The sequence below is a fragment of the Bufo gargarizans genome, chromosome 2, assembly GCF_014858855.1.
Source record: "Bufo gargarizans isolate SCDJY-AF-19 chromosome 2, ASM1485885v1, whole genome shotgun sequence".
In the NCBI taxonomy this organism is placed as follows: Eukaryota; Metazoa; Chordata; class Amphibia; order Anura; family Bufonidae; genus Bufo; species Bufo gargarizans.
In genome coordinates, this window is record NC_058081.1 from 139,805,610 (window position 1) to 139,918,300 (window position 112,691).

Genomic DNA, 112,691 nt, shown 5'->3' on the forward strand with positions numbered 1-112,691 from the left:
TACTGCTTCATATTGTCTACGTTGATATTCTTCTGGCGCAGTAGCAATCCCAAAAGGCTTGCGTAGCCATCGGTAACGCCCAAAGGGAGTCCAGAATGTAGTGAGATAACTGCTTTTAGTGTCCAGTTTTACTTGCCAGAAGCCATCCTTAGCATCCAAGACAGAAAATACTTTTGCATTTGTTAAACTTGGCAGGATTTCCTCTATAGTGGGCATTGGATAATGTGAGCGTTTTAGTGCTTTATTTAAGTCTTTGGGATCAATGCATATTCACAGCTTGCCTGGTTTCTTAACAGCAACCATACTACTAGGGGTGGGCGATATTGCCTAAAATCTATATTGCAATATAATTTTAAAGCATGTGCGATATGCGATATATTGTTTTCTATATTTTGGGGGGGTGTTTAAACTTTTTTTTTCTTTACTTTTTATTTAATAACTACTAGCCTCCTTAAGGGCTAGAACCCTTGTCATTTCACCCTAATAGAGCTCTATTAGGGTGAATAGGACTTTACACTCTCCCTGCTGCCCTGTGCTTTGTGCACACAACAGCAGGGTGCTGACCATGGCAGCCAGCCTCTAATGTGCTCCCCAGCCTCTAATGTGCTCCCCAGCCCCTGATCCGCCCCAGCCTCTACCTCTTATCAGCCCCCTCTGGTAACTCAAACCCACCCCCCCTCCCTCCCCAGTATTAATCATTGGTGGCAGTGGCCACAGGGTCCCCCTCCTCTCCCCATCATTGGTGGCAGTGTCATGTGAGTGAGCAGCATTATACTCACGTGTGCCATGGCTGCTGGGCGCTCCTTCTTCTCATAGGTCTGTGCGGCGCATTGCTAATGCTATAAGCATTAGCAATGCGCCGCACAGACAGAAGAAGGAGCGACCGGCGGCCATGGCGCACGTGAGTATAATGCTGCTCACTAACATACCATGGCAGCCAGGACTTCAGTAGCATGACTCCTGGCTGCCATGGTAACTGATCGGAGCCCCAGCATTACACTGCTGGGACTCCGATCGGAATTGCCCACTGCCACCAATGCAGAGACTGAAGGACATTCCCGGCACCCGACCTCTGACAGGATGCTGTGATCCGCCCAATTAACCCCCTCAATTGAGTGGTTAATTGCGGTGGATCGCAGCGTGCAGTCATAGGGGCCGGGATATGGTCGGCACATGAACGCTACGTTGGTATTCAGGCATTCATTGGTGACGCAGTGGCCACAGTCCCTCCCCTCCTACTCTGTTCTTATTAGTGGCCAGCGGCAGCTGCGCACAGTGGGAAGGGAGGGACTCCCTCCTTCTCCACTGTGCCGGCTCAGGAGAATATGGTACGCGCCGAGAGCGCGATCATTCACTACCGCTCCGTGGTCATATCGCGGTATGGCGATATAGGTGATATGCACAAAATCCATATCGTGGCACAAATGTATATCGCATATCGCCTATATCGCCCACCCCTACATACTATTCATCCATGTCGTAGGTTCTATGACCTTTTTTTATCACTCCCAGTGTCTCTTATCTCTCTATTTTCGCCTTTAAGTCTGCTTTAAGTGGAGCCGGCACTCTACGTGGTTGGTGTTGAACAGGAGGTATTGCTTCATCTATTTCTAGGTGATACTCTCCAGGTAGACACCCTAGTCCTTTTAAAATGTCTCTATATTCAGTTGTGATCATTTCATAAGAAAAGGGTGAAGTTGTAGTTGTTTGCTGGTCATCATGTAATAATACATTATGTTCTACATTCAGTGTAAGGAGGCCCATTTTCTGACATGTTTCTGCTGAGAGAAGTTTAACAAATGCAAAAGTATTTTCTGTAACACTGTGTGTCTTATTAATAAATTACCAGAATAACAATTCTTGTTGATGTTTTGTTCTGATATTAGGACGTTAGTGGTTTCTAAAACACCAAAGCCCTCATCCCACTTCTGACACCATGTTTCCTGTAACCATGGAGGGTATTTCAACAACAACTTTATTCAGACACAAACAATATAACAAAGGTTATAAACTGTCATATCTATATAGCCTACAGGTGGCAGTAAACATGTTAACATGTATAACTCCTAACACAAAATACGTTTTTTTGTGAATGTAGCCTAAGGGTGTATTCAGACGCAGCAGATTTGTTATAGAAATTTCTGTGACTGGAACACACTTCCAATAATCTGAATGGGGTTGTTCCTGCAGCAGGTGATAGTTTACTGCCTTCAGTTGAATGGGACAGTCACAGAAATGTCTCCAATAAATCTGCCACGTGTGAACACACCCTTAGACACCAGAATTACTGTAAAGGATTTACTAAGAACTAAGGGGGTTTATCAAACTGCTCTAAAGTAGAACTGGCTGCGTTTTCCATAGCAACCAATCAGATTCCACCTTTCATTTTCCAAAGGAGCGGTAAAAAATGAAAGGTGGAATCTGATTGGCCGCTATGGGCAACTCAGCCAGTTCTACTTTACACTGGTTTGATAAATCACCCCCTAAGGGCTTTTCTACAATCATAGAACCATAAGGGCTCATGCACACGGCCGTTGTGCGGCCATTCCGTGCATTGGGGACCACAATTTGTGGTCCCCAATGCACTGGCCACAGCCGTGCACGGCCAGGACAGATCCAGACCCATTCAACGTGATCCATCCGTTCTGCAAAAAAGTAGTGCATGCTTCTGCACCGCATTTCCCGTATTGCGGACCCATTCAAGTGAATGGGTCCGTGATGCAGGATGCACACGGTTGGTGCCCGTGTATTGCGGAGACGCTGTATACGGGCCGTAATACAGCCATGGCCGGGCAACGGCTGTGTGCATGAGCCCTAAGGCTGTATGCGGGTGTATTATGCGGCAGTGCACACATCACCACTGAGATGCACCAAAAACTGTATGTGTCCAGCCTAAACAGTCACTCCCAATTATTCCACCAGACAAGAACATTTTTGGGCATCATAGCCTCTGTGTGGCAGTTGCCCATAGCAACCAGTCAGCCTGCAGCTCAGAGAACATGAACGGGGTTGATTGATTGCCAAGGGCAACTGCTAACAGTCCTCCTAACCGCAGTGAGCGCCTCACACACAGCCATCTGGAGCTGTTGCCGTCTCTCCTCGTATCCCGGCGTGAGCGCGGCGGACCGGACTTCAGCGGTCACCGGGGAGACAGCGTGGAGGAGGGAGAGGAGGGCAGACATGGCACACACCAGGCCAGCCTCAGTTATCACCTCCTGGCCATTCACCTTACTGCCAGGCAGCATAACCACCCTGACCACAGCGCCCCCTGCAGGCAGGCGCTTACGGATATCTCTCAGTATTTCCCGCAGCTGGCCAGCGATCCGGGGCGGCACAGTAAGAATACCAGTCCGGTTGTGGGGAGGCTGTGGCCGGTCTGGGCCCAATTTTTGGCATGTTTTGTCATTGTCATGTTTCGGGGTTCCATGCTGCGAGGCCCCCTGTTTAAAGATATCTCCTCCGTTCACCAGCTCCGCTGGGAAGAGCTCCCGCAGAAAGTTCTCCAGCAGATGCCGGCTCTCCGCCCGGTCTCACAGTTCCCCGACCACCAGGACTTGCTGAGGACACCCAAAGCGCTCCAGCACCTCCCTGAAGCGGCTCTCTGTGCAGTCTCTCGCCATGCCGGCCTTCATCATCCTAGCAGCATCCTGACCTTACAGCCCCGTACACACGATCCACTGCCCGCAGATCAGCAAAGGGTCTAGGTGCAAATGGTGACAAGACAACAAAGTCTAGTCACCATTTTGCAATTCTAAGTCGCATTGGCGACCATTTGGGTCACCATCTAGAGCCCTGTATTCCATTTTTGTGGTACATGTGCCTACAGTCTCATCATTTAGGCCTCAGGCATACAACTATATTTTTCAACCATGTGTTATCTACAAATTTTGCGGCTAGTACAAAAACCCATTAATTTATATGGTGTCATGCGCACATCCATATTTTTTACAGATCCCAATTATACAGCAGGTCCTATGCTTGTGTCTATATTGCGGAGGAGAATGTTCCTTTCTATTGATCAGAGTGAGAAAAATGCAGAGTACACAGGGAGGGTATTTTGTGGATCCATAGTTTGGAGACCGAAATACATACACTGTCGTGTGCATGAGGCCTTATCTACTATCCTCAGATATGGACATGCCTATATAAAAAGGCACTTTCTCATGTTAACCAGTGTCACACGGTCTACAGCCCAGCCACCCACCTGCCATTTATCATCAATTTGCCATGCTTTAATAAAAGCTCTTTTGCTTAAAGGGAACCTGTACTCAACTTTATGCTGACCTCCCTGAGGGCAGCATAAATTAGTGACAGAAATGCTGATGTCAGCGGTGTGTCACTCATGAGCTAAAAGTAAGTGGTTGCTGAGAACCACCATCATAATCATTGCAGCCCAGGACTTGAAAAGAGTTAAATCTCCCTGAGAAGAGTCCTGGTTATTCCTAATCTCCTGCTCTCTCACCCATCTGCTGATGATTGGCAGTTCTCTCCTAGAGAGAGAAAGGGGGAAAACTAGGTAGAAGACGGTCAGTCATCAGCAGGTGGGCAGGAGAGCCAGAATTCATGAATAACCAGGACTCTTCTCAGGTGGCCGGGACTCTTTTCCAAGCCCAGTCTGCAATGATTGTGACGTTGGTTCTCGGCAACCACTTACTTTTAACTTCTAAATGACAGACCGCTGAAATCAACTCACCTGTCTCTACGTTATCCTGCCGTTAGTATGGGCAGCATAAAGTTGATGACAGGTTCCCTTTAAGCTGTTCTGAAATCACCTTTAATAGTGGAACAATACTGTATCATACACACCCCTGCTACTGCAGAACCTCTTTTGAAAACGAAAGCTCAATAAAATTGACTGGTCTGACATGATGCTCCACATTACCTTAGATGTGGGGACCATGTGTGAATCAATTAGTAATGGACATGAAACTCTTCCCTTCAGATTTATTCTTGCTGCAATATTTCAGAAGCAGCAAATCTTTGGTTGTTGCACCAAAAACAAAACATGAAATGTGACATGCAAATAACCCTTAGGGTATTGTACACACTAGAAGTCTGATCAGCACCATGGAAAGCCGGAAGCCTGTGAAGGCGCCCGGTTGCCATGGTAACCACCACCCGCTGCCACAACAGAGCAGCGGGTGATGGTGAGGGAGGGAAGCCCCCTCCCTTTGTGATCCCGTCAAGAATCTGGGGCTGAAAAGGCACAGCAGCCCCCAATGGGAGAGGGAGGGAGCTTTCTCCCTGTTAACCCCTTCCATACAGCGGTCCCTACGGACCGCGGCATGGAAGGGGTTAAACGGCTAACAATTGACCTGCGGTTTGCAGCTATCGCCAATACGGGCCCCCCCCTCAGCATTGTCCCAGGGTGCCTGCTGATTGATTTCAGAAGGCACCTATTTTACGATCACCGCCTGCCGCACGGCGGTGATCGGAAATACACATGACGTACCGTTACGTCATATGTCCTTAAGTAACGGGACATCATGGCGTACCAGTACGTCATGTGTCCCCCAAGAGGTTAATACGCATCATTGTTTAGATACACTGGTATATCTTTCTCAATATATTCTGCATACCCTGATGTTGGACACAACTTTTTTCTTGTATCATCATGTTTTTCTGACAAATTTCCCTTAATACAAAAACAAAATTTAAACTTGGCCAGGCTCTGTAGATGTGCTAAAATAACAAAATAATCCATACTCACCCCTTTTCTCCCTGCTGCTTCCTGTGCCCTTGTTCTGGTCCTCCATGCTGCTGTTTTTTTTCCTGACAGCAGCAGTGACATTCTGTGCACACAGGTCACCGTGCAGTTAATTACTAGCCTCAGCAGTGACATCCCATACACTGCTGAGGCCACCGATTGGTTTCAGCAGTGCCTTGTGTGAATGGAATGTCACTGCTGCAACCAGGAAGATGATGTCAGCGGTGTGAAGGACCACAGCGTAACCAACACAAATTCTCATTTCTGAATCATAAAGAGTTTCTGCAGCAGCAGAGGGGAATATGATGAGGTCCCCAATAATGTGCCCCTACTGTTAATTAACAGGAATATTATAAGCCATCATGAATTTCCATGACCAGTATAAAGCTTGGTGACAATATCTGCATAGGACATTTCCCCCATATACACCTTGTATATCTTACATGCATTTAGCATTTCCAGGGGAGGCAATTCCTCTCCTAGTCTCCAGTCTGGTGGCTCATTTTAGAAAGCATAAAAAAAAAAACAAAAAAAAAAAACTTTACTGTTATTGTCTCTCGTTAGCCAGACATTACTTTCAAAACATGTCATTATAAGATGTAGATTTTTGGTTCTTGAAAAATTTCTTGTTTTAACCACATGTTACCATCTACTGCATCTTCAAGAGTGCAACATGCACGCCATAAAACATTTTTTTTTATTAATGTTAGTGTTAGAAGACGCAATGTGCTATAGACCAGGAATTGTAAGAAAAGCTATGCTATTTTCACTTTTTACACTTCTATCAGCAAGTTTGATAAGAACATATGTGATTGTCTTTTAGGAGCTATATCAAGACATTTGTTTACTCTTACTTCTGGAGCTGGCTAAAAAGCCAACAAAACCCTACGAGTGTGCCCATCCTTACAAATGCAAAAGAATGATGCAGTCAGAAAATCTTTAGACCCTTTCACTTTTTTCAAATTTTATTATGTTCCGGCCTTGTGCTAAAATAATAAAAATAAAAAAATTTCCCCATCATTCTGCACTCAATACTCCATAATCAGAAAATAAAACCGAGGGGGTCATTTACAAAGCTGAAATACACTTAAATTACACGTATTTCAGGCGCAGATGGCGGTGCAATGGTTAGTTGCACTACTATCTGCGAACTTCGCCCCGCTCCAGCCAGGTCTAAAATTGTGGACGTGGAAGGGGGACGGTTTGGCAGGTCCGTCTCATTCATCATTTTCTACAACAGTTTTAGGCGTAGAAAATCAACTAAATGTAAGACAGCTCGGAAGTTATCCTACATTTAGAACTAGCTCTGCATGCGCTGAAATTATGGAGAGGCCTGCGCCTCTTCATAACTTCGGCAGATCCTCCGCTCCACACAGGCATTAAAGCTCCTGCAATCTAGCAGGAGCAGGTCGGGTCCCAGCTGTCAGGCACAAATAAAAATAAAATAAAAAAAATAGTTACAAAAATGTATGCAGTCACTAACAGAAACCATCATTATAGTCGCCCCGTTCGCTCAAACCTATATATGTTCGATATTAAAACGATTGTCACATCGTTGTGACTTCATTGCAATAATTAATTTTTGTGTCAGTTTTAATGTTTAAGAAATAAAAAGCTATAATTATTATTAAAATGTATTTATTTATATTTATTAGCGGTTTTCCTCTAATTAAACATAAAAAAAAAAATCTCCCCCAAAAATTATTTTGGTAGTCAAAAAAGTAAAAAAAGCTGGGGTCACTAAACCACCTTGTACACAAAATCACAAAAAGTTGCCTGGACATTCAAGCCTTTTTTGGGCCCGGTCATGAAAGGGTTAAGACCGTCATCTAAAACGTCGGTCTCAATAACATGTGCCCCCAAATTTTTGGTATTAACAAAGAAAAAATAAAATTTTGCATGGACATAAGTATTCAGTCTCTTTGCTATGACACTCAAAATTTGGCTCTGATATGGTTCTAAGCCTTGATTGGAGTCCACCTGTGGTAAATTCAGTTGACTGTATGAGATCTTGGATATGGAACAAGAGATGACTTCCTAGAGACGACCACACCCCAAAACTAAGTAACTGGGGGAGAAAGGCCTTGGTAAATGATGTGACCAAGAACCCAGTGGTCCGTCTGGCAGAGTTTCAAAGATCCTGAGTGCAGATGGGAGAAAGTTCCAGAAGGTCAACCAGCAATCCACCAATTTCGGCTTTCTGACAAAGAGGTCAGAAAGAAGCCTCTCATCAGTAAGACAAATATAAGCCAATCTGGAGTTTGAAGTACCTAAAGGATTCTCAGACTGATTTATTAATGATCTTGTAGAAGGCTTGCATAGTAAAGTATCAATTTTCGCAGATGACACTAAACTGTGTAAAGTAATTAACACTGAAGAGGACAGTATACTACTACAAAGGGATTTGGATAGATTGCAGGCTTGGGCAGATAAGTGGCAGATGAGGTTTAACGCTGACAAATGTAAAGTTGTGCACATGGGAAGGAATAATGCAAGTCACCCGTACATACTAAATGGTAAAACACTCGGTAACACTGACATGGAAAAGGATCTAGGAATTTTAATAAACAGCAAACTAAGCTGCAAAAACCAGTGTCAGGCAGCTGCTGCCAAGGCCAATAAGATAGTGGGTTGCATCAGAAGGGGCATAGATGCCCGTGATAAGAACATAGTCCTACCACTTTACAGATCGCTAGTCAGACCACACATGGAGTACTGTGTACAGTTCTGGGCTCCTGTAAACAAGGCAGACATAGCAGAGCTGGAGAAGGTCCAGAGGAGGGCAACTAAAGTAATAACTGGAATGGGGCAACTACAGTACCCTGAAAGATTATCAAAATTAGGGTTATTCGCTTTAGAAAAAAGATGACTGAGGGGAGATCTAATTAATATGTATAAATATATCATGGGTCAGTACAGAGATCTATCCAATCATCTATTTATCCCCAGGACTGTGACGAGGGGAGATCCTCTGCGTCTGGAGGAAAGAAGGTTTGTACACAAACATAGAAAAGGATTCTTTACGGTAAGAGCAGTGAGACTATGGAACTCTCTGCCTGAGGAGGTGGTGATGGTGAATACAATAAAGGAATTCAAGAGGGGCCTGGATGTATTTCTGGAGTGTAATAATATTACAGGCTATAGCTACTAGAGAGGGGTCGTTGATCCAGGGAGTTATTCTGATTGCCTGATTGGAGTCGGGAAGGAATTTTTTATTCCCCTAAAGTGGGGAAAATTGGCTTCTACCTCACAATTATTTTTTTGCCTTCCTCTGGATCAACTTGCAGGATAACAGGCCGAACTGGATGGACAAATGTCTTTTTTTCGGCCTTATGTACTATGTTACTAGAAACAAAACCTTTCTGGTTTGATGAAACCAAGATTTAACTTTGCCTCAGTTCTAAGTGTCATATCTGGAGGTAACCAGACACTGAACTTCAACTGCCCAATTCAGTGGCTGGGAAAGGGAGACTGGTCAGGGTTGAGGTAAAGCTGAATGGGGAACAGTACATAGATATTCTTGATGAAAACCTGGTCCAGAGTGCACTTGACCTCAAACTGGACCAAAGGTTCATCATCCAACAAGACAATGACCCTAAGCACACAGCCAAGACAACACAGGAGTGGCTTAGGGACAACTCTGTGTATGTCCTTGAGAGAGAGCAAGCCAGAGCCCTGACTCAAACATCTCTGGACAGACCTGAAAATGGCCGTTTGCTGATGGTCCCCATTCAACCTGATAAAGCTTGAGAGGATCTGCAGAGAAGAATGACAGAAAATCCCCAAATTCAGGTGTGCAAGTGTTACAGGTGCCAGGAGATCAGAGAGATTGGCAACACGTGGGTTAATCCGACTTGTTCCTTGTGGATCATTTCTGTCTGTGTTTTGGCAATGACCACACCTCTTGCAGGTGTTGTTGGTTTGGTCATTTAGCTTCCCCTATTTATTACTGCTTACCTCTTCTGGGGGTGTGGTTTATAGCTTCAGCTTCTGGACTATGGCCTTCTGGTTGTTGGATCTCTGTTGCGCTCCTAGCACTGCCTTTGCTCCATGTGAAGTTAAGCGTCGTCTTCCCTATTTGTATTTTGCTTGTTGAATTTCCCTGTCTTTTAGGATCTGAGGGAGACTCCTGTTCATCCTTCTGGTGGAGGAATAGGTTGCATCAAGTCCTGTCACTATACCAGGGCCCTACAGGGTGTGTTAGGTCTCTAGGTTCCAGTGTAGTGAACTTTCCTACCATCGAGGAAGTCAGGACTTGGATTAGGGCTGTTCTAGGAGGTGACCGTCTCCTTTTCCCTAGTTTCCAGGCCCAGTTCCTGTCCCCTTTCCTCTTGTGCTCAGTGTGGAGTTTTCCACCCACACCAGGCATCCGTGAAAGTTTTGATTGTTGGGAGTCAAAGCAAGGAGAGAGAAGTGCTTGCTCCTCTGCAGGAAACAGAATCAAGACAAGCGCATAGACTTTCTAATGCAGGGGTGCACAACCTGCGGCCCACAGGCCGCATGCGGCCCCCAGATCCAAGGTGTGTGGCCCCCATCCTGCTCGGAAGAAAACACAGCTGATCTGCACGGTCTCAGCTATGTTTCTGCTTGGAGAGCCGCACAATTGCAGGATTACAGCTCCTGCACTGTAGCAGGAGCAGGATGGGTCCCCGGCTGTCAGAGACGAGGAGAAGGCAGAAGCAGTGTATCAGCGCTTCTGCCTTCTCCTCACATAGATGAGTGCCGGGTGTCAGGGGCAGAGGACTACAGAGCCTCACCAGCTCTGCGCTGTACAAAGCCTCCCCAGGAGGCTGGCTTTCCCTGTAACTGGGGCTCCTTTGGATGTTCCAGTTACAGTGGAAATAGTGCAAAAAATAAAAAAGTCTGTGTCCTTAAAGGTCTTTTATTGACCTTTTGCGGACAAATTATGTGGCAAATTTTATATATAAAATTTATAAATATAATAAATAAATAGAAAAAAAAATACAAAAAAGGAAAACAATAATAAAAAATAATCAAATAAGTCTTTAAAAATACCTCTTGGGGAACATACAATGCTGCAAAAATATATTAACATTTTTTTTGCAAAAAGATGTTAAATAAGTAAAAGAAAACTATAAAAAGGAAAAAGTGCAAAATAAAATTGTTCACTGTCATTATGTGGCTAAAATATATTTTAAAAATAAATAATAAAGTGACGATAAAAAAAATACAAAATAAAAGGAAAAATGTGCAAAATAAAAAAAAGGTGTCCTCCAAAGGTCTTTTTGTAGCAGATAACTTTTTTTATATAAGAAAAAAATTGTAAAATGCATAAAAAAAAAAAAAAAATGCCCACACCAACCAAAACCATTACAATTATCACCCCATTTATGTGAAACTATTTAATCCAACACATATAGGGAACTAATCATAATAATTTGCATATTTAAATAAGCTATAGTTTGATTAAAAATGACTTTAAAAAAAATAAAAATTAAATTGTACAGTTTCCCCTTAATAAAACTAAAAAAAATATTAAAAAGCCCTGTGTTATGTAATAAAAAGCTGCAAAAGTTATTTTGGTAGTCCCCAAAAAATAAGGATTTGAATCACGTACGCTAAATCACAAAAAAGTCACTGGTCATTAAGGCCTTTTCAGGCCTGGTTATTAACCACTTCAGCCCCGCTAGCTGAAACCCCCTTCATGACCAGAGCACTTTTTACACTTCGGCACTACACTACTTTCACCGTTTATCGCTCGGTCATGCAACTTACCACCCAAATGAATTTTACCTCCTTTTCTTCTCACTAATAGAGCTTTCATTTGGTGGTATTTTATTGCTGCTGACATTTTTACTTTTTTTGTTATTAATCGAAATGTAACGATTTTTTTGCAAAAAAATGACATTTTTCACTTTCAGCTGTAAAATTTTGCAAAAAAAAACGACATCCATATATAAATTTTTCGCTAAATTTATAGTTCTACATGTCTTTAATAAAAAAAAAATGTTTGGGCAAAAAAAAATGGTTTGGGTAAAAGTTATAGTGTTTACAAACTATGGTACAAAAATGTGAATTTCCGCTTTTTGAAGCAGCTCTGACTTTCTGAGCACCTGTCATGTTTCCTGAGGTTCTACAATGCCCAAACAGTAGAAAAACCCCACAAGTGACCCCATTTCGGAAAGTAGACACCCTAAGGTATTCGCTGATGGGCATAGTGAGTTCATAGAACTTTTTATTTTTTGTCACAAGTTAGCGGAAAATGATGATGATTTTTTATTTTTATTTTTTTCTTACAAAGTCTCATATTCCACTAACTTGCGACAAAAAATAAAAAATTCTAGGAACTCGCCATGCCCCTCATGGAATACCTTGGGGTGTCTTCTTTCCAAAATGGGGTCACTTGTGGGGTAGTTATACTGCCCTGGCAATTTAGGGGCCCAAATGTGTGAGAAGAACTTTGCAATCAAAATGTGTAAAAAATGACCGGTGAAATCCGAAAGGTGCACTTTGGAATATGTGCCCCTTTGCCCACCTTGGCTGCAAAAAAGTGTCACACATCTGGTATCGCCGTACTCAGGAGAAGTTGGGGAATGTGTTTTGGGGTGTCATTTTACATATACCCATGCTGGGTGAGAGAAATATCTTGGCAAAAGACAACTTTTCCAATTTTTTTTATACAAAGTTGGCATTTGACCAAGATATTTTTCTCACCCAGCATGGGTATATGTAAAATGACACCCCAAAACACATTGCCCAACTTCTCCTGAGTACGGCGATACCAGATGTGTGACACTTTTTTGCAGCCTAGATGCGCAAAGGTGCCCAAATTCCTTTTAGGAGGGCATTTTTAGACATTTGGATCCCAGACTTCTTCTCACACTTTCGGGCCCCTAAAAAGCCAGGGCAGTATGTGACCCCACTTTGGAAAGAAGACACCCCGAGGTATTCAATGAGGGGCCTGGCGAGTTCATAGAATTTTTTTTTTTTTGCATAAGTTAGCGGATATTGATTTTTTTTGTTTTTTTCTCACAAAGTCTCACTTTCCGCTAACTTAGGACAAAAATTTCAATCATTCATGGACTCAATATGCCCCTCACGGAATACCTTGGGGTGTCTTCTTTCCGAAATGGGGTCACATGTGGGGTATTTATACTGCCCTGGCTTTTTAGGGGCCCTAAAGCGTGAGAAGAAGTCTGGAATATAAATGTCTACGCATTTGGATTCCGTGAGGGGTATGGCGAGTTCATGTGAGATTTTATTTTTTGACACAAGTTAGTGGAATATGAGACTTAGTAAGAAAAAACAAAAACAAACAAAAAATTTCCGCTAACTTGGGCCAAAAAAATGTCTGAATGGAGCATTACAGGGGGGGGGGGGGGGGGGGGGGGGTGATCAATGACAGGGGGGTGATCACCCATATAGACTCCCGGATCACCCCCCTGTAAGGCTCCATTCAGATGTCCGTATGATTTTTACGGATCCATGGATCGGATCCGCAAAACACATGCGGACGTCTGAATGGAGCCTTACAGGGGGGTGATCAATGACAGGGGGGTGATCAATGACAGGGGGGTGATCACCCATATAGACTCCCTGATCACCCCCCTGTAAGGCTCCATTCAGACGTCCGTATGATTTTTACGGATCCATGGATCGGATCCGCAAAACACATGCGGACATCTGAATGGAGCCTTACAGGGGGGTTATCAATAACAGGGGGTGATCAGGGTGATCACCCCCCTGTCACTGATCACCCCCCCTGTAAGGCTCCATTCAGACGTCCGTATGATTTTTACGGATCCATGGATGCATGGATCGGATCCGCAAAACACATGCGGACGTCTGAATGGAGCCTTACAGGGGAGTTATCAATGACAGGGGGTGATCAGGGTGATCACCCCCCTGTCACTGATCACCCCCCCTGTAAGGCTCCATTCAGACGTCCGTATGATTTTTACGGATCCATGGATACATGGATCGGATCCGCAAAACACATGCGGACGTCTGAATGGAGCCTTACAGGGGAGTTATCAATGACAGGGGGTGATCAGGGTGATCACCCCCCTGTAAGGCTCCATTCAGACGTCCGTATGATTTTTACGGATCCATGGATCGGATCCGCAAAACACACGCGGACGTCTGAATGGAGCCTTACAGGGGGGGTTATCAATGACAGGGGGTGATCAGGGTGATCACCCCCCTGTCACTGATCACCCCCCCTGTAAGGCTCCATTCAGACGTTCGGATGATTTTTACGGATCCATGGATACATGGATCGGATCCGCAAAACACATGCGGACGTCTGAATGGAGCCTTACAGGGGGGTGATCAATGACAGGCGGGTGATCAATGACAGGGGGTGATCAGGGAGTGTATATGGGTGATCACCCCCCTGTAAGGCTCCATTCAGACGTCCGCATGTGTTTTGCGGATCCGATCCATGTATCCATGTATCCGTAAAAATCATGCGGACGTCTGAATGGAGCCTTACAGGGGGGTGATCAATGACAGGGGGTGATCAGGGAGTGTATATGGGTGATCACCCGCCTGTCATTGATCACCCCCCTGTAAGGCTCCATTCAGACGTCCGCATGTGTTTTGCGGATCCGATCCATGTATCCGTGGATCCGTAAAAATCATACGGACGTCTGAACGGAGCCTGACAGGGGGGTGATCAGTGACAGGGGGGTGATCAGGGAGTTTATATGGGGTGATCATGGGTGATCAGGGGTTCATAAAGGGTTAATAAGTGACGGGGGGGGGGTGTAGTGTAGTGTTTGGGTGCGACTTTACTGACCTACCTGTGTCCTCTGGTGGTCGATCCTAACAAAAGGGACCACCAGAGGACCAGGTAGCAGGTATATTAGACGCTGTTATCAAAACAGCGTCTAATATACCTGTTAGGGGTTAAAAAAAATCAGATCTCCAGCCTGCCAGCGAGCGATCGCCGCTAGCAGGCTGGAGATCCACTCGCTTACCTTCCGTTCCTGTGTGCGCGCGTTCACAGGAAATCCCGGCCCTCGCGAGATGACGCGTATATGCGTCGTCGTGCGCAGGGCTGCCGCCTCCGGACCGCACATCTGCGTTAGGCGGTCCGGAGGCGGTTAAAGGGTTAACCAATAAGTGCTTTCTTGGCTAATGAGGCCTCATACACACGACCGTACCTTTTATTTTGGTCCGCAGGACACCAGCCATGTGTGTTCTGCATTTTGCAGAACGGAGTAAGTCCGTGTGCTGTCCGTATCTTTTGCGGCCCCGTTGAAGCGAATAGGTCTGCATCCGAGCCACATAAAAAAAATGTGGATCAGGTGCGGACTAAAATAATGGCCGTGTGCGTGAGGCTTCAGGGAAAATGCTTACTGGTTATTGCAGGGCACCTACAGTATATCTGAGGGGGGAAAGGTGGTAATAACCAGTGAGCGCCGTCCTCTGCAGTGAAGTAAAGCACTCATTTGTGAATAGGAGGCAGGAAGGAAACATCACCACTTAAAGGAGTTTCCTAGTTAAAATGATTTTTAACAAGTTCCTGCAGCATGATCCTTGAAACTGAAGATTTCTACTTTCCTGCTCCATGCTGCTCTCGCTGTCTCCATCCTCTTGTCTGTGCATTAGGGACCGCAATTTGCGGTAACCAATGCATGGGCAATGTCCATGCGGCGGCTGGGACGGATCGAGACCCATTCAACATGAATGGGTTTGTGATCCGTCCCCACCGTAAACAAAGTTATATTTGTTTGCGGTGTGGAGGCATGGACAGAAACACCACGGAAGCACTCCGTAGTGCTTCCGTTCCGCATCTCCGCGACCAGTGCCCGTGTATTGCGGACCCGCCATATGAGGGCCACAATACGGCCACAAGCACACGGTTGTGTGCAAGGGGCCTTTAGCGGTGAAACTCTGCTTGTGGCCACATCACTACTGAAGCCAGTCATTAGCTGGAGTGGTGCAAATGACTATGCCCCTATCCAACCGGATGTAAACAGCGCCAGAACCAGAAGATGGAGACAGCGGGAGAGGCAGGGAGAGTATGAATCTTCTCTCAGGCCCATGCTGCAGAAACATGTTAATAATGATTTTTTACCAGGAAATCTCTAAGCCCCTGTTACACAGCACGACAAGTACAATTACTGGGAACAAGTGTTTATAGGAACGCTCATTCCTGATATCTGGCCGATATAATCGTGCCGCTGATCAGCGGATAAACAAAGAATTGCTCGTTTGACGGCTGATTCGCATATTTTATCAGGGCTGAAAGATGTACAATTATCGTCAGCACATCTCACCGTGTAATCAGGAATGTGCTGCCGATAATCGATAGAAGTGAATGAGGGAGGAATGACTGTGGTCGTGATCATTAGCCTGTGTAATAGGCTGATGCAAACGAGCTCCTTGAAATAGTGCGATGTGACAATGCGACCCCCAGACCAAAAAAGGTTGTGCACCCCTGTTCTAATGGGTCCGTCTTGCTTCCTCTCCTGCAGTGAGGGGACAGAGTGTCATATGCGAGGGATTAACTCTCCTGGTTCTAGCGATCAGTGAGGGTCTCAGCACCCATACCCATCGTCCAAAAGTTTTTATATGTCTTAGCGATTCACTGATCCTTTGACGTGCAACCGGCTTTTTTTTTTTTTTTTTTTGTAATGTGTAGAGGCAGTGCAAACAAATAAATAACTTCTGCTCACCCTAACATGCCATGGCCGTGAACGGAAACCTCAGACCAGGGAACAATCCAGCCAAAGTGCAAAAATGCGAAAATTCCAGCAATTAGGCCACTGTTAAAGGATAACTGTCTTTTTTTTTTTTTTGGAGTATTGGATAGTGGTGAATAATATCTCCTTGGTGGCCCTATTTCAACTTTTCACTGTGTATTCAATTACACCTTAATTCCACAGTTTAGTTCCCTGTACTGCCTACATTTACCTGTACTTAAAATCAGGTTGCTATGCAGGGTCCATCTATGGTCCCTTTCACATGAGCGAGTATTCCGCGCGGGTGCGATGCGTGAGTTGAACGCATTTCACCCGCACTGAATCCTGACCCATTCATTTCTATGGGGCTGTTCACATGAGCGGTGATTTTCACGCATCACTTATGCGTTACGTGAAAATCGCAGCATGCTCCTCTTTGTGCGTTGCAGGTGCGATAATCCACGCAATGCAGGCCCCATAGAAGTGAATGGGGTTGCGTGAAAATCGCAAGCATCCGCAAGCAAGTGCAGGATGCGGTGCGATTTTCACGCATGGGTTCTAGGTGACAGTCTATTCACTGTATTATTTTCCCTTATAGCATGGTTATAAAGGGAAAATAATAGCATTCTGACAACAGAATGCATAGTATAATAGTGCTGGAAGAGTTAAAAAAAATAAAAAGTTAACTCACCTTATCCTCTTGATCGCGTAGTTCCCGATCTGTTCTTTACTAGCTGTGGGCTAAAGGACCTGTGGTGACGTCAGATCACATGCTCCATCACCATGGTGATGGACCATGTGATTGGAGCATGCGATCTGACGTCACCACAGGTCATTTAGCCCACAGCTAGTAAAGAACAGACCGGGAACTACGCGATCAAGAGGATAAGGTGAGTTAACTTTATTTTTTTAACCCTTCCAGCACTATTATACTATGCATTCTGTAGTCAGAATGCTATTATTTCCCCTTATAACCATGTTATAAGGGAAAATAATAAAATTTTCAGAACATCAATCCCAAGCCCGAACTTCTGTGAAGAAGTTCGGGTTTGGGTACTGTAACGGACCGTTTCAGCAGACAAGGGGTTAAAATCCGTTTAGGCTCCGGTCAAGCTACATCAGTTTTATCCTTCTGTTCCCAATACATGTTGGCGATGCCACGATGCAGTGGGCTCCATGCTCCACATCTGGTGGGACTGTCCTGGGGTTGCCCCTCTGTGGCAGGATGTTTTTGCTCTGCATAACGCTTTGTACCGGACCTCTATAGCACCGTCTCCTCAGATAGCTCTACTCTCTATCTACTCGGGTAGAATTCAACTTGTTAAGAAAGGTGCCCTTAGGCTGTTTGTGCAGGCTGTAAGGCAGATCATACCGCGTAAGTGGAAATCAGCAGATAGCCTGAGGAGATCTACCTGGGTCCACGCTATGGACACTCTGGTCCGGATGGAGGAGCTGAGAGCTGAGGCCCACAATCAGGCGTGTCCATACTCGCAAACATGGGACCCTTGGCTGCAATTCAGAAGCTCTCCTCGATTTCACACTTGGCTAGAAACTGGTTGTTGTATCTGGTGAAGTTCAGGTTTCTTTTCTTCACATGCCCTCGCCCCCCCCCCCCCTCCTCCCCTGTATCTCCTTACCCCCTGTTTTTCAGCCCTTGTCGTGGTCTTATTTGTTCGGAGTCGTCACACTTATTGGCATATTTATGATAGTCATGTTTCCTTCATAATTGGGCTCAGGCCATATTGCCCTTTTCCTCACTTGCGTGACTTTGTAACTCCTTTTCATTTTTGCTTCAATAAATATGATTGAACCATAAAATCCGTTTAGGCGATATGCCCCTTTCTGAGAGACAGGCACAGCTACTGCAGAACACCAAACTCCCGAACTGGATACAAAATAGCACTCGAAACTGGAACCTCACGAATAGCTGCTAGCAGACGAACAGGAAAAGCATACGATCAGCTTGCACTCCTGGCAATCAGTCTCTAACAGCATACAGGGAATCCCCCCAATAACGAGACAAGGCTCCGTGTTGAGGGTCCAGCAGTGGTCTGACGTGCTGGCACACCCAGCCTGGTTTTTATTACAGTTGTTGCAAATACAGGACAGATACAACACATCCCCACAATGCATCATGGTTTCCTCCTCTCTGTCCCGGAGACAACCGAAGAGCAATCCAATTATCTCTCAGTACAAAGGGAAGTCGCCAATACACATGTGGAGACAACAGGACAGACATCACCATTTAAACACACAATGGGACAATGGAACACACCCACACAAAATCCTCCCCTCTGCCAGTGATGATTATTGAACACAATGGCGAATATATTTATCAAAGGCAGAGAAATACAGTTTTATAAAACATATCACAAGAACCCCAAAACATGGAATAACCCCATAACCAATATATCCTCGGAACTGGGGGATCTGGGTGAACCACATATCCAAAATTCACCCACATCCGTTCAGTAGTTTGGAAGATACAGTTTTATGCCAGTTACACCGAAAATATACAAGTTATACAGAAAATAGTCACTAATAAATGTGTCCCCTGTTTGGTAGTTTCCAACTACTGAATGATGTCTCTGTGCACCAAATACAGGCAAGATAGCACCGTGTTGAAAAGTCAGAACAGTGTCTGAGTTAAAATGGCTGCAATCTATTGTTCTCACCATGTGCTTCATCCATTGTTCTCACCATGGGAATAGTAAAATCCAAGCAAGTAAGGCAAATGATGCAATCCAGGGACAGAGGGCTCAGTCCCAAGTGCCTTAAGACCCAATAACTTAAGGGACCATAATCCCAGGGCAGGAGGCTGGCAAACAGCCCCCTCCAAAACACTGTGGCGAGGTTGGCTTCGCCACAGGTACCAAACATGCGCGATTTTTCTCACGCGAGTGCAAAACGCATTACGATGTTTAGCACTCGCGCGGAAAAATGGCGCATTTTCCCGCAACGCACCCGCCTCTTATCCGGGCAAAAAAACATGACGCTCGTGTGAAAGAGGCCTATGTGTTGAAGGAGGACACGGAAGCAAGCAGTGCAGGCTCACATTACTGACAGCCAGGGACTGTAAGTAAATTATTAAAGCCAGGTCCTCCCCAGCAGCTGATAACAGTGCCTGCCTGGGCTGTGTGCACTTCTCCCTGTCCCTGCGCTTGGCAGACGCTCCCTCACTCAGCAGAGCTGGAGAAGTAGAGTTGAAGCAGCGCAGACCAGGGAAGGGAGATCTGCCGTCTGCTCAGTGTATAAATGAAAGCAACATGTGGTAAGAGGACCCCTTTCTGCTGCAGGAGATTAACCCTTTAGGGGGGAGGGCTCTGGTTACTGACACTTTTTGGGGGGCTATTGTTACTGGTTAGTGAGGGCAGGCGGAATTAGCCTCAGGGTGAGGGCAGTGGCGGCCATCTTAACTGAATAGTGAAATCGCAGTTTTATGCAGACTGGTTGCTAAGGGCTGAATCTTATTAAATATGGGTTAAGTCAGTCTAATAGTAACTGATTCTGGAATATCATGTTATTGTAACTACATATATGAAAATTGAAATTAGGGTCTAAGTGTGACAGTTATCCTTTAAAATTCCAGCATTTATTACAAACCGGATTCCAAAAAAGTTGGGACACTAAACAAATTGTGAATAAAAACTGAATGCAATGATGTGGAGATGGCAAATGTCAGTATTTTATTTGTAATAGAACGTAGATGACAGATCAAACGTTTAATCCGAGTAAATGTATCATTTTAAAGGAAAAATACGTTGATTCAAATTTTTATGGTGTCAACAAATCCCCAAAAAGTTGGGACAAGTAGCAATAAGAGGCTTGAAAAAGTACATTTGAGCATAACGAAGAGCTGGAAGACCAATTAACACTAATTAGGTCAATTGGAAACACGATTGGGTATAAAAAGAGCTTCTCAGAGTGGCAGTGTCTCTCAGAAGCCAATATGGGTAGAGAATCACCAATTCCCACAATGTTGCGCAGAAAGATAGTGGAGCAATATCAGAAAGGTGTTACCCAGCGAAAAATTGCAAAGACTTGCATCTATCATCATCAACTGTGCATAACATCATCCGAAGATTCAGAGAATCTGGAACAATCTCTGTGCGTAAGGGTCAAGGCCGTAAAACCATACTGGATGCCCGTGATCTCTGGGCCCTTAAACGACACTGCACCACAAACAGGAATGCTACTGTAAAGGAAATCACAGAATGGGCTCAGGAATACTTCCAGAAACCATTGTCAGTGAACACAATCCACCGTGCCATCCGCCGTTGCCAGCTGAAACTCTACAGTGCAAAGAAGAAGCCATCTCTAAGCAAGATCCACAAGCTCAGGCGTTTTCACTGGGCCAGGGATCATTTAAAATGGAGTGTGGCAAAATGGAAGACTGTTCTGTGGTCAGACGAGTCACGATTCAAAGTTCTTTTTGGAAATCTGGGACGCCACATCATCCGGACCAAAGAGGATAGGGACAACCCAAGCTGTTATCAACGCTCAGTTCAGAAGCCTGCATCTCTGATGGTATGGGGTTGCAGGACTGCGTGTGGCATGGGCAGCTTGCATGTCTGGAAAGGCACCATCAATGCAGAAAAATATATTCAGGTTCTAGAACAACATATGCTCCCATCCAGACGTCATCTCTTTCAGGGAAGACCCTGCATTTTTCAACAAGATAATGCCAGACCACATTCTGCATCAATCACAACATCATGGCTGCGTAGGAGAAGGATCCGGGTACTGAAATGGCCAGTCTGCAGTCCAGATCTTTCACCTATAGAGAACATTTGGCCCATCATAAAGAGGAAGGTGCAACAAAGAAGGCCCAAGACGATTGAACAGTTAGAGGCCTGTATTAGACAAGAATGGGAGAGCATTCCTATTTCTAAACTTGAGAAACTGGTCTCCTCGGTCCCCAGACGTCTGTTGAGTGTTGTAAGAAGAAGGGGAGATGCCACACAGTGCTGAAATCGGCCTTGTCCCAACTTTTTGGGGATTTGTTGACACCATGAAATTCTGATTCAACATATTTTTCCCTTAAAATGGTACATTTTCTCAGTTTAAACTTTTGTTCCATGATTTATGTTCTATTCTGAATAAAATATTAGAAGTTGGCACCTCCACATCATTGCATTCAGTTTTTATTCACGATTTGTATAGTGTCCCAACTTTTTTGGAATCTGGTATGTACATCATCTTAAAATCTATTAGCCGACCGGAGAGCAAAAACAGTCTACGCGTTTTGGCATAAAGTCTTCATCATGACCATAATAAACTAAATAAACGCTGGAATTTTAACAGTGACCTGAATGCTGCATTTTTTGCACTTTGGCTGTGTAGGGGCAGGGATAATTACCATTATTGTAATATACTTTAATTACTGAAATTGTACATTTCTATTAGAAAAAAGTGCCCATTTTGTGCATTAGCAACACCCTTTAACTGTGGAGAAACACTGACTGCTCAGCAGCAGTCATTGTGGAGCGTGTCTCCACAGCTAACAGGCACCTGTCACATTAAACATGTTTTTTGAGCTGTGGGCAGCATGTTACAGAGAAGGAGCTGAGCAGATTGATATATAATTTTATAGAAAAAGATTCAGAAACAAGGTGCAATTTATACAATTATAACTCTGCTCATTCTGGTCTTTGAAGTCCAGGAGGCGGTCCTATTAGTGACTGACAGCTATCTCTGTATACACAGTCATAGAGGGAAGGTCCTTGTGGATCATTTCTGTCTGTGTTTTGGCAATGACCACACCTCTTGCAGGTGTTGTTGGTTTGGTCATTTAGCTTCCCCTATTTATGTTACAGAGAAGGAGCTGAGCAGATGGATATATCATTTTATAGAAAAAGATTCAGAAAAAAAAGGTGTAATTTATACATTTATAACTCTGCTCATTCTGGTCTTTGAAGTCCAGGAGGCGGTCCTATCAGTGATTGACAGCTATCTGTGTATAAACAGTAATAGAGGGAAGGTCCTATCAGTGATTGACAGCTATCTCTGTATACACAGTCATAGAGGGAAGGTTATATCAGTGATTGACAGCTGTCTCTATATACACACAATCATAGAGAGAAGGTCCTATCAGTGACTGACAGCTATCTCTGTACACACAGTCATAGAGGGAAGGTCCTACCAGTGACTGACAGCTATCTCTGTATACACAGTCATAGAGGGAAGGTCCTATCAGTGACTGACAGCTATCTCTATGTACACAGTCATAGAGGGAAGGTTCTATCAGTGATTGACAGCTATCTCTGTATACACAGTCATAGAAGGAAGGCTGTCAGTCACTGGTAGAACCTTCCCTCTATGACTGTGTATACAGAGATAGCTGTCAGTCACTGATAGGACCTTCCTTCTATAACTGTGTATACACAGATAGCTGTCAATCACTGATAGGACCTTCCCTCTATGACTGTGTATACAGAGATAGCTGTCAGTCACTGATAGGACCTTCCCTCTATGACTGTGTATACACAGATAGCTGTCAGTCACTGATAGGACCTTCCCTCTATGACTGTGTATACAGAGACAGCTGTCAGTCACTGATAGGACCTTCCCTCTATGACTGTGTATACACAGACAGCTGTCAGTCACTGATAGGACCTTCCCTCTATGACTGTGTATACAGAGATAGCTGTCAATCACTGATAGGACCTTCCCTCTATGACTGTGTATACAGAGAGAGCTGTCAATCACTGATAGGACCTTCCCTCTATGACTGTGTATACACAGATAGCTGTCAATCACTGACAGGACCTTCCCTCTATGACTGTGTATACAGAGACAGCTGTCAGTCACTGATAGGACCTTCCCTCTATGACTGTGTATACACAGATAGCTGTCAATCACTGATAGGACCGCCTCCTGGACTTCAAAGACCAGAATGAGCAGGGCTATAAATGTATAAATTACAGGTTATACTGAATCTTTTTCCATAAAACTATATATCAATCTGCTCAGCTCCTCCTGCTCCATAAAATGCAGCCTGTGGATTATTTTGCATTTCCATGGCGACAGGTTCCCTATAAGTAAACAGAAGATAGGAAGTGTTGCTAATGCACAAATAGGGCCACTTTTGAGCTATTTTTTCTAATGGTCATGTAAAATTTCAGTAATTAAAGTATAGTACAAATATGGTCAGTATCACTACCCTACACATTACCAGAAAAAAGCAAAAAGTGTTACTATGGCACCCAGGACTATTAAAGTCCTGGTTGCCATAGTAGGAGCGGTGAGCAGGGGAGCGGCATACTTACAGTCCGTGCGGCTCCCGGGGCGCTCCAGAATGACGTCAGAGCGCCCCATGCGCATGGATCACGTACCATGCGATCACGTGATCCATGCGCTTGGGGCGCCCTGACGTCACTCTGGAGCGCCCCGGGAGCCGCACGGATGGTAAGTATGCTGCTCCCCCGCTCCCCACTACACTTTACCATGGCTGCCAGGACTTTAGCATCCCGGCAGCCATGGTAACCATTGAGAAAAAGCTAAACGTCGCATCCGGCAATGCGCCGAAACGACGTTTAGCTTAAGGCCGGATCCGGATCAATGCCTTTCAATGGGCATTAATTCCGGATCCGGCCTTGCGGCAAGTCTTCAGGATTTTTGGCCGGAGCAAAAAGCGCAGCATGCTGCGGTATTTTCTCCGGTCAAAAAACGTTCCGTTCCGGAACTGAAGACATCCTGATGCATCCTGAATGGATTTCACTCGATTCAGAATGAATTAGGATAAAACTGATCAGGATTCTTCCGACATAGAGCCCCGACGACGGAACTCTATGCCGGAAGAAAAGAACGCAGGTGTGAAAGAGCCCTAAGTGCCTAATTAAAGGGCATCTGTCAGCAGCAGATTTGTACCTATGACACTGGCTGACCTGTTACATGTGCGCTTGGCAGCGGGAGGCATCTGTGTTGGTTCCATGTTCGTATGTGTCCACATTGCTGAGAAAAATAATGTTTTAGTGTATGCAAATGAGCCTCTAGGAGCAACAGGGGAGTTGCTTTTACATCAAAATGAAGAGAGAGCGGCAGGTGCAGAGATAGCAGAGCCACTAGGTGTAAGGCTGGGTTCACACCTTTGCGTTTTACAGCGCGTTCAAACGCGCTGTAAAACGCTCAACACATGAAAACCAATGCTTCCCTATGGGAATGGTTCTCACCTGGGCGTTTTACAGCGCGTACGATCGCGCTGTAAAACGCCCGACGCATAATCAAGTACTTGAGCTTCTTTGGGGCGTTTTGACGCGCGTTTGTGGCCATAGGACACTGCAGTCAATCACACAAACGCGCGTCAAACGCGCATTTACTATTACAAAAAACGCGCATAAAAACGCGCGTAAAACGCGTGTTTGAGAAACGCTCAGGTGTGAACCCAGCCTAATGGAAACGCCCCCGCTGCTCCTAGAGGCTCTTTTGTATATATTAGGGTACTTTCACACTTGCAGCAGAGGATTCTGGCAGGCAGTTCCATCGCCGGAACTGCCTACTGGGTTCCGGCAATCTAGACGCAAACAGATGGCATTTGTCAGACAGATCTGGATGCGGATCCGTCTGACAAATACATTGCAATACTGGATCCGTTTCTCCAGTGTCATCCGGAAAAACTGATCTGGTATTTATTTTTTGCATTTTTAAAAGGTCTGCACATGCCGGATCCGTTTTTTGCCGGAACACTTAATGCCGCATCCGGCACTAATACACTTCAATGTCAATTAATACTGGATCCAGCATTCTGGCAAGTGTTCAGGATTTTAGGACGGAGAGAAAACTGCAGCATGCTGCAGTATTTTCTCAGTCCAAAAAATGAAGAGGGACTGAACTGATGCATCCTGAACGGATTGCTCTCCATTCAGAATGCATTAGGATAAAACTGATCAGTTGTTTTCCAGTATCGAGCACCTAGGACAGAACTCAATGCCAAAAACCAAAAATGCGAGTGTGAAAGTACCCTAAAAACTTCATTTTCCTTAGCAATGCAGGTACATATGAACATGGGACCAACACAGATGCCTTCAGCTGCCAAGTGCACATGTAACAGGTCAGTCAGTTTCATAGGGACAAATCTGATGACAGATGTCTTTTAAGCCAGGAAAAATGGGACATCTTATTTTGGTGCTACCAATTTTACCTGGTGTGACCCCATTGTGTAGCAATAACTGCAACTAAACATTTCTGGTAATTGTTGGTTAGTCCTGCACATCAGCTTGGAAGAATCTTCGCCTATTCCTCTGTACAAAACATCGCTCTGCTATGTTGGTGGGTTTCTTCCCATGAACTGCTCGCTTCAGGTTCCTCCACAACATTACTATTGGATTAAGGTCAGGACATTCCACTTGGCCATTCCAAAACTTTAAAGGGAACCTGTCACCGTGATTTTGTGTATAGAGCTGAGGACATGGGCTGCTAGATGGCTGCTAGCAAATCTGCAATACCCAGTCCCCATAGCTCTGTGTGCTTTTATTGTGTAAAAAAACAACGATTTGATACATATGCAAATTACCCTGAGATGAGTCAGGAACAGGACTCATCTCGGGTTAATTTGCATATGTATCAAATCGTGTTACATATATATATAGGGACTAGATATTGTGGATGTGCTAGCGGCCATCTAGCAACCCATGTCCTCAGCTCTATATCCAAAATCTAGGTGACAGGTTCCCTTTAAGGCTAGGTCTACACGACGACATTTGTCGCACGACATTTTGTTGCACCAATGTCGCGCGACAATTTTTATAATGGCAGTCTATGGTGTCTCACTGCAACATGCTGCGACTGCGACAGTCGCAGAAAATCCATTCAAGATGGATTTTTCTGCGACTGTTGCGTCGCAGTATGTCGCATGTTGCAGTGCGACACCATAGACTGCCATTATAAAAATTGTCGCGCGACATTAGTGCAACAAAATGTCGCGCGACAACTGTTGCGCCCTATCTGTCGCGCAACTTTTTGTCGTGCGACAAATGTCGTCGTGTAGACCTAGCCTAACTTTATTCTTCTTTAACCATTCTTTGGTAGAACAACTTGTTTGCTTTCGTTATCTTGCTGCATGACCCATACTCTCTTGAGATTTAACTCACTGACAGATGTCCTGACATTTTCCTTTAGATTTTGCTGGTATTATTCAGAATTAATTGTTCCATCAATGATGGAAAGCTGTCCCAGATGCAGTAGAACAGGCCCCAACCATGATACTACCACCACTCTGTTTCACTGATGGAATGAGGTTTTTATGCTGGAATGCAGTGTTTTCCTTTCACCAAACAGAACACTTCTTTAAATCAAAAAGTTCTATTTTGGACTAATTCGTCCACAAAACATTGTTCCAATTAGGGATCGACCGATTATCGGTTTTACCGATATTATCGGCCGATATTGAGGATTTTGACTGTTATCGGTATCGGCATGTATTTTGCTGATATACCGATAACGTATTGGGAACACAGATCGCGCTGCTGACAGCGCTCTCCGTGTTCCCTCTGCAGCACAGGGGAGAAGGAAGCAGTGTCTCCCTCCCCCTGTGCTGCTGCTGCCGCTGCAGCCAATGGGAGGACAGGGGACAAGAGAAGGGGAGGGGCTGTGGCCACTGCGCCACCAATGAAGAGAAATCTCTCATTCATTCAAATTGAACAGGAGGCGGGAGCTGGCTGCAGGATCACATAGCCGGCTCCCGACCTCTATGAGCTGTAGCTGCGATCCTCGGTTAACCCCTCAGGTGCCGTGGATCGCAGCTACCGCTCATAGAGGTCGGGAGCCGGCTATGTGATTCTGCAGCCAGTTCTCGCCTCCTGTATATGAATAAATTAGAGATTTAACTTCATTGGTGGCGCAGTGAGCCCCCCCCCAAGCCTCCCAGTATATTAATCATTGGTGGCGCAGTGCGCCCCCCACCCCCACATTAAAAACATTGGTGGCGCAGTGCGCCCCCTCCCCCGTATTAATCATTGGTGGTGTAGCGGATCCCCTCTCCCCTGCTCCTCCGATCGGAGCCCCAGCAGTGTAATCCTGGGGCTCCGATCGGTTACCATGGCAGCCAGGATGCTATTGAAGCCCTGGCTGCCATGATAAGCTCCATGCTGCTGTGTGCACAAAGCACAGAGCAGCAGGGACAGTGTGAGCTCCTATTCACCCTGATAGATCTCTATCAGGGTGAATAAGACAAGGGTTCTAGTCCCTAAGGGGGCTAAAAGTTAGAAAATAAAAAAAAGTTAGAAAATGAAAATAAAAACACCAAAATATTAAGTATAAATGAAAAAAAAAGATTTACAAAAAAAAACCAAAAACTACACATTAACAATAAACATTAATTTTCAGCAGATTTGTGTAGGAATTTTATTTATTTTTTTTCAAAAATGAAAATTCCCAGAATATCGGTATAAATTATCGGCTATCGGCCTGAAAGTTCACAAATTATCGGTATTGGTCCTAAAAAAATCAATATCGGTCGATCCCTAGTTCCAATGGCCTTCTGGCTTGTCCAGGTTATCTTTACCACCCAATTAATACCGGACAGAAATAAAATCACAAAGATTGTTGACTCACGTAATGTGAAGCCACTATTATTACCCAAAAATTGAACCACAATCTTCACAAGTGAAAATCAAATAAACTTTATTGACAATAAACTTTATTGTAAAACAATTACATACATTATGATAAAAGGCAGCACAAAAGTGAGATACAAGGATGAGGCCCAAGAGGGGGCTGAGAGGTAAGGGGAAGAAGCCAGATTACTGGCGAAACGGCATTGGGTTAGGAGGTGGCTGAGAGATCGACAGGGTATGAATATTTTTCTTTAATCACCAGCTTTTTGCCCTTACTTCTTGCCTTTGCTGATGCATAGCTTGGGGCTCATAGTGGTTCTGGCGTTTTTTTCTATTTTGTCATTCTGCATCATTCCTTTCCCTGGCCTCTTGGTGTGCTGACCTCTCAGCCCCCTCTTGGGCCTTGTTCCTCATGCTTGTATCTCACTTTTGTGCTGCCTTTTATCATCATGCAGGTTATCTTTAGCAAACTGCAAATGGAAAGCACATTTCTTTTTGAGAGCGGTGGCTTTCTCATTGCAATCCTCCAGTCCTCCTGATGGTGAGCATTATCTAATGTGAGAAAGGCCTTTGTTTGCTTAGAGGGTCCTTTTTGAACTTATGGACGATTACACACCTTGCTCTTGGCATGATCTTTGTTGATCGACCACATCGGGGGAGGATAATAACGGTCTTGAATTTCCTCCATTTGTATAGTCTGTCTGACTATGGATTGGTGGAGTCCAAGCTCTTTAACAATAGTTGTGTAAGCTTTTTTAGCCTGATGAACATAAACAACTCTTCTTCTTAGGTCCTCAGAAATCTCCTTTGTTCATGCCATGATACACATCCACAAGCATGTGTGAAGGTCACTGTACCCACTATACCAACAGAGTCTAATATTGTAGACTGATTAGTTTGATTTGGTTATCTTCAATTTATTTTGAAACTTGTGAAACTCCTAGCGATATGTTACCAATGTTTGAGGAGAGACAGCACTAAGCGGAAAAATGCACAAATAAGCAAAAAAAAAACTCCATGTCAAAGGTAAAATGCAACAATATGTATAAGTACAGCAATATGTAAATCAGCCAGGATTAAGGTTTACCGAAGAGCATACTAAAACTATTAGACACAGAAGCCATATGTTTTCCTATAATACAGTATCAGGATGCAGCCACATATGGCAGGTCTGCTGCAATTTTTCCAGCAGATTTTACAGATTGCGTTAAAAGGTGAGATCCACAACATAAGGTGACAGATTTTAAATACACACCACGTGTCAATTTCTGTAGGGATTTCATTGTGGGAACTTTCCACAGAGTGTGTTTGAAATGATTGAAACTCTCATCAACTATGTTGCTACTGCAAATGCACGCAGACCATGTGTGGCCATACCCTAAAGGCTGCCATACAAATTCAATAGCTGTTGGCCAAACTATCTCTTCTGAGTCCCAACTACCCCCCACACATTGGGCTCGGCTGAACGTGTATTCAATGGAGAGAAGGTTGAAAGCTGCTGCCAGAATAGACGAACGTGTATGGCGGCCTAAATTTGAGGTGCTCTCTATCAGTGATGGACTGAGACTAGCAGACTGGCTCCCATGCACGCACCATGTAGTGTCATTGTCAAAGAGCCACTACTAATAATCCAACAATTTATATTTGAATCATAGCTAAACCACATAGGTTTTCACAGCGGACCCAAAGATCGGTGTCTTAATATGTACAGGTTTTTGGCGCCACCATCTGGTTAAATACGTTGTTACTATAGACCCAAAGAGCACGGTGCCCTTGGGTGGTGATGATATCATGAGCTATGTCTACTCATTACAGGCGTAAAAATGAGTTACGGCCACCTGAGATGTGCGAGTGTGTGTCTGTGGGTTTACTAGCAGTGTGGACAACAGGGATTGTGAAAAGAGTGTTCAGCAAAAATAAATTCTCCATCTGGCTGAGGCTATACCTAGACTTTTTTTTGGTCACACAACGAAAAATCTTCTGGAAATTGCTGTCCTTAGAGAATACATTGAGTAGCTGGAAAATTGCTTTCAAGTAGCTGCAAGTCAGTAACTGGAACAATTTACATGGACACCTTCGGGGCGGTGATTGACAATTTATTTTAGAATTGCATTTTACTCATTTTGGGGGTAAGTCTCTTTTTTTCAATTGGTCTTTAGGCTACTTTCACACTAGCGTTCGGGCGGATCCGTTCAGAACGGATCCGCCCATAATAATGCAGACGGAGGCTCCGTTCAGTACGGATCCGTCTGCATTATTTTAGCAAAAAAAAGCTAAGTGTGGAAATAGCCTGGGACGGATCCGTCCAGACTTTCAATGTAAAGTCAATGGGGGACGGATCCGCTTGAAGATTGAGCCACATTGTGGCATCTTCAAACGGATCCGTCCCCATTGACTTACATTGTAAGTCTGGACGGATCCGCACGCCTCCGCACGGCCAGGCGGACACCCGAACGCTGCAAGCAGCGTTCAGCTGTCCGCCTGTCCGTGCGGAGGCGAGCGGAGCGGAGGCTGAACGCCACCAGACTGATGCAGTCTGAGCGGATCCGCCTCCATTCAGACTGCATCAGGGGTGGACGGCTGCGTTCGGGTCCGCTCGTGAGCTCCTTCAAACGGAGCTCACGAACGGAATACCGAACGCTAGTGTGAAATATTAAACATTTTCAGGCCTGGTTCACATCTCAGTTAGTCACAGAGCAGCCTGGCGGATCTACTTCACCGCCCGATCCCCATTGACTGCAATGAGGACTTGAGGTTATCCGACCGCTTTCCGGCATAAATGCCGGGTTTTGACAGGACAAAAACCGATGCATGCAGCATTTTTTTGTCAGGCAGCCAAAAACGTGAACATAGCCTTAGGCTACATGCACATGACCGTATGTGTTTTACGGTCCGAAAAAAATGTCATCCGTTTTTTTTTTGCGGATCCATTGTAACAATGCCTATCCTTGTCCGCAAAACAGACAAGAATAGGACATGTTCTATCTTTTTTGCAGGGCTACGGAACGGACATACCGATGCGTTTTTTGCGGACCCATTGAAATGAATGGGTCCGCATCCTATCCGCAAAAAAACTAAACAAAAAAAATACGGAACGGACGCAGAAACAAAATACGTTCGTGTGCATGTAGGCTTAGGCTAATTTCACATCATGGTTTAATCTTCTGGTCTGTCAGAAGAAGAAGAAAACTGATTCTTTATTTTGAGCATCAGTTTATGCTATAAATAACTGATGGGTCTTTTTTTGAGCATCAGTTTCGACCAGTTTGTGTTCCTTCTGTCAGACAATTATATTTGATGGGAGAAAAAGTACCATGTGCAAGACTTTCTCCCATCAAAAATAACTGAACTATGACAGTAGTGACACCAACTGATTCATTTATTTATTTCTTTTTTGTATAATTTTTCTGCTCTTCTGACAGATCAAAAGAATGGAAAGCTAAATGGTAACGTTAAATCAGCCTTTCTTTTACTTTGAGCCATTATGCTATGTACCATAACCTGTCCCCTCCCTACATCTGAGCTATCTTCCCGAAACATTCCCACACGCAATCTCCGATCCTCACAAGACCTCCTTCTCTCCTCTCCTCTTATCACCTCTCCCCACAATCGCCTCCAAGACTTCTCCCGTGCATCCCCCACACTCTGGAACTCGCTACCCCAACATATCAGACTCTCACCTACAGTGGAATCCTTCAAAAGAAACCTGAAAACCCACCTCTTCAGACAAGCCTACAACCAGTGACCCTGCTGCCTCTATACCGCCATGACCAACTCAACCCGCACCTACTGTGTCCTTCTCCCATACCATGTAGATTGTAAGCCCTCACGGGCAGGGCCCTCTCCTTCTGTACCAGTTTGTAACTCATCTTGTTTATGCTTAGTGTAATTGTCTGTATTATGTATGTGCACCGCTTATCATATGTACAGCGCTATGGAATGAATGGCGCTTTAATAATAAATAATAATACTGTATATCCCTTATCTTTGAATTACTAACAGCTCATAAACACGTATTTAAGTCATATTCTTATCCGTCAGATATCAGCCTGATATTCAGCAAACTCGCCGCTGTTGGAGGATGTATAGTTGCTAAAAGTGCTACATCAATATTGTCATTATTCAGTAACGATGTATATTACTGAATAAAAGACCTAAATATTGATTTCAGGAGGTAACTCTCGGATTGGAATAATTTCATTCCATAGTCAATACCAGGCTTGATAATTATGTGTTCTTGCATAGCAAGACCACATAATGTTATCTCACATATATATTATTATTCTTATTATTATGTGTTCTTGCATAGCAAGACCACATACTATTATCTCACATATATATTATTATTATGTGTTCTTGCATAGCAAGACCACATACTATTATCTCACATATATATTATTATTCTTATTATTATGTGTTCTTGCATAGCAAGACCACATAATGTTATCTCACATATATATTATTATTATTCTTATTCTTCTTATTCTTATTATAGCCAAATTTGCCACCCTAACTCCTCCCACAGTTTTTACACTACATAGACAAAAATTTACCAAAACGTGCAGATTGTTCCCGATCGGATTGCTATTACTTTGTGGAGCGATCCCACCCCCGGGGCCCCCGTGGCGGGCCCCGGAAGCCCCCTTTTTTCCCATAGACTTTGACAGGGTAAATTTTCAAATCGCTCCCACTCGCCAGGCTTTGATGCTAAAGTCACCAAACTTGGGTCACTTAGTCATGGAGTCAACCCGAAAATTTTGGGCACATTTCGGGGACCCCAAAAAGTGGGCGGGGCCACACAGAACCAATCAAAATTTCCCCATTGACTATAATGAGACTTTCAAATTGCTACTCCTCCCACATTTTTAGGAGTACAAAACTACAAACTTTGCAGACTTGGTCGGCACCCACCCGAGTACCTTGCTTGTGCTTTGTTACCCGATCCCACCCTCCGGGCCCCTGGGACAGGGCCCCCAAAATCCACGTTTTTCCCATTGACTTTGACAGGGAAAATTTTCAAATCGCTCCCAGTCGCACAGATTTGAAACTAAAGTCACCAAACTTGGGTCACTTAGTCATGGGGTCAACCTGAAAATTTCTGTCACATTTTGGGGACATTAAAAAGTGGGCGGAGCTACAAACAACCAATCAGATTTTCCCTATTGTCTTCAATGAGAACATTTTAAATTGCTGCCATTTCAACATTGTTAATGGCAGGGTTGTTAAACTTAATATATTCGGTTAATAGGTGACTAGAATTCAAATGTTTTAAAGTGGGCGGAGTCTACAGCGGCCAATCAAATTTCAGCTATATGTTTTAAATGGAAAATTTAAAAATGCCGCTGCTCTTAGACTGTTAATGGCAGGGTTCTGAAACTTGGCACAGTTGGTCACTGGAGGACTGTGCCAATGTATATCTCATTTTGGGGGACGCTAAAAAGTGGGCGGAGCCACAAACAACCAATCAGATTTTCCCTATTGACTTCAATAAGAAACCTTTAAACAGCTGTCATTCTCACAGCACCCAAACTCGGCAGGGTGGGTCAGTGTGAGACAAAGGTCAAAATTTAGAAAAGTGGGCGGAGTCTACACTCCACCCAGTTACTCCGCCCACTCCAGTTGTAAGCTACTGGTGGAGGCAAGAACACATCACACAATTTCCCCAGAAATTGTACCTTTTCTAGTTCTTCTTATTCTTATTATAGCCAAATTTGCCACCCTAACTCCTCCCACAGTTTTTACACTACATAGACAAAAATTTACCAAAACGTGCAGATTGTTCCCGATCGGATTGCTATTACTTTGTGGAGCGATCCCACCCCCGGGGCCCCCGTGGCGGGCCCCGGAAGCCCCCTTTTTTCCCATAGACTTTGACACGGTAAATTTTCAAATCGCTCCCACTCGCCAGGCTTTGACGCTAAAGTCACCAAACTTGGGTCACTTAGTCATGGAGTCAACCCGAAAATTTTGGGCACATTTCGGGGACCCCAAAAAGTGGGCGGGGCCACACAGAACCAATCAAAATCTCCCCATTGACTTTAATGAGACCTTCAAATTGCTACTTCTCCCACATTTTTAGGAGTACAAATTCCAAACTTTGCAGACTTGGTCGGCACCCACCCAAGTACCTTGCTTTTGCTTTGTTACCCGATCCCACCCTCCGGGCCCCTGGGACAGGGCCCCCAAAATCCAAGTTTTTCCCATTGACTTTGACAGGGACAATTTTCAAATCTCTCCCAGTCGCACAGATTTTAAACTAAAGTCACCAAACTTGGGTCACTTAGTCATGGGGTCAACCTGAAAATTTCTGTCACATTTTGGGGGACATTAAAAAGTGGGCGGAGCTACAAACCACCAATCAGATTTTCCCTATTGACTTCAATGAGAAACTTTTAAATTGCTGTCATTCTCACAGTATTTAAGCCAGAATACCCAAACTAGGCACCGTAGGTCATTGGGTGACTGGGGTCAAAAAAAATTAAAAAGTGGGCGGGGTCTACAACGGCCAATCAAATTTCAGCCATTTGTTTAAATGGGAAAAATTCAAACTGCCGCTGCTCTTAGACTTTTAATGGCAGGGTTCCCGAAACTTGGCACAGTTGGTCACTGGAGGACTGTGCCAATGTATATCTCATTTTGGGGATGCTAAAAAGTGGGCGGAGCCACAAACAACCAATCAGATTTTCCCTATTGACTTCAATAAGAAACCTTTAAACAGCTGTCATTCTCACAACACCCAAACTCGGCAGGGTGGGTCAGTGTGAGACAAAGGTCAAAATTTATAAAAGTGAGCGGAGTCTACACTCCACCCAGTTACTCCGCCCACTCCAGTTGTAAGCTACTGGTGGAGGCAAGAACACATCACACAATTTCCCCAGAAATTGTACCTTTTCTAGTTCTTCTTATTCTTATTATAGCCAAATTTGCCACCCTAACTCCTCCCACAGTTTTTACACTACATAGACAAAAATTTACCAAAACGTGCAGATTGTACCCGATCGGATTGCTATTACTTTGTGGAGCGATCCCACCCCCGGGGCCCCCGTGGCGGGCCCCGGAAGCCCCCTTTATTCCCATAGACTTTGACAGGGTAAATTTTCAAATCGCTCCCACTCGCCAGGCTTTGACGCTAAAGTCACCAAACTTGGGTCACTTAGTCATGGAGTCAACCCGAAAACTTTGGGCACATTTCGGGGACCCCAAAAAGTGGGCGGGGCCACACAGAACCAATCAAAATCTCCCCATTGACTTTAATGAGACCTTCAAATTGCTACTTCTCCCACATTTTTAGGAGTACAAATTCCAAACTTTGCAGACTTGGTCGGCACCCACCCAAGTACCTTGCTTTTGCTTTGTTACCCGATCCCACCCTCCGGGCCCCTGGGACAGGGCCCCCAAAATCCACGTTTTTCCCATTGACTTTGACAGGGACAATTTTCAAATCTCTCCCAGTCGCACAGATTTTAAACTAAAGTCACCAAACTTGGGTCACTTAGTCATGGGGTCAACCTGAAAATTTCTGTCACATTTTGGGGGACATTAAAAAGTGGGCGGAGCTACAAACCACCAATCAGATTTTCCCTATTGACTTCAATGAGAAACTTTTAAATTGCTGTCATTCTCACAGTATTTAAGCCAGAATACCCAAACTAGGCACCGTAGGTCATTGGGTGACTGGGGTCAAAAAAAATTAAAAAGTGGGCGGGGTCTACAACGGCCAATCAAATTTCAGCCATTTGTTTAAATGGGAAAAATTCAAACTGCCGCTGCTCTTAGACTTTTAATGGCAGGGTTCCCGAAACTTGGCACAGTTGGTCACTGGAGGACTGTGCCAATGTATATCTCATTTTGGGGATGCTAAAAAGTGGGCGGAGCCACAAACAACCAATCAGATTTTCCCTATTGACTTCAATAAGAAACCTTTAAACAGCTGTCATTCTCACAGCACCCAAACTCGGCAGGGTGGGTCAGTGTGAGACAAAGGTCAAAATTTATAAAAGTGGGCGGAGTCTACACTCCACCCAGTTACTCCGCCCACTCCAGTTGTAAGCTACTGGTGGAGGCAAGAACACATCACACAATTTCCCCAGAAATTGTACCTTTTCTAGTTATTATGTGTTCTTGCATAGCAAGACCACATAATGTTATCTCACATATATATTCTTATTCTTATTCTTATTATTATAGCCAAATTTGCCACCCTAACTCCTCCCACAGTTTTTACACTACATAGACAAAAATTTACCAAAACGTGCAGATTGTACCCGATCGGATTGCTATTACTTTGTGGAGCGATCCCACCCCCGGGGCCCCCGTGGCGGGCCCCGGAAGCCCCCTTTTTTCCCATAGACTTTGACAGGGTAAATTTTCAAATCGCTCCCAGTCGCACAGATTTTAAACTAAAGTCACCAAACTTGGGTCACTTAGTCATGGAGTCAACCCGAAAACTTTGGGCACATTTCGGGGACCCCAAAAAGTGGGCGGGGCCACACAGAACCAATCAAAATCTCCCCATTGACTTTAATGAGACCTTCAAATTGCTACTTCTCCCACATTTTTAGGAGTACAAATTCCAAACTTTGCAGACTTGGTCGGCACCCACCCAAGTACCTTGCTTTTGCTTTGTTACCCGATCCCACCCTCCGGGCCCCTGGGACAGGGCCCCCAAAATCCACGTTTTTCCCATTGACTTTGACAGGGACAATTTTCAAATCTCTCCCAGTCGCACAGATTTTAAACTAAAGTCACCAAACTTGGGTCACTTAGTCATGGGGTCAACCTGAAAATTTCTGTCACATTTTGGGGGACATTAAAAAGTGGGCGGAGCTACAAACCACCAATCAGATTTTCCCTATTGACTTCAATGAGAAACTTTTAAATTGCTGTCATTCTCACAGTATTTAAGCCAGAATACCCAAACTAGGCACCGTAGGTCATTGGGTGACTGGGGTCAAAAAAAATTAAAAAGTGGGCGGGGTCTACAACGGCCAATCAAATTTCAGCCATTTGTTTAAATGGGAAAAATTCAAACTGCCGCTGCTCTTAGACTGTTAATGGCAGGGTTCCCGAAACTTGGCACAGTTGGTCACTGGAGGACTGTGCCAATGTATATCTCATTTTGGGGATGCTAAAAAGTGGGCGGAGCCACAAACAACCAATCAGATTTTCCCTATTGACTTCAATAAGAAACCTTTAAACAGCTGTCATTCTCACAGCACCCAAACTCGGCAGGGTGGGTCAGTGTGAGACAAAGGTCAAAATTTATAAAAGTGGGCGGAGTCTACACTCCACCCAGTTACTCCGCCCACTCCAGTTGTAAGCTACTGGTGGAGGCAAGAACACATCACACAATTTCCCCAGAAATTGTACCTTTTCTAGTTATGTGTTCTTGCTTAGCAAGACCACATATTGTTATCTCACATATATATTATTATGTGTTCTTGCATAGCAAGACCACATACTATTATCTCACATATATATTCTTATTATGTGTTCTTGCATAGCAAGACCACATAATGTTATCTCACATATATATTATTATGTGTTCTTGCATAGCAAGACCACATACTGTTATCTCACATATATATTATTCTTATTATTATGTGTTCTTGCATAGCAAGACCACATACTATTATCTCACATATATATTATTATTATTATTATTATTATTATAGCCAAATTTGCCACCCTAACTCCTCCCACAGTTTTTACACTACATAGACAAAAATTTACCAAAACGTGCAGATTGTACCCGATCGGATTGCTATTACTTTGTGGAGCGATCCCACCCCCGGGGCCCCCGTGGCGGGCCCCGGAAGCCCCCTTTTTTCCCATAGACTTTGACAGGGTAAATTTTCAAATCGCTCCCACTCGCCAGGCTTTGACGCTAAAGTCACCAAACTTGGGTCACTTAGTCATGGAGTCAACCCGAAAACTTTGGGCACATTTCGGGGACCCCAAAAAGTGGGCGGGGCCACACAGAACCAATCAAAATCTCCCCATTGACTTTAATGAGACCTTCAAATTGCTACTTCTCCCACATTTTTAGGAGTACAAATTCCAAACTTTGCAGACTTGGTCGGCACCCACCCAAGTACCTTGCTTTTGCTTTGTTACCCGATCCCACCCTCCGGGCCCCTGGGACAGGGCCCCCAAAATCCACGTTTTTCCCATTGACTTTGACAGGGACAATTTTCAAATCTCTCCCAGTCGCACAGATTTTAAACTAAAGTCACCAAACTTGGGTCACTTAGTCATGGGGTCAACCTGAAAATTTCTGTCACATTTTGGGGGACATTAAAAAGTGGGCGGAGCTACAAACCACCAATCAGATTTTCCCTATTGACTTCAATGAGAAACTTTTAAATTGCTGTCATTCTCACAGTATTTAAGCCAGAATACCCAAACTAGGCACCGTAGGTCATTGGGTGACTGGGGTCAAAAAAAATTAAAAAGTGGGCGGGGTCTACAACGGCCAATCAAATTTCAGCCATTTGTTTAAATGGGAAAAATTCAAACTGCCGCTGCTCTTAGACTGTTAATGGCAGGGTTCCCGAAACTTGGCACAGTTGGTCACTGGAGGACTGTGCCAATGTATATCTCATTTTGGGGATGCTAAAAAGTGGGCGGAGCCACAAACAACCAATCAGATTTTCCCTATTGACTTCTATAAGAAACCTTTAAACAGCTGTCATTCTCACAGCACCCAAACTCGGCAGGGTGGGTCAGTGTGAGACAAAGGTCAAAATTTATAAAAGTGGGCGGAGTCTACACTCCACCCAGTTACTCCGCCCACTCCAGTTGTAAGCTACTGGTGGAGGCAAGAACACATCACACAATTTCCCCAGAAATTGTACCTTTTCTAGTTCTTCTTATTCTTATTATAGCCAAATTTGCCACCCTAACTCCTCCCACAGTTTTTACACTACATAGACAAAAATTTACCAAAACGTGCAGATTGTGCCCGATCGGATTGCTATTACTTTGTGGAGCGATCCCACCCCCGGGGCCCCCGTGGCGGGCCCCGGAAGCCCCCTTTTTTCCCATAGACTTTGACAGGGTAAATTTTCAAATCGCTCCCACTCGCCAGGCTTTGACGCTAAAGTCACCAAACTTGGGTCACTTAGTCATGGAGTCAACCCGAAAACTTTGGGCACATTTCGGGGACCCCAAAAAGTGGGCGGGGCCACACAGAACCAATCAAAATCTCCCCATTGACTTTAATGAGACCTTCAAATTGCTACTTCTCCCACATTTTTAGGAGTACAAATTCCAAACTTTGCAGACTTGGTCGGCACCCACCCAAGTACCTTGCTTTTGCTTTGTTACCCGATCCCACCCTCCGGGCCCCTGGGACAGGGCCCCCAAAATCCACGTTTTTCCCATTGACTTTGACAGGGACAATTTTCAAATCTCTCCCAGTCGCACAGATTTTAAACTAAAGTCACCAAACTTGGGTCACTTAGTCATGGGGTCAACCTGAAAATTTCTGTCACATTTTGGGGGACATTAAAAAGTGGGCGGAGCTACAAACCACCAATCAGATTTTCCCTATTGACTTCAATGAGAAACTTTTAAATTGCTGTCATTCTCACAGTATTTAAGCCAGAATACCCAAACTAGGCACCGTAGGTCATTGGGTGACTGGGGTCAAAAAAAATTAAAAAGTGGGCGGGGTCTACAACGGCCAATCAAATTTCAGCCATTTGTTTAAATGGGAAAAATTCAAACTGCCGCTGCTCTTAGACTGTTAATGGCAGGGTTCCCGAAACTTGGCACAGTTGGTCACTGGAGGACTGTGCCAATGTATATCTCATTTTGGGGATGCTAAAAAGTGGGCGGAGCCACAAACAACCAATCAGATTTTCCCTATTGACTTCTATAAGAAACCTTTAAACAGCTGTCATTCTCACAGCACCCAAACTCGGCAGGGTGGGTCAGTGTGAGACAAAGGTCAAAATTTATAAAAGTGGGCGGAGTCTACACTCCACCCAGTTACTCCGCCCACTCCAGTTGTAAGCTACTGGTGGAGGCAAGAACACATCACACAATTTCCCCAGAAATTGTACCTTTTCTAGTTATGTGTTCTTGCATAGCAAGACCACATACTGTTATCTCACATATATATTCTTATTCTTATTCTTATTCTTATTATTATAGCCAAATTTGCCACCCTAACTCCTCCCACAGTTTTTACACTACATAGACAAAAATTTACCAAAACGTGCAGATTGTACCCGATCGGATTGCTATTACTTTGTGGAGCGATCCCACCCCCGGGGCCCCCGTGGCGGGCCCCGGAAGCCCCCTTTTTTCCCATAGACTTTGACAGGGTAAATTTTCAAATCGCTCCCAGTCGCACAGATTTTAAACTAAAGTCACCAAACTTGGGTCACTTAGTCATGGAGTCAACCCGAAAACTTTGGGCACATTTCGGGGACCCCAAAAAGTGGGCGGGGCCACACAGAACCAATCAAAATCTCCCCATTGACTTTAATGAGACCTTCAAATTGCTACTTCTCCCACATTTTTAGGAGTACAAATTCCAAACTTTGCAGACTTGGTCGGCACCCACCCAAGTACCTTGCTTTTGCTTTGTTACCCGATCCCACCCTCCGGGCCCCTGGGACAGGGCCCCCAAAATCCACGTTTTTCCCATTGACTTTGACAGGGACAGTTTTCAAATCTCTCCCAGTCGCACAGATTTTAAACTAAAGTCACCAAACTTGGGTCACTTAGTCATGGGGTCAACCTGAAAATTTCTGTCACATTTTGGGGGACATTAAAAAGTGGGCGGAGCTACAAACCACCAATCAGATTTTCCCTATTGACTTCAATGAGAAACTTTTAAATTGCTGTCATTCTCACAGTATTTAAGCCAGAATACCCAAACTAGGCACCGTAGGTCATTGGGTGACTGGGGTCAAAAAAAATTAAAAAGTGGGCGGGGTCTACAACGGCCAATCAAATTTCAGCCATTTGTTTAAATGGGAAAAATTCAAACTGCCGCTGCTCTTAGACTGTTAATGGCAGGGTTCCCGAAACTTGGCACAGTTGGTCACTGGAGGACTGTGCCAATGTATATCTCATTTTGGGGATGCTAAAAAGTGGGCGGAGCCACAAACAACCAATCAGATTTTCCCTATTGACTTCAATAAGAAACCTTTAAACAGCTGTCATTCTCACAGCACCCAAACTCGGCAGGGTGGGTCAGTGTGAGACAAAGGTCAAAATTTATAAAAGTGGGCGGAGTCTACACTCCACCCAGTTACTCCGCCCACTCCAGTTGTAAGCTACTGGTGGAGGCAAGAACACATCACACAATTTCCCCAGAAATTGTACCTTTTCTAGTTATTCTTATTCTTATTATAGCCAAATTTGCCACCCTAACTCCTCCCACAGTTTTTACACTACATAGACAAAAATTTACCAAAACGTGCAGATTGTACCCGATCGGATTGCTATTACTTTGTGGAGCGATCCCACCCCCGGGGCCCCCGTGGCGGGCCCCGGAAGCCCCCTTTTTTCCCATAGACTTTGACAGGGTAAATTTTCAAATCGCTCCCAGTCGCACAGATTTTAAACTAAAGTCACCAAACTTGGGTCACTTAGTCATGGAGTCAACCCGAAAACTTTGGGCACATTTCGGGGACCCCAAAAAGTGGGCGGGGCCACACAGAACCAATCAAAATCTCCCCATTGACTTTAATGAGACCTTCAAATTGCTACTTCTCCCACATTTTTAGGAGTACAAATTCCAAACTTTGCAGACTTGGTCGGCACCCACCCAAGTACCTTGCTTTTGCTTTGTTACCCGATCCCACCCTCCGGGCCCCTGGGACAGGGCCCCCAAAATCCACGTTTTTCCCATTGACTTTGACAGGGACAATTTTCAAATCTCTCCCAGTCGCACAGATTTTAAACTAAAGTCACCAAACTTGGGTCACTTAGTCATGGGGTCAACCTGAAAATTTCTGTCACATTTTGGGGGACATTAAAAAGTGGGCGGAGCTACAAACCACCAATCAGATTTTCCCTATTGACTTCAATGAGAAACTTTTAAATTGCTGTCATTCTCACAGTATTTAAGCCAGAATACCCAAACTAGGCACCGTAGGTCATTGGGTGACTGGGGTCAAAAAAAATTAAAAAGTGGGCGGGGTCTACAACGGCCAATCAAATTTCAGCCATTTGTTTAAATGGGAAAAATTCAAACTGCCGCTGCTCTTAGACTGTTAATGGCAGGGTTCCCGAAACTTGGCACAGTTGGTCACTGGAGGACTGTGCCAATGTATATCTCATTTTGGGGATGCTAAAAAGTGGGCGGAGCCACAAACAACCAATCAGATTTTCCCTATTGACTTCAATAAGAAACCTTTAAACAGCTGTCATTCTCACAGCACCCAAACTCGGCAGGGTGGGTCAGTGTGAGACAAAGGTCAAAATTTATAAAAGTGGGCGGAGTCTACACTCCACCCAGTTACTCCGCCCACTCCAGTTGTAAGCTACTGGTGGAGGCAAGAACACATCACACAATTTCCCCAGAAATTGTACCTTTTCTAGTTTATATTGCTAACCCATTATCCGAGATTTGTCATAGTTTGTGCAGAACTAGTAATTGGTATCTTTTATTAACGTTATTGAGTTTTTATATCTCAAAAGTGTGGTCGGGACGTTATATTTGATATTATGTCTGAAAGGTACTGTGTATACGCTAGTATTTGTGTTGGTGCCATCTAGTGGCGAATTTTGCTATAGTGAAGCACTGGTATGACACATGTACACACTATAGTGAAGCACTGGTATGACACAAGTACACACTATAGTGAAGCACTGGTATGACACATGTACACAGTATAGTGAAGCACTAATATGACACATGTACACACTATAGTGAAGCACTGGTATGACACAAGTACACACTATAGTGAAGCACTGGTATGACACATGTACACACTATAGTGAAGCACTGGTATGACACATGTACACACTATAGTGAAGCACTGGTATGACACATGTACACACTATAGTGAAGCACTAATATGACACATGTACACAGTATAGTGAAGCACTAATATGACACATGTACACAGTATAGTGAAGCACTAATATGACACATGTACACAGTATAGTGAAGCACTAATATGACACATGTACACAGTATAGTGAAGCACTGGTATGACATGTACACAGTATAGTGAAGCACTGGTATGACACATGTACACTGTCATGGTTTGAATCTCTATGACAACGGCCACACCCATCTGCCTCCCAGCCAAGCTCTTGAACTAATCCCTGCTTACCTCATTTGCATAGCCAATCAGAGGGGGTTTTACAATTTGCCAATTGAAAGAGGTGTTCCAACTGTCAATATAAATATATGTGGAATATGTCCCACAGTAATAATGATGACTGCATGAACGGAAAACATTCATAACTATACTCAGACATCAATTATTAGGTACTGCGTATGTGCATGTAACACATAATTTTATGCACACACATACGTAGTCCTATCATATAGATATGATACAATGGTATGACCAATTATTATGATCCCCACTCACGGTTTGTTGCATGGGCCAGGTGTCGTCAGGATATTCCGACCGTATGCGTGATCAGGGGGTCTGGGGTGGTTACCGTTGTATACTGAAAAAAATGGTTCCAGATAAAGTTCAATTCCTGAGTAGTTTGAAGTAGTTGGTCAGGCAGGTGGGAGAACGGTGGGTGGGAACGCACGCCCTGAACTCAAATGGAACGCACGCCGAAAGAGCAATGGCAAAAGGTATGTGAGCAATTAACACAACAATTAGACGTGATATAACGGTATATTTAAGGGGGCAGTTACAGACATTCACTCTGGACTGCAATCTAGCTGGGATACCACCACAAAAGCGACTGTGCTAATGGTTATTATACCATCCAAATTACCTACTTCACCCCTGATGAATCTGCTAGCATCACCTGGCAGAGGAAACGCGTCGGGAAACACCTTTGAAAGAAGGGAAATACCATCTAAAGAAACATCGTAACAGGACAGCATTGGAAGACAACAATAGGGTCAGAATAACAGGGAAAGCCACCGAGAAGTGGGGTCGCTCCGCAGGGGGTGATTCTCCCGCATTTAGGCGGGAGACCTCTCCGCTTTTAGGCAGGAGAACAACAGTCTATCAGGGACATTCTCCCACCTGCCTGACCAACTACTTCAAACTACTCAGGAATTGAACTTTATCTGGAACCATTTTTTTCAGTATACAACGGTAACCACCCCAGACCCCCTGATCACGCATACGGTCGGAATATCCTGACGACACCTGGCCCATGCAACAAACCGTGAGTGGGGATCATAATAATTGGTCATACCATTGTATCATATCTATATGATAGGACTACGTATGTGTGTGCATAAAATTATGTGTTACATGCACATACGCAGTACCTAATAATTGATGTCTGAGTATAGTTATGAATGTTTTCCGTTCATGCAGTCATCATTATTACTGTGGGACATATATTTTATATATAATATCTGATAAAAGCTAAGTTTTAAAGTAGGATAACTAATCAGTGATACAGTTTAATTTGTTCCTACAACATATTTATTTCTAAATCATTACTGTGATTTGTATTTTGATAATGGCAAGTTTCCTATCCGGCCCTATTAACACTGATCAGTGGTTAGCTGAGGCCTCACAGGTATTCTCAGATAAAAATATAGAGACAAAGGACGCCCCGGGTAATCTAAAATCCTTATTCAAAGAATTATATACATCCTACAGAGACAACATCAAATCATGGTGGGAGACTCAGTCTCTTGAAAATTATATAAAGGCTGAGATTGTGCCTAAAGGGTTGCGCATTCCCATTACTCCAGCACTTAGATCACAATCACCTGACTTACTGACCAAGTGGGAAAAAACATTGACAGAAAGCTCCCTTAACCTCATGAGACTTTTGCTCTCTGAAGAACGTATCACCTTAGAAAAAACATCCATAAAACTTAAGATACTAATCGAACAGACTCTAAAATATAAGGACGATCCGGAGTTCTCCAAAAAAGAAAACAATTTACAATCCTCTGTGGAAAAATACCATATTTCAATTAAAGAAAGAAAGCACAATCAGTATAAAAAAGACTTTCTTGAATTCAAAGAAAAACGAGCATACTTACACTTAAACGCCCAAACAAGTTTACCCCCAAAAGAAATTTCATCATCTGAAATTGAATCTTCAGACACAGAAAGATCGACTGATCACTCATATCGTGGGAAACCAAGATATAGAGGTAACGGGAGACAAAGAGGCCCCAGAACCAGAAATCAATAATGGGGAAATCAATCGAGGAACAATCAACCAGAAGGACCCTCGTCCTCTGGACCCTCTACCTCATCCTCCAATTTTTTAGAGCAGGGGGGAGCACCCTATCACTTCAGGGACCGTCTCAGACAAGAAAAATAGACTGTATAGAGGAAGGGCAGATAATTAACCTAACTACAAAAGTCTTCTCCGAGGTTGAAATGAAAGTACTCACTAGGGGTATATCATTTATACCAACAACCAGATTTAGCTCTTTCCTCTGGATCAAAGATCTCCATCTATTTTGTCGTAAGCTCAAATGGCATAAGTTTTACAGGCATAATGATCTTGAGGAAAGCGCTAAACTAGGCATTCCATTGGAGGACCTTCCTCTGGCCAGAATGATGGCGGAACTCCTTGGAGAAGGAAATAAGAATACTGGGGAAGGCCCCTTTACAAATTTGAAACCCAAGAGTACCAAATCTCCACCTCCATTTGAATCAAATACAATTGATCTTTTCCAACATATAGTCACGAAAGAATTGGAAAAATTGGATCAAAAAAGAATTCAGAGCAAAACGAATCTAAATAAACTTGAAACAGAGGCCATGATCAAAATACAGGATGACCATGATTTAATACTAAAACCCTCAGACAAAGGGGGAAATCTGGTCGTCATGGATCATGCCATGTATCAACAGATGTGCAATTCGATTTTAAATGACAAAAACTGCTACAATATCCTCGAAAGGGACCCCACTTTGGAATTCAATACTGATTTGGAGTCTTTACTTATACAGGCTCTTGATAACAAACTAATATCAAATGATGAACTCAAATTTATGCTCATCCCCTATCCTCAGACTGCCACGTTTTACACCATCCCCAAAATTCACAAAGGACTCACACCGCTCAAGGGACGCCCCATAGTATCTGGGATAAACTCGATTACCCAAAACATCGGTGTCTATGTTGATAAGATACTGAGACCTTTCGTGACAGCACTCCCATCGTACATCAGGGATACCCCAGATTTACTAACTAAAATTGATGGGTTACAACTAGAGGATGGGATACTACTGGCCTCAATAGATGTTGAGGCGCTTTATAGCAACATCCCCCACGACCTGGGACTATATGCAGTCGAATATTATCTTAAAACTAGGGGCACTCAATTCATAGCGCATAATGAGTTTACCTATAAGTTGACAGAGTTTGTCCTTAGACACAATTTTTTTCTTTTTAACTCCAGGTTCTTCCACCAGCTCAGGGGCACGGCAATGGGGAGCCCCTGTGCCCCCACTTATGCCAACCTGTTCCTGGGCTGGTGGGAGGATACCCTGGTATTCACGGAGGATAGTATCTGGACGCCGAGGATTGTCTTCTGGGGCCGCTATATCGACGATATTTTGATACTCTGGAGCGGCTCCAGGGGGCAATTCTCGGAATTTGTAGCATACCTAAATAACAACAAAATAGGTATGCACTTCACCTCAGAGGTCAATGAGCAAAGTCTGGCTTTCCTGGATTTATACATCTCCCTTAATAATGGAATTATCTCCACTAAAACATACAGGAAACCCACAGCCACAAACAATTTACTAAGATGGGAGAGTCATCATCCCACAAGCCTAAAATGTGGTATTCCCAAGGGCCAATATCTTCGGATCCGAAGAAATTGTACCCGGAAGGCAGACTTCTACAATCAAGCCAATGACCTGAGAGTTAGATTTAGCCAAAGGGGATACCCGCTCCAACCACTACAAAAAGCCTTCAACACGGCATTAAATGTAGAAAGAACGGAACTATTGTCTCCTAAACAAAAACCCACAGCAGACCACAAGTTCCGTATTATAGGCACCTACGATAACTATAATAGACAAGTCAAGGAGATCCTTGAAAAATACTGGGACCTGCTACTCACTGACCCTGACATTGAGGAGACCCTTCCCCCTTACCCGGCAATTACCTATCGTAGAGGAAGATCACTGGGGGACAGATTCGTACATAGCCATTACTTACCGATTAAAAAATCTGGAACTTGGCTAGACAGGAAACCCCTAGGCATGTACAAATGTGGGACCTGTATAGCCTGTCCACACATTATCAAGACAAAATCCTTCTCCAGCAGTGTCACGAATAAAACATATACCATCAGGGACTTTGCAAATTGCAAAACCACAGGGGTGGTATACCTATGCACATGTATTTGCAATCTCCAGTACGTTGGCAAAACCAAGAGAGAACTCAGGAGGAGGATTGGAGACCATCTGGGAGACATCAGACACCAACGGGACACCCCAATTGCTAGGCATATTCAGATCTGTCATGATGGAGACTCCAGGGTTTTAAAGTTTTGTGTTATAGAGGTGATACGTCCATCTCCCAGAGGCGGTGACCTCAATAGAAAGATATTACAGAAAGAGACTGAGTGGACTCATAGGCTAAAGACAGTTAGTCCGTTCGGCCTAAACGAGATCCTGTCTTTTGGCTGTTTTATTTAGGCCCCGGGCGTAAAATACTCAGATCCACTGACAAGTGTAAAGATAATAACAATAATATACGGAATAGGAACCACACTACATCTACCGAGATAGGTAATAGTCACAACCATTTATAAATAGGAGGGTTGGGAACTAATAAAGGCCCAGGACATATCAAGAATTATGTGTATAATGGCTCAAGCCCTGGACCGATCTCCCTCCCACTCCCATAAATGTCCCCCATTCAAGCACCAGTACACCCCACAACCTATATATACCCGCAGGTCTAGTATGTATGTCGCTACGATATGTATATGTATATATACAGACATCAATATGTGTGTATATAGATGTATACATGTATAGCCACTAAGTGGATTGAATGTCCAATAATTAACTAATATTATGGATCATATTGCTTAGATATCAATAAAGTGGACAAAACAATGAAATGGAGTTGGACCGGGATACGAATAAATGTTTAATATTCAACCAGTATTATAGACCATATTATTTAGATCCGGACCCACCCTAAACACCACATATAGACATATTGATACTAATAAATGTGTTTTGTCCACAACCGTACACGTTCGATGGAAGGAGTAAGGTATAACAGCTCTCCGTTCCAATCACCTTGACGCCACAATATGACGTCAATGCGCTCCACAGGGATGCGGACCAGTATCCAGTGACGCCGATGCGTTCCACGCTATACGCGTGGCGTCACAGGCAATAGGATTAGCCGACTGGACGCACAACGTGCACGCGATGCGTTCCACGGGGCTAAGTAAAACAATGCGCATGCGCAGAGTGACCTAGTTCCGTATCCGCCCTGAACTCAAATGGAACGCACGCCCTGAACTCAAATGGAACGCACGCCGAAAGAGCAATGGCAAAAGGTATGTGAGCAATTAACACAACAATTAGACGTGATATAACGGTATATTTAAGGGGGCAGTTACAGACATTCACTCTGGACTGCAATCTAGCTGGGATACCACCACAAAAGCGACTGTGCTAATGGTTATTATACCATCCAAATTACCTACTTCACCCCTGATGAATCTGCTAGCATCACCTGGCAGAGGAAACGCGTCGGGAAACACCTTTGAAAGAAGGGAAATACCATCTAAAGAAACATCGTAACAGGACAGCATTGGAAGACAACAATAGGGTCAGAATAACAGGGAAAGCCACCGAGAAGTGGGGTCGCTCCGCAGGGGGTGATTCTCCCGCATTTAGGCGGGAGACCTCTCCGCTTTTAGGCAGGAGAACAACAGTCTATCAGGGACATTCTCCCACCTGCCTGACCAACTACTTCAAACTACTCAGGAATTGAACTTTATCTGGAACCATTTTTTTCAGTATACAACGGTAACCACCCCAGACCCCCTGATCACGCATACGGTCGGAATATCCTGACGACACCTGGCCCATGCAACAAACCGTGAGTGGGGATCATAATAATTGGTCATACCATTGTATCATATCTATATGATAGGACTACGTATGTGTGTGCATAAAATTATGTGTTACATGCACATACGCAGTACCTAATAATTGATGTCTGAGTATAGTTATGAATGTTTTCCGTTCATGCAGTCATCATTATTACTGTGGGACATATATTTTATATATAATATCTGATAAAAGCTAAGTTTTAAAGTAGGATAACTAATCAGTGATACAGTTTAATTTGTTCCTACAACATATTTATTTCTAAATCATTACTGTGATTTATAAATATATGTGATGCATTTAATAAAGAATTTGTCAGTTTGAACTCACATACAGCCCGACTGGTGTTAGTTCTGTGAGAATTAAAACGACACGAGCGGTCGTTTGAGACCGGATCATCAACGGCGGAACCAGCAGATATTGTGGTCACATCAGGGAGTGCCATGAGAGCAGAATAGAGCAGGCAGGGGCTCGTTACATTGGTGGCAGCGGTGGGATTGGCTCTCCAGTTACTGGGACACTCCAAATCACAACTAGGAATGACCAGCTACGCAGCCTGCAGGAGAGACACGCTGAAAGATTTACTTGAGAGCCGAGGAGGGATCGCTGGGACAAAGAACAAGGCAACCTTGATCAGCGAGTTAGCTGAGATGGATCAGAGGGATGGTGATGATGGACCTCGGTCCGTGGAAGACTTGTTTCAGCAACCAGTTAGAGAGCGGTAGGCATTATATGGTGCCAACCCATCCGAGACCGCCATACAGAATGCCATCAGAGACATCCGGCTGCAGGATGAGCGGCAAGAGAGAGAACTAGAGCGACAAGAGAGAATTGGAGCGACAACATCATGGAGAATGGCGGAAATACGGCGATCAGAGACAGCACCTAGAGATACAGCACCTGTCCGTAAGTTGCCCTATAGTGAAGCACTGGTATGACACATGTACACACTATAGTGAAGCACTGGTATGACACATGTACACACTATAGTGAAGCACTAGTATGACACATGTACACACTATAGTGAAGCACTAGTATGAAACATGTACACACTATAGTGAAGCGCTGGTATGACACATGTACACACTATAGTGAAGCACTAGTATGACACATGTACACACTATAGTGAACTGCTGGTATGACAAATGCACACACTATAGTGAACTGCTGGTATGACAAATGCACACACTATAGTGAAGCACTGGTATGACAAATGCACACACTATAGTGAAGCACTGGTATGACACATGTACACACTATAGTGAAGAGCTAGTATGACACATGTACACACTATAGTGAAGCACTAGTATGAAACATGTACACACTATAGGGAAATGCTGGTATGACACATGTACACACTATAGTGAAGAGCTGGTATGACACATGTACACACTATAGTGAAGGACTGGTATGACACATGTACACACTATAGTGGAGCACTAGTATAACACATGTACACACTATAGTAAAGCACTGGTATGACACATGTACACAGTATAGTGAGGCCCTGAATGACACATGTACACACTATAGTGAAGCACTAGTATGACACATGTACACACTATAGTGAACTGCTGGTATGACAAATGCACACACTATAGTGAACTGCTGGTATGACAAATGCACACACTATAGTGAAGCACTGGTATGACACATGTACACACTATAGTGAAGCACTAGTATGAAACATGTACACACTATAGTGAAGAGCTAGTATGAAACATGTACACACTATAGTGAAGAGCTAGTATGACATGTATACACTATAGTGAAGCACTAGTATGAAACATGTACACACTATAGGGAAATGCTGGTATGACACATGTACACACTATAGTGAAGAGCTGGTATGACACATGTAAACATTATAGTGAAGCGCTGGTATGACACATGTACACACTATAGTGAAGCACTGGTATGACACATGTACACACTATAGTGAAGCACTGGTATGACACGTACACATTTTAGTGAAGTACTGGTATGACACATGTACACAATATAGTGAAGCACTAGTATGACACATGTACACACTATAGTGAAGAGCTAGTATGACAATTGTACACACTATAGTGAAGCGCTGGTATTACACATGTACACACTATAGTGAAGCGCTGGTATTACACATGTACACACTATAGTGAAGCGCTGGTATGACACATGTAAACACTATAGTGAAGCACTGGTATGACACATGTAAACACTATAGTGAAGCACTGGTATGACACATGTACACATTTTAGTGAAGCACCTGTATGACACATGTGTTATACTAGTGTTTCACTATAGTGTGTACATGTGTTATACTAGTGTTTCACTATATTGTGTACATGTACACACTATAGTGAAGCACTGGTATGACACATGTACACAGTATAGTGAAGCACTGGTATGACACATGTACACACTATAGTGAGGCCCTGAATGACACATGTACACAGTATAGTGAAGCACTGGTATGACACATGTACACACTATAGTGAGGCCCTGTATGACACATGTACACACTATAGGGAAGCACTGGTATGACACATGTACACACTATAGGGAAGCACTGGTATGACACATGTACACACTATAGTGAAGCACTGGTATGACACATGTACACACTATAGTGAGGCCCTGAATGACACATGTACACAGTATAGTGAAGCACTGGTATGACACATGTACACACTATAGTGAGGCCCTGTATGACACATGTACACACTATAGGGAAGCACTGGTATGACACATGTACACACTATAGTGAGGCCCTGTATGACACATGTACACACTATAGGGAAGCACTGGTATGACACATGTACACACTATAGTGAAGCACTGGTATGACACATGTACACACTATAGTGAAGCACTGGTATGACACATGTACACACTATAGTGAAGCACTGGTATGACACATGTACACACTATAGGGAAGCACTGGTATGACACATGTACACACTATAGTGAAGCACTGGTATGACACATGTACACAGTATAGTGAAGCACTGGTATGACACATGTACACACTATAGTGAAGCACTGGTATGCCACAATGTACACACTATAGTGAGGCCCTGTATGACACATGTACACACTATAGGGAAGCACTGGTATGACACATGTACACACTATAGTGAAGCACTGGTATGACACATATACACACACTATAGTGAAGCACTGGTATGACACATATACACACTATAGGGAAGCACTGGTATGACACATATACACACTATAGTGAGGCCCTGAATGACACATGTACACACTATAGTGAAGCACTGGTATGACACATGTACACACTATAGTGAGGCCCTGAATGACACATGTACACACTATAGTGAAGCACTGGTATGACACATGTACACAGTATAGTGAAGCACTGGTATGACACATGTACACACTATAGTGAAGCACTGGTATGACACCTGTACACACTATAGTGAAGCACTGGTATGCCACAATGTACACACTATAGTGAGGCCCTGTATGACACATGTACACACTATAGTGAAGCACTGGTATGACACATGTACACAGTATAGTGAAGCACTGGTATGACACATGTACACACTATAGTGAAGCACTGGTATGCCACAATGTACACACTATAGTGAGGCCCTGTATGACACATGTACACACTATAGGGAAGCACTGGTATGACACATGTACACACTATAGTGAAGCACTGGTATGACACATATACACACACTATAGTGAAGCACTGGTATGACACATATACACACTATAGGGAAGCACTGGTATGACACATATACACACTATAGGGAAGCACTGGTATGACACATATACACACTATAGTGAGGCCCTGAATGACACATGTACACACTATAGTGAAGCACTGGTATGACACATGTACACACTATAGTGAGGCCCTGAATGACACATGTACACACTATAGTGAAGCACTGGTATGACACATGTACACAGTATAGTGAAGCACTGGTATGACACATGTACACACTATAGTGAAGCACTGGTATGACACCTGTACACACTATAGTGAAGCACTGGTATGCCACAATGTACACACTATAGTGAGGCCCTGTATGACACATGTACACACTATAGTGAAGCGCTCCACCTCTTACCTGCACAGTTCAGCACTTCGCACACAGATACTCCAGTCCTAGGAAGGAGGAGACTATAACTTCGGACCGTACCATGTGCGCTCGGTAGAGGGGGAGTTGTGTGTATTATACATATAGTTCTTTATCCTCTACATTACACCACTGCTTATATACTGAGACAGCGCAGTGACACCGTAATTCACTGTCGTCTGTCCACGATCATGTACAGAACCAGTAGCAGCTGGGTTCTGGTTCTGTCACCCCCATACCCCGGGCCACTTCCCTGCTCCCTCTAGTAGCTGAACGCTGTCTCTTTACGGCCTGAGCGCGGTGAGCTGCTGTCACGATGAGCCGCATCTATCACGACAGTGCCTTGCAGAATAAGCCCGTACATGATGAGCGGGTGTCGGGAGACTGGCAGCCGGCAGTGTACCAGAGGTATGGCTGTGTGCTGGGCTTATAGGAGGACGTGTGGCCGGGCGAGGGGGCTGTACACAGGGCAGAACTGGCCCTGCCCTGGTGACTGGGCACATATAGCTAGGAAAGCCTATGGGCACGTCTCTCGGATATCGCATGCCGTATTCGAACATAAACTGGTATTTCTGGCCAGCCCTTGTTCACACTAAGCGCTGTCACTACCTCAGGGATATGGCTGTGTACAGAAGGAAGCACCCGCCATACACTGTAGTGTAACCACAGGCTTCTGTACTGCAGACCTGTGCCAAAGGTGTGTGTTTGCCCCCTGGCATTGTGTTACATGGACACCTGGAGCCCACCACCCTCAGTCTGTATGCTGGTGCTTCAGGTGCATTGCCCAGAGCTGAACTCCAGTTATAAGTTGTCACCAGTCCTAGATGTGGGTCCTGGTGACTTTGAACACATGCTAATCCCCCACCCTATTCTTGGTGATCAGTGACCACACCGTTCCCACAGTTATCGCCTGTCCAATGAATAGGTTATCATTTATCACTGGAATACCCCTTTAAGCCCCTTACACGCCATGTTTTATGTGTGTGAGTATAGGAAAGTGCTCTTTTTTGCTTATTCTTATTTTTTTTGTACATTTTTCAGATTTTTTTTAAAATGGAAATTAAGATGCTGTGTTAGATTTTGGCCATTCCTCTCGCCCTATTTTTCCCGGGGACAGAAAGAAGCTTCCAAACCACTGATAAAAGCCAGGGTGTATTCTCACACGGCACATCTGGTCCCATACGTGTGAGCAGTGAGGGCAACATTTCTATGAATGAATTTTGAAAGACAGATACTGTGTAAATGTATGTGTTATGGCTTCTATTTAAAGGGAACCGGTCACCTGGATTTTGGGTATAGAGCTGAGGACATAGGCTGCTAGATGGCCGCTAGCACATCCACAATATCCAGTCCCCATAGCTCTGTGTGCTTTTATTGTGTCAAAAAAAAACTATTTCATATATATATAAAGTAAAGTATCCAAAGATGAGGCAGCACTCCAATAGAAAATAAAAAGTGGATCCTTTATTCCCCTCTGTGCAACGTTTCAACCGCATTGAGACGGTTGAAACGTTGCACAGAGGGGAATAAAGGATCCACTTTTTATTTTCTATTGGAGTGCTGCCTCATCTTTGGATATTTTACTTGTTTATAGCCGTCTAAGGTCCCTTTCACACGAGCGTGATTTCCGCGCGGGTGCAGTGCGTGACGTGAACACATAGCACCCGCACTGAATCCTGACCCATTCATTTCAATGGGGCTGTGTACATGAGTGTTTTTTTTCACGCATCACTTCTGCAATGCTTTGAAATCGCAGCATGTTCTATATTCTGCGTTTGTAACGCAGGACAGGCCCCATAGAAGTGAATGGGGCTGCGTGAAAAACGCATTGCATCCGCAAGCAAGTGCGGGTGCGATGCGTTTTTCACTGATGGTTGCTTAGAGATGTTGTTTGTAAACATTCAGTTTTTTATCACGCGCGTGAAAAACGCATCAAAACGCATTGCACCCGCGTGGAAAAAACTGAACAACTAAACGCAATCGCAGACAAAACTGACTTGTTTTAGTGCCAAAATCGCAGCATTTTCACTGAACGCACCCTGAACGCATCCGTATAAAATCCGTCACGCCCGTGTGAAACCAGCCTAAGCCTGCGGCTGTGAGGATTTGCATCCACCATTGCTTGGTCTCGTGCTGCTGTGTTTTTTCTTTTGGTTTCTTTCTATATATGTGTGTGTAAATGAGGCTACTAACGTTTCCGGAGCCCAGCACCGCCCTGCATACTCCGAATCCCCTACTTGCTCCCCGACGTCACAAAGCTATTGCGCCGTAATCTCGTGATGCGCGAGCTAGCGCATGCGCAGTGTCGGCATAGTGTTCCTTCCCTGTGCTGGCATCAGCCTCAGGGAATGAACTGCGCATGCGCTAGCTCGCGCATCGCGAGATTACGGCGCTCTAGCTTTGTGACGTTGGGGAGCAAGGAGGAGATTCGGAGGATGCGGAGCAGTGCTGGGCTCCTTCACAGTGGGTGCAGCTGGGCTCAGAGTCAGAGAACGCTGGACTCATCTCTGAAGCACGGAGGAGACTGGACGCATCTCTGAAGCACGGAGGAGACTGGACGCATCTCTGAAGCACGGAGGAGACTGGACGCATCTCTGAAGCACGGAGGAGACTGGACGCATCTCTGAAGCACGGAGGAGACTGGACGCATCTCTGAAGCACGGAGGAGACTGGACGCATCTCTGAAGCACGGAGGAGACTGGACGCATCTCTGAAGCACGGAGGAGACTGGACGCATCTCTGAAGCACGGAGGAGATTGGACTCATCTCTGAAGCATGGAGGAGACTGGATTCATCTAAGGCTCATTTACATATATATAAAATTATTTTTTGGACACGATAAAAGCACACAGAGCTATGGGGACTGGGTATTGCGGATGTGCTAGCGGCGATCTTGCAGCCTATGTCCTCAGCTCTATACCCAAAATCCAGGTGACCGGTTCCCTCTAATATGGTCGACATGATCCCCCGCACTATTATCAGGAGCTCCTGCTCCATGGAACAGAAACAAGAACTGAGACCCCGGTGGACTATGGGAATAACAATTACAATTGCTTTAGTCTAGCACTTGATTGTGATGACCTTTAAGTTCAGTACTGGGGATTTAGTATGTGAACAGGGTCCCAAAAATGCACTGCATGTAGATTTTTATCAGATTTTACACATATTCTTCACCAAAATCCTTGTCTGATCCTGAAGCCAGTGCCAGACAGCTCTAGCAGCACTTATCCAGGATCAGTAATTCTGTCTCTAGAGTCAGGTTCCTCCCATATATACGTTCAGGAGATTCATCTGATGTTTCTGGACTGCTTACAGGTGAAGCATATCTATACTGTGTATTAATATCACATTGTATATTTTATTTCTGTAGTGGACCAGGCATTCTTCTGGAAGGGGAACTAGTGGATTTCTCTCGCCATGCCATCACCGACAGCAAAGGAAAGAAGGTGGGTAATGGTTTATTAAAGGGGTATGACCATCTAGGACATTGATGGCATATCGTTAGGCTATGCCACCAATGTCAGATAGGTGCAGATGTCATCTCTGGAACCTGCTCCTACCTCCAAAACAGGGCTTCCGAAGTGAACACAGGGCAGCCACACATAGTCAACCACACTCCTGGCTTGGCTGCTTCTGGTGGTCCCGTAATGGTAAATTGAGAGGTGTCTGCACTTGCATGGCATGCTCTCCATCTATCATTATTGGACTTTCAAAAATAGCTGAGCGCGCTCACTGGGCCATAGTGATGAATGAAGAGCATGCTGTACATGAGCAGTTGCTTTCTGTTCAATTCGGGGATGCCTTTTTGGGATAGGAGCAGGTTCCAGAGCTGGGACCTGCACCCCTCTAACATTGATGGTGTATCCTAGCGTTATGCCATCAATGTCCCAGATGGGCCAACCCCTTTAACCCCTTAAGGACACATGACGTACCGGTACGGCATGTTTCCCGAGTCCTTAAGGACACATGACGTACCGGTACGTCATGGCTTTAAATAGCGATGCCGGCGCCGCGGGGGTTAATCGGAACGGGATGCCGGCTGAAATCATTCAGCCGGCATCCTGTAACAATGCAGGGGGGGGTCATTTGACCCCCCCGCATCGACGATCGCAGAAAACCGCAGGTCAATTCAGACCTGCGGTTTTCTGCGTTTCCGGTCCATTCGGGTGTCCTGTGACCCGATGAACCGGAAAAAGACTGCGATCGGTGGCGTAATTTTACACCACCAATCGCAGTCCGAGGATTTGCAGAGGCGGAGCTGGCCCTGGTGCTGAACGCCGCTGTCCAGGGTGCTGATTGGTGCAGGGGAGAGAGGCGCGAGATTCAAACTTCCTGCGCTCCTCTCTCCCCTCCTCTTCCTGTTCTGCACGAGCACCCGGCAGCATCGTCCAGCACCAGCTCCTGTGTCCCCCTAATCGCCATCCATCACCCTCCTGCACCCATCGCCACCCAGGTAGGTTAGGGTCAGTGAGGGAGAGTCACCTTTAGGCAGGGATAGAAGGGAAAAGTTAGAAAAAAAAAAAAAAAAAATCACATTTATTCCAAACTTTTTTTTTTCAGCTACCAGACCCCAGACCCCCCTGCCACTTGCCCCCCCCCGCATCCCCCCCACCACCAGCCCCCCCCTCACCACCAGCCCCCCCCTCACCACCACCCCCCCCCCCCCCCCCCACCAGACCCCCCCACCACCACTTTTTTTTCTGCGTGCGCTGACTGGCCGGCACTTTTTAGCGTCCGTCCACTGTTAGCGCATCGCCCGCCCCACCGCCCCACCACCCCACCGACCGCTGATCAGCGTTGAACCGCTGATCAGCAAGTTTGAACTTTTTTTTTTTTTTTTTCTAACACTTGCCCATTTTTTTTGCCTGGACTTTTAGTACGTGAACACCCGTGCCCCCACACACACGCACATAGAATAAAGGTTTACACGCACGCACATACACACGCACACACACACACCCATGGCCCGCCGGGTGTTCTCGGCCGAGGAGGCATATGCCCAGATTGCCTCCGACTCTGAGAGCCCCAGTGAGGATGAGGATGACCCCACGTTCCTTTTGTCATCCGCATCCTCCTCATCATCATCGGATGACGATGAGCCACCAAGGCAGCGGAGACGCCGCCAGGCGGAGCCAGGGGCCACACATGCTAGGGATCCTGTGGCCCACCCTAGTACGAGCCGGGGGTTCGTACTGGTTTCCCGGCCCACCAAATAAGTTCACCGGAGCCCCCTGCCGATGAACTTAGCTGGTGTCCCCCAGTGGACTTTGAGCCTGAGATTCCGGATTTCGCTGGCAATCCTGGAATCCAGATTCCCACAGTGGGGTTTACTGAAATAGACTTTTTTAGTTTTTTTTTCAGTAACCCACTGGTGAATCTGATGGTGGAGCAGACGAATCTGTACGCCCAACAGTTCGTCGCTCAAAACCCGGGCTCATTTTTGGCTAGACCCGGTGGCTGGACGCCGGTCAGTGCAGCCGAGATGAGGACATTTTGGGGCCTCGTGCTGCATATGGGTCTAGTGCAAAAACCCAGTGTCAGGCTGTACTGGAGTGGGGACGTCCTATACCAGACCCCACTGTACAGTACGGCCATGACACGCTCCCGGTTTGAGGCCATCCGGAAATGTCTGCATTATTCCGATAATGCAGCATGTCCCCCCCGAAGTGATCCTGCCTATGACCGGCTGTACAAGATACGGCCGGTCATCGATCACTTTGGGGCCACATTTCAGCAGGCCTACGTACCTGGAAGGGAGGTCGCGGTTGATGAGTCTCTCGTTGCGTTCAAGGGGAGACTCAGTTTCCGCCAATACATTCCCACAAAGCGGGCGAGGTATGGCGTGAAGCTATACAAAATTTGTGAGAGTACCTCAGGGTACACTTACAAATTTCGTGTGTACGAGGGGCGAGATTCCCGGATTCAACCACCAGAATGTCCCCCCACTCTGGGTGTTACCGGGAAACTCGTGTGGGACCTTATGTACCCACTGCTGGATAAGGGTTACCACTTGTACGTGGACAACTTTTATACCAGCATTCCCTTGTTCAGGTCCCTTGCCGCCAGATCCACGTTCGCTTGTGGGACCGTGCGGAAAAATCAACGCGGCCTCCCTGCCCACCCCCTCCAGGTACCTATCCCCAGGGGTGAGACCCGTGCACTTACCAGTGGAAACCTGTTGCTGGTCAGGTATAAGGACAAGAGGGATGTCCTTATGCTGTCCACAATCCACGGTAACAGCACCACCCCAGTCTCTGTGCGAGGTACCACGGCAACGGTCCTCAAGCCCGATTGTATCGTCGCCTACAATCGGTATATGGGAGGAGTTGATCTCTCTGATCAAGTCCTCAAGCCATATAATGCCATGCGCAAAACCCGGGCATGGTACAAAAAAGTTGCGGTCTACATGGTGCAGGTTGCCATGTACAACTCTTTTGTACTATCCCGAAGCGCTGGCAGCACAGGGACATTCCTCCAATTCTATGAGGCAGTCCTCAAAGACCTGATCTTTTCGGACCGGGAAAGAGCAGGCCGGAGTACCTCGGGAACTGGAGGCGCCCGGATCGTCCCTGGCCAACACTTTCCAGGTGTGGTCCCCCATACTGGAAAGAAGGGACGAACCCAAAAAAGATGCAGAGTGTGTCACAAGAGGGGGATACGGAAGGACACCACTACTCAGTGTGACACTTGCCCCGATCATCCGGGCCTCTGCATTATCGATTGCTTCAGGGAGTATCACACTTCCATGGAGTACTAAATTTTTATAATCTCCAACAGTCCCCTAGAGAACATAAAACACTATGGCTCTCAGACTTTGGAGACACAGAAACAATTTTTTTTCCCCAAAAAAATATTAGTTTTAGTGCAGGCATCCTCAAACTGCGGCCCTCCAGATGTTGTAAAACTATAACTCCCAGCATGCCCAGACAACCTACAGCCATCAGCAGGGCATGGTGGGAATTGTAGTTTTACAACATCTGGAGGGCCGCAGTTTTAGGATGCCTGCTTAGTGTCTCCAAAGTCTGAGAGCCATACATATTGGGCATCGTCGCGTGCGTAAAAGTCGTCGCTATAAAAATAACATTTGACCAAACCCCTCGGATGAACGGTGTTAAAAATATAAAATAAAAACGGTGCCAAAACACCCATTTTTGGGCAAAATTTCCATTTGAATCCTTTTTTTCCAGTAATAAAGCAAGGGTTAACAGCCAAAAAAAACTCAATATTTATGGCCCTGATTCTGTAGTTTGCAGAAACACCCCATATGTGGTCGTAAATGGCTATATAGCCGCACGGCAGGGCATAGAACGAAGGGAACTCCATATGGTTTCTGGAAGGCAGATTTTGATGGACAGTTTTTTTTTTTGACACCATGTCCCATTAGAAGCCCCCCCTGATGTAGCCTAGACTAGAAACTCCAAAAAAGTGACCCCATCTAAGAAACTACACCCCTCAAGGTATTCAAAAATTACTTTACAAACTATGTTAACCCTTTAGGTGTTCCACAAAACTAAATAGCAAATGTAGAAAAATTTTAGAATTTAATTTTTTTGTTACCTTGCCTCAAAAAAGTGTAATATAGAGCAACCAAAAATCATATTTACCCCTAAAATAGTACCAAATCAACAACCACCTTATCTGTAGTTTCCTAGATGGGGTCACTTTTATGGAGTTTCTACTCTAGGGGTGCATCAGGGGGCTTGAAAGGGTACATGGTGTAAATAAACCAGTCCAGCAAAATCTGCCTTCCAAAAACCGTATGGCGTTCCCCCTTCTTCTATGTCCTGCCGTTTAGCCAAATAGTAGTTTACGACCACATTTGGGGTGTTTCTGCAAACTACAGAATCAGGGCAACCCATTTTGAGTTTTGTTTGGCTGTTAACCCATTTTTTTCAGTAATAAAGTAAGGGTTAAAATGGAAAATTTTCCAAAAAATAGAAATTTCTAAATTGTTTCTCCATCTGCCATTAACTCTTGTGGAACACCTAAAGGGTTAACAAAGTTTGTAAACCCAGTTTTGAATACCTTGAGGGGTGTACTTTCTTAGATGGAGTCACTTTTTTGAAATTTCTATTCTAGGTGTGCAACAGGGGGCTTCAAATGGGACATGGTATAAACAAAACCAGTCCTGCAAAATCTGCCTTCCAAAACCCATATGGCGTTCCCCTCTTTCTACGTGCTCCCGTTTGGCCAAACAGTAGTTTACGACCACATATGGGGTGTTTTTGCAAACTACAGAATCAGGGCAACCCATATTGAGTTTTGTTTGGCTGTTAACCCTTACTTTATTGCTGGAAAAAATGGGTTAAAATGGAAAATTTTCCAAAAAATAGAAATTTCTAAATTGTTTCTCCATCTGCCATTAACTCTTGTGGAACACCTAAAGGGTTAACAAAGTTTGTAAACCCAGTTTTGAATACCTTGAGGGGTGTACTTTCTTAGATGGAGTCACTTTTTTGAAATTTTTATTCTAGGGGTACAACAGGGGGCTTCAAATGGGACATGGTATAAACAAAACCAGTCCTGCCAAATCTGCCTTCCAAAACCCATATGGTGTTCCCCTCCTTCTATGTCCTCCCGTTCGGCCAAACAGTAGTTTACGACCACATATGGGGTGTTTTTGCAAACTACAGAATCAGGGCAACCCATTTTGAGTTTTGTTTGGCAGTTAACCCTTGTTTTACTCCTGGAAAAAATTGATTATATTGGAAAATTTTCCAAAAAATAGAAATTTCTAAATTGTTTCTCCATCTGCCAATAACTCTTGTGGAACACCTAAAGGGTTAACAAAGTTTGTAAACCCAGTTTTGAATACCTTGAGGGGTGTACTTTCTTAGATGGAGTCACTTTTTTGAAATTTCTATTCTAGGGGTGCAACAGGGGGCTTCAAATGGGACATGGTATAAACAAAACCAGTCCTGCCAAATCTGCCTTCCAAAACCCATATGGTGTTCCCCTCCTTCTATGTCCTCCCGTTCGGCCAAACAGTAGTTTACGACCACATATGGGGTGTTTCTGCAAACTACAGAATCAGGGCAACCCATTTTGAGTTTTGTTTGGCAGTTAACCCTTGTTTTTTTCCAGGAAAAAATTGATTATATTGGAAAATCTTCCAAAAAATCTAAATTCTAAAAATGTATGTCCATTTGCCATGAAGTGTTGTGGAAGACCTAAAGGGTTAACAAAGTTTGTAAAAACAGTTTTGAATACCTTGAGGGGTGTAGTTTCTAGAATGGGGTCATTTTTGGGTGGTTTCTATTATGTAAGCCTCACAAAGTGACTTCAAACCTGAACTGGTCCATAAAAAGTGGGATTTTGAAGATTTCCGAAAATTTCAAAATTTGCTTCTAAACTTCTAAGCCTTGTAACATCCCCAAAAAATAAAATATCATTCCCAAAATGCTACAAACATGAAGTAGACATATGGGGAATGTAAAGTCATCACAATTTTTGGGGGTATTACTATGTATTACAGAAGTAGAGAAACTGAAACTTTGAAATTTGCAAATTTTTCAAAATTTTTGGTAAATATGGTATTTTTTTATGCAAAAAAATTAACTTTTTTGACCCAATTTTAGCAGTGTCATGAAGTACAATATGCGACGAAAAAACAATCTCAGAACGGCCTGGGTAAGTCAAAGCGTTTTAAAGTTATCAGCACTTAAAGTGACAGTGGTCAGATTTGCAAAAAATGGCCTGGTCCTTAAGGTGAAATAGGGCTGTGTCCTTAAGGGGTTAAGGATATAATAATCTCATATGGAACCAAAATGTATTAAGCATATAATAATCAGACATTACTGAGCAGAAACAAAAAGTTATGTAGATATTTTTAGAGGGTTTATTGGGCAAATGCTTGATGGCACTTGTCAGTAAACTATTGCAGGTGAATAACCAAGCTTCTTGTATGGCAGTGCACAGAGCACCTACAGGTATATACTAACATAGTTTATATGATTGAAAAAAGACATAAGTCCATCAAGTTCGACCTAGGGATGGGTGGGTATGGGAATTTTAGAAAACGGGAGTGAGACTCAGATTTCTACACATTTTCATATGTATTCATTTTTACTTTTAAGTATTCATCTAAACCCTTTTTAAAACCGTCCACTGTTCCTCTGTGACCACGTCCTGAGGAAGTCTATTCCACAGATTCACAGTTCTTACAGTAAAGAAGCTTTGATGCTTCTGGAGACTGAACTTTTTCTTCTCCAGTCGGAGGCAGTGGCCCCTTGTCTTTGAGGGCATTTTACATGGGACAGTTTTTCACCGTATTTTTTGTATGGCCCATTTATATACTTGTACAGGTTAATCATGTCCCCCCTTAAACGTCTCTTCTCAAGACTAAATAAATTCAATTCTTTTAATCTTTCTTCATAACTTAGACCCTCCGTGCCCCTTATCAGTTCAGTCGCTCTCCTCTGTACTTTTTCCAGCTCCAGGGCATCCTTTCTATGGACTGGTGCCCAGAACTGGACTGCGTATTCCAGATGAGGCCGCACCAGCGCTTTGTAAAGTGGTAATATTACATCCCTGCCTCGCGAGTCATGCCTTGTTTAATACATGACAATATCCTGGTAGCCTTAGAAGCAGCTGATTGACATTGTATACTACAATTTAATCTACCATCCATAAGGACACCCAAATCCTTCTCTAGAAGGGACTCTCTGTGTTACATCCCATAGGACATATGAAGCACAGAGATTATTACTACCAAGATGCATAACTTTACCTCCTGCCCAAAATCCGTAACACATATGCCAGATCCGGCATTTTTTTACATAGGAATGTATTAGTGCTGGATCCATAAAAGGGAAAAAGAGAAAAGAGGAGGCAGCGCCTCGTGTGTAGAACCTTACAGCACTCGGTATAGGCACAAAAGTTACTGATTATGCTTACCAGAAGGGGTTGTGAAAGCTCACAGCGCCTCCGAAACGCCTTTCTGGATGATTGCCTGTCCAGTTTGCGGGAGAAGAGAAGACTGCGTCTGCTGCCCCTGGTCTGTATCCCTTGCCGTGGTTCGGTTATCAGGATAAGGTATGTGCAGAGAAGTGAAGAAAAATCAGACCATTCTTCGGTGGCGCTGGTGCAGTAAGGACTCGATACTCAAAAGGTACCAATCAAGGTAATCTTTTTATTAAAGTTGGTCTACGCGTTTCGGGGGCAGAACATCCCCCTTCCTCAGGACAATAAAACTTATTACATTTAAAACACAGTGTTTCCAGTTCTTTTATGCACTCAGTTTGAGCGCAATGTGTGCAGGTCACATGGGTGGAGAGGAGGCCGGGGGCGTGAGTGTTTGTCCTGTCGCTAGGATACCAGACACTCCCCCAGGGTTAGGTGGCCAATCGTTTTCCCTTTTAGGTTGCACTAGTGTCTTATGATTCCTCCTCCTGGCGTGTCATGGGCGGTGATTGTGCCGATTGGTCCGGCATCTGTATGACGTCTCTGGGGCGGTACTTGGATGACGTGGCTGGGGCAGCCCATCGATGATGTTAGTGGGCCGGTCTTTCAGTGCGGCATCTGGATGATATCCTCTCTGTAATTTATTTGCTTTAGCGGCTACAATGTTCTGTTCATTTTGGTAAATTCTATTGGTTATGTTGTGGTTCATTGTTGTGTAGTCTGGGTGGTCTGAAAATGATTGTAATTCCCTCATGGTTGTCTCTATCTTATCTATGTGTGTTTTTTTTACACAGATTTTTCTTTGTCACCAGAAAGACGGATCCGGCATCTCAATGCATTTGTAAGACTGATCAGGATCCTGATCAGTCTTACAAATGCCATCAGTCGGCATACGTTTTGATGGATCCGGCAGGCGCCGGAACTGCCTGACGAATTCCTCTGCCGCAAGGGTGAAAGTACCCTAGGCCTCTTTTACACGGGCGTCGCGTGTGAGGGCCGGATAGGATGGGGGTGCGTCGAGGGAAAATGCAAGATTTTTCTTTGTGAGTGCAAAGCGTTTTAATGCGTTTTGCACGCGCGTGAGAAAAATCAGCATGTTTGGTACCCATCACCCCCCATGCCATCAGTCCTCTGTTCCATCACCCCCCCATGCCATCAGTCCTCTGTTCCATCACCCCCCCATGCCATCAGTCCTCTGTGCCATCACCCCCCCATGCCATCAGTCCTCTGTGCCATCACCCCCCCATGCCATCAGTCCTCTGTGCCATCACCCCCCCATGCCATCAGTCCTCTGTGCCATTACCCCCCCATGCCATCAGTCCTCTGTGCCATTACCCCCCCATGCCATCAGTCCTCTGTGCCGTCACCCCCCCCCCATGCCATCAGTTTTCTGTGCTATCACCCCCTATGCCATCAGTACTATGGGATCAGTCCTCTGTGCCATCATCCCCCCCATGCCATCAGTTCTCTGTGCCATCACCCCCATGCCATCAGCCGCCCCCCCCCATGCCATCAGTCCTCTGTGCCCTCTGCTTCTAGCCATCAGTCCGCAGCGCCAGTACTTGCCTTTTCTGTAGGGGCGCCGCTGACACTCCTCAGCTCCTTAGCCTCTTTGTCTTCTTGCGCTGCACTGTCGTCCTGACGTCACACAGTGTCAGGTTATAGTGCTCGCTTACGTGCACTATGACCTGACCATGTGTCAGGATACAGTGCTGCACGGTGTGGGCCAGAAAATTTAATCAGACGAATCCTGCCGCGACGTCACGTCCCCATGCCTCCCGAGATGCCTGCTATTTCCCTAGTGGCGTCGCCATGGGGGGGGGCCAAAGGGGGCCACGGCCCCCCCCCTACATCACGCAGTGCCCCTCCATTCCTCCCCCTAACTGTAATGTGCCCCCATTCATTTTGATCACTCACAGGGGTGTACATTTCTTCTAAACTGTAATCTGTATCCTCTGACCTGGTCCTGCAGTAACTTTAAATCAGCGATCGCTCGGTAACAACTAACAGGCAAGCACGTGACGTCACTGTAAGCGCCGCCCGTGCACTGCCTGTAGGCTGTAGCCTGGCCCTGTTACCGAAGCTAGCTGAGAAGTGGTGTAAGGTACTAGTAGAGATGGGCGGCCGCTTATTTAAAGTTACTGCAGGATATGGATTACAGTTTAGAAATGTGACTGTCAAATGTACACTCCTGTGAGCAGTGGGGACAGTGGGGAGGGGGATCTGTGCATGACTGTTATGGTGGGGGGGTCTGTGGATGATACATATAGCATAAGATGCTATATACAGTATGTGTCATCCACAGATCCCCATAATTCTTATGTACAGGATTCGAGATTCGAAAGATTCAATATATTCGAGAACCTTTTCGGATTCGAAAAAAAATTGGATTCGTCCCACCTCTAATCAAAAGCCTTACTAAATTCTAGATAAGCGATGTCTACTGCACCTCCGCCATCTATTATTTTAGTCACCCAATCAAAAAAATCAATAGGATTAGTTTGACATGATCTCCCTGAAATAAACCCATGCAGTTTTTCATCTTTCAATCCATGGGATTTTAGATGTTCCACAATCCTCTCCTTAAAGGGAATCTGTCACCTGGTTTGAGCATATTTAGCTGTCACCATTGGCATGTACAATAAACTACCTTATTTCCTGCAGTGGTCTTCTTTCTTCTTTTCATGGTTTCATTTTGATTAAAAAAGTGCTTTTTATGTTATGCAAATGAACCTCCAAGGTGCCCGGAGGGGCGTTATTCTTCATCTCTTGAGCCCAGTAACGCCCCCCTGCTGTACCCATCCCGCCTTAATTTCGAGTCCAAGCACGCCTACTCATTATGAAATATCGTCCCACAGCCGAGGTGAACAACGCCGCCCCATCCGCTACGTCAACTAATACATTCAAGCTACACCCCTGGCTTCTTTCTTTCAGCCGCCGGAAATCTTGCGCAGGCACAGTACCGCCGACTGCCTGCGCCTGAGGGAAACGGCTTCAAAAGTGTCACTGGGCATGCGCCGAGCCCAGTGACACTTTTGAAGCTATTTCCCTCAGGAGCTATTTGATCGCTCATGCAGTCGGCGGTACTGTGCCTGCGCGAGATTTCCAGCGACCGAAAGAAAGAAGCTAGGGGTGTACCTTGAATGTATTAGTTGACGTAGTGGAGGGGATCCCGCCGTTCACCTCGGCTGTGGGACGATATTTCATAATGAGTAGGCTTGCTTGGGCTTGAAATTAAGGCGGGATGGGCACTGCAGGGGGGCGTTACTGGGCTCAAGAGATGAAGAATAACGCCCCTCTGGGCACCTTGGAGGTTCATTTGCATAAAACAAAAAGCATTTTTTAATCAAAATGAAACCATGAAAAGAAGAGAGAAGACCACTGCAGGAAATAAGGTAGTTTATTGTACATGCTAATGGTGACAGCTGAATATGCTAAAAACTGGTGACAGATTCCCTCTAACCACTTCAACCCCGCTAGCTGAAACCCCCTTAATGACCAGGCCACTTTTTACACTTCTGCACTACACTACTTTCACCGTTTATTGCTCGGTCATGCAACTTACCACCCAAATTAATTTTACCTCCTTTTCTTCTCACTAATAGAGCTTTCATTTGGTGGTATTTCATTGCTGCTGTAATTTTTACTTTTTTTGTTATTAATCGAAATTTAATGATTTTTTTGCAAATAAATGACATTTTTCACTTTCAGTTGTAAAATTTTGCAAAAAAAACGACATCCATATATTAATTTTTCGCTAAATTTATTATTCTACATGTCTTTGATAAAAAAAAATGTTTGGGTCAAAAAAAAAAAATGGTTTGGGTAAAAGTTATAGCATTTACAAACTATGGTACAAAAATGTGAATTTCCTCTTTTTGAAGCAGCTCTGACTTTCTGAGCACCTGTCATGTTTCCTGAAGTTCTACAATGCCCAGACAGTAGAAAAACCCCACAAATGACCCCATTTCGGGAAAGTAGACACCCTAAGGTATTCGCTGATGGGCATAGTGAGTTCATAGAACTTTTTATTTTTTGTCACAAGTTAGCGGAAAATTATGATTTTTTTTTTCCTTACAAAGTCTCATATTCCACTAACTTGTGACAAAAAATAAAAACTTCCATGAACTCACTATGCCAATCACAAAATACCTTGGGGTGTCTTCTTTCCAAAATGGGGTCACTTGTGGCGTAGTTATACTGCCCTGGCAATTTAGGGGCCCATATGTGTGAGAAGTAGTTTGCAATCAAAATCTGTAAAAAATGACCGGTGAAATCCGAAAGGTGCACTTTGGAATGTGGGTCCCTTTGCCCACCTTGGCATCAAAAAAGTGTCACACATCTGGTATCGCCGTACTCGGGAGAAGTTGGGGAATGTGTTTTGGGGTGTCATTTTACATATACCCATGCTGGGTGAGAGAAATATCTTGGCAAAAGACAACTTTTCAAATTTTTTTTATACAAAGTTGGTATTTGACCAAGATATTTATCTCGCCCAGCATGGGCATATGTAAAATGACACCCCAAAACACACTCCCCAACTTCTCCTGAGTACGGCGATACCACATGTGTGACACTTTCTTGCAGCCTAGGTGGGCAAAGGGGCACACATTCCAAAGAGCACCTTTTAGGATTTCACCGGCCATTTTTTACAGATTTTGATTTCAAACTACTTCGCACACATTAGGGCCCCTAAATTGCCAGGGCAGTATAACTACCCCACAAGTGACCCCATTTTGGAAAGAAGACACCCCAAGGTATTCCGTGAGGGGCATGGCGAGTTCCTAGAATTTTTTTATTTTTTGTCACAAGTTAGTGGAATGAGACTTTTTTTTTTATTTTATATATATTTTTTTCCTTACAAAATCATCATTTTCCGCTAACTTGTGACAGAAAATAAAAATTTTAGGAACTCACCACAGAATACCTTGGGGTGTCTTCTTTCCAAAATGGGGTCACTTGTGGGGTAGTTATACTGCCCTGGCATTCTAGGGGCCCTAAAGCGTGAGAAGTAGTTTGGAATCCAAATGCGTAAAAAATGCCCTGTGAAATCGTAAAGATACTCTTTAGAATTTGGGCCCCTTTGTGCACATAGGCTGCAAAAAAGTGTCACACGTGGTATCGCCGTACTCAGGAGAAGTTGGGCAATGTGTTTTGGTGTGTCATTTTACATATAGCTATGCTGGGTGAGAGAAATATCTTGGCAAAAGACAACTTTTCCCATTTTCTTTATTTTTTTTTATACAAAGTTGGCATTTGACCAAGATATTTATCTCACCCAGCATGGATATATGTAAAATGACACCCCAAAACACATTGCCCAACTTCTCCTGAGTACGGCGATACCAGATGTGTGACACTTTTTTGCAGCCTAGATGCGCAAAGTGGCCCAAATTCCTTTTAGGAGGGCATTTTTAGACATTTGGATCCCAGACTTCTTCTCACGCTTTCGGGCCCCTAAAAAGCCAGGGCAGTATAAATACCCCACATGTGACCCCATTTTGGAAAGAAGACACCCCAAGGTATTCAATGAGGGGCATGGCGAGTTCATAGAATTTTTATTTATTTTTTTGGCACAAGTTAGCGGAAATTTATTATTTTTTTTGTATTTTCTCACAAAATCTCCCTTTCCGCTAACTTGGGACAAAAATTTCAATCTTTCATGGACTCAATATGCCCCTCACGGAATACCTTGTGGGGTATTTATACTGCCCTGGCATTTTAGGGGCCCTAAAGCGTGAGAAGAAGTCTCGAATATAAATGTCTAAAAAAAATGTACGCATTTGGATTCCGTGAGGGGTATGAGTTCATGTGAGATTTTATTTTTTGACACAAGTTAGTGGAATATGAGACTTGGTAAGAAAAAACAAAAACAAAAAAAAAACAATTTCCGCTAACTTGGGCCAAAAAAAATGTCTGAATGGAGCCTTACAGGGGGTGATCAATGACAGGGGGCTCTATATGGGGTGATCACCCCCCTGTCATTGATCACCCCCCTGTAAGGCTCCATTCAGACGTCTATGATTTTTACGGATACATGGATCGGATCCGCAAAACGCATATGGACGTCTGAATGGAGCCTGACAGGGGGGTGATCAATGACAGGGGGTGATCAGGGAATCTATATGGGTGATCACTTCCCTGTAAGGCTCCATTCAGACGTCCGTATGTGTTTTGCGTATCCGATCCATGTATCTGTGGATCCGTAAAAATCATACGGACGTCTGAACGGAGCCTGACGGGGGTGATCAATGACAGGGGGGTGATCAGGGAGTCTATATGGGGTGATCATGGGTGATCATGGGTTCATAAGAGGTTAATAAGTGACAGGGGTGTGGTGTGGTGTAGTGTTTTGTGGTACTTTACACAGCTACCTGTGTCCTCTGGTGGTCGATCCAAACAAAAGGGACCACCAGAGGACCAGGTAGCAGGTATATTAGATGCTGTTATCAAAACAGCGTCTAATATACCTGTTAGGGGTTAAAAAAATCACATCTCCAGCCTGCCAGCGAGCGATCGCCACTGGCAGGTTGGAGATCCACTGGCTTACCTTCAGTTCCTGCGAACGCGCGCGCCTGTGTGCGCGCAATCACAGGAAATCTCGGCTCTCGCAAGATGACGCGTATATGCGTCACTCTGCGCAGAGCTGCCGCCTCCGGACCGCAGATCTGCGTTAGACAGTCCGGAGGCGGTTAAGTATGTTTTCCATTAATTTCCCTACTATTGATGTCAGGCTTACTGGCCTATAGTTGCCCGATTCCTCCCTACTACTTTTCTTGTGAATGGGCACAACATTTGCTAATTTCCAATCTTTTGGGACGACTCCTGTTGCCAGCGATTGGTTAAATAAATCTGTTAATGGTTTTGCGAGTTTGCCGCTGAGCTCTTTTAATAGCTTTGGGTGTATCCCATCAGGCCCCTGTGACTTATTTGTATTAATTTTAGACATCTGACTTAGAACTTCTTCCTCTGTAAAGACACATGCATCAAAAGATTTATTAGTCTTCTTTCCTAACTGAGGTCCTTTTTCTTTTATTTTTCCTTTGTAAAAACTGAACAGAAGTATTCATTGAGGCGGGCAGCTAGTTCTTTATCTTCTTCCATATACCTTCCTTCTTTTGTTTTTAATTTGGTAATTCCTTGTTTTAATGTCCTTTTTTTCATTTATGTATCTGAAGAATTTCTCTTCTGCCTGTGCTTTAGAAGCTCTTATAACTTGTTTTGGCCTCTCTGTCTAATCTTATAAATTTGCATGTCATCCTCGTGTTTTTTATTTTATTTATTTTTTATTTTTATAATTACTGAATGCTATCTTTTTGTTTTTAATGATTTTGCCCACTTCTGCTGAGTAGCACAGTGGTCTCTTCCTTTTTTTTGCTTTTACTGACAAGCCTAATACAATTTTCTTTTGCATTCTAGTGCCACTTATAAGTAGTCCCATTTCTCCTGGACGCCATTGAAACTGTTCCAATCTGATAGGGACTCGTATACCACTAATCTAATTTGAGAAAAGTCAGTTTTTCTAAAATCTAAAACCTATGTTTTTGTGTGGTGTGACTCAGTCACTGTACTTATAGTAAACCACACTGACTGGTGATCACTAGATCCCAAGCTTTCCCCTACAGTAATATCAGATACCAAAGTCCCATTTGTGAATACTAAATCTTAAATGGCCTCCTTCCGGGTTGGCTCCTCAACTACTTGCTGTAGAGATAATCCCAGTAGGGAATTTAGAATATCTCTACTCCTGGAATAACTAGCTATTTTGGTTTTCCAGTTTACAGCAGGAAGATTAAAGTCTCCCATAATGATAACTTCCCCTTTCAATGTCATTTTAGCCATTTCCTCAAGTAATAGATCTAATTCTTTGACTTGGCTAGGTGGTCTATATATCACACCTACACAAGTTACCTTATGATTATCAAGCTGCAACGTAACCCAAACTGACTCTCTAAATTGGTCTCGCTAACTTGTATTAGATATACTTGTATTAGATATAGGTGATATCTGCCATTCTAATCCTGCTTGTAATGATAAGCAGATAACTGCAGTGATCTGTACAGACCAAGAAGTGGCGCCTAATATTTGGCTTACAATTGTTTAACATAAATACATGATTTAAAAGGGTTTTCTGAGATGTTCATTCTCATGACTTATCCTCTGGATAGAATATTGAAGAGAACCAAAGCACTCTCAAGTCTGTAGTTTATTCACCAAATAGTGCACTTGAGAGTGCTGAGGATCTCTTGAATAATGTGAATAAACGGGCGCACTACAGGCTGGTACCCATCACCGCTTGCACCACTACCTCATTTATGATACAGCTTTTTCCATAAGTGCTGCTACAACTTTCTTTTCTATCCTCTGGATAGGTATCTGATCGGTAGGGGTCCGACACCCATAATCCCCTGTCGATCAGCTGCTTGAGAAGGCAGTGGCGATCCTGTGAGCGCCTCTGCCTTCTCGCAGCTTACCAAGTACAGCGCCGTACATAGTATAGCGGCTCTGATTGGTATTGCAGCTCAGTTCCATTCAATAAAATAGGGTTGAGCTGCTCCTAGGCCATGTGAACGATGAACGTGATGTCACTAGCCTTGGAAAAGCAGAGAGATGGTTGCTACGCTACTGCTAGCGCCGCTGTCTTCTCAAACAGCTGATCCCCACCGGACCCCCACCGATCAGATACTGATGACCTATCCTGAGTATATGTCATCAGTAAAAAAAAAATCTCGAAAAAACCCTTTAAAGAGGACCTTTCATGGGTCCAGACATTATGAAATAAGTAGGGAGCTGTGTAGGGCATAATTCACGGCTGTAATATCGCTCACTAGTGTGTCTGTCTGGCGCTCCGTTCCCCCGCTGTGGCCCCCGTTGACTTTGCCTGTCTGATATGCTAATGAATAGCATCGGTACAGGGAGGAGGAGACTGCCCTGTTTCTCAATGGGCGTCTCCTTCTCCCTGGCTGTAGCGCTGTCCAATCACAGCGGAGAGCGTCACAGTCAGGGAGAAAAAAAAACTCAGCTTCTCACTGTTGAGAAACAGGGCAGTCTCCTCCTCCTTGTAGCAATGCTATTCATTAGCATATCAGACGGGCAAAGTGAACGGGGGCCACAGCGGGGGAACGGAGCGCCGGACACACACACTAGTAAGCGATATTACATCCATGAATTATGCCCTACACAACCCCTTACTTATTTCATAATGTCTGGACCCATGAAAGGTCCTCTTTAACCACTTCAGCCCCGCTAGGTGAAACCCCCTTCATGACCAGGCCACTTTTTACACTTCGGCACTACACTCCTTTCACCGTTTATCGCTCTGTCATGCAACTTACCACCCAAATGAATTTTACCTCCTTTTCTTCTCACTAATAGAGCTTTCATTTGGTGGTATTTTATTGCTGCTGACATTTTTACTTTTTTTGTTATTAATCAAAATGTAACGATTTTTTTTGCAAAAAAATGACATTTTTCACTTTCAGCTGTGAAATTTTGCAAAAAAAACGACATCCATATATAAATTTTTCGCTAAATTTATAGTTCTACATGTCTTTGATAAAAAAAAAATGTTTGGGCAAAAAAAAAAAAATGGTTTGGGTAAAAGTTATAGCATTTACAAACTATGGTACAAAAATGTGAATTTCCGCTTTTTGAAACGGCTCTGATTTTCTGAGCACCTGTCATGTTTCCTGAGGTTCTACAATGCCCAGACAGTAGAAAACCCCCACAAATGACCCCATTTCGGAAAGTAGACACCCTAAGGTATTCGCTGATGGGCATAGTGAGTTCATAGAACTTTTTATTTTTTGTCACAAGTTAGCGGAAAATGATGATGATTTTTATTTTTTTTATTTTTCTTACAAAGTCTCATATTGCACTAACTTGCGACAAAAAATAAAAAATTCTAGGAACTCGCCATGCCCCTCACGGAATACCTTGGGGTGTCTTCTTTCCAAAATGGGGTCACTTGTGGCGTAGTTATACTGCCCTGGCAATTTAGGGGCCCATATGTGTGAGAAGTACTTTGCAATCAAAATCTGTAAAAAATGACCGGTGAAATCCGAAAGGTGCACTTTGGAATATGCGCCCCTTTGCCCACCTTGGCATCAAAAAAGTGTCACACATCTGGTATCGCCGTACTCAGGAGAAGTTGGGGAATGTGTTTTGGGGTGTCATTTTACATATACCCATGCTGGGTGAGAGAAATATCTTGGCAAACGACAACTTTTCCCATTTTTTTTATACAAAGTTGGCATTTGACCAAGATATTTTTCTCACCCAGCATGGGTATATGTAAAATGACACCCCAAAACACATTCCCCAACTTCTCCTGAGTACGGCGATACCAGATGTGTCACACTTTTTTGCTGCCAAGGTGGGCAAAGGGGCACATATTCCAAAGTGCACCTTTCGGATTTTGCAGGCCATTTTTTACACATTTTGATTGCAAAGTTCTTCTCACACATATGGGCCCCTAAATTGCCAGGGCAGTATAACTACGCCACAAGTGACCCCATTTTGGAAAGAAGACACCCTAAGGTATTCCGTGAGGGGCACTGCGAGTTCCTAGAAATTTTTTTTTTTTTGTCACAAGTTAGCGGAAAATGATGATGTTTTTTTTTTTCTTACAAAGTCTCATATTCCACTAACTTGCGACAAAAAATAAAAAATTCTAGGAACTCACCATGCCCCTCACAGAATACCTTGGGGTGTCTTCTTTCCAAAATGGGGTCACTTGTGGGGTAGTTATACTGCCCTGGCAATTTAGGGGCCCATATGTGTGAGAAGTACTTTGCAATCAAAATGTGTAAAAAATGGCCTGCAAAATCCGAAAGGTGCACTTTGGAATATGTGCCCCTTTGCCCACCTTGGCATCAAAAAAGTGTCACACATCTGGTATCGCCGTACTCAGGAGAAGTTGGGGAATGTGTTTTGGGGTGCCATTTTACATATACCCATGCTGGGTGAGAGAAATATGTTGGCAAAAGACAACTTTTCCCATTTTTTTATACAAAGTTGGCATTTGACCAAGATATTTATCTCACCCAGCATGGGTATATGTAAAATGACCCCCCAAAACACATTCCCCAACTTCTTCTGAGTACGGCGATACCAGATGTGTCACACTTTTTTGCAGCCTAGATGCACAAAGGGGCCCAAATTCCTTTTAGGAGGGCATTTTTAGACATTTGGATCCCAGACTTCTTCTCACGCTTTAGGGCCCCTAAAAAGCCAGGGCAGTATAAATACCCCACATGTGACCCCACTTTGGAAAGAAGACACCCCAAGGTATCCAATGAGGGGCCTGGCAAGTTCATAGAATTTTTTTTTTTTCGCATAAGTTAGCGGAAATTGTTTTTTTTTTTGTTTTTTCTCACAAAGTCTCACTTTCCGCTAACTTAGGACAAAAATTTCAATCTTTCATGGACTCAATATGCCCCTCAGCAAATACCTTGGGGTGTCTTCTTTCCAAAATGGGGTCAGTTGTGGGGTGTTTGTACTGCCCTGGCATTTGAGGGTCTCCGCAATCATTACATGTATGGCCAGCATTAGGAGTTTCTGCTATCCTCCTTATATTGAGCATACAGGTAATGAGATTTTTTTTTCCGTTCAGCCTCTGGGCTGAAAGAAAAAAATGAACGGCACAGATTTCTTCATTCGCATCGATCAATGTGGATGAAAAAATCTCTGCCAAAAAAAAAAAACGGAGGGGAAAGGCGTCTGCCAGGACATAGGAGCTCTGCCCTACATCCATACCCACTTAGCTCGTATGCCCTGGCAAACCAGATTTCTCCATTCGCATCAATCGATGTGGATGAATAAATCATTGCCGGGATTTTTTATATATATATATATATATATATATATATATATATATATACAAAGTGCTTGCCAAAGCATAGGAACGCCGCCTCCTCCTCAGCTCGTATGCCTCGGCAAACGTATCTGTCACTGCAGAGGAGAAAATCCCGTCTTGCAGCGCCGCATACACCGACTTGCGTGTAATCTGACAGCAGCGCAATGCTTCTGTCAGAATGCACATCGGTGCTGCAGCTAGTAGATCGGTTGGTCCACCTGGAAGGTAAAAAAAGAAAAAAAAAAAAAAAAGAAAAAACCAGGCCACAACGCAATAATTTTATTAACTTTGGAACAGAACATGTAACTTTAACTTTTGGAACTAAACATTAACCTGTTTGCTTACCTGTTTTTTTTTTTTTTTACCTTTATAGAACAAACCTCTCCTTCCCCATGGGTCAATGTGCAAAGCGCAAATCGCAAATCGCCCAAAGATGTGGCGAAGTGCGTTATGCACTTTGTCCCATGTGAAAGGAGATGTTTGCAGCAGCTGTGAGTGAATGGGCCCTAATAGCCCTGTGTGCCTATCCTGGTGAGATGATCCCTATGCTAGGTGTACCTGTGTGTGGTACTTTCGGAAACACTCCCCTAAGCATAGGGCAGGGTGGTCGGGACAGTCAGGACAGAAATAGCGGGTGTCACGCCTTATTCCACTCCTGCTACAGACACGACATTTTTTTCGGGGTGGCGGTCGGTTTGAGGTACCAGCAACGACACTGGGGAAGTGTCGCTCGTGTAGACGGCTAACTACACTGGTGGATGGGGCCACGGAACCTCCTGGATACAGGAGGTTCGCGATGATCTCTTCCTGAAATTTGAGGAAGGATCCAGTTCTCCCAGCCTTACTGTAGAGAACAAAACTATTATACAGAGCCAATTGAATTAAATATACAGACACCTTCTTATACCAGCGTCTGGTGCGTCGGGAAACTAAATACGGAGCCAACATCTGGTCATTGAAGTCGACCCCTCCCATGTGGAGGTTATAGTCGTGGACTGAGAGGGGCTTTTCAATGACACGGGTTGCTCGCTCAATTTGTATTGTCGTGTCTGCGTGAATGGAGGAGAGCATGTAAACGTCACGCTTGTCTCTCCATTTCACCGCGAGCAGTTCTTCGTTACACAATGCGGCCCTCTCCCCCCTTGCAAGACGGGTGCTAACGAGCCGTTGGGGGAAGCCCGCGCGACTAGTTCGCGCGGTACCACAGGCGCCAATCCGTTCTAGAAACAAATGCCTAAAGAGGGCCACACTTGTGTAGAAATTGTCCACATAAAGATGGTACCCCTTGCCGAATAAGGGTGACACCAAGTCCCAAACTGTCTTCCCACTGCTCCCCAGGTAGTCAGGGCAACCGACCGGCTCCAGGGTCTGATCTTTTCCCTCATAGACCCGAAATTTGTGGGTATAGCCTGTGGCCCTTTCACAGAGCTTATACAATTTGACCCCATACCGGGCGCGCTTGCTTGGGATGTATTGTTTGAAGCCAAGGCGCCCGGTAAAATGTATCAGGGACTCGTCTATGCAGATGTTTTGCTCAGGGGTATACAAATCTGCAAATTTCAGGTTGAAATGGTCTATGAGGGGCCGAATTTTGTGGAGCCGGTCAAAAGCAGGGTGGCCCCTGGGACGGGAGGCGGTGTTGTCACTAAAGTGCAGGAAACGCAGGATGACCTCAAATCGTGTCCTGGACATAGCAGCAGAGAACATGGGCATGTGATGAATCGGGTTCGTGGACCAATATGACCGCAATTCATGCTTTTTTGTCAGGCCCATGTTGAGGAGGAGGCCCAGAAAAGTTTTAAATTCGGAAACTTGGACTGGTTTCCACCGGAAAGGCTGGGCATAAAAGCTTCCCGGGTTAGCGGTGATAAATTGTATGGCATACCTGTTTGTCTCTGCCACGACTAAGTCTAAAAGCTCTGCAGTCAAGAACAGCTCAAAAAATCCCAGGGCCGAATCGATCTGAGCTGTCTCAACCCGAACTCCAGACTGGGCAGTGAAAGGGAAAACTACGGGTGCGGCTGAAGTTGGGGACTGCCAATCAGGGTTTGCCAGCACCTCTGGGATTCTAGGGGCTCTACGGGCACGTCTTTGCGGTGGCTGCGACGGGGTCACTACTGCACGTGCCACCGTACCAGCTTCAACTGCCCTTCTGGTGCTCGCTACTTCACCAGGTTGTACGGCAGTGCTGGTACTAGGTCCAGGAAGGGCTGGGCTGCTGGTGTATGCCTCACCACGTAATCCGACAGCACCAGCCCCACTCTGCTGCTCTTGAAGCGGATCCTGCGCAACCTGCGGTCTAGCGACACGGGGCCGGGTACGCCTGGTGCTATCAGGGACCTCAGCCTCCTCGTCCGAACTTTGGGTCAGAGAGCCACTGCTTTCTACAGGTTCGTATTCTGACTGGATTCATCAGATGAGGGTTCCCACTCCTCATCCGACTGGGTCAGAAGCCTGTAGGCCTCTTCAGAAGAATACCCCCTGTTAGACATGTGGGCAACTAAATTTCGGGGTATTCCTTGAGACTACCCAAGAAAAAAAAAGCAAGCCTGTCTTACAAATGGGAGGCTAGCGAAGTACCGGAGGCTGCTGCGGTTGATAAAAAATATCAAAACTGATTTTTTTATCGCCGCAGTGCGTGTAAAGTGAATGTGCAGCGATCAAAAAAAAAAAATTTTTTTTTGTCACTGCGGTGGGGCGGGCGTGGGTGTACGCACGTGTGGGCGACCGATCAGGCCTGATCGGGCAAACACTGCGTTTTGGGTGGAGGGAGAACTAAAGTGACACTAGTACTATTATAGATCTGACCGTGATCAGTTTTGATCACTTCCAGATACTATAAAAGTACAAATGCTGATTAGCGATACGCTAATCAGCGAATAACGGACTGCGGTGCGGTGGGCTGGGCGCTAACCGATCCCTAAACTACCTAACCAAGGGGCCTAAACTATACTGAAACCTAACGGTCAATACCAGTGAAAAAAAAAAGTGACAGTTTGCACTGATCACTTTTTTCCTTTCACTAGTGATTGACAGGGGCGATCAAAGGGGTGATCAAAGGGTTAATTGGGGTGATCTGGGGGCTAAGTGTGGTGTAGTGGGTACTCACAGTGATGTGTGCTCCTCTGCTCCTCTGCTGGAACCAACCGACCAAAAGAAGGAGCAGAGGAGCACAGCAGCCATATAACCCCATCATATTTACTAATATGTGGGGTTAAATGGCTGCTGATTGGATTTTTTAAAAATCAGCAGCCTGCCAGCCAATGATCGTGGCCGGCAGGCTGCTGACGAAATACTTTGCTTCGAAATGCCGGCCCGTGATGCGCATGCGCGGGCCGGCTGTGACGTAATCTCGCGTCTCGCGAGAAGACGCGCCGATGCGTCCAGGAGGAACAAATCAACCACCTCCCGGACGCATCGGTGCATACAGCGGTCGGGAGGTGGTTAAGCAGTAGGTCATTTTTTGATGACACATTCCCTTTTAAAAATGACAATGGGCAAACCCCTTATCAGATCACAGCATTGTAGGAATGCCCCTGCCCATTGTAGGAATGCCTCTGCCCTCTGCTTTTTCTTTTTTCCCAGAGTAACATCGGTGCTGTCCATGGTCTTAGTGGACAGCTCATATATACATTGACTTTAAAGTGTGTACTCGCACATGTGGTTTTCCAAGAACCTGATCTGTGGAGACACCAGGGCTGTGGAGTCGGTAGATAAATGCTCCGACTCCGACTCCTCAGTTTTTTGTACTTCCGACTCCCCGACTCCGACTCCTCTGTATTTAATATGCGAATGTATTTTATACATTCCTTGAAGGAAAGAAAGAAGTTCTTCTAAGCTCTTCTAGCACAGAGAGGTAGTTGGGCAGAAGCTGCTGCCTTCTCCTTTGTGTGCTGATCTTCTGCTGAAGACAGGGCAGTGGGAGGATCCAGGAAGGGACATTTATTTTAAAACATGATTTCCCTAGAAGAATCCCATAGTCATGTTTAAAGTTTAAGATAACATTCCGAGTTTACACGTTTTATAGCCTTAGCTGAATGACAGCAGTTTTTCCAATGGTTTACAGCAGGGATGTCAAACTCGTGGCCCTCCAGCTGTTGCAAAACTACAACTCCCATCATGCCTGGGCATACTACAGCTATCAGTGAATGATGGGAGTTGTAGTTTTGCAACACCTGGAGGGCCATGAGTTTGACATCCATGGTTTACAGCTTCAGTCTTGAACTATTGACCCTCCATTCCCTTCACTTATACAAGTGTCTCTAGTCCTGCAAAACACATATTTACTTAATCCCTTATCAGTGAGAGGCGAGGTAAACCATGGGCATTGTGTTCGCTGTAACATCAGAACACAACACAATGGAAAGTATATGTATTGCCACTCCTAATTGTGCATTGCGTGCCATATAGTGAAGCATATGAAAAGCATGCTTCTTCACATCACTGAACGCGTTTGTTTTGCGGTTACGTGAGGCACTGCATGCATTGGCCTTTATTCTTACAGTAGAGAAGTCATTAATTATAACTGTTTATGAATTCGGACATTTAAACTTGCTTTTTTATTTTTTTATTCCAATTTAAATTTTGTAGGAGTCGGAGTCGGTTCATTTTTTGCCGACTCCGACTCTGACTCCAGGTACCCAAAATTGACTCCGACTCCTCGACTCCGACTCCACAGCCCTGGGAGACACCATGGTAGTAGGGGTGGGCGATATGGCCTAAAATCTATATTGCGATATAATTTTAAGCATGTGTGATATGCGATATATATCGCAATATATTGTTTTCTATATTGGGGGGGGGTTTAAACTTTTTTTTTTTTTTTTTACTTTTTATTTCATAACTATTAGCCCCCTTAAGGGCTAGAACCCTTGTCATATTCACCCTAATAGGGCTCTATTAGGGTGGATAGGACTTTACACTCTCCCTGCTGCCCTGTGCTTTGTGCACACAACAGCAGGGTGCTGACCATGGCAGCCAGCCTCTGATGTAGCCCCCCAGCCTCTGATGTAGCCCCCAGCCTCTGATGTAGCCCCCCAGCCTCTGATGTAGCCCCCAGCCTCTCCCTCTTATCATCCCCCTCTGCTAACTCAAACCCACACCCTTTCCCAGTATTAATCATTGGTGGCAGTGGCCACAGGGTCCCCCTCCTCCCCCTCCATCATTGGAGGCGGTGGCAGTGGGGCCCCCCTCCCTCCCCAGTATTGATCATTGGTGGCAGGGGCCCCCTTCTTCCCCCACATCATTGGTGGCAGCAGCAGTTCCGATCGGAGTTCCAGCAGTGTAATGCTGGGGCTCCGATCAGTTGCCATGGCAGCCAGGACGCTACTGAAGTCCTAGCTGCCATGGTATGTCAGTGAGCAGCATGGTAGCATGCCCTATTTTGTCCTTGATTGTAGATTCCTCCAGTACATTATAGTCAGTGAAACCATGAAAACCACAGACACAACAAGGATGTCATGTTGTTTTTCCCTTCACCCATGACAGCACCACGATATAAGGATGCTGTCATGGGCTCTGGAAAAATCAAATTACCGGTAAGTAATCATAATTTTCATGACTGTGGAAATTCATTTTCCAAATGTCGGTGGAATATGGATGACACATAGAGGCAAGAAACTGATACACGGACCATCTATTTGAAATTGAAACACTTTAAGGGAGATTTAGCAAACTGGTGTAAAGTTGCTAAATCCACCAGTTTCAAATTCCACCTTTTCATTTTTCACAGCTCATTTGGAAAATGAAAGGTGGCATCTGATTGGTTGCTATGGGCACCTAAGCCAGTTCTACTTTACACCAGTTTGATAACTCTCTCCCTGTTGTAAATATCCATTAGGAAGTTATTCAGATTCTCTATCATTTTATTTATTTATTTTCTAGCATTTGCTGTGGAGTCTGAATATGTTTAGCTGATTATTAGCATATTCATATGCTCTGCAGTCCACAGATGACTCCGCTCTATCTATATACTCCTGTGGTGGACAGGGATCGGAGGGGTAATATGACTCCCGTTGTAGCGTATGAGGCCTCTACTGTATCTCTTCGTACCTCTGATTTCATACGGAGGCGTACAGAAGTAATTGTGTGCTCTACCTATGGAGCTATTATCTGCCAGAAGGAATGCTTTTAGGGAAGGGTAGTTCTGTACACATGGCACCCAACTGAGCCTGTATTACAATACACAAAGGCAGAGAAAAAAAAATGTCTGCCAGTCCGTAGTAATGGAGTGTAGGTTTGTTTCAGACTGTAATGATTTTTATTTTATTTTTTGCATATCCTTTTCTTCTCCCTCTCGGGTGTATTTTTATTGTTGATTCTCCAGTTCTTCTATTCTTTAGCAGCAATGTTCCGTGAATGGTGGTGAATTCTGCTCCTAATCTGCAGCTGGAATATTGATCAAGGACGGGAGTGAGGTCTATAGATTGCGCTAAGGAGGCTAGGTTTACCCGGATAGTCCTCTTTTATATTTCAGATGTCTTGCAGTCAGACGGCAGCATGTTTTATTGATTTATTTATTTTATTTTAGCCGCACAATTACATCTGCACAAGTTTGTAGACGGCGTGGTGAATAGCTAGGCTGCTGAGCTAGGAAGATCAATGGTCCTGCTAACAAGCAAGCGCTTGTCTGTTTCCTAGTGTTGTCTGATGTGTTCCTTTTAGTTTTTTTTCTTGCGGTTTGTTTTAGCTCTTTATTTTTATGTTCTTTTTATATGTATCATGCCTGTGCCTTCTGATGCCTAACAGGATGTAAAAGAGGCAGACATCAAGATGTTTTAAATGGAGTGTCTGTGTTCAGAGATAAAAATACATGCCCAGATTCGGGAGAAAAGAAGTCTTGGAATAGTCTTTCTCCCACTAAGGTTTTTGGACTGCTCAGACTGTCTGCAGCCTCACTGAGCCCCAGCGACTAATGACTTTTTAAAGCATAGAGTGATAACGGTACAGATTTCCGATGACGTGGTCGCTTTGGCAGAGACAATATTTGTGTAGTTCTCACTTCTAATACTTGCTATCTTCTTTCTTTAAGATGGAAAGAGGAATTGACACCTTCAGTAATCGGCTTGGATTCAGGCTGCTTTCCTCAGGGCACCTTTTCTCATGGCGTTTGATGCCGTTTTGCCGCTAGATCTAGGAGCGGATAAAAAAAAAAAAAGAGAAGTCTTTTCTTTATCCTTTCCCTTCCTTTACGAACACCTCCTGATGTTAGATTGTAAACTGCATGAAAGAGAATCGGCATGTGTGAAAGCACACAAGCGATATTAAAGGGATTCTGTCACCAGGTTTGGGGCTTGCACGGCTAGATCGCCGCTAGCATGTCCGCAATATATGTGTCCTATAGGGCTGTGTGGTTTTAATTTCTTTAAAAAAGGATTTTATAGATATGTAAATGAGTGTTGAATGTGTCCAAGGGGCGTACAGCGAACCTTACTGTGAAGGAACCCAGCACCGCCTATGTCTCCTCCTTTCATCGACGATAGATAGCCGTAATCTCGCGATGCGCAGTTCTTTTCCTGAGGCTGATGCCAGCACAGGGAAGGAACACTATACCGGCACTGCGCATGCGCGAGATTACGGCTATCTATCGTTGATGAAAGGAGGAGACATAGGCGGTGCTGGGCTCCTTCACAGGCGGGGGGCGTGGCTGGGCACAAGTAAGGTTCGTACAGCCCCTTGGACACATTCAACACTCATTTACATATCTATAAAATCCTGTTTTTAAATAAATTAAAACCACACAGCCCTATAGGACAGATATATTGAGGACATGCTAGCGGCGATCTAGCCGTGCATGTCCGTATCTCTATAGCACCAAACCTGGTGACAGAATCCCTTTAACCTTTTCCTGACATAGCTTTACCTTTCCAGAGCCATAACTTATTTTTCCAGTCACATAGCCGTATGAGGGCTTTTTTTTTTTTGTTTTGCGGAACAAGTTGTACTTTCTAATGGCAACATTTCATATTCTATAGGATGTAGTGAGAAGCTGGGAAAATTTCTAAATGGGGTGGAAATATAAAACTATTTTTTTTTTTTTTTTTTTTTTCCACGATGTTCCCTATGAGGTAAAAATTACATGTTGGCTTCATTCTGGGGGCCAGTACGATCATAGCAATAACTTTAAATAGTTTTTCTTGTGGTTTAATACAAAAATGAAAAAAAAAAAAAAAATTCCTTGCATCGCCATATTCTGACCCCCATAACTTTTTTATATTTACCTCTATGGAGATGTGTGAGGGCTCATTTTGCAGAGTTTTCCCTTTTATTTTTAGTACCCCTGGAGGACTTGAACATGCAGTCACCTAACTGCTTTTTTCATAGATTTACCATTGGAGCCTATGGGGAAATTGCTTTGTTCCCATCGCTAGGGGAAGCCTTCAGAAGGCCTAAGGCTGCCATAGCAACTGAACGGTTCTTGCAATCTTATCAAAATTGACTGTGGTATCTGAGGGGGTTAAAATTCCATGATCTGAGTTATCGCTGGTCACAGTCTGGTGCTGGGTGCCTGCTGTGTAAAACAACAGCCACTTGGCAGCTATAGTGCCCGCTCAGCTCCTGAGCGGGTGCCATCTTTAAAGACCCAACATCTGGTGTACATGTACGGCGGATTTTGGGAATGGGAAACTCATCCAAGTTCTGTCAGTGAGAAACTAATGTTTTTCCCCGAGTTTGCTTCAGTGTTTTCGGGGATTCCATGCAGATGTCATCCGTTTTTGATGCATTTTTCATGCACTTGAATATACATGTCATTACCACAGAACTACTGGCTAGGAAGCTGCTGCCTTCTCCTTTGTGTTCTGATCTTCTGCTGATGATGGGGCAGTGGGAGGATCCAGGAAGGGGCAGGGGAAGGGGCATTTATTTTAAAACATGATTTCCCTAGTAGAATCCCATAGTCATGTTTAAAGTGGTTCTGCACTTTCATTTAACTGATGATCTATCCTCTGGACACCCGTGACCCCCGCCGATCAGCTGTTTGAGAAGGCAGCGGCGCGGCCTTCTCACTGTTTACCGCCAGGCCGCCGGCCCACTGACGTCACGACTAGTATCACTGGCCTGGGAGCGGCTAAGCTCCATTCAATTGAACAGAGCTTAGCCTTGCCGACGCTAGTTGATACTAGTGACGTCAGTGGGCCGGCGGTAAATGGTGAGAAGGCCGCGGCGCTGCTGGAGTGCCGCTGCCTTCTCAAACAGCTGATCGGCGGGGGTCCCGGGTGTCGGACCCCCGCCGATCAGAAGCTGATGATCTATCCAGAGGATAGATCATCAGTTAAATGAAAGTGCAGAACCCCTTTAAGCTAACAATCTGAGTTTACAAGTTTTTATAGCCTTAGCTGAATGGCAGCAGTTTTTCAAATGGTTTACAGCTTCAGTCTTGAACTATTGACTATTCCCTTCACTTATACAAGTGTCTTTAGTCCTGCAAAAAACATATTTATTTAATCAGTTATCAGTTAACCATGGGCGTTGCGTTCCCTGTAACAGCGGAACACAACACAATGGAAGCTATAAGTATTGCCGCTCCTTAACTGTGCGTTCCGTGCCATATAGTGAAGCATATGAAAAGCTTGCTTCTTCACGGTCACTTAACGTGTTCGTTTTCCGGTAACGTGACGCACTGCATGCATCGGCCTTTATTCTTACAGTAGAGAAGTACCGTATTTTTCGCCCTATAAGACACACTTTTTCCCCAGTCGTCTCCATGACACCACATGCTGAGATTGACTCCCTCCTGATTGGACAGGAAAAACACAGAGAGGTTAAAACCCCCACCCCCTCCTCACATCACCAGTGTTTTTCCTGTCCCATCAGGATAAGGAAGCAGGAGAGGTGCACGGAGCTTGTTGGGCTCACCTGGAGTATCGTCTCATCCACAGGCCGAGGTCGGATCTGCAGTGCAGCTCTCCCTCCTCTGTTCGGTCAGGCCTGGGCTCGGGCACACACGTAGTGCCCCTGCGAAGATTCCCTCTGCGGCGGTCCAGGAGGGCTTGATGCAGAGGGAAGGAGGACGCGGCGGATCGGCGCTGAGATGCGTCCCTTCCGGCTGGCAGGCAGGTGACGTCAGACGCTAGGGGGCGGAGCAAGAACGCGCTGACGTCATCCACATGCGCCACAGGTCCTGAAGCGAGGGAACACCATAAAAACGCACAGGACCTGGGTAATGGCGCCCTGCTTAAGCGTGGCTCATACTAGGAGCATCTTTGGCGGTCGGGAGTCAAGATGAGCACCCCCCTCGCGCCGGGCTCTGGAACCGAGCCTGCATCAAACCCTGGGACAGTGAGTAACATGCTCTCAGGCATATGATTTGTATGGTGGGTTCAGTTTGCTCATCCTTTCCTCCCTTAACATTTTCAGGGAGAAAAGGATTCCACTTCGGCAGCCAAAAAAACCAAAAAATGTGGTATTTGCGGCAAGAGATTATCTAACACAGGATCCAAAGCCCTGTGTAAAGAATGTACAGCCAGTGTCATCAAGGCTGAGTCTTCTGGGTTAATTGAAGACATTAGAAAAGTGGTAAAAGAGGAGGTCCAGCTAGCCTTAGCTGCCAGAGAACCCACTCCCCCCAAAATTGCTCCCACTCAGGATTCCCGTAGTGTTAAATCACTCATCCTGGATTCCGACTCTGAGGGACTGGCGGTCTCAGACTCCGAATCGGTGCAAAAGCACCCAGGATCTTCAGACGAAGAGAGCGAATATAAGCGCTTCCTGTTCAATCCTGAAGATATTGAGGAACTTATCAGGGCCATCAGGGCCACCATTCAGATGGAGATGCCTAAAGCCCCTAAGTCTACCCAACAAGAAATATTTGGGGGTCTAGGGGAAAGAAAGAAGGCGTTTTTTCCGGTCCCTGATAGTGTACAAAAACTAATTCGATCAGAATGGGAAAAACCGGATAAAGGATCCTTTATCCCAAGGGGAATTAAGAGACGCTACCCCTTTAGCCAAGAGGATTGTACAGATTGGGAAACTATTCCAAAAACGGCCCTGCCGTTTGAGGACTCAGCACAGTTGAAAGATCCTCTAGACAGGAAAACGGAGAGTCTCTTGCGAAAGACCTGGGAGACTACGGCGGCCCTTCTCAAACCAGGCGTCGCCTCTACATGTGTGGCCAGAACACTGAACCTCTGGCTAGACCAGCTAGAGATACATCTGGTTAACAAAACGCCACGAGATCAAATCCTAGAGAGCTTGCCTCTACTAAAGATGGCAACCTCGTTCCTAGCAGACGCAGCAGCCGAATCAGTGAAACTATCTGCCCGTACAGCTGTTCTCTCAAATACTGCGAGAAGGGCATTATGGCTCAAAGCGTGGTCAGGAGACATCACATCTAAAAATAAATTAATCGCACTCCCCTTCCACGGTCAGTACGTCTTCGGTGAAGATTTGGACAAAATCCTAGACAACGCAACAAATAAAAAAAGGGGGTTTCCCGAGGAAAGATACAAACAAAAGAGACAGCCCTTTCGTGACCGATTTTTTTCAACCCGAAAATAAAAAAGATAAAGGGAAGACTGGGAGGTGGAGTTATGCGAAGGGAGGCAGAGGGAGAAGTTTCCTCTTCAACCCAAACCGGGCAGAGGCCTCCTCATCCAATAGCAAACAATGACGCTATACCTGTGGGGGGAAGACTCAGCTCCTTTCTAAAATCGTGGGAGCACGTAACAAACAGCAGGTGGATCTTAAGTATTATACAGGAGGGTTATCAGATAGATCTTCTTTCTCTCCCCCCACAGAAATACGTAGTCACTACCCTTCCCCCATCTCAAACTGTGACCTTAAAAAAAGATATAAAAAACCTATTAACCTTGGACGCCATAGAGCCAGTTCCAAAAAATCAGACAGGGCTGGGATTTTATTCCCGCCTCTTCATTATAAAAAAACCAAACGGGAAATCCAGGGTAATTATAAATCTGAAACATCTAAACAAATATGTAAGATATCAAAAATTCAAAATGGAGACCCTGAAGTCAGCAGTGAAGCTCTTGAAGAAGGACGCGGTGATGGCCACAATAGATTTAAGCGACGCTTATTATCATGTTCCAATTCACAGGTCGTCAAGGGAGTTTCTAAGGTTCGCAGTAAAATTGGAGGGAAACATTCAACATTTCCAGTTCAGGTGTCTCCCCTTCGGGATCTCTTCTGCCCCGAGGGTTTTTACCAAAATAATGGCGGAAGCCTTGACAACCTTGAGAGAAAAGGCAGTTTGTGTGATCCCCTATCTGGACGACCTACTGGTAGTGGCAGACAACATAGAGACCATGAAAAACCATCTCGGGTTAGTCCTGGGGCATCTACAGAACCTAGGTTGGATAATCAATTGGGAAAAATCGGATTTAATCCCATCCAAACTGAAAGATTTTCTGGGCATAACCTTAGACACAGTCTCCCAAAGATCTTTTCTGCCACCTCAAAAGATAGTAAAGCTTCAGTCAGCTTTGAGGAAGTTCAAGAAGGAGAAATTCTGTTCGATAAGACAGGCCATGAAGGTATTAGGGAGTCTGTCTGCTTGCATTCCGGCAGTAGCCTGGGCACAGTTCCATCTAAGACCACTCCAGAAATTTATCTTAGACAAATGGAACAGATCACAATTAACCCTAGAGAGGAGAATATTCTTAGATACAAAGACCAAAAAATCGCTAACTTGGTGGCTCAGCAGATCCAACCTAGAAAACGGGATTTTCTGGGCACAAGATCTCCCTCTAGTCATCACAACAGATGCCAGTCTCCACGGTTGGGGAGCGATCGTCCAGGGGAACTCCTACCAGGGAACATGGGGGAGTTACGTAAGTCAGCAATCCTCAAATTTCAAGGAGCTGAAGGCAGTGTGGGAAGCACTGAAACATACGAGTCGGCTGGCAGAAGGACGTCACGTCCTAGTCTACTCGGACAACGCTACAGCCGTGGCCTTCATCCAACACCAGGGAGGCACAAGGCATCACCTGTTACAGAACCTGGCGAACAAAATCTTTTCCTGGGCAGAAAGCAACATTCAATCTCTTTCAGCGGTTCATCTAAAGGGAGTATTAAACATTCAGGCCGATTACCTAAGCCGGCACAGACTAGACCCTGGGGAATGGATGTTAGCCCCAGAAGTCTTTCACTTAATCACAAAGAAATGGGGCAGGCCGACGATAGACCTGTTTGCATCCAGGAGAAATCGTCAGCTAAACCAGTTCTTCTCCCTCAACCCCAGGGATCATCCGGGGGCAGTAGACGCCTTCAATCAGAGCTGGACAACAAACCTAGTCTACGCATTCCCCCCATTTCCGCTTATCCCCAAAGTATTACAGAAGTTCCTGAAGGAGAGTTGTACACTAATACTGATAACCCCCTTCTGGCCCAAAAGAAGTTGGTTCTCCCTCTTGAAAGCCCTCAGCGTGGAAGCTCCTTTCCTTCTACCTCGGAGGCCGGACCTTCTAAGTCAGGGGCCCATCACTCACCCAGACCTGGAAATACTAAAATTATCAGCCTGGATTCTGAAGAATCCAACTTATTAAACTTCGGTTTATCAAAAAAAGTAGTGAACACCTTACTCCTTAGCAGGAAGCAGACTACCAACGATAAGTACCAAAAAATATGGAAGAAATTCGCGGATTGGTCTGGAACCTCCTTCAACCAGTTCAAAGCCAACATCTCACTAATCTTGGATTTTCTTCAAGAAGGGCTAGATTTAGGGCTATCCCCTAATACCCTTAGGGTCCAGGTATCGGCCTTAGGGGCACTATATAATACCAAGCTAACAGAACATCCCTGGATATCCAGATTCCTTAAAGCAGCAGATAGGATCAGACCTACGATTAAAAACATGGTGCCACCATGGAACCTTAATACGGTACTAGGGGGTCTAACCTCCAATCCATTTGAACCTCTGGACTCTATTCACATCAGATGGCTTACAATTAAAACTATATTTTTGGTGGCAATAACCTCAGCCAGAAGGGTCTGTGAGCTGCAGGCCTTGTCCATCCAAGAACCATTCCTTACAATATTTGAGGACAGATTAATTTTCAAATTAGATCCAACTTTCCTCCCCAAGGTAGTCTCGACCTTTCATAGGTCTCAGGACATTGTTCTCCCTTCATTCTGTAACGATCCGAAAAACGATCAGGAATCTACTTACCACACATTAGACGTCCGGAGAGCGGTATTAAAGTACCTGGACGCTACCAGTCTTTGGAGAATAGACAAAAATCTGTTTGTCCAATTTTCAGGTCCCAACAAGGGGAGGAAAGCGGCGAAAAGTTCCATCTCTAGATGGATTAAGATGGCCATTTCGGAAGCATACAAAGCTCAGGGAAAAGATGTCCCCGCTTCACTAAAGGCACATTCTACGAGAGGCATGGCCGCCTCCTGGGCGGAAAAAGCTTCAGCCTCCTTACAACAGATTTGCAGGGCAGCAACCTGGAAGAGAGCTCATACTTTCACTAAGCACTACAGGCTAGACTTAGCCGCTAATGATGACCTAAGATTCGGACGTAAGGTCCTGTCGGCAGTCGTCCCCCCCTAATGATATCTTTGATATTATCTCAGCATGTGGTGTCATGGAGACGACTGGGGAAATGAGTATTACACTCACCGGTAATCCGGTTTCCTGGAAGTCTCCATGACACCACATACATCCCACCCTTTGTTCTGCTGTTAGCTATTATCCTTTCATCCTGGGGTTCTTCGTTAAAATACACTGGTGATGTGAGGAGGGGGTGGGGGTTTTAACCTCTCTGTGTTTTTCCTGTCCAATCAGGAGGGAGTCAATCTCAGCATGTGGTGTCATGGAGACTTCCAGGAAACCGGATTACCGGTGAGTGTAATACTCATTTCCCCCCAAAAGTGTGTGTGTGGGGGGGAATAGCAGTGCGTCTTATGGGGGGGCGAATGCTGCGACCGTCCGGTGAATAGATTGAGAGGGAGGAGAGGCTGGAGGCCGGCATCTGTTTCTGTAATGGCAGCGGGGCCCGCTGCAGTCACTGTATTCTACTACACTGGTCCCCGCTCACTGTAGTATACGGTAATCATATCTAACTTGTGGGTATTGTTAAAGTATTCCAATCATCTTAAATCTAGCGCTGTACTACTAACTTCTTGGCAGTCAGGAGGCCGGAAGTTAGTAGTACATTTGTGAATTCTAAGTCGCATTGGCGACCATCTGGAGCCCTGTGTTATACAGTGTAATACATTCTAGTATGCGTGTAAAAGGGGCCTAAGTGTCAGGTGATCCCTAAGGGTACTTTCACGCTTAGGTTGTTTGATTCTGGCAGGCAGTTCCGATGCCTGAACTGCCTGCCTGATCAGGCAAACTAAGCAAACGCATGTCATTTTTTTTCTGACTGATCAGGCATTTTTACAGACTGATCAGGATCCTGATCAGTCTGAAAAATGCCTGATCATTCATAAAAATGCATTGCAATGCCTGATCCGTTTTTCCAGCGTCATCAGGCAAAACGGATCCGGTATTAATTTTAGGATCCCTCAATGCCGGATCCGTCAATGCGGCAATTTGAATCCCGGATCCGGCACTAATACATTCCTACGGGGAAAAAATGGCGGAATCGGCATTCAGGCAAGTGTTCAGTTTTTTTGGCCGGAGATAAAACCGTAGCATGCTGCGGTATTATCTCCGTCCTGAACAGTCAAAAAGACTGAACTGAAGACATCCTGATGCATCCTGAACGGATTGCTCTCCATTTAGAATGCATGGGGATAAAACTGATCAGTTCTTTTCCAGTATTGAGCCCCTAGGACGGAACTCTATGCCGGAAAAGAAAAACGCTAGTGTGAAAGTACCCTAATTTGAAGGAAATTGCCTTAGGGCTTGTTCACACGACCGTGCAGTTTTTTTGCGGTCCGCTGTCCACCTTGAGCATGGAGACGGACGTGTGAATGAGGTTTAAGAGATCGCCTTTGGAGCACCTGCGGATAATAAAAGCACATGTAAACATATGTTTGCCCTGTTTTTCATGGCCCCTAACTAGCACTAACAACTCACAGAATGAACATAACCCTGTTCACGGGAATATAATAGAATTAGGTCAATTGACAAACAAATTTCACAGAATTACCATCAATTCTAAAATTTCACTTTTAATAATCATAATTAAAATATTGGACCCTTTTGATACGGAAATAAACAATAAACAAAAATTAAATCCAAAAAGACTATATGTCGCTCTCCTTAGTTGCAGGAAGCCAAGTGGAATTGATAATCTAAAGAGGCAGTATCCCTAGTACTTCCCCTATTTTAGTGGCACTGCCTGAAAACGGAATAGCCGCCCCGATAGGGGCGATCCCGTATCTCGTACCTCCTAGAGATCCCTGTAGGACCCTGATAGGGGTGACAGATGGTGCTATTCCTAATTGGAGACCCGAACTAGTGTACATGTAAACCAAAAATAAAAAACAGCACATATAGAACAACCCTTCCCCCGTGTGGTGGAGGTCACAATACTCAGAGAAATCAGTGCAAGATTAAAGCATGAATTATGTACAGCGTCCCTACGCGTTTCGCCTTGTTGGTATTAGGCTCCTCAGGGGACAAAAAAACGTAACAGAGTGTCCTATACCATAGATGACAGCAAGAAAAAAAGATAAAGAGAAATATAAGTGACCGCAATAAATCTCACTCATCTAGAATGGTGGTCACTGATTCTGAATTCACATTTAGATATAGAGTAGGGGACTCCAGAGTTGGATAAAGGAACTAAATAAGTGCCACAAGACACGTCGATATTAATGGCGGACCCTCAGATTGCAATTCAATCCAGTCGCACCCTAATGATTGGATAGATAGCTATAATACACCCTCCCAGCTCATAGGAGTGTTAATCCAGCATTTAGGATAAAGAAAAATGACCCATATAGCATGTTTAGATAGATATATATATATATATATATATATATATATATACAGATGTAAGTACTATTATTAGCAAAAAATAGCAGCCATTATAGGTGCAAATATAATTTCATGATTGGAATATTTGGTGCCAGATATATAACAAGCGCATATAAAATCAAAAGACTTGCGTGTCCACAAGATGCCTGTACATGTGTACATGTGCGTACGGTGGATAGCTTCAGTGGGTTGTAGTGTGGCTCAAAGGAGGCTGGTAGTGCTAGCTTGCGGGGTCCCGGCGTGACCGATGTCAGGATGATGACGCGGCCGCTATTTTTTGCTAATAATAGTACTTATTATATAGATACATCTGTGTATGTATATATATATAATAATCTAAACATGCTATATGGGTCATTTTTCTTTATCCTAAATTCTGTGAAATTTCCCTAACTAGCACTGTCAGAAGTTTTGATAGACTCCTTTTAAAGACTGTCATTTGGTTTTCTATATGACTGTCCCTTTTCTTGTCTTGTGGTATTGCAGGAACGCTGGTACATTCTTTACGTAAGACCAAACAAGATACACCGGAGGAAGTTTGACAGTAAGGGAAATGAAATTGAGCCTAGCTTCAGTGACACTAAGAAGGTGAACACAGGCTTTCTCTTGTCTTCTTACAGTAGGTATTACATATATATTTTTTATTCAATTATAGCACTATAGAACACTGAAAGATAAGTGTTTTCCATCAAATGTAACTGCTTTTAATTCTAATAAAACATATAGACATAAAGAAGAGATATGTGACCCCAAAACATATTATAGCAGTCAAGAGTAAGGAGAAGGGAATTGGCTGTCCCTAGATAACTTCAAGGAATTGTCTTAAAGGGGTATTCTCATCTCAGACAATGAGGGCATATCGCTAGGATAGGACCCACACCTACGAGAACTGAGCGGGGAAAGCTGTGGCTGAAGGACCCCGGATTTCCCGGGGTCCGTCCACCACCAAGCGCTGCTCCTATAGGAGTGAATGGGAGCGCACATGCGGCACCTGCTCCCCATAGAAATGATTGGGGGGCGGCTGCGCATGCGCAGTACGCCCTCTGTTCATTTCCCCGCTTTGTTCTCATTGTAGATGGGGGTCCGAGTGGTGGGACCCGCACCTATTAGACAATGGGGGCATATCCTAGTGATATGTCCCCATTGTCTGAGATGGGAAAACCCCTTTAAGGGTGTATTAGACTGGCAGATTGTCTCCTCCCGAGCAACACTTCCCTCCCAATCGCCTGCATGAAAATAATTCCTGTCTATATGCCCTAAGGCATGAACTCATAGAGAGGAGTCCTCAGCTTAGGAACAGCCATAACAGAGGGCAGATCTGTACAGGCAGCTCCACCAGTCCTTATATTACATAGACAGCCATTCATATGAATAGCTGCCAGGGGCATTTTAAAAGGGGGTGTCTCTCTAAAAGTTATCAACATTTTGAGGTCTGATATATTGGAACGTCCTGTGAAAATTGACTAATTGGACTATTTTCAAATACCCTTCTCCACAGGCAGCACAGGTATCCATTGATTTTGAAGTTGTTTCAGTTGGTAGAAGTTATCCCTATCCACAGGATAGGGGTTAACTATTAGATTAGTGACAGTCCTACCTCTGGGACCTCCATCGATCATAAGAATGTTAAGGGTAGAGTTGGGGATGTGTCCCTGCACAGTCTGACATTATCCAATCAGTGCTCCCAGTGTCAGACTGTGCAGGGACACACACCCAACCAGTAACACCCCTCTGTACCCTTACTGCAGACTGCTGGGAATTCACTTACAAACTTCTAGTGAACTTAAATAATAAAGGAACGGCACACCATGGAGTAATAAGAATAGATGCTGCAGAATTGGTATTACATGAGGACTGCAAGTAGTTACTAAAACAGGCATGTCGGGAGCGGTGACAAGTCCTCTTTAAATCTTCAACTGCCACCAGCTGTGACAGTTGTAGGGTAAGACCTGCATCAGAGAGGACATGCCCCGAGCTGCCAGGCTGAAATAAATCTAGCAGAGCAATTGGAGCAAAGAATGGGGAGATCTCTGGATCCATGTGAGGTTCAGGGCTGGTTCTAGCTTTGTTAGAAAGAGATTGTCATGTACTATATGATGATTTTCATTTTTTACATCATAATGAAAATCGGACATCATATAGTACATAATTTCTTTAAATATATCCATACACACACAGCCAAGAAGTAAAGCTAGTGCTGCAGTCAGAATATTGGACCTGGTATCATTTTAAATTAAAAAATGATACCGAGATCCATGCTGTAGCCGTAATACTTTATTATATATATCCTCTACTGTATTGAAATGCTCTATGAGGTATCATAATGGTTTACTTAACTATTTGTTCTTCACTAGAGGTGGAAGCAAAAGGTGAATCAGACAGACTGCAAACAGAGGATCTGAAACGTCTAATTCACAAGGAGGAGTTGATGAAAATCAGTCTGAAGTTCACCCCCAAAGATGGCGTCGCACTTTGGCTGCCAGAGGCTGAAATAGAGAAGACTGAACTGGAGTTTGGTGAACAGTTACGGGTGAAAACCTTGGGAGATGGACCATTTATATGTACGATTGTTGTTCTAGTAATACAGCATCTCTTTGTCTTGTGGAGTGTATCATAGTTGACTAACTTCAAGCTTCTCATGCACCCCCTAAGCTTTGTGGTTTGATGTCTCCGTACTGTAAAGCAGAGTGCACGACCTGTGTCACACTATGATTCCAAGCTGGGTCTGGGTCCCCAACCTAAAGAAGCAATTAAGGCAATACTGCTGCTGTGTTATGTATCTAGTGTAGGTTCCATATAGTGTTGAGCGAATCAAAGTCAAATGAATTTACTTTGATCCGAATTTCCCCCAAAAATTCTATTCGGTCCAAAGAAGAATTTCCTCGCTTTTCGTGGTAACAAATCAATTTTCTCTGAAATGGCGGGAGTAAAAAACATACTCAGTTCATCCATTTGCATGCGAAGATGCCGCTGCGGCCAGCTTGATTGAAGATACCGTGCAAAATCTTGCGTGCAGTGACGTATGACATGCTGTCACCACGCGAGATTTCGCTCATGTCTTCAATCAAGATGGCCGTGGTAGCCTCTACACAATCAATATATATATAATTTTTTTTTTTTTTTTTACGGATTAACCCCTGAAACACTCAATGTTCATCTGAGATGCAGCGATCACGGATGAACGCGGCACCTGAGGGGTTTAATGAGGGGGGGGGGGGGGCAGTTTGAACACCGTTCCCCATCATTGTGCCTGCTATATACAAAGAAATGCAATTCGTGACAAAGTAATTTGGCATGCAGCGAATTTCGTTGTGAAATTCGGCAAAGAAGCCAAATAAATTTTTTGATAACCTTGCTCAACGCTAACTACATATACTGAAAGCATTTGGGTCCCCTGATCCCATTTGGCTCTCCAGAATGAAGAAGTAGAGGTGGTTACACATGCATGCTGTGCATTGTAGTTTCTAGGAGTGGTGAAATGCTTGGCTGTTTCACTTTTCTTCTTATAGGTAGAAGTTTCAAAAGTTGAACCCCCCCCCCCCCCATCTTTATGCCCTAAATAGCTTTAGCATTTTTTTTTAGATCCAGTGACGTACCAGGCTCTCCACGGTGCTGCCAGGAACCCCGGTGACGTCACCGGCACTGATAGGCGGGATTTATCGCTGCCCTAGCCAGTAAAATGGCTAGGGCAGCGCTAAGGCACGCCCATAAGAGCCGGTGACGTCACCAAACACACTGCCGGGCGGAAGTTTCCGCCCGGCCGTGTGTTATTGAAAACAAGAGCCCGTGCCTTGCGCGATTTAGCGCAGGGCAAGGGAGCGCATCGGAGCATGAGAGGCTCTGATGCTAGCCTCGGGGGCTGCCTGGGTGAAAATAAGGGTATGTCCGTGTTCAGCGCTGAAACCGGACAACCCCTTTAAATTTTATTGCAGACCTTGGGAGACGTGCAAGCTAAAAATCTGTCCATGGGGCCAGAAGAGATTTCACAAACCTTTGGTGTATAGCTATTACTGGATATCTATTACATGGTGTACTTTTATATAATTCCAGTAGCTATTGTCATAGTAACACTTTTATGGTAGGTACACATGTTAGGTTATTATGCTGATATTCAGATCCTCGTGTACTGTACAGTGATTCTCTGGAGTCATTGATCACTGTTTCTGCAAGCTTCCTAGCTCACTTTATACCTGCCACACCACCGCCTTACGGTTATACCATTCTCACACTTAGGCCTCATGCACACGACCGTTGTTTCATTCCGTGTCCGTTGTTCCGTTTTTCGTGATTTTCTTCGGACCCATTGACTTTCAAAACTCTGCTAATGCACCGTTTGTCATCCGCGTCCGTGATCCGTGGTTCCAGTCCGTCAAAAAAATATAACCTGTCCTATTTTTTTTTTCACGGAAAACGGTTCGTGGACCCATTCAAGTCAATAGGTCCGTGAAAAAACGCGGAGGCACACAAGATTGTCGTCTGCGTCCGTTTTTTTCCTATCATTTGCATGGCAAACTTGACTTAGATTTTTTTTTTACTTTCCTTCATGTCTGGTGATCCTCCAAAAATAAAGGAAGACACACGGAAACGGATCACGGAACAATGGAACCCCATTTTGCGGAACGGAACACAACGGCGGTCGTGTGCATGAGGCCTTAATCCGTGCAGAGGCTGCTGTAATTACCAAACCTTATGAATTAGTTCCTTACAGACAACTTCCATTAGCTTTTTGTAAGATTCTTTGGATAGGTCATCAATATCTAGAGCCTCTAGACAACCACTGTAAGTTGGTCTCTATCTCTCTCATACACTTTCTTTCTTTCTGACTGATGAACAGGCACTTTTTTTTTTCCAGTGGGCCACCCACATGCATGGGCATCTTGTCCCTAATGGAAAATCTGGCCCTGCCTATTGACATCACTGGTGGAAAATACTAATATAAAGGATCACATGACTTGATCATATTACACTAGCAGGATTTCTATACAAAAAAGTTAGGACATGTTCACGAGCTTGGGATCATGTCAGAATTATAAGGCGCAGAATCTGCTGGCATTCTGCCTGTGGCAAATCCTTGCTGTGTGAACATGTCCTGATCGATCCATGTTAGAAAAAACTGAAGCCACTTGTGGCCACAGCTGTTGTTCTTTGTGATTTTATTATAGTGTTGTGCTTCCCTGCTTTAAGTAATATCGTCTCTCTCCTTTAGTTTCCTTGGCAAAAATTGACAGTGGAACGGTGACAAAATGTAATTTTGCTGGAGATGCTCAGACTGGGGCTTCCTGGACAGACAACATTATGGCCAATAAATCTGGCAGTGTTGATCCTGCCCCTGAGGCCCGTGGTCAAGGGGATGGAGCTGAAGATGATGAATGGGTATGAAAATAACATTTTTTCCAATATACTTTTAAAGGGTTAGGTCACTTTCTACGCATAAAGGTTACAATATGAGAAAGTTACATAACCTACTCAAAGGATATTTGTCAGGCTTCTTTCACATCTCTGTTTTGTAAATCCGGTAGTCTTTTCCGGCAGAGGCGTTACCATATCCGATATAGCCGGGCACTGCCGGATCACCATAGACGGTTAATGTGCCCCCATATGGTATCATAGCATTGATCTCTAATCCAGTGGAACAAAACACATTTTTTGTGTATGAAATCTGAGAAATCTGGAGATACAGCATGTAGTAGTTCTATGGGAGTTGTAGTACAGCTCCATACAGCTTGGAACTGAGACGGTGCTGTAATAGGGCTATGTGCTGGATTGGTCAGACTTCTTCCACTTCACAGATCATTTCTTAAAGGAGTATTCCCCTTATACATTTAGGGCATGTCTACAGGATATGCCATAGATGTCTGATAGATGTGGGTCCCACCTCTGGGACAGGCACCTCTCTGTAGAACAATCAGGTGTAATTGCACTGTAAATAATCACGCTGACAGACATATTCATAAAACTGCTGACACTGCAAAGGAATGATATTACTAATGAGGATGGAAGAGAGAGAACATAAACTCCTTAAAGGGTTTGTATACACTAATTTCTGGATCTCTGAGACTGGCAGGACCTTTGTTGGTGATCATACTTACCTGGGTCCCTGCTCGTTTGCACGCCAGCCTCCATTGCTTGTCTTGAGTCCTTTCATGAAAGCTTCCTATTTGACGCCGTTACAGCCAATAACTGACCACTGCTTTCCTTGCATTATGTTAAATGGTCATATGAAGCAAGGGGAGCAGATCTCCACTGTGGCCAGTGATTGTCTTGATGCCACTGCAGCCAAACGTTTTCATGGAGAAACCCAAGACAAGCAGCAGAGGCCTAAAAGAGAATAAGCCAGGACCCAGCACCTAGAGATTACCAACATGAATCTGGCTAGTCTGACAGGTCATGGACATGAGTGCACAACCCCTTTAACTGCGTGGGCTGTAGCTTAGAAAAGCCCATGCTCCTAAGCATCCCAACTAGATTATACAGTGGAGGAAATAATTATTTGACCCCTCACTGATTTTGTAAGTTTGTCCAATGACAAAGAAATGAAAAGTCTCAGAACAGTATCATTTCAATGGTAGGTTTATTGTAACAGTGGCAGATAGCACATCAAAAGGAAAATCGAAAAAATAACTTTAAATAAAAGATAGCAACTGATTTGCATTTCATTGAGTGAAATAAGTATTTGAACCCTCTAACAAAAAAAGACTTAATACTTGGTGGAAAAACCCTTGTTTGCAAGCACAGAGGTCAAATGTTTCTTGTAATTGATGACCAAGTTTGCGCACATTTTAGGAGGAATGTTGGTCCACTCCTCTTTGCAGATCATCTCTAAATCCCTAAGGTTTCGAGGCTGTCTCTGTGCAACTCTGAGCTTGAGCTCCCTCCATAGGTTTTCGATTGGATTAAGGTCCGGAGACTGACTAGGCCACTCCATGACCTTAATGTGCTTCTTCTTGAGCCACTCCTTTGTTGCCTTTGCTGTATGTTTTGGGTCATTGTCGTGCTGGAACACCCATCCACGACCCATTTTCAGTTTCCTGGCAGAGGGAAGGAGGTTGTCGCTCAGGATTTCACGATACATGGCTCCGTCCATTTTCCCGTTTATGCGAATAAGTTGTCCTGTGCCCTTAGCAGAAAAACACCCCCAAAGCAAAATGTTTCCACCCCCATGCTTGACGGTGGGGACGGTGTTTTGGGGGTCATAGGCAGCATTTTTCTTCCTCCAAACACAGCGAGTTGAGTTAATGCCAAAGAGCTCTATTTTGGTCTCATCAGACCACAGCACCTTCTCCCAGTCACTCTCTGAATCATTCAGGTGTTCATTGGCAAACTTCAGACGGGCCTGCACATGTGCCTTCCTGAGCAGGGGGACCTTGCGAGCCCTGCAGGATTTTAATCCATTGCGGTGTAATGTGTTTCCAATGGTTTTCTTGGTGACTGTGGTCCCTGCTAATTTGAGGTCATTAACTAACTCCTCCCGTGTAGTTCTAGGATGCTTTTTCACCTTTCTCAGAACCATTGACACCCTACGAGGTGAGATCTTGCGTGGAGCCCCAGAGCGAGGTCGATTGATGGTCATTTTGTGCTCCTTCCATTTTCGAACAATCGCACCAACAGTTGTCACCTTCTCTCCCAGCTTCTTGCTAATGGTTTTGTAGCCCATTCCAGCCTTGTGCAGGTCTACAATTTTGTCTCTGACATCCTTGGACAGCTCTTTGGTCTTTCCCATGTTGGAGAGTTTGGAGTCTGCTTGATTGATTGATTCTGTGGACAGGTGTCTTTTATACAGGTGACTAGTTAAGACAGGTGTCCTTAATGAGGGTGACTAATTGAGTAGAAGTGTCTAACCACTCTGTGGGAGCCAGAACTCTTAATGGTTGGTAGGGGTTCAAATACTTATTTCACTCAATGAAATGCAAATCGGTTGCTATCTTTTTATTTAAAGTTATTTTTTCGATTTTCCTTTTGATGTGCTATCTGCCACTGTTACAATAAACCTACCATTGAAATGATACTGTTCTGAGACTTTTCATTTCTTTGTCATTGGACAAACTTACAAAATCAGTGAGGGGTCAAATAATTATTTCCGCCACTGTATGTATTTTCAATTTGGCGACTAAAAATTTCATTTGGCTCCTAAATTTTTCAGGTTAGGAGCCAATGGTTCCTTGATATTTTTTTTTAGTCTGGAGCACTGCTATAATGTGGTCAGTCAGGTTTCCATCATTCCGCCCGATAAAATACCACTTTTTTTCTCTGCCAGAGGCATCTTCTTCATGGGGTAGTTTAGCTACATGACAGCCTTTTTAGGTTTATGTAAAATGGCATCCAGATCTAAATACCTATATTTTGATGTTTGTGTATTTGTTTTCCAGGATGATTAAAGTACTCGCTGATGGCTCAGTGCAGAACCAAAAAAACGACCATGGCTGATCAAAGCGACCAAACGCTCCATAATGTTCGGGTTGTTTGCTTACCACGTCCTCACACAACCAATTGTTATTTTCAACCATGACACAACTTGATGCCTTTTGCCATTTCGGCACTGGAACAGCAAGTTTGGTCCTCCATTTCTGCTACGAGTGCCCATGATTCATGGGCAAGAATGCTCCCAAAATATACGCTTTTATGCTTTTTGTATAAAAAAGATGGACTACTTTAGATTCACTAAGATGTATGTGCCAGTGACTGGGTTACAGAGTATGTCAAAGTTCATATGTTGCTGGGGGAAAAAAAGCACCAAGGTTATCTCCACTACAAATCCTTGGCGTTTCCATTGAAAGCTTAGGCAGCAGACTGGTGCTGCATTGCCTCGCCCAGGGTTTGGTCATATGGGGCGGATACGCTGTGGATTTTTTTTGCATTTAAAGTAACAGCTAAGTAGATGAGAATTTACAGTTTCTCATCAACACGCTGTGTGAAAGGTAGTCCACGTGGATATTCACTGCGAATATCGCCCTTTGCAATGCGTAGGGTTAATTCTGTAGCAGATGTGCAGCCACGGCCACAACCAATCTACATGGAACACGTGGATTTAGTCACAAAGTCTGCAGTGTGAATTCTGTAGAACAGGGATCAGCGACCTTCGGCACTCCAGCTGCTTTGAAATTACAACTCCCAGCATGCAACATGCTCAGCTGTTCTTCTAAGTCCCATAGAAGTGAATGAAGCATTCTGGGAGTTGTAGTTTCAGAACAGCTGGAGTGCCGGAGGTTGCTGATCTCTGCTGTTAAAAATCCACCTTGTGTGCCATACCTGTAGGCTGGCATTTTACTGCCACGTAGAATCCTTTATATACAATGTTGTGTTTACTTTTAGTTGACGACTCTGTAATGAGGAACATTTCTGTTTTGTGAACATTCGAGGGGTGGGGAGTCTTTAAAACGGACGTGAAAGAAAACTGGCTTAGGCTAGTTTCACACTAACGCTTGTACATCCGGCAGGGAACAGCCTGCCGGATCTCTCTGTATTCCGGCATTGCCCGAAGCTACAGCGTTGCTGTCCAGCCCCATTAACCATAATAGGGACCGGCAGAGATCTGACCGCAACCCGGCAATTATGCTGGGACGAAAAACGCCAGCTCTTGGCAATACAGAGAGATGTACAAGTGCTAGTGTGGAACTAGCCTTAGTTGTCCATAGCTACCAATCAGATTCCATCTTTCAATTTCCAAATGAGCTCTGAAAAGTAGAATCAGATTGGTTGCTATGGGCAACTAAGCCAGTTTTCCTTTACACCAGTTTTGATAAATCTTCCCCACGGTATTCTTTGTATTCTAAACTTGGAATATATAAAAATGACACGGTTCGAGAAAAGATGATAATGTATCCGCACTATACTGTGTTTGTGTGATGTTAATCTTTTATATTTTTCTGTAAAACTATAGAAAGTAAATAAATGTATACACTCAACAGGATTCTGCACCTGGTCAATATACTTTCACCTGTACAAACCATGGATGCCATAAACCACATTGCAAAACTACTGCAATTCAGGGAAAAACCATACAGTTTTGCCAAATTTTGGTGGAATGGAAAAATAGAATATGCTGTTCAGGGCGTGTAATAATACCTTTTAGGCCCCTTTCAGACGAGCGCGTTTTCTTTGCGGGTGCAAGGCGTGATGTGAATGCATTTGCGCCCGCACTGAATTCATTTCAATGGGTCTGTGCACGTGAGCGTTGTTTTTCACGCATCATTTGTGCGTTGCGTGAAAATCGCAGCATGTTCTATATTCAGCCTTTTTTCCCTTCCCCCACAACAGCACCACAGAGAGAGAGAGAGAGGATCAGCCCCCAGGGACAGGAAACTGCTAAATAAAAAGGTGAACCTCTCTCCAACCTTAGTGGTTTCCTGTCCCTGGAGCAGGAGACCTGCAGTTTTCCTTTCAGGTACCGCTATCCTAGGAGATAACAGAAATGTTCTGGAGGGCTATGTGGTAATACCTGTCAGGGTCTATTGCGCCATAGTTTTGGGCTGACAGGACCCTAGGAATGGGATGGTCGAGCCCTCTGTCCGGTTCTTGCGGCAGGTGCGTGGGCCCCTCAGTGGAGTAAGGCCATGCGATGTTTGAAGCCCAGATCCATGGGTAAGAGGAAGCGGCCCAGAGGGGTATTGCATTCCACCGCATGCAGCACGGATCCATGGAGGGAACATATATTCCGGTGCATTCTCCGGCATGCGACTCAGACGAGGAAGAAGGAGCCTAGATCATGCAGCTCCCATGGGTGTGAAAGAAGGTACTCCTTATAATGACTCTACTTAAGTTACACAGCAAATATTTAGCCTGTAGCATCTTTTTGCCAGGTCGGCTGAGTGGGATGAACGCTGGTTGCGTCTATACTTGTTTGGCTTGCACCTACAGCATCTGACTGGTCATCTGAACACTTGTAGCTTTTATGCCTGGTCACCTAAATGCCTGTGAGGCTGTGCCTGTCTAGCTGGCTGCCTTTCGAGCCTGTGCCGGTCCTGGAGGGCTGCCTTTCGAGCCTGTGGCGGTCCTGGAGGGCTGCCTTTCGAGCCTGTGGCGGTCCTGGAGGGCTGCCTTTCGAGCCTGTGGCGGTCCTGGAGGGCTGCCTTTCGAGCCTGTGGCGGTCCTGGAGGGCTGCCTTTCGAGCCTGTGGCGGTCCTGGAGGGCTGCCTTTCGAGCCTGTGGCGGTCCTGGAGGGCTGCCTTTCGAGCCTGTGGCGGTCCTGGAGGGCTGCCTTTCGAGCCTGTGGCGGTCCTGGAGGGCTGCCTTTCGAGCCTGTGGCGGTCCTGGAGGGCTGCCTTCGTAGGACAAGGCCTTTAAATTAGGAAAAAAATATAATAATCCAAGGCTTGAAAATGCCAATCAGGTCTGTTTATAAACTCTGACCAAGCAGTGGAAAATTGACAGACCAAGAAAGGTTTGAGATGCAACTGCCAGGAAAATTTGTTGGGATGCAGAGAAAAACTCACAAGCGACTTTTACTACAGGATGCAGAATAAAGCCTCATGCACACAAGCAATTCTGTCAGTGAGAAAGTGATGGTTTTCCCTGTTTTGCTTCATTTTGCTTCAATGTTTTCTGCAAATCTTGAGTTGTCATCAGTTCTCATGGATGTCGTCAGTCTTCATGTTTTTACTTATGGGAAAAAAATGAAGAATAAGGCCTCATGCACATGGCGGTACGCAAAACACAGATATCAACCGCGTGCGTTCCGTATTTTGCAGATCACTACATCCTGCCTTCTGTTAGAAATGCCTATTCGTGTCCCCAAATCGGCCAAGAATAGAATTATCTAGTTTTTTTTTCGAGGAAATGGAACAGACATGCGGATTCGCATAGCACAGTTTCCTGAAATGAATGGGTCCACATCCACGAACTACAGTTCAGAAAAAAACCTTTAACCGCCTAACGCAGGATTGCAGTCCGGAGGCGGTCGATTCATCCCTTCTTGACGCGAGATTTCTTGTGAATGCGCGTTCACAGGAACGGGAGGTAAACTAGTTCATCTACAGCCTGCCAGCGGAGATCATTCGCTGGCAGGCTGTAGATGCGATTTTATTTTTAATTTTTTACCCTTGAAAGGTATATCAGACGCTGTTTTGTTAACAGCGTCTGATATACCTGCTACCTGGTCCTCTGGTGGTCCCTTTTGCTTGGATCGACCACCAGAGGACACAGGTAGCTCTGTAAGTTGCACCAAACACCACTACACTACACCCCCCACCCCCCTGTCACTTATTAACCCCTTATTAACAACTGATCACCCCATATAGACTCCCAACCCCCCCCCCCCCCCCCCGTAAGGCTCCTTTCAGATGTCCGTATGTGTTTTGCGGATCCATGGATCCACGGATCCGCAAAACACATACGGACGTCTGAATGGAGCCTTACAGGGGGGTGATCAATGACAGGGGGGTGATCACCCCCCCTGTAAGGCTCCATTCAGACGTCCATATGTGTTTTGCTGGGTGAGAGAAATATCTCTGTCAAATGACAACTTTGTATAAAAAAAATGGGACAAGTTGTCTTTTAGAGATATTTCTCTCACCCAGCATGGGTATTTGTAAAAATACACCCCAAAACACATTGCCCTACTTCTTCTGAGTACGGCGATACCACATGTGTGACACTTTTTTGCAGCCTATGTGCACAAAGGGGCCCAAATTCTAAAGAGTATCTTTACGATTTCACAGGGCATTTTTTACGCATTTGGATTCCAAACTACTTCTCACGCAATTTTTTTGTCACAAGTTGGTGGAATATGAGACTTTGTAAGAAAAAATAAAAAAAAAATATATATATATATATATATATCATTTTCCGCTAACTTGTGACAAAAAATAAAAACTTCCATGAACTCACTATGCCCATCAGCGAATACCTTAGGGTGTCTACTTTACGAAATGGGGTCATTTGTGGGGTGTTTCTACTGTCTGGGCATTGTAGAACCTCAGGAAACATGACAGGTGCTCAGAAAGTCAGAGCTGCTTCAAATTGCGGAAATTCACATTTTTGTACCATAGTTTGTAAACGCTATAACTTTTACCCAAACCAATAAATATACACTTATTGCATTTTTTTTTATCAAAGACTTGTAGAATGATACATTTTTAGAAAAAATTATATAGAAATGTAGTTTTAATTGAAAAATTTTACAACCGAAAGTGAAAAATTTCATTTGTTTGCAAAAATTTCGGTAAATTTCGATTAATATCAAAAGAAAGTAAAGATGTCAGCAGCAATGAAATACCACCAAATGAAAGCTCTATTAGTGAGAAGAAAAGGAGGTAAAATTCATTTGGGTGGTAAGTTGTATGACCAAGCAATAAACCGTGAAAGTAGTGTAGTGCAGAATTGTAAAAAGTGGCCTGGTCATTAAGGGGGTTTAAGCTAGGGGGGCTGAAGTGGTTAATCGGTTAGTGTTGCTGTACTGTGCATTTTAACCACTTCAGCCCCCCTAGCTGAAACACCCTTAATGACCAGGCCACTTTTTACAATTCTGCACTACACTACTTTCACCGTTTATTGCTCGGTCATGCAACTTACCACCCAAATAAATTTGACCTCCTTTTCTTCTCACTAATAGAGCTTTCATTTGGTGGTATTTCATTGCTGCTGACATTTTTACTTTTTTTTGTTATTAATCGAAATTTAACGATTTTTTTGCAAAAAAAATGAAATTTTTCACTTTCAGTTGTAAAATTTTGCAAAAAAAAACGACATCCATATATAAATTTTTCGCTAAATTTATTGTTCTACAGGTTTTTGATAAAAAAAAATGTTTGGGCAAAAAAAAAAATGGTTTGGGTAAAAGTTATGGCGTTTACAAACTATGGTACAAAAATGTGAATTTCCGCTTTTTGAAGCAACTCTGACTTTCTGAGCACCTGTCATGTTTCCTAACGTTCTACAATTCCCAGACAGTAGAAAAAAAAACACAAATGACCCCATTTTGGAAAGTAGACACCCTAAGGTATTCGCTGATGGGCATAGTGAGTTCATAGAATTTTTTATTTTTTGTCACAAGTTAGCGGAAAATGATGGCATTTTAGGGGCCCAGATGCGTGAGAAGAAGTTTGAAATCAAAATCTGTAAAAAATGACCGGTGAAATCTGAAAGGTGCTCTTTGGAATGTGTGCCCCTTTGCCCATCTAGGCTGCAAAAAAGTGTCACACATCTCGTATCGCCGTACTCAGGAGAAGTTGGGGAATGTGTTTTGGGGTGTCATTTTACATATACCCATGCTGGGTGAGAGAAATATCTCGGCAAAAGTCAACTTTTCCCTTTTTTTTATACAAAGTTGGCATTTGACCAAGATATTTCTCTCACCCAGCATGGGTATATGTAAAATGACACCCCAAAACACATTCCCCAACTTCTCCTGAGTACGGCGATACCACATGTGTGACACTTTTTTGCAGCCTAGGGGCGCAAAGGGGCCCAAATTCCTTTTAGGAGGGCATTTTTAGACATTTGGATCCCAGACTTCTTCTCACGCTTTCGGGCCCCTAAAAAGCCAGGGCATTATAAATACCCCACATGTGACCCCATTTTGGAAAGGGAACACCCCAAGGTATTCAATGAGGGGCATGCCGAGTTCATAGAAAAAAATAAAAATTTTGCACAAGTTAGCGGAAATTGATTATTTTTGTTTTTTTCTCACAAAATCTCCCTTTACGCTAACTTGAGACCAAAATTTCAATCTTTCATGGACTCAATATGCCCCTCAGCGAATACCTTGGGGTGTCTTCTTTCCAAAATGGTGTTATTTGTGGGGTGTTTGTACTGACCTGGCATTTGAGGGTCTCCGCAATCATTACATGTATGGCCAGCATTAGGAGTTTCTGCTATTCTCCTTATATTGAGCATACAGGTAATGAGATTTTTTTTTTTTCCGTTCAGCCTCTGGGCTGAATGAAGAAATCTGTGCCGTTCATGTTTTCTTTCGCATCGATCAATGTGGATGAAAAAATCTCTGCCAAAAAAAAGGGAGGGGAAAGGTGTCTGCCAGGACATAGGAGCTCCGCCCAACATCCATACCCACTTAGCTCGTATGCCCTGGCAAACCTGATTTCTCCATTCACATCAATCGATGTGGATGAATAAATAATTGCCGGGATTTTTTTTTTATATGCAAAGTGTTTGTCAAAGCATATGAACACCGCCACCTCCTCAGCTCATATGCCTCGGCAAACGTTTCTTTTACTGCAGAGGAGAAATCTCGTCTTGCAGCGCCGCATACACTGACTTGTGTGTAATCTGACAGCAGCGCAATGCTTCTGTCAGAATGCACATCAGTGCTGCAGCTAGTCGATCGGTTGGTCCACCTGGAAGGTAAAAAAAAACAAAAAAAAACAGGCCGCAACGCAATTAATTTTATTAACTTTAGAACAGAACATATAAACTTTATTTAACTTTTGAAACTGAACGTTAACTTTTTTGCTTACCGGTGTGTGTTTTTTTTTTTTTTTTTAAACTTTTATAGGACAAACCTCTCCTTCCCCATGGGACAATGTGCAAAGCGCAAATCGCCCAAAGATGTGGCAAAGTACATTATGCACTTTATCCCAGGTGAAAGGAGAGGTTTGCAGCAGCTGTGAGTGAAAGGGCCCTAATAGCCCTGTGTGCCTGTCCTGTGAGATGCAATCCCTATGCTAAGTGTACCTGTGTGTGGTACTTCCGGAAACACTCTCCAAAGCATAGGGCAGGGTGGTCAGGGCAGTCAGGACAGAAATAGCGGGTGTCACGCCTTATTCCACTCCTGCTACAGACACAACATTTTTTTCGGGGTGGCGGTCGGTTTGAGGTACCAGCAACGACACTGGGGAAATGTCGCTCGTGTAGACGGCTAACTATACTGGTGGATGGGGCCATGGAACCTCCTGGGTACAGGAGGTTCGCGATGATCTCTTCCTGAAATTTGAGGAAGGATCCAGTTCTCCCAGCTTTACTGTAGAGAACAAAACTATTATACAGAGCCAATTGAATTATGTATACAGACACCTTCTTATACCAGCGTCTGGTGCGGCGGGACACTAAATACGGAGCCAACATCTGGTCATTGAAGTCCACCCCTCCCATGTGAAGGTTATAGTCGTGGACTGAGAGGGGCTTTTCAATGACGCTGGTTGCCCGTTCAATTTGGATTGTCGTGTCTGCGTGAATGGAGGAGAGCATGTAACTGTCACGCTTGTCTCTCCATTTCACCGCGAGCAGTTCTTCGTTACATAAGGCAGCCCTCTCCCCCCTTGCAAGACGGGTGGTAATGAGCCGTTGGGGGAAGCCTGCGCGACTAGTTCGCGCGGTGCCACAGCAGCCAATCGGTTCTAGAAACAAATGCCTAAAGAGGGCCACACTTGTGTAGAAATTGTCCACATAAAGATGGTACCCCTTGCCAAATAAGGGTGACACCAAGTCCCAGACTGTCTTCCCACTGCTCCCCAGGTAGTCAGGGCAACCGACCGGCTCCAGGGTCTGATCTTTTCCCTCATAGATCCGAAATTTGTGGGTATAGCCTGTGGCCCTTTCACAGAGCTTATACAATTTGACCCCATACCGGGCGCGCTTGCTTGGGATGTATTGTTTGAAGCCAAGGCGCCCGGTAAAATGTATAAGGGACTCGTCTATGCAGATGTTTTGCTCAGGGGTATACAAATTAGCAAACTTCTGGTTGAAGTGGTCTATGAGGGGCCCGAATTTTGTGGAGCCGGTCAAAAGCTGGGTGGCCTCTGGGACGGGAGGTGGTGTTGTCGCTAAAGTGCAGGAAACGCAGGATGGTCTCAAAACTTGTCCTGGACATAGAAGCAGAGAACATGGGCATGTGATGAATCGGGTTCGTGGACCAATATGACCGCAATTCATGCTTTTTGGTTAGACTCATGTTGAGGAGAAGGCCCAGAAAATTTTTTAATTCGGAAACTTGGACTGGTTTCCACCGAAAAGACTGGGCATAAGAGCTTCCCGGGTTGGCGGATATAAATTGAGTGGCATACCGATTTGTTTCTGCCACGACTAAGTCCAAGAGCTCCGCAGTCAAGAACAGCTCAAAAAATCCCAGGGCCGAACCGATCTGAGCTGTCTCAACCCGAACTCCAGACTAGGCGGTGAAAGGGGGAACTACAGGTGCGGCTGAAGTTGGGGACTGCCAATCGGGGTTTGCCAGCACCTCAGGGATTCTAGGGGGTCTACGGGCCCGTCAGTTGAAGGTGGCACGTATAATAGTTACCCCGTCGCAGCCACCGCACCAGCTTCAACTGCCCTTCTGGTGCTCGCCACTTCACCATGTTGTACGGCGGTGCTGGTACTACGTCCAGGATGGGCTGCGCTGCTGGTGTATGCCTCACCACGTAATCCGACAGCGCCAGCCCCACTCTGCTGCCCTTGAAACGGATCCTGCGCAACCTGTGGTCTAGCGACACAGGGCCGGGTACGCCTGGTGCTATCAGGGACCTCAACCTCCTCGTCTGAACTTTGGGTCAGACTGCCACTGCTTTCTACAGGTTCATATTCTGACCCGCTAGATTCATCAGATGAGGGTTCCCATTCCTCATCCGACTGGGTCAGAAGCCTGTAGGCCTCTTCAGAAGAATACCCCCTGTTTGACATTTGGTCTACTAAATGTAGGGGTATTCCCTGAGACTACCCAAGTAAAAAAGCAAGCCTGTCTTACAAATGGGAGGCTAGCGAAGTACCGGAGGCCGCTGCGATTGATAAAAAATATCAAAACTGATTTTTTTTTATCGCCGCAGCGCTTGTAAAGTGACTGTGCAGTGATCAAAAAATTAATAATTTTTTGTCACTGCGGTGGGGCGGGCGTGGGTGAACGCACGTGTGGGCGACCGATCAGGCCTGATCGGGCAAACACTGCGTTTTGGGTGGAGGGCGAGCTAAGGTGACACTAATACAATTATAGATCTGACTGTGATCAGTTTTGATCACTTACAGATACTATAAAAGTACAAATGCTGATTAGCGATACGCTAATCAGCGAATAAGTGACTGGGGTGCGGTGGGCTGGGCGCTAAACGATCGCTAAACTACCTAACCAAGGGACCTAAACTATCCTAAACCTAACAGTCAATACCAGTGAAAAAAAAAAAGTGACAGTTTACACTGATCACTTTTTTCCCTTTCACTAGTGATTGACAGGGGCAAGAAGGGGTGATCAAGGGGTTAATTGGGGTGATGGAGGGTGATCTTGGGGCTAAGTGTGGTGTTGGTGGGTACTCACAGTGATGTGTGCTCCTCTGCTGGAACCAACCGACCAAAAGGACGAGCAGATATTTACAAAATATGATGTGTTAGCTGGCTTCTGATTCGTTTTTTTGAAAATCATTAGCCTGCCAGCCACGATCATTGGCTGGCAGGTTGATCTCGCGTCTCGCGAGAGGACGCACTGGCGCGTCCACCCAGAGTAACAGGACCGCCGCAAAGACGCAATCCTGCGTACGGCGGTCTTGAGGAGGTTAAACACAGACTGCAACCGTGCATGAAAATTACTTATGTGCATGAGCCCTTATTGGATATGAGACCTCTCCAGAAGACCACCCCCATTGTCCAGACCAGATTTCCTAAGACAGACCTTAATTTCCAACATACATTGTATTATCAATACTGGCCATCTTCTTTAAAAAGACCACCCCTAGAAGACCATTTCTTAAAGGGGTTGTCTAACTTCAGCAACCGGTCTCTCTGGGGGCCGGGACCGCGGGAGTGCACATAGGCTGGCTGGATTGCAGCGTGGTCGTGACATCTCGATACGAGCAGTGTATAATGTGATTGAAATATGAATCCCGCCAGAAAAGAGGCAATATGGACAATCACAATACATTAGTAAGTGCCCAGATAGGGAACCTGTCATCTGGATTTTGGGTATAGAGCTGAGGACATGGGCTGCTAGATGGCCGCTAGCACATCTGCAATATACATTCCCCATAGCTCTGTGTGCTTTTTTTGTGTCAAAAAAACAATTTTATAGATTTTTGTGGGGAGCTTGGCTGTGAGCTGAATTATATCATCCCCAGACCGTGTTCACACCATAGGTAGCGTAGTGGTAGGACCCCTTGCCATGCTGAGAAACCGTGACGTGGTGCATGTGGGCTCCGATATCTCCATGACTGGAATATATTGGCAAAAGTCTCAGCTTTTAATACCTTTACTTATGTCTTGCCAGCATAGTCAGTGTTATATCTGTTTGGTGCATTCTCTCTGTGTGTTCTCTATGATTGCTACATTCTGTGTAGTTTGCTCTTGTGGTGCATGTGGACCGCGTCGATATCCTCCATTGTATGCATATTTTGCTGGGGTTAGTCGATTACTGCGGTCCACATGCGGTCGGGCTGCTCCCCTAACTAAAGACACGCTACAGTGTCATGGGCTGAGCAGCTCCTCCAGAATTGCCACTAAATTTTTTTGTTTTTCATTTTCTGTCTTGTTCAATTTTATAGATACAGTTGCAAGAAAAAGTATGTGAACCCTTTGGAATGATATGGATTTCTGCACAAATTGGTCATAAAATGTGATCTGATCTTCATCTAAGTCACAACAATAGACAATCAGTCTGCTTAAACTAATAACACACAAATAATTAAATGTTACCATGTTTTTATTGAACACACCATGTAAACATTCACAGTGCAGGTGGAAAAAGTATGTGAACCCTTGGATTTAATAACTGGTTGAACCTCCTTTGGCAGCAATAACTTCCACCAAACGTTTCCTGTAGTTGAAGATCAGACGTGCACAACGGTCAGGAGTAATTCTTGACCATTCCTCTTTACAGAACTGTTTCAGTTCAGCAATATTCTTGGGATGTCTGGTGTGAATCGC

At 44.6% G+C, this 112,691-nt stretch overlaps 1 protein-coding gene across 1 annotated transcript; it reads left to right on the top strand.

The window, feature by feature from the left end:
• The first annotated feature begins 53,475 nt into the window (after positions 1-53,475).
• Positions 53,476-102,810, top strand: ARPIN (actin related protein 2/3 complex inhibitor). Its single transcript, XM_044279509.1, has 6 exons — positions 53,476-53,661; positions 56,624-56,699; positions 93,390-93,522; positions 95,258-95,464; positions 98,110-98,276; positions 101,270-102,810. Exons 1-6 carry the CDS (start codon positions 53,570-53,572, stop codon positions 101,276-101,278), a joined length of 684 nt encoding a protein of 227 aa, XP_044135444.1. The 5' UTR covers positions 53,476-53,569; the 3' UTR covers positions 101,279-102,810.
• Positions 102,811-112,691: the final 9,881 nt, after the last annotated feature.

What these genes read in the sequence shown, in the direction of transcription:
- ARPIN (XM_044279509.1), top strand. Translation starts at nt 53,570, where the DNA reads ATGAGCCGCATCTATCACGACAGTGCCTTGCAGAATAAGCCCGTACAT. An exon ending in CTTTCTCTTGTCTTCTTACA is followed by an intron (nt 93,523 to 95,257) that starts GTAGGTATTACA and finishes GTTCTTCACTAG; the next exon opens with AGGTGGAAGCAAAAGGTGAA. An exon ending in GGGAGATGGACCATTTATAT is followed by an intron (nt 95,465 to 98,109) that starts GTACGATTGTTG and finishes TCTCTCCTTTAG; the next exon opens with TTTCCTTGGCAAAAATTGAC.